General features: G+C 51.6%; 1 protein-coding gene across 1 annotated transcript; it reads right to left on the reverse strand.

Annotated features, from left to right (window-relative positions):
* Nucleotides 1–39,108: 39,108 nt before the first annotated feature.
* AJAP1 (adherens junctions associated protein 1) lies at nt 39,109–95,706 on the reverse strand. Its single transcript, XM_073792608.1, has 5 exons — nt 95,678–95,706; nt 92,492–93,291; nt 43,442–43,529; nt 40,951–41,193; nt 39,109–39,181 (listed from the first exon to the last, which is right to left on the reverse strand). The coding sequence occupies exons 2-5, from the start codon at nt 93,285–93,287 to the stop codon at nt 39,109–39,111; spliced, it is 1,200 nt and encodes a 399-aa protein (XP_073648709.1). The 5' UTR covers nt 93,288–93,291; nt 95,678–95,706.
* Between the last annotated feature and the right edge of the window lie 48,473 nt (nt 95,707–144,179).

A 144,179-nucleotide genomic window follows, 5' to 3' on the forward strand; every position in this document is an offset into this window, starting at 1 on the left:
TAAAAATACAATGGACTATTACTCAGCCATTAAAAAAGAACAAAATAATGACATTCGCAGCAACATGGATGGTCTTAGAGATGATCATACTAAGTGAAGTAAGGCAGACAGAGAAAGACAGATATCATATATCACTTATATGTTGAATCTAAAACAATGATACAAATGAACTTATTTACAAAACAGAAATTGACTCACAGACATAGGAAAAAATACTTATGGTTACCAAAGGGGAAAGGGAGGGGGAGGGATTAATTAGGAGTTTAGGATTAAAATATACACACTACTATATATAAAATAGGTAACTAACAAGAACCTACTGTATAGCATAGGGAACTATACTCAATAACTTGTAATAACCTGTAATGGAAAAGAATCTAAAGAAGAATATATATATTATGTATGTAATGAATCACTTTGCTGTGCACCTGAAACTAACACAACATAGTAAATCCACTATATTTCACTAAAAATTAAAACACACACACAAATAAAAGGCAAAATTAAAGAAAAAACAAAACAAAACAAAAAATCAACTTCATTGAGGTGTAATTTACAAAAAACAAAAGCACCTGTTTTAAATGCAGACTTGGATGAGTTTTGACAAATATAAAGACATCCCTGAAAAAACACAGAACCATCCCTGAAAAAACACAGAATATCTCTGTTCTGCAAAAATTACCTTAACTTACCTTAAGTCACCTTGCAGTGACCCGCCCCGCCCCTGGCCCCTGGCCCCTGGCCCCAGGCAACCTCTGGCCTGCTCTGTGCCTATTCTGGAATTTCATCTTCGTGGAACCATATAGCAAGTGCATTTTATCACTTTTCCTCATGTTGCTCATTGGCTTTATTGTGTGTCCGTACTTGGACCCTGTGTGCTGCTGGACATATTCCTTTGTGTGGTTATACCACAGCCTCTACACCCAGTCATCTGCTGATGCTGGGTCTTCTCCAGGCTGGACTGTAATGATTAAAGCTGTTATGAATGTCTGTGATTAAGTCTCTGTGTGGACTCAGTTTCACTTCTATCTGATAGATATCCAGGAGTAAATTGCTCGATTTTATGGGAAGTATATTTTCACTTCCTAAGAAACTGTTCATCAAACTGCTTTCCAAAGTGCCCTGTGCACCCAGCAATGTCTGAGCACTTTCGTTCTTGCCACACTTGTATTTTCCCTTTCATTTTAGCCATTCCAAAGCTATTGACAAATTTAAATTTATATTTTCTGATGAGTAAGAATGCTGGGGGGCTTCCCTGGTGGTGCAGAAGTTGATAGTCCGCCTGCCAATGCAGGGGACACGGGTTCGTGCCCCGGTCCGGGAAGATCCCACGTGCCGTGGAGCGGCTGGGCCCGTGGGCCATGGCCGCTGAGCCTGTGCGTCTGGAGCCTGTGAGGCCCGCGTACCGCAAAAAAAAAAAAAAAATAGAATGCTGGGAGCCTTTTCATTATGCTTGTTGGCCACACCTTTACCTTCTTTTTCAAAAATTTTTAAAATTTATTTTAATTAAAAAAAATTTTAGTCTCTACCTTCTTTTATGAAGTGTCTGTTGAAGTATTTTATCCATTTCTTAAACCAATTTGTCTTCTTTTATTGGGTTCTTTACATGTTCTGGATACAAGTTCATTATCAGGAATATGTTTTGTAGATATTTTTTTGCCAGTCTGTGACTTAACTTCATTTTCTTAACGGTGGTGTTTTTTTTCTTTTCTTTGAAAAGCAGAAGTTTTCCATGCTAAATGAAGTCCTATTTATAATCTTTTTTCCTTTTCCTTTCTCAGTCCTATGAAATCTGTGCTTACCTCAAGATCATGAAGATTTCTCCTATATTTTATTTCAAAAGTTTATACTTTTAGCTTTTACCTTTAAGTCTGTGGTCCATTTCAAGTTAATTTTTGAGTATGATGTGAAATAAGAATCAATGCTAATTTTTTTTTTTTTTTTGCATAGCGGTACTCAGCACCATTTTTGAAAAGACTATGATTTCCTCATTAAGTTACCTTGTAACTTTTTTGCTAGTTATTTGAGCATATAAATATGACCCTATCTCTTGAATCTCTATTAGGTTCCATTGACTTCTATGTCTATCTCTATGGCTGTCACACAGTCTTAGTTACGGGGGTTTTATGGTAAGGACTGAAATCAAGATATGGCAAGTCTCCCACTTTGCTGCTGGTTTTGGATCCATGTTTGTGTCGACACCAAATTCATATGGAACTCTGACCCCCAGTGCAAGGATGGCATTTGGAGGTGTGGTCTCTGGGAGGTGACTGGGTTTAGATGAGGCTGTGAGGGTGGGTCCCCCAGGACAGTTGGGGTTAGAGCCCTTCTCCTGAGAGCTTGCTTTCTCCCTCTCTCTCTCCTCCCCTCTTTCACCACATGGTCTTGGATCTCCCAGCCCCGGGAACTGTGAAAAGTATATTTCTGTTGTTTAAGCCACCCAGTTTATGGCATTTTTGTTATAGCAGCCCCAAAGGACTAAGTCCCTTCTTTGTTTCAAAATCATTTTGCCTGTTCTAGGTCTTTTTGCATTTCCAGATAAAGTTCAGAATCAGTTTGTCAAAAAAAACAAAAACTCTGCTTGGATTTTGATTGGAATTATATCAAATCTATGTGTGAATTTGGGAAGAATTAACATCTTAATGTAAAGTTTTTAGTCTTTGAATAAGATGTTCCTCTTCAATTATGTAGCTCTTTAGTCTCTTTCAGTAAAGTTATAGTTTTTCAGTGTACAGTTTTTGTATGTATACACATATATATATATATATTCCCACATATTTACATATTTTATATAGTATATAGTTAGATGTATATAACTATATTGACTACACATAGATCCTCAAATATTTCGCTTTTTCGATGCTATTATAAGTGACACTATTTCTAAGTTTCATTTTCCATTTGTTTGTTGCTATTACAGAAGTGAAATTGATTTTTGTATATTGACTTTTCAGATAACTTGCTAGATTTAGTTACTTGTTCTGGTAACGTTTTTGGAGATTCCTTAGGATTTTTCTACACACATGATCTTATCATCTGCAAATAAAGACAATTTTATTGCTTCCTGTCCAATTTGTATGCATTTTATTTCTTTTCCTTCTGTTGTTTTACTGTCTATGAGCTCCCCTAAAACAATGAATAGAAATAGTGAGACTAGACATTCTTGCCACGTTCCTGTAAGTGTTCAGGCTTTCACCATTGTGTGCTTTTGTTTTGTTTTCTTATAGATTGTTTTGTTTTGTTTCATTTTTTGATGTCTTTTATCATCTGAGGATGTTTCCTTCTATTTCTACTTTGCTAAGAGTTTTTAACATTATGGGCCTTGAAAATTGTCAAATGCTTTTTCATAATCTATTCAAATCACCATATTTTCCCCATTTTTTCTGTTAATGTAATGGAATAGCTAATTGATTTTTTGAATAGTGAAGTTACTTCATATTCTGGCGATAAGCACTAGTTGGTGTTATTCTTTTATGTATATCTGAATTTGATTTAGTAAAATTGTATTTGGAATTTTTGCATCTAATTTAATAAGGGATATTCATCTGTAGATTTTTGTTGTTGTTCTGTCTTTCATTCTCAAATCATAAATGAGCTGGGAAGTATTTATTGCTTTACTCTCTGAAGGAGGTTATGTAGGACAAGTATTTCCTCAGGACTGTGTTATTATTCACCAGTATGAAGCCATATGGATCAGTTTTCATTGTGGAATGTCTTTAGATGTGAATTCCATTGCTTTAATACATATACAGCTATCCAAACTTTCTTATTCTTGTATCAGTTTTAGTAACTTGTATCTTTTAAGGAATGTGTGCATTTATCTGAATTGTTGAACTTATTCTCATAAAGTTGTTTCCAATATTTCCCTTTCATTGTCTGGGGGGGATCTATATCACACTTTCATTTTGATATGTTGTCTTATCTGATTTTGATTTGCCTCTTTTTTAGTAGACTAGCTGGTGTTTATGATTTTTATGGCTATTTCAAAGAACCAGTTTTTTATTTAATTAATTCCTTCTCTTGATGATATTTTATTTCATTGATTTCCACTCTTGCCTTTAGTATTTCCTTAGTTTTACTTACTTTTTTTAAAATTTGCTTTTTTCTTTCTAGATTCTTAAAGTGGGAAAACTAAATCACTGATCTGGATCTTACTTTATTGAACTTTATTCTTTTCTCATACAAGCATTCAAAATTATAAATTTCTCTCTAAGCACTATTTTAACTATATCACACAAAGTTTCATTTGTTGTGTTTTCATTATCATTCAGTTCCAAATATTTTCTAATTTCCTTTGTGATTTCTTCCTTGTTTTCATTATGTTCAGCTTAAAATACTTTCTGATGTCTCTTGCAACTTTTGTTGTTTTTAAAGAAGAGTGTTTAATTTCTAAAGGTTTGGATATAATCCAGATACCTTTTTGGTTCTTTCATTTCTAATAAAATGTTATTATGATCAGACACATGCTGTATATGACTTTAATATTTTAAATTTATTAAAACTTGTTTTATGGCCCAGCATATGGCTTAAATTAGTGAAGGTTACACATGCACTTGAAAAGAAAATGTATTCTTCTGTTGATTGGAATAACTTTCTATAAATGCCAAGTAGGTCAAAGTGATTGATAGTGTTGTTCAAGTCTTCTGTAGTGCCCTGATTTTCAATCTAGTTTTCCTATCAGTAGCAAAAAAGGACTATTGAAACTATAATCATGAATATGTCTGTCTTCTTTCAGTTCTGTAAGCTTTTGCTTAGCATGTTTTGAAGTTGTTATTTGTTGTGTACATAGAATTGTTATGTCTTCTGGATGAATAGAAGAAGTATGAAGTATTCTTTTTGTCCCTGGTAATATTTCTTGTCCTAAATCGACTGTGTCAGAAATTAATGTAGCCATCTGACCTTTCTTATGATTATTTTTAGCATGGTATATCCCTCCCCCCATTTATTCTTTTACTTTTAACCTATCAGTTACTTGTTTTTATCAGTGTCTTTTTTTTTTTTTTTTTTTTTTTTGTGGTACACGGACCTCTCACTGTTGTGGTCTCTCCCGTTGTGGAGCACAGGCTCCGGACGTGCAGACTCAGCGGCCATGGCTCACGGGCCCAGCCGCTCCGCGGCATGTGGGATCTTCCCGGACCGGGGCACGAACCCGTGTCCCCTGCATTGGCAGGCGGACTCTCAACCACTGCACCACCAGGGAAGCCCTATCAGCGTCTTTATAGTGTGTTTCTTGTAGACAGTACATACATGGTTTCTTTTGTTTTGTTTTTTTTAATCAGTGATGTGCTGAAGCATGTTCATACTGGCTCATAAGAGCTGACTGTTAACTTTACAGGAATTTTGCAAGCTGGTGGATGTCATGTTGCAGCTTGAACTTGACCATAGTGGTAGTATTTGCACCACATAAATCAGGAACTGATACAAATTAGGGCTTGTATTCCTGCAGGGAGCTGGTGGTTGAGCATTTACCAGCAGCCCACTGATTTTGCTTTTTTCCAGTCTGATGTTATCTTCCCTTAATTTAAATACTTTGACTATTTACATGTATTGTAATTATCAACACAATTATGTCCAAGACTCTCATCTTTCTATTTTTGTCATATTCTCTCTGCTCTCCTTTCCTCTCTTTTCCTGCCTTACTTAGACTATCTTTTAGTATTTCATTGTATCTCCATCCCAGGTTATACCTTTTTTGTTTTAATTTTTTGTGGTTTCTATAGGGATCATCATACACATTTTAACTGATGACCATCTAACTTCTTTTTTTTAATGGTTTTAATTGCTTTTTCTTAAAATAAATTTATTTACTTATTTTTATATTTGGCTGTATTGGGTCTTCATTGCTGCACATGTGCTTTCTCTAGTTGTGGTAAGTAGGTGCTACTCCTTGTTATGGAGCATGGGCTCAAGGCATGCAGGCTTCAGTAGCTGTGGCACGTGGGCTCAGTAGTTGTAGCTCATGGGCTCTAGAGTACAGGCTCAGTAGTTGTGGGGCATAGACTTAGTTGCTCCATGGCATGTGGGATCTTCCCGGACCAGAGCTTGAACCTGTGTCCCCTGCATTGGCAGGCGGATTCTTAACCATTGTGCTACCAGGAAAGTCCCAATGGCTATCTAACTTCAACTAAGTTTATGCCTTTTCATGTCTAGTATAGCCACTTTTCAATAATAAAAAATTATTTCTCCTTCTCACCCTTTGGGTTAATATTGTCAGATATTTTACTCCATTAAACTCCACAGAACACTATAATTTCTTGCTTTAAACAGTAATTTATCTTTTAAAAGTCAAGATGAAAAGGGCCTATTTTAAATTAGCCCACATATTTACCATCATTGGTGTTCTTCTTTGCTTTGGGTAGATCTGAGTTTCCTTTGATACCATTTTCTTTCAGTTTGAACAGCTTGAACATTTCTTAGTACAAGTCTGCTGGCCACAGATTCCCTCAGCTTTTGTTGTCTTTAAAAGTCTTTATTTCCCCTTTTAAAGATGTCTTTTCACTGTCTTCTATATTTCATTGTTTTGATGAAACATGTAAGATAAGTCTTATCTTTGTTCTGCTGTATGGAAGGTGTGTTTTCTTATGCTGAATATTCTTAAGATTTTCTCTATCACTAGTTTTCAAGAATTGGGTAATAATGTGGCTTTTTGTTTTTGTTTTTGCTTTTGTATTGTTTTGTTTTCCTCTTAGAGTCTGTGAGGCTTCTTGGATCTGTGAGCTATAGTTCTATCAAATTGAAGAAATTTCAGCCATTATTACTTCAAATATTTTTTGACCCCATTTCATCCTCTCCTTCTAGGACTCCAAATACACATATGTTACACTGCTTGATTTTGTCCTTCATCACTAAAGCTTTGTTTATTTATTTTTTCAGTCTGTTTTCTTTCTATGTTTCAATTGAATAATTTCTACTTCTATATTTCAATTTCACTGATTCTTTCTTCTTAAGCATTTAATCTATAGTTAAACTATTCCAGGGAAGTTTTCATTTCAGATAATTTATTTTTCAATTTAAGATCCAGGGAAGTTTTCATTTCAGATAATTTATTTTTCAATTTAAGATGCTTTTTAATATTTTTTTTCTCATTATTTTGGTATCTCCCATTAAGCCCTTAAGCCTAGTTATGATTACTGTTTTAAGAACTTTGAATGTTAATGCCACCACCTCTGATTTCTGGTTCTGTTTCTATTAAATAAGTTTTCTCCTTGTAATTGGTCACTTAGTCTACTTTTTCATGTCTAGTAATTTTTATTTGATGCTAGACATTTTGAATATTACAATATCCAGTGCCTGTGTTCAGTTATCCTTTAGAATACTGTGAATTTTCCAGTTTCAAGGCATGCCAATTTTTCCTCGAGGATCTTTTAAATCCACTCCCTTCTCTCTATTTCTACTACAACATAACTGGGACTGGTCTTCATCAACTAAATAATACCTTTCTAAATGACAGACTGTGGGAGAAGGCTGAGTGATGGTACATATATCAGAAGAACAAGAATACCTCTCAATGATCAACAGGGCTCTTCAATTACAAACTGTCTACTCCATACCCTGTGCCCTGGGCACCTAAAGAGCTTTATTACTCCCCTTCACCATGCTCTCTCTCATCTCTGAATCTTCCCATACACTATTCCCTTTCTTTGGCCCACTCTTCCTTTCCACATCTTACCTCTAACCATACTTTCCCTCCAAATTTCTACTCATTCTTCAGTTCTAAAAAATATTCCTTCTTTCAAAAAAGTTTCCTTCCCTACTTTTCCACAGATGAGCTTTGGTGGCCTGGGTTTCTTTCCCAATAGAGCATCTCTCCTATTACATGGTTTTGTAACTGTCTGTATCCTCCACTAGATTCTAGGATGAGGCTCATGAACCCCATGTATTCATGAGCTGCTATAATCACTATCATCAATGTTTAGCACAGGACCTGGCACTTGTGGGATGCTCAATAACTATTGGTTGCATAAGTGAATGTATAGATGAAGAAATAAGGGTTATGTTTACATTGAATGCTCTTGGCCCCATTAATGGAAATAACAGAATCAGAAACTTATAGGAAGTCAGAGTTAGAAAAATCCTGAAGGAACTTAGTCTAATTTTCCATTTGGTGCAGCCATCCCCTTGCCTCTCCCTAGTAAATGGTCAGCTAGGCTGTGTTGAACCCATTCAATAATGGGAACTTACTCTTTGTCATGGCAGCCTGTTCCATTTCTGAACCATTTTCCTGTTAGAAATCACACAGAATCTTCTGCATAACTTCCATCCATTGGCCTCTCTCCTCCCTCAGAATCTGTGTAGACAAGTGTCCTACATTCTAGTGATAGCTGTTAAGTATCCAAAGACTTTCTGCAGCTCCCAAGTCTTCTTGATAATGAAAACAATTACCGCTATATCAGCTGATATTTATCAGGTATTTACCTGCTCATTTGAATTTGAAAACAATCCCCGAGATAGTTCATATTATCAGTACCACTTTAGAGATGAGGAAACAGACACTCACAGGTAGATCACACAGAGAGAGATGCAGGAGTCCCAGATGTTTGAGTCTCCTCAGCTCAGGATCTAGACTCATGAGCATTGGAGCCTTCAGAGGGTTCCAGCTCCAACTACCATCTGACTGCAAGCAGGTGAGAGACCTGGAGGGAGAACTGCCCAGCTAGAGCCCAGTCCACGCTCAGCAGAGTCAGAGATAAAAAATAGAATGATGATATTTGTTTTTAGCCACTAACTTTGGGCTGGCTTGTTATACAGCAATAGACCACCAGATCACTGACCTCATCTCTTGCTGGCCAGAGTCAGGGAAGACTCTGTATGCTCAGTAGATGTCACCTGTTGCTCTACCATGGCCTCCAGTGCATCTATTAGAGTGATGGGCACTGTACCTCAGACCCAATGTGGTAGGATTACAGGGCAGGGGTGGACTAAACCCAAGTCAGGGCAGGTGTTACAAGAGAGGAGCTGGAAACAAGAGTGTTCTGGAGGAGGAGGAATTAGAGTTGAGCTGTGCTTGGAGAGTTTGAATTATTTTTCCTGGGAGAAGAACGATCTAGGCTGAGCAAACAACTTAACGCATGGACCCCAAAGAATAAGTCATACTAGGGGAAACAATGCTTTGTTCCCTGGGGTTGAAGCATAGGACAAATGGCGAGGGGACCAAAAAGACTGGGAACACGAGGAGGAGCCCATCCAATGTGATGTCTTTTGAGGGACAAAAGCAGCTTCCTATTGGCAGCATATATCCAGGCTTTGGGCACACCTTCATTTCATTCTCCTGTGGTTTATCTCACCCAAGTGTCAGAAACAAGAGGAATGGCCCTACCACTTTTTCTCGAGAATGCACAAGGGCTTTATGAGATGCTAACAGAAGGACTGCAGCAGTAAAGGATAAAGCCCTGTTTTGGCCATTGTCCCATCATATTTCCAGAAGTTGACGTTATAAGGTCTTCCTTGGGCAGACGCTCCTTCCGTGCTCAGCCCAACATCCCAGACTGTAGGCGGGGTGCCATGGGGTGCACGCCTGTGCTTCTGGAACACAGCAGGAAAGAGTAAAGCAGGGGAAGGCTGTCTCTCCCGGGTGCCCAGCAAAGGCCCCTGAGTGTCCAGCGGTTTGATTTGCATGTTTTCTGTGATGTTTGATCTTCTTACACCCATCGCTGGCCAGAGCCTAGAACTTAATGAAAGGAGAAAAAAGAAATCCCTTTTTGGTGGTGGGTTTCACCTTGGTCAGCCCTCAAAAGGGGCACAGATGACAGTCAATACCTGTAACTCACTGGCCTAACCACAAATAAAGTTGGGCCAGAAAACCTGGGTGCAGCTGAGAAGTGATAACCCACCATCAAGGGAAGGTAAAACATACCCTTAAGAGAATTAGGGGGGCTTCCCTGGTGGCGCAGTTGTTGAGGGTCCGCCTGCCGATGCAGGGGACACAGGTTCGTGCCCCGGTCCGGGAAGATCCCACATGCTGCGGTGCGGCTGGGCCTGTGAGCCATGGCCGCTGATCCTGAGTGTCCGGAGCCCGTGCTCCGCAATGGGAGAGGCCACAACAGTGAGAGGCCCGCATACCGCAAAAAAAAAAAAAAAAAAAAAGAGAATTAGGCTTTGTCTTCCATTGAATAAAATAAACCTTCCCTTGGGTATCAATTTCTAAAGGTCTCCTTTTTCCTAGGCAAAAAGTGAATTCAAGGGCATCCATCCCCTGAGTGAGCAGATAAAATGAAAACCCAAGCCTTCCCTAGGACTATCACAAACACAGACAGCAAATGAGTTTGGGAGCTCTGTGAAGGCATTTGGGCCAACAGAGATTCTGTGCAGAAAGTATCTGAGGTCTGATTTGTGATGGGTGGTGAGAAGAGGTGAGAGGGTGGGCAGACCGACAAGAAGGTGATGCAAATGGATGGTTGAAAGGGCAGCAAGGCTTGACCAGAACAACATGGGAAAGATAGCGAGGGGAGGGTCTGATCCATTACTGCGGAAGCAGGAAGAGCTATGGGGAGAACCGGCTTTCCTACTGATGGGGACTTGATTTCTGGGTGGCCCCCTTGCCTTCCTCAGCACTAGGCACCCCCACACTCTGCTCAGGTCCCAGTCCCCCTTTGACAGAACACACCCCAAGTCCTTCTTCACTCATTGACAAGTGCCTCTCCTTCCACCCACCCTCCAGGTATCACAGTGGGCAATGGGTTAGACATGGGGCCATGGGGGAGAGCCTGGGAGAATGGTGTCCTCTGGTCCTGGCTGGGATCCTGGTGTCTGCTTTCTCCCAGACTACAGCATAAACCAGCCACCCCCGCCCACCCCACCACCTTTGAGACTTGTGCCTGGAGCAGCCTTGTGTGTGGCCATATTCCAGCATGGACATCTGGCTTCCTGGCCCCAGATGGTCATGGAGATGACTCTGTGCTCTGTCCCTCCCACCTGCAGATCCTCCCTCCGGGCCGTGGGTCAGCCTCGGTGGCCTTGTCCCCTGGCTGACTGCTGTCATGTCTCCTCTCCAACCACTGGCTCTGGTCCCATTTCCCTCCAACCCACTGTCCGTGCCCTTTTATCTCAAACTCTGCTCCATTCACATCAGGCCTCTGCTCAAAAGCTCCAGTGGCTCCTCAACACCTGAGAAAGTGAACCTGCTCCAGCGGGGTACGTCTGCTTCACCTGGGACACTTTCAAAACCAGACCCATTTCGTCTGATTGTGAGTCTCTTGTCCAGCACTGAGATGGTCTGCGTGGGATGTGTCCAGCACTGAGATGGTCTAGAGTGGGACCAGACTGGGAAGGATGCAGTCTGGCTTGGGCTGGTCTCTCTCATATTTCCCAGGCTGTATACACCCCCACACTGACCTTGCGAGACAAGTCCTATTGCCTGTTGATGTTCAGAGGAAAAGTGCCAGGTGTGACACTTCTTGCCCCACCAAGACCCATGGGTGTCTCTGCTCCACACACCCTGCAGCCTGCCTTGAACTGGCTGTTAGTTGGGCAGAACTCCATGTTGCCTCCTGCCCTCTCTCCCAGCCCACCTCCTTCCATGCCTGTTTCCTGTGTCATTGATTCCAGAATGAGATGTTCATTTGCTCTTTGAAAATAACATTCAGAACATTTGAACAAACCCCTTCGGCTCAGATGAACCACAGGAGACAGAATGCGAGCTCAGAGCTGTATTTCATTTACAGGAGCCCCACTTTCCCAGAAAGCACCCAGGGCTTCCCAATTGAAATACAGCTTCCTCCCTAATTTCTTTCCACAAGTCCCCTGCCCACTGCCAGCTTGATTTAAGCATTAATTCCGTCCCAAAGTGAGCAGCATCTGTCAATCGTTCTCATTATTTTTCTGCATAATGTTATCATATATAAGGACTTGGCTGAGGGATGCTCATAGCCCAACCATTACTCACCACAGCACAAGGTCTAGAAGCCCAGCCAGAGTATGTGCTACAGAGTCAGGTGTCTGCTGCATTCTTGGAGTGATGGTGGTGTGATTTCTTCTCTCCCAGGGAGAACAAAACTCAACCAGATGCCCATGATAATGCTTCCTTATTATTATTTTTTCTCCACGACCCAAAGCAATCTAGTATAATGGAGAGGGGTCCCTTGCTGTTGTGGGGAGGATGTGAAGTAACTCAGTTCACAGACTGAACAATATCAATGCACGACTTCAACAGCATAAATGTGAAGTGTTCTCAAAACGCTTGGGTACTCTCCTGACTCAGCTACTTTCAGTGATGACAGCCCCAGGAAGCCTGCTGGTATTAATAAGACACACTGGAGGTGATTTGAGGTCCTAGGAAGGTCTAGCCTATGTCTATAGCTCAGTTAGTGTCATTATCCAAAAAAAAAAAAAAGTGCAATACCTTGTAGTTTTCCAGTTCTAGTTTGTGTAGAATGTTCTCAGCCACTGCACTCTGGGTGATTATCTCTAAAACTACCAGCAGTATGTCTACACACTGCTTCTTCTCAAGATGTGTTATCAAGACAAAGAGAACAAGTGAACTGACCCAGCATCTTAAGCACCAAGGAGAGCTCCGGGGACCTTCTGGGCCGGGGTTTGAGTGGAGCGTCAAGCACCAGCCTAGGACAACTGCAGACCTGCCCTGCACCTCAGCATCTCCTGAACCTTCTCACCTCTGCTTCCTGCTTTGCCATCTTTGACCGCAAGCCTGGAAAATCACAACCTCGAAGGCAAGAGATTTTGCTGCCTCATTTCTGCCAAGTTCAAAGTTGAATATTTAGGGAATGCAGAGAGAGCTGTGGAGAAGAGAGAACATAAAGTGCTGGGTGCAGACAGATCAGAGGGGAGAGGGGTCCTTTCCAATTCAGGTACTCACATGCCAAAGGTGAGTTCAGGGAGAGATGAAAGGAAGAGCCCACTGGATCACGAGGCAAAGTCGTCCAAAGCTTCTCTTGCCAGGAACGGCGGCTCCCTTCCCCTCACCAATGCAGCAGACATTTACGGGGACACTACAGATGCTGTAGGGTGAACCCTCCATCAGGAGGTGTGGGGCTTCCGGGAAGACGTGAACCAGAAATAAGGAATCACAGATGCAAAAGAAGGAAAAAAGAGGCAACTCTCTGTCTTTGCAACTGCCCTCTGTGCAGGGGGTTATGTATTTAGAATTCCCCTTTTTTCTATGTTTTATTACCACATGTAATCCTGACAGCTGCTTCACCTTTATCTGGCAACCCGAAACCAAAGCAAAACACTATTCTGGGGACAGTCACTTTAAAACGAAGTCACTTCTTTCAAAGGCCACCTGGGCTTCCAGATAGAAAACCAGCTGCCTCAGAATTAAAAGTTGATGCCCCCACCAGACTTCTGTCACCAACCCCCCCCAGATTATATGGGGGGAGGGGAAACCTGAAACTTCCTTCTGGATTTACCCCTCCCAGCCTCCAGCTCCTCACTTTTTTTAGGGGCAGATACAGGACAGGGAAAAATGGGGCTGGACTCAATCCTAGTGACCACACCTCACTCTGGTCTCCCAGTGCTCTGGGCTGAATTCTGTCTCCCAAGTTCACACACGATGAAGTCCTAACTAACCTCCAGGATGCCAGGATGATACCTTATTTAGAAATAGGATCACCTAAGCTATGATAAGTTAAAATGAGGTCATCCTGGAGCAGGGTGAGGCCCTAATCCAATAGGACTGGTACCTTATAAAATGGGGAAATTTGGACACAAAATCACACACAAAGAGATGCCATGTGAGGACTGGAGTGATGTTTCCACAAGCCAAGGAACAACCAGAAGCCAGGACAGAGACCTGGAATGTCCTTCTCCAGAGCTTTCTGAAGGAGCATGGCCCTGACAACCCCTTGATTTTAGACTTTCAGCCTCCAGAATGCTGAGACAATAAATTTCTTTTGTTCCAGGCCACTCAGTTTGTGTTACTTTGTTCCAGCAGGCAATAACCCAGGTTAAAAAGTAAAAGCCAAGAGAGATTGGTTCAAGATGGCAGAGTAGAAGGACGTGCTCCCACTCCCTCTTGCAAGAGCACCAGAATCACAATTAACTGCTGAACAATCAACAAAAGGAAGACACTGGAACTCACCAAAGAAGATACCCCACATCCAAAGACAAAGGAGAAGCCACAATGAGATGGTAGGAGGGGTGCAATCACAATAAAATCAAATCCCATAACGGCTGGGTGGGTGACTCACAAACTGGAGAACACTTATACCACAGAAGTCTACCCACTGGAGTGAAGGGTCTGAGTCCCACATCAGGCTTCCCAACCTGGGGGTCTGGCAATGGGAGGAGGAATTACTAGAGAATCAGACTTTGAAGGCTAGAGGGATTTGATTGCAGGAATTTGACAGGACTAGGGGAAACAGACTCTCCAATTTTGGAGGACACACATGAAGTAGTATGCACATTGGTACCCAAGGGAAGAAGTGACCACATAGGAGACTGAACCAGACCTACCTGCTAGTGTTGGAGGGTCTCCTGCAGAGGCGGGGGTGGTTGTGTCTCACCATGAGGACAAGGACACTGGCAGCAGAAGTTCTAGGAAGTAGTCCTTGTTGTGAGCCCTCCCAGAGTCCACCACTAAACCCAACAAAGAGACAAGATAGGCTCCAGTATTGGGTCGCCTCAGGCCAAACAACCAACAGGGAGGGAACACAGCCCCACCCATCAGCACACAAGCAGATTAAAGTTTTACTGAGCTCTGCCCACCACAGCAACAGTCAGCTCTACCCACCACCAGTCCCTCCCATCAGGAAACTTGCACAAGCCTCTTAGATAGGCTCATCCACCAGAGGGCAGACAGTAGAAGCAAGAAGAACTACAATCCTGCAGCCTGTGGAACAAAAACCACTTTCACAGAAAGGTAGACAAGATGAAAGACAGAGAGATATGTACCAGATGAAGGAACAAGATAAAAACCCAGAAAAAACACTAAGTGAAATACGGGTAGGCAAACTTCTAGAAAAAGAATTCAGAATAATGATAGTGAAGATGATCCAGGACCTCGGAAAAAGAATACAGGCAAAAATTGAGAAGATGCAAGAAATGTTTAACAAAGATTTAGAAGAATTAAAGAACAAGCAAACAGAGATGAACAATACAATAACTGAAATGAAAAATACACTGGAAGGAATCAATAGGAGAATAACTGAGGCAGAAGAATAGATAAGTGACCTGGAAGACAGAATGGTGGAATTCACTGCCACAGAACAGAATAAAGAAACAAGAATGAAAAGAAATGGAAACAGCCTAAGAGAAAACTGGGCCAACATTAAACGCAACAACATTCGCATTATAGGGGTCCCAGAAGAAGAGAGAAAGAAAGGACCCGAGAAAATATTTGAAGAGATTATAGTCAAAAACTTCCCTAACATGGGAAAGAAAATAGCCACCCAAGTCCAGGAAGCACAGAGAGTCTCACACAGGATAAACCCAAGGGGAAACAAGCCAAGACACATAGTAATCAAATAAACAAAAATTAAAGAGAAAGAAAAATTATTGAAAGCAACAAGGAAAAACGAAAAATAAAATACAAGGGAACTCCCATAAAGTTAACAGCTGATTTCTCAACAGAAACTCTACAAGCCAGAAGAGAGTAGCATGATATATTTAAAGTGATGAAAGGGAAGAAACTACAACCAAGATTACTCTACCTGGCAAGGATCTCCTTCAGATTTGATTGAGAAATCAAAAGCTTTACAGACAAGTAAAAGCTAAGAGAATTCAGCACCACCAAACCAGCTTTAAAACAAATGCTAAAGGAACTTCTCTAAGTGAAAAACACAAGAGAAGAAAAAGACCTACAAAAACAAACCCAAAACAATGAAGAAAATGGTAATAGGAGCATACATATCGATAATTACCTTAAATATGAATGGATTAAATGCTCCAAACAAAAGACACAGGCTCACTGAATGGATACAAAAGCAAGACCTATATATATGCTGTCTACAAGAGACCCATTTCAGACCTAGGGACACATACAGACTGAAAGAGAGGGGATGAAAAAATATATCCCGTGCAAATGGAAATCAAAGAAAGCTGGAGTAGCAATACTCATATCAGATAAAATAGACTTTAAAATAAAGAATGTTACAAGAGACAAGGAACGATACTACATAATGATCAAGGGATCAATCCAAGAAGATATAACAATTATAAATAAATATGTACCCAACATAGGAGCACCTCAATACATAAGGCAACTGCTAACAGCTATAAAAAAGGAAATCAACAGTAACGCAATAACGATGGGGGACTTTAACGCCTCACTTACACCAATGGACAGATCATCCAAACAGAAAATTAATAAGGAAACACAAGCTTTAAATAACACAATAGACCAGATAGATTTAATTGTTATTTATATTATAGTCCATCACAAAACAGCAGATTAGACTTTGTTCCCAAGTGCACACAGAACATTCTCCAGGATAGATCAAATCTTGGGTCACAAATCAAGCCTCAGTAAATTTAAGAAGATTGAAATCATATCAAGCAATTTTTCTGACAATAATGCTATGAGATTAGAAATCAATTATAGGGAAAAAAATGTAAAAAACACAAACACATGGAGGCTAAACAATACGTTACTAAATAACGAAGAGATCACTCAAGAAATCAAAGAGGAAATCAAAAAATACCGAGAGACAAATGACAATGAAAACACGATGATCCAAAACCCATGGGATGCAGCAAAAGCAGTTCTAAGAGGGAAGTTTATAGCAATACCTCAAGAAATAAGAAAAATCTCAAATAAACAATCTAAGGTTACACCTAAAGGAACTAGAGAAAGAACAAACAAAACCCAAAATTAGCAGAAGGAAGGAAATCATAAAGATCAGAGCAGAAATAAATGAAATAGAAACAAGGAAAACAACAGCAAAGATCAATAAAACTAAAAGCTGGTTCTTTGAGAAGATAAAGATAATTGATAAACCTTTAGCCAGACTCATCAAGAAAAAGAGGGAGAGGACTCAAATCAATAAAATTAGAAATGAAAAAGTAGAAGTTACAACAGACACCACAGAATTGCAAAGCACCCTAAGAGACTACTACAGGCAACTCTATGCCAATAAAATGGACAACCTGGAAGAAATGGACAAATTCTTAGAAAGGTATAACCTTCCAAGACTGAACCAGGAAGAAATAGAAAATATGAACAGACCAGTCACAAGTAATGAAATTGAAACTGTGATTAAAAATCTTCCAACACACAAAAGTCCACGACCAGATGGCTTCACAGGTGAATTCTATCAAACATTTAGAGAAGTGCTAACACCCATCCTTCTCAACTCTTCCAAAAAATTTCAGAGGAAGGAACACTCCCAAACTCATTCTATGAGGTCACCATCACCCTGATACCCAAACCAGACAAAGATAGATACCAGAAAAAAAGAAAATTACAGACCAATATCACTGATGATGTAGATGCAGAAATCCTCAACAAAATACTAGCAAACAGAATCCAACAACACATTAAAAGGATCATACACCATGATCAAGTGGGATTTATCCCAGGGATGCAAGGATTCTTCAATATACGTAAATCAATTAATGTGATACATCGCATTAGCAAATTGAAGAATGAAAACCATATGATCATCTCAATAGATGCAGCAAAAGCTTTTGACAAAATTCAACACCCATTTATGATAAAAACTCTCCAGAAAGTGGGGGCAGAGGGAACTTACCTCAACATAATAAGGGCCATATATGACAACCCCACAGCAAACATCATTCTTAATGGTGAAAAACTGAAAACATTTCCTCTAAGATCAGGAACAAGACAAGGATGTCCAATCCCACCACTGTTATTCAACATAGTTTTGGAAGGCCTAGTCATGGCAATAAGAGAAGAAAAAGAAATAAAAGTAATACAAATTGGAAAAGAAGAGGTAAAACTCACACTGTTTGCAGATTACATGGTGTTATACCTAGAGAATCCTAAAGATGCTACCAGAAAACTACTAGTGCTAATCAGTGAATTTGGTAAAGTAGCAGGATACAAAATTAATGCACAGAAATCTCTTTCATTCCTATACACTAATGATGAAAAGTCTGAAAGAGAAATTAAGGAAACACTCCCATTTACAATTGCAACAAAAAGAATAAAGTACCTAGGAATAAACCTTCCTAGGGAGACAAAAGACTGGTATGCAGAAAACTGTAAGACACTGATGAAAGAAATTAAAGACGATACAAGCAGATGGAGAGATATACCATGTTCTTGGATTGGAAGAATCAATATTGTGAAAATAACTATACTACCAAAGCAATGTACAGATTCAATGCAATCCCTATAAAATTATCAATGGCATTTTTTACAGAACTAGAACAAAAAATCTTAAAATTTGTATGGAGACACAAAAGACCCTGAATAATTAAAGCAGCCTTAAGGGAAAAAATCGGAGCTGGAGGAATCATACTCCCTGAATTCAGACTATACTACAAAGCCACAGTAATCAAGACAATATGGTATTGGCACAAAAACAGAAATAGAGATCAATGGAACAGGATAGAAAGCCCAGAGATAAACCCATGCACCTATGGTCAACTAATCTATGACAGAGGAGGCAAGGATATACAATGGAGAAAAGACAGTCTATTCAATAAGTGGTGCTGGGAAAACTGGACAGCTACATGTAAAAGAATGAAATTAGAACACTACCTAACACCATACACAAAAATAAACTCAAAATGGATTAGAGACCTAAATGTAAGACTGGACACTATAAAACTCTAAGAGGAAAACCTAGGAAGAACACTCTTTGACATAAATCACAGCAAGATATCTTTTGATCCACCTCCTAGAGTAAAGGAAATAAAAAACAAAAATAAAGAAATGGGACCTGATGAATCTTAAAACCTTTTGCAAAGCAAAGGAAACTACAAAGTAGATGAAAAGACAACTCTCAGAATGGGAGAAAATATTTGCAAATGAATCAATGGAGAAAGGATTAATCTCCAAAATATATAAACAGCTCATTCAGCTGCATATTAAAAAAAAAACAAACAACCCAGTACAAAAATGGGCAGAAGACCTAAATAGACATTTCTCCAAAGAAGACATACAGATGGCCAAGAAGCACATGAAAATCTGCTCAACATCACTAATTATTAGAGAAATGCAAATCAAAACTACAATGAGGTATCCCCTCACACCAGTTAGAATGAGCATCATCAGAAAATCTACCAACAACAAATGCTGGAGAGGGTGTGGAGAAAAGGGAACCCTCTTGCACTTGGTAAATTGATACAGCCACTATGGAGAACAGTATTGAGGTTCCTTAAAAAACTAAAAATAGAATTACCATATGACCCAGCAATCCCACTACTGGGCATACATCCAGAGAAAACCATAATTCAAAAAGACACATGCACCCTAATGTTCATTGCAGCACTATTTACAATAGCCAGGTCATGGAAGCAACCTAAATGCCCATCGACAGAGGAATGGATAAAGAAGATGTGGTACATATATACAATGGAATATTACTCAGCCATAAAAAGGAATGAAATTGGGTCATTTGTAGAGACGTGGATGAATTTAGAGACTGTCATACAGAGTGAAGTATGTCAGAAAGAGAAAAACAAATATCATATATTAACACATATATGTGGCATGTAGAAAAATGGTACAGTTGAACCAGTTTGCAGGGCAGAAATTGAGACACAGATGTGCAGAACAAATGTATGGACACCAAGGGGGGAAAGCGGCGGGTGGTGGTGGTGGTGTCATGAATTGGGAAATTGGGATTGACATATATACACTAATATGTATAAAATGGATAAAGAATAAGAACCTGTTGTATAAAAAAATAAAATAAATAAAATTTAAAAATTAAAAAAAAAAAAGAAAGAAAGAAAGCAAATGCCGAAAAAGAAAAAAAAAAACGGGGAAAGGGGAGCCTGCACTTTGCTGCCTGGGGTGCCGCCGGTGATGCAACCATTGTCTCCTGACAGAGCTGGTGTTTTAAGGAAGACTGTACGGTCAGTCATGGAAGCCAACCAGTGGCAGACCAGATGTGTTGGAGAAGCAACACCCAGTCTACTAAAAGTTACCCTCTGCAGAAAGAAGGTCAACTTTAACTCCCCTAAAGCAGGGTTTCTCCATGTCGGCATTGTTAACATTTGGGTTGGATCATTCTTTGCCATCCTGTACCTGACAAAGGTGTGGCAGCATCTCTGGCCTCCACATGCCAGATGCCAGTAGCACCTCTTCCCTAATTGTGACAACCAGCAATGTCTCCAGGCAGCATCCCTGTAGACCAGGAGACTTGGAGGATCTAGAATCCTGTGGTCTTTTTCAGCCTGGGTGGTTCGTTGAGTTGCTTTTGTGGTGGACAAGTGTTCATCTTTGCTGAATTGACTTCCTCTTGAGGGAAGTGATGTGGGCCCTTAGTTCCCCGTAAACATCTTTCCCTGCCCTCCCTACAGTTAGTGGTGACGGTTGCTGAAGAAACCTTGTGTCACAGGCCATGTCCCTCCGATACTCCGAGAGGGGGAAACATCTCCAGCCTCCCTCCAGCACCAAGAGGTTTCTGCTGGGCTTACACATTTGGACACCCATCATGGTCAGCTCTGCCAAATGTATTCAGCTATACTGAGACCCCATATTTATGTCCTTGGCTTCAGTTCAAAGGCAAGGGCTATACACACTAGCAAATGGACTCTAAAATCCCAATTTCCCTCTCTCACTGGTGAGAAAATTGAATTTATTTTGATGGCATCCAGGCTGTTGATTTGTTTATATCAGTTAAATGACCAAAGTGGTATTGTTTTTTCTGCTTGTTAAAGACAGTTATGTATCCCATTCATCAATGTGTCTCAGGGCATCAAGCCCCTCACAGACTGAGAAGAGGGTCTCCCTGGGGAGTCCTTGGTCACCACAGCCATCTGCAGGCTCACAGCCTCAGAAGCCCACGGAGGCTCCCAGGGTGAGAGAGGAGCAAAGGCAAAGGCACCGCTCCGAGAGGAGACGGAGTGGAAGCGCATCTGTCCCCGCTGTGCTGGATAAGGCAACACGTAAATCACCTGTGGGTCCTGCAGTGGGCACAGGGTGTGGGCGGGGGAGGGGTGCCACCTACACTCCAGAGCTAATTAGGGGGGAAGGATGCTCATTCGAACTTGAAAGGAATCCTCTACCCCCTGCTTCCAATCGTTGGCACATCTGCATCCTTGAATGTGTTTTCCTTCTCAGAAAAGATGGCCGAGGCCTCATTTCGCCAACTCTGCAGACCTTCAGCTGGGGTCCTGAGGTGCAGGTCAGCTCTTTTGTGTTGCCTAATCCCTGGGACCCCAGCTCCCTGCCCCCTTCTCTCCTGTCTTCCTGAGGCTGGATGTTGGCCTTGGCAATGGATGTACCTAAAGAGGGGCCAGGAAACTTAGCAGCTGGTGAACTGTGCTGCAGAGATGTTTCTGGAGGTCTGTGAGGCCATGGCTGGAGGTGGGCAGATGGGGTGAGGTACTGGGTTCAGCTCGGCCCCACCCCCTGGGCTAGGGGTCCTGCACAAGCCAGGTGAGCTCCTGGTATCTTGGGACAGCTGATGGTGTATAGGACTTTGGCAGTGTGTTCAAGGGATCCCCAGCACTGAGACCACAGCAGGTGTGTGGACAGGCGCTGTCCGAAGAGGAACGCTCTGGGCTGATAGTGTGATTTCCTGAAAAAAGAAGACGGCCTTAATTAAGGTCCCTGCTTTCTCAGACTCAACCAGAGAGCCTGCAGCCCTGGGAGCAGGGAAACCTCTGCCGCTGAGGCAAGGGCATCCTCTTTTAATCCTCATCAGTGGAGCAAGGCTCATGCCCACCACCAGAGCAGAGTGCAGCCTGCATCCCCTGAAGGTGAGGACAGGCTTTTCAACCTGGGCGCTGTGGACATCTGGGTCTGACTGTTGCTTTGGGGGCCATCCAGTGTGTTGTAAGATGCTTAGCAACATCCTAGCTTCTACCCACCAGAGTCCAGGAGCAACCCCTCTGCAGCGTGACACCAAAAATGTCTCCAGACATTGCCAGATGTTCCCTGGGCGGGTAAGACTGCCCCGATGAAGAACTGCTGGGCTGGTGGCAGGGTCCGTACTCACACATCATGAGCCTGATCTGAGCCCGTCTTCTGTCTCTGTAAACTACGCGTGCTCTGTGTGTCCCCTGGCTCAAGGATGGGCGCCCTTCCTTGGCACAGATAGGCACAAATATAAGTTTTGTGCCTCTTTTCCTCTCGGGGGCAGTTTCCTCTGCAGGAAATCTCTGCAGATGTGAGCTGGACTCAGACCATCCACAAAAGCTCAATGGGGAACCCCCAGCCTGCTTTTGGGGGTAATTGTGGTCTCGGGTACAGTGCTGTGGGACTGTCCCCGTTGGCACAGACTCGGCTACAAGCAGCCCAGGACCCACACCCGGAGACCCGGAAACGTTTTCTTTGTGGTTGAACTGGGAAAGAATTGGTTTGGAAATAATGAATATACAGGGAGGAAATCTTAGAATATGTGAACCATGACATAGACATGAATACCCATATTCTTAGAGTAAGTTTCATATAATACTGTTAAAAAATAAATCAATAGACAAATAGCATTTAGGAAAAGTCGTTTTGAGGTCACGGCCTGAACTAATGGTGATTCTTTTGTCTCTTTTTTTTCATATTATGTTTTTTTTTTTTAATAGCAACATCAGAGTACTAAATATACAAAGCAAAGTTGATATAGGTGCTGCATTGACAATATTTTCCAAATTACATAGTCTTGAAATACAGAAACAACTTAAAAAAATCTGGAATAAAAGTTCACCTGTATGGAAGTCACACCCAGCCCCCCAACCCCCACCCCAATATATCATGTAATTTCTGTTTATTAACATAATTATGAGATGCATTTAAAGAAAAACACAACAATAAACTACAATAATTTGTTTCAGGAAGATGATATATAAATATGTCTATAAGGACAGCTGAGGCATAGATATATATGTATAACACTTAGAGAGAGAGGCTTCTGTTTTTCTGTGGAAAAATAACAAGTGATCCATGTAAAAGTATAAATAAACAGTAAACAGTTTATTGTATCAGAAAATAATTTAGGAAAATCAAAATAAACCCAGTGTTTCTATACATGAGTGGGAGGAGGGGAGGAAAATAAAGTTCTAAAACATTCAACTTAACAGCTGTGAAAATGAGCCAGGGTGGCCATCACCATTGACCTTCTTGTCCTGTGGTTCAGGTTCATGGTTTGTGAGTTTCCTAGTTCCACGGGTGAGCTGGGGAAGAAGAGGGAGAAATGGGTCCATGTTTAAATGTATGTACTTAGACCTGGTGAATTCAAGTGTGGGTCAACTACACGAGGGGTATCGCGAAGAACATGGAGCCTTCTGGTTCTCAGGTCTTTGACCCTCAGATAGATGCCCCATGTGAAGAATCCAGCCAAGAGTTTGGATGTTTCTCTGAGTATTGTGTGTATACCCCCCAAACACCCAGATGTGCCCAGGGATCCATGCTTGACGATGGATGTGAAAACAAAACATCCAAATGGTTGACTGCATTTTCCACTTAGTCATAGAGGCATTCTCATGATCAGCAAAGACTTGAGTCCATGACAAGTTAAACCGGCAAAGATGTGCTCAAATGCGAATTGGACTAACTTTTTAAAAAACGTACATTGGAGCCAGCTAGGTCAACCGTGCTTACCATGGACAGATCTCTGCGACTTGCTGTCTCTCGCTCAGCCCTTCATGAACAGGTTCCACTGAATTAGACAGTAACTGAAGGGCTTCCGATGTTTCCCTTCTGTTTGGTTATTGATATTTTCTAAATGTTTTCAGTAAACATTTATTCCTTTTGAAAAAAATATAAAAGACTTTGGAAAGATAAGCAATGTGCAGTCTCACATTTCCTCCAATGTCCAGTTTAATGCGTTCTGGGTCTAAGTCATGTTCAAGGGTTTAACTCATGTTCAACAGTGCATGTGTAGAGAGACAGAACATCAGTTAATCTCTTGTCGATCCATGTATCAATCACGAGTTAAGTAAACTTAACAAAGTCATTCAAGGTCAGGTGAGGCTTGGCTGTTGTTCTGTTTTCCTTTAAATAATTTTAGCTAAAGGTTAAGTGTGTTCTGGGCTCCATCGCCCACCATCTTTTTTCTCCAAGGGAGGCAAGAGGAAGAAAGGATTACAATGGGTTTGCCCAAAAAAAGCAGAAAAAAAAAAAAAAACCCACAACACTCTCTAGTTTTTAAGAAACCAATTATCCAGAACCCCAAACTGATTACAATATTTTCCCGAAATCTCAACGTTTCATTCCCAAACTTTGCAAGTTCCCACATCTCCTCTCCCCACTACTGGAGAACATCTCAGGGAGCAGCAAATGCCAAGGACAGTGCTCATCTTCCCACCAAGCAGAACACGTATGCATCTCTGAAACCTTTGCTGAACCCCAAGTCATTCCATGTCATCTTGTGCTGGGAATTCATCAAAGGATCAAATTTATGGTCAGTCGACTGAGAACCGATTTCGTTCAAGTCCTTTCACCCTTCTGGCTTCAGAGGAAGCAACCCAAATACACATGAAAAGCAAAAGGACAAAAGTAATGAAACAAAATGTGTTTTCTGTAGGACATGACAGTTCAACTCAAGGCGTGTGTGGCCACAGGTGGGCTCTGTAAAGCCTGCTGACTTTTCAAAACCAACCACCCATCCCTGTCTTTAAGGCCCTTGACTGGCAGTTGTGCTTGTATGTGGAAATGGCACAATACTTAACAGTGCCTTAGAAATCTCTCCTTTCCAGAACTTTCATGTCAGTTCATGTCTACTTGCTGTAAGTTCATCATGAAAACAATACTCACGTTGCCTTGTAGACCTTAAGCTGTAGGCAGTCACAACAACACTGGATGTTAGAAATCCATAAGCCTAAGGGAGAGATAATACAGAGTGGAGTCCAGCCTAAAATAGCCTTTGGAGGCAGAGGGAGAGAGTTCTTTCTGGTGGTAGCCGCTGCCACACGAAACCTTGTCAAGAACAACGCTATTGGTTCACTGCTCTACTGCTATGTGGATTCCAGCAACCTAAAACTTCAGAAAAACCCCTCTCTCCTACTCCAATTAATCCCCCAAAGGCTGGAAATTGGGTTTGGGGTGTCACAACGGCTTTGAAAGTGTCCCTTTTGGCTTGGGACAATGGTGGTCGTTCTTGTAGTTTCCTGCGTGGTGACTTGAAACAATTGTATCGGGGGTCCTCGGAGTGTTCCCCATCCCAGACTTTTAGTGGCAACAAGTCTTCGTGGTACATGATGATGCCCAAAACTAGAACTTAAGATTCATTTCTCCCATGAAAAAAGTTCTCCCCACTTCTCTGGAAGCAATAACTTGCCACAGTCAGTAAGACTGGCGTGAACTGCCAGTTCACCAATCCCAAAGCTACAAACATCAACACTGAAGAATCTACTGCAGAATTTCAAAAGTCCGACAGAATCCCACCAGTGTGGACAGTCCACATACGAATGAAGCTTCTGGGGAGTTATTTGGTGTTGCAAATATTTGGGTGTTGATAAGAATCCAGGTCTCCAGGGGATTTTATTTTTAAGACAGAGACCACCTAGGAAAAAATAATTAACTTTATGAAGAAGGGTTTCCTACAATCTGACCTTCTCTGCGTCCATTCCATGACTCAGCAGATATTTTACTTTGAGATTCAAGATAGGAGCAAGAGTTAACTCAGCCCCAGGGGATGTCTTAGCAACCCTCTCGGCTTATTCTATTAACCCATTCAATTTATGCGCTCCATGGTACATGTGTGTTCTGATTCCTACCTACATGGAAGAGATAACAGGGCCACTGTTACAGGTTCACTGACCCTTCCCCCACTACTCACTAGCTATTTACACTCCCCCCACCCTAAGTGCTTATAAAGCTTTGTGTCCCTGATGGCAGGGCTGGCCCAGTTTATACCCACCTCTTAAGCTGAGGCTGTTCCATATAAGACTTAGATTTATGGATTCATTCAAAACTACCCTCTTGATTCTACGCCCAGTAACTCTTGGAGCATTTAACAGGGAAACCATCAAGTGGGAAACGCAATGGGGCTCCTGGAAGGATTGATGTTAGCATTCCAGCTCCAACACAGACACATATTATAACCCAGATGACCATTCTCTTCAGTTGCCTTTACAGTTGGGTGTGGGCCATGCGTTTACAAGTGTGAAGTGTGGACTTGTCGCTGTCGTGGTGTCTGGGAATGCATGGAGAGAAGGCCCTCGCCCCCAACCCCGCTCTGTCCATGTACTACTGCCTTCAAGAGCCCACACAAGCATCTCACCTGCCTTCTCCTTGCCCTTTCATATTCTTGGCCCCGTTGTGTGCACAGCTTTCTCATCAATGCAGACTAGCTGTTGAACCTACTCAACTACAGTGAAGCAGAGTGGAAGCGGGTACGTGTGAGCCCACCCCCTACCCTGCGAGGCTGGCTGCTCTGGTGGGGCTGCTCCCCTGACAAAGTGCAAATGTTACAGCTGCCCCTTTGGCATAAAGAGAGACTGGACCATAGTTAAATTTCTTACTTGCATGCTCACATGATGACCGATTTGAACTCTGGAGTTTAGCTATAGTAGGCTTGCTGGCTGGTATCTTTCTAGAATCATTTGTGGTCCAAAGAAGCTCAATCTTTCTGTTTGTTTAGTGGGTGGGGTGATCTAAAAATATTGCTTCTCTCCCTACACCTCTGTTTAGCCCACTCTTTACATTCAAATGCAAACTCGAAACCCAGAAATGCAAAACTGCCCAACCATGCCTTACAGTTTTTGGAATGAAGGGCTGGAAGCATATTTCAAAATGGCAATCAATCATTTAAGACCTGGATGGAAGCCCCAGTAATAACGCTGAGTGTAACTAACACAGAGATCTTGGCTCAGAGTAGGCGAAAAAGCACAAGTTGGGAAGAATAATCAAAGATTCTCAGATGGTGAGAGTTTGGCTCATTTATGTAGGCTGTGCTATTTACATTGGAAAACAAACAAACTATCAAAAAACAGTACGGCATAGGAAATTGACAAACTGCACCGAAGTAACCACTCCAAAATTACATGAATCATAGCGTGTTTTGGAATAAAAGCAGATGTTGTTTAAGAAGTATGTTACTGAATATGTTCTGTATTGAGGTTGAACTTTGGAAAAGGCAGCTGCCTTCTCTAATGAGGAGGGGTGGCTCTCCCTGGGGCCCCTGGTGTCCAGTGCGCCTCCTCTTTGTCCTTGAATTCCTTTGTCCTCCTTGAGAGCTGGTTGACCTAATGGTGACTTGACAACCTAGGGATGGGGAGGGGACCTGGGAGAGAGGGGGACAGCCATCCAGGAGGAGACCCAGTTCACCACCTGGGTGACATACCTCATCCTGGTCCCATCTCTCTGTTTCCCCTGCCATGTCACTCCTTGCTAGAATGACTGAGGGGTGGAAGAGCTTGTCATGGCTAGGACATCTTATTCCTTGGCACTGCATTTTTATCCAGGAAATAAGAGTAAGGCGTTCTTGCTCCCTCAATCTCAGACCGACCTTCAGGAAGCAAGTGATGATTTCCCAGTTGGAAATGATGGCCAGATGAAGAAACCCAGACAACTCCCATTTCTCTTTCTTTCTTTCCTATCATTCTGCTCTGCTGCCTTCCTATCACTCATCGTTCTATTGAAATTATTGTTTGCTCTGTGTCAATTGTCTTCCTCTATCTGGCACAGAAAGTAAAACCCATAGGGGCAGGACCATGTCCATCTTGCTCCTCACTGATCACCAACATGGCAGAAGATCAACAAGTCTTTGTTGAATAAGCAGATGGATGGATTTTCAGCTAATTGCAGGAGCCACAAAGATATGTTTCTCTCCTAAGTGCATATAGGAGTAGTGCCTTCTTAAAGAACCCCCATGCTGCAGCAAGAATGACAGCTGAATCTCAACAGGACTCAGTATCTTTTCCCATCCTAACTTGTGCAATAGCTCCTTGGAAGAGCCAGGGAAAGAGAGCCCAGTGGAATGTCGAGACTCACTTAGGCTGAGATCTCCCTGATGAAAGAGTGTCAAAACGTAGACAAAGAAAAAGTGTGTACGCATGCCGTTTTGAAATGAAAGGTATGAGAAGATCCAGCCTGACCATAAAAGAGCTGCTGGTCCCAGCCCTGAACCTCAGCCCTGGTTCCTCTTATTATCTTCCAAGATAAGCATCTTGAGCTACTGATCATGCTGAACCATCTGGGAGAAGAAGCGAAAGAGATGGAAGATCTCTATGGGCAATAGAGTCAAATAGAGACCACACAGGGCAAAAGGGTCTATTTTCTATTGTGTCCATTTCATGAGCTAACACATGGGAGTGGACATCCACACACAGAATTCCTGAAGACCAAAACCTGTAAGGAAAGTTCTGATTGATGTTGAAATGTGGCCGAGAAAGAGTAACAAACTTGTCCGAAGTAAGAATGTTTGAAGAGGGCAAGGTCCCTGCAGTAATTACTGAATTCCTGGTGGTCAAATTCAGAGAGGTGGCGGGATCTGCTGATGAGTGTAGGCTTCTAAGTTTAAAATGTTCCGTGGAGGACCGAGATGAATGTCTGGGAGTTGAAAGCAACCCAAGAAGTCCACCCGCACTCAGGACTGGGAAGGACTGGAAACACTGCAGAGAAAACATGGCTTCCTAAGTGGCCTCTCCTTTGACACTGCTGGACTCTGAGTCTGGTAGGAAAAGGTCAGGAGGCTTTCCTGATCTTGCCTGGAGCATCTTCCCCATGGCACTCAGAACTTGTAAATGAAAGGAATTACACTCGTTATTTCAACCAGATAAAAATGGCGTCAAGTACACACAGAAGTGATTAAGCCTAGAGATAGACTTGACCACACAGCAGAGAGTTCCTGAAAGCCAAGTCCTGTTGTTTTAAAAGTTTTAAGAGTCGATAGGTAGGTAAGGGACAGAGGTGATGTGCTGCCCAGGGGCTGATGATTGTGGGGTTTCAGACTCCCAGAGGGGATAAGATGGAGATGGACACGTCTTTGGGGACCTCACCAAACAATATGGTGAGTACCTTCCTTTGAATACCTTTCTTGAAGAAGAAAAAAAACAAAAGCTAAAGCAAATGTAAGAACTGGGGCCCTGGGGCCTAAGAAGTTACAGCTCTGAGGTTGATCACAGAGGGATTGCTGATGGATTCTGAAATCCAAGGAGCCTAGAAGAGGGAACACTGACTGACCCAGGACAACACCCCAGGGCTGAGGAAGGGTGGCCGGGTCAAACTCCTCAGACACAGATACATGCAATGCTTGGACACGTGTACACGGGGCCTGATTCAGGGAAAATACCACATTGTATTGTTTCATAGACTTGACTGTGGGTGGAGCTGAGTTTTGTAAGCCTGCTCACTTTCATTTGTTATCTCTTTGTATAGAGATCATGTTTCCAGGTAACCATTAAAAAAATAAAATAAAACATCTCTACACACACTTCCTCAATTATCATGAAATGGTAGCTTTCCCCAAAGTGGATTTGTCTTGACAGATGTTAGACTTCCCGGTGGGGAACTGCAAGTGTGGCTTGTCTGGTGGCCGTATGTGTGTCCCCCAGCCCTGCCCTGGGCGCGAGCCAAGGGGCGTGTGTGTGTGTGTGTGTGTGTGTGTGTGTGTGTGTGTGTGTGTGTGTTGGGGGCGGGAGGGGGTCGTTATTCTCAGGTTCCTTGCAAAGCTCGGTACCACCTGGTGCTCAGGCATCCTGAGGGCAGCCTGAGGTCCGGGGAAAGGGCCGAGCTGCAGTCAGAGGCGACGCAGTAGTCGCTGAGCTGCATCCCTGCAGGAATCCCAGGATCTGCTGTCAGTGGTAGAACAGGCCCCTCAGCCACCACCTTCGTCTCAGAGCATCTGACACAGAGCAGCAGGTCCCTCGGCCCTGAAGGATGCTGACAGCCCTCAGCTGGTGCTCACACCACGCTGTGCTCACCTGAGTCAGGAAGGCCCCAGAGCCGCCCTCCAGTGGGAGAGTGACCCGAGGATAATGATGTGTGAGCTGGATGCCGGGTAGAGAGTGGAGCGCAGGCCGTGCAGTGAGTCTAGAGCCTGGAGGCGATGGATGTCAGGGATGGATGTTTGCTGCGTCCTGTTCAAGCTTTGCGGGGAGATGGGAAGTGACAAAACAAAAACCAAAAATCCTACTTTTGGAGCAGTTATCACCAATACCAATCTTAATGGGTGTGACAAAAATGAGGTTTTCCCTCCACTGGCATCATTTCACTCTCCCATATTTCAAAAGGTACCAAAGCCAACTTTTCAAGCACATTTCAAGGTGTTGCAGAGGGAGCCTGGTGGAAGAATCGGGTCACCGGCCTGACCAATAAGTGGGAGGGCGGTGGGGGGAGTTAGTTCCCTGCCTGCCAACCTGGTCTGTGGCATTGCAAGCCCTACTGCTGAAATCACTCATAGGAGACAGGCCATGTGCACCGAATCTGGGGTCCCCAGAAGGAGGACACGCCCTCTGTCTAACTGGGAAGCATGAAGCCCAGATAGACACCCCCATCCCTTACAGCGCCCCCCACTAACCACACGATGGGGCATCAGGGCGCCTTTGTAAGGTGAGGGCTGGCAGGGAGTATTTTCAGTGAAGTGTGTGGTTGGGATCCTCTGTAAGGAGACTCCTGTCTGGGCCCCTATTTCCACTGGGAGGCTCCACAGTAGAATTCTTGATGGTAGAGCACACAGGTTGACCAAGGGAGCCGACAAGAGACAGCATCTTTGCCACCATCTGCACCAAAATTTAAAGTCACTCGTGGGCTCAAGAAAGAGCAGGCAGCCTCTGAGTGCCAACATGTGGGAAAGAAATGCAGAGTACACTGACCCTCCTTGCCAAACGAACGGGGAGCTCACATATTTCTGAGTTCTGCTCTGACATATGCACACACATTACAAGGATCTATTCCTTTAATTTTTGCAACTGGAAAATTTCTTTAATTCGGTCTATGCCTGTATCACACAAAGATGGCCAAGATCCACCAGCCCCCCCAATCTGACACTCAGGCCCATCTGTAGGTGGCTGGCCACACACGTGTGCACGTGGCTATTAGGGAGCTTCTTCAAACAAGTCAATGAAAAAAGATCGCATTTATGCGTATATAGATTCCGTACATGTATGGATGTATACAAAACCATGGCATTCTGCGTTCTGGCCCAAGATAAGAAATCACACATCGCGCCACTCACCAAACGCCTAGCAGACGCAGGACCTGCCATTCAAGGGCCAGTTGGCGTGCACAAGGCCACCTGGCACGGATGGCAGTGGGACACCAGGTCACCAGGAAGAAGACGCTCGCTCGCGGAACTGCATTTCCGATATATGCATATATATGTGCGTACGTGTGTGTGTATGCACATGTATGCCTGTGTGTGTTTGCGAAGTAGAAAACACCAGTTCGTTCTGTTCATACTAAGCATGTTAAAGAAATCAGATTTTGTGACCGAGAACACATTTTTTCTTTAAAAAGGAACATTGAAGGTCTTCAAAAATTGCTACAGTACAAAAAAGGGGTGTGTGTGTGTGTGTGTGTGTGTGTGTGTGTGTGTGTGTCTTTATATATTTATATATGTACATTAACCAGAAAGAGCAGCTCTGTCGGAAGAGATGCCCGCTCCTGTTTTCTGTAAGATTTCTCCTCGCGGTTTGCTTGGCGTCGGCTTTGTCACCAAGTCTCTCGGGTCAGTACATGGCACATAATGGTATTATTGGCACAGGTTCAAAATCGCAGTACAAATCCCAGCTTCCGGTGTGTCCTCCTGCCCTTTCTCTGTCTCCAGCTCTTTCTCTTGGACCATCTTCTTTCTGTTCCCCAAAGAAGCTCTCGGAGAAGGCAGTTCCCCATAGGCGTCGGCATTTTTATAAAAATATATTTGGCCTATAGTGTCCTGCTCTGTGAGTTCCCCACCGGCAAACAGAAGTGGTAGGTGTGGGGACACTCCCCTTAGATAGTTTAGTTTTAGGTTTTGTGTTTTTTTGTAATTTGTAATTTTTTTTTTTTTTTTTTTACAGGTTCACCAACGGAATCCTGCATGGAAAGAAAACAAGGAGAGATTAAATGGCAGCGAGCTGAGGGCAGGAGGTGTCTACGCAACTCCTCTGAGCCTCGGTCACCGAGACCCAGGTGCACAGCTCCCTGGCTAATGACACTCAAGTGTCCTGGGGATGCCAAGGCTGTCTCACTGGACCTGGTCACCAGGGGCTGGTACGCATGCTAGGAATCCCGGGGGGAACCTTGTGTTAACTACGGTAACTGATGGAGTGGTCCTCCTGCCTACGTGGGAGGGGGTCTGGGCTTCACAAGAGGGTGCCAGGCCCACCCCCAGCATTAACTTACAAGGGGTGCGGCACCCCAGGCCTGCAGGTGACTGAATGCATCCAGCATCCTGCTCGCTCCCTTTCAGCTCCCACCACCACAGGCAGAGGGACCGCCAGCTCCACAGAGGGGCTATGGGAAGCAATGGAGCCCATTTCAATCCACTGCTCAGCTGGACGCTCGCTGAGGCTGGGACTCAGGAGAGGCTAATGGATTGCGTCAGAAAAACCACCTCCCGGATCTCCCCAAGAGGTGATCCTGCTGGAGACAGAAAGAACGTGAACCACCATGCTTGCAGGCCAGGTCAGAGGGCTGCAAAGAAGCCAGTGGCTCTTGCCCAGCCTGGGGTGCCACCTCGGAAAATGGGGACGCCAGAGTCATCCTACCTCAGTGACAGACCCCGAAGTCAGCATCCCCCAGGGACTCAGAGAACTACAGCCATCCCAGGCACGGCCAGGTGAGTCGGGACGCCCCACGGCTCGGGCCGGAGGGGCTTTGGCTCAAAGCTGCAGCTCCATTATGAGGATGGGGCCACGCCTCTCTCTGCTGTCACTCAGAGCCCTCACCTGCACCCACACTGCAGGAAACGCGGGCCCTCAAATGGTATAAAGAAGAAGGTCATGGCACCCTTCTTGGAAAGAGACTAGGGGGTAGGGTTCTTTCTCCTGAATCAAATAAGCCCCCTGGGTGATCCTCGACAGGACAGAGGGCTGAAGGGCATCCAGGTGGGGGGACACACCTGCAGCCCGCAGGAGAGCATCTGGTCAGCACTGACTCCGTCATCTTCTCCAAGGGCATTGGCATGCCAAAGTCTATTCCACGTGGGGAGGGGGTGGCAGTGCCCATTCCCTCTCCAGGACCCCTCCCAGTCTGGACGAGGAAGGCAGGGCCCCTGCTCATCACCTTGCCTTGCCTTTTACCTCTAAATGACACCTGTTTGGGCAACTCCAGGAGGCCAACATGGGGCATCTACTCATCTCCTGTGGGATGGCCTGCCCTGCTGTGAGCAGGGGTGTCATCGCGTGTGATGAAACGGACATCCCGTCAGATGTGTGCTGGACCAGTCTCGGCAGCATTATTCCAGCTGTGCCCTGGCCCCTCCCGCCCCCTCCGCTTTCTAGGATTTGGGGGTGGTAGGTGGTTAAAACAGAGAGGAATGTCCCTCTTGTATGTCTGTTTTCTAATCTTTTTTTTTTGCGGTACGCGGGCCTTCCACTGCTGTGGCCTCTCCCGTTGCGGAGCACAGGCTCCGGACGCGCAGGCTCAGCGGCCATGGCTCACGGGCCCAGCCGCTCTGCGGCACGTGGGATCTTCCCGGACCGGGCACGAATCCGTGTCCCCTGCATCGGCAGGCGGACTCTCAACCACTGCGCCACCAGGGAAGCCCCTTTCTAATCTTTTGAAAGTTAAAAAAATGTGGAGACAAATCCTATGTGATACCCCCTTATATGTGGTCCCTAGAGTCGTCATGGAGATGAAGAGTGGAATGCTGGGTGTTAGAGGCTGGAGGAGTTAGTGTTTAAGGGAGACAGAAAATCAGTTTGGGAAAATGAAGAGTTCTGGAGATGGACGGCGGTGACGGCTGTGCAAAGCAATGGTGAATGTACTTAATGCCAGAGAATTGTCCTGTTAAAAACAGTTAAAATGATCAATTTTATGTTCCGTATATTTTACTACAATTCTAAAATTTTTAAAAATACATTGAAAAAATATGGGGACACCAAAAGCTGGGCCTAGTGACCATTTGCCCAGTCCTGGGACAGTCTCCGGCTTGAGCTGCTGCCCGCTGTCCCAGCAGCAGGATGACCACCGCGCCCCTCTCCACCCTCAGGCGGGTCCAGGGTGGGGCTGTGAGCCACAGGGCCTCCTTCCCTAAGAAGGAAGGTTTCCTTGAGAACTGTAGCCTGGGGCTGCTCTCCTGTCCTTTCTTGTGACCTTAACCAGACAGATCAAGGGAGGTGCCGCTTCTGCTCCTTCCCTGGGGCTAGTGTCTCCTAGGGGTTTTTCCAAACAGATAGTATCTGCCACTTAAAAGTCTCCAGTGCTTCTACAGTGTCTCCTCAGATTCTTCAGGACGAGGTCCCGCCCCCTCTCCCCCCATCCCTCCCTCTCCCTCTCCCTCTCCCCCTTCCAGGTGGCACCCTGGCCTCAAATCGCACATCTCCTACCTGAAGTCCCCCAAGTTTCTGCTGACGGTCACCTCCCTGGGGAGGCCTTTGCGGATACCCTCTCCTTTCCTAAACATGTTCTCTGTTTCATTTCTGTTAGAGCATCGGTTCTACGGCTCCTCAGGCACAGGACGACCTGCACTGGTTTGTATCTGAGCATGTATATGTCACATATCACCCAAGTGTCACAGGGTGCCTGCCAGGTCCACCTAGGTTTGCCCAGGTGCCAGCTTGGAGCCTGGCCTGGGGAGAAAAATCAACACTGGCTGAAACTCAGAGAAGAGGCACCTCTGTGAAAGGAGCTTTGTCCTTATACCCTTATCTGCCTGGAATGACCTTCACATGTTGCCTGTCTGGGAGGATGGATGGAGGGGCTCCTGGGCCACCTGGGGGCCTAAGCCTCTTCCAAACCTTCCAGCATCTGCTTCTATCTGGCATCTCAGGATGAAAAAAAAGGAAAGAGAGAGAGAGAGAGAGGGAGCGATGGGTCCAACTCTGCGCCTTGAGTTGCCATTGGAACAGCAGTGCTGGCTTCCTGCAGAGGTGACTGTCCCCTGCAAGAAGAAGGAGGGGTCTGAGGCTACCTGGCCATCTTCCAGGCCTGCCCTACATTCCAGCTGAAACCGGGCTGCTACTCAGCTCCTGGAGGAGGGCTCGGGTTTTTCTGCTCCAAAGGCTCAGAGCAAGAGCCTCTCAGCCTGGCAATAACCCTGGAAGGGGCGGGAGGGGGAGGTGCGTCCTGCTTGGAGAAGGGCACCGGCGAGGTTGTGTACCCGGCGAGGGTGTGCATGCAAGACTCTGGGCCAGAAAGCAAAGCTGTGGCTGCCGAGAGATCTGAGCGATCGGATCCGGGATGAATTCTGACTTGGGAGAAACCAGTGCCCTCTGCTGCCCAGAAGGGGATGCTCGGCTCCTGGGCACCCCTGGGCTGCGAACCACACAGGGGGTCCTGGGCTTAAAGATCAGCATCAGCTTTTGCAGAACAAAGAGAGCAGGCAGAAGGCAGCAAGGCCTCCTGGAGCGTGCTGCCTCTAGTTAGTTTCTCCACTTCCCGAAAAAAGCTCCTTCCCCACCGGTTTCCTTGGTGCTGGTTCTCAGCTTGGGGAGAGGATGGCTTCCAGGAGGGTCCGGATGTTGCTTTGAAGAAAATGTTCCTCTGATTTACAGAAGCTGGATATTCTGTTAATGTATTTTTTAGAACACAGTGGGAAGGCTCAGGTGAGTTTCTTGTTTTTTTTTTTTTATTAGTTATATCTTTGGCGTGTTTTTGAAAATAATAATAACACATGATTTATTTCTCACTTGCTTCAGATGCAAGAGCTTTTATGACTTGTCAGGCTGGCTTCGGAATGAAGTGGCCTTGGCAGACGGAAAGATCTGAACACTGATGAGGTTTCCTGAAGTTTACTCGCTACGTGAAAAATGACAGGAAATTAGCCCAAGAGCCAATGAAAGGTGTGTGTCCAAGGTCCCTTTCCTCGGAGCAGGAAAGGCCACCTCATTTTGTCTTGTCCAGAGCGTTCAATCAGGCTTCACCACGGAGGGGGTTTGAAGCAAGGGTTTGCCGGAATCTCTCGTAGAGGTTGAATCTAGGCAAACAGGCTTAACTTCTGCCTAGGCTGGGTCACCCGTGTGCACAAGCCCCAGCACTGGGCGGGGCTCAGGTCCCAGCTGTACGTGTGGGTTAGCGTGCACACGCAAGACGGTGCGGCAACAAACTGCTGTAGCATCATTAAAAATGCATTTGGACAGGCTTAACAGTTATGCAAGAGATAAATATCTCCGCTGGCTCTTAAACCTTAATTGAATGTTTTAGTATTAATTGCTATTTATTTAAGGGACAATAAGAACCCCAGTAAATCTGAACCGTCTTCCTGGCTCTTCACCACTCCATCTTCATGTCCAGGCACTAATTGTAAGCATCAGGGATACTTTGAATCCAAATGCTTTCCTCCCAGTGAGTGATAAACAGTCCGTCCGAGACACAGCGAAGGGATGTGGAAGCATTTATCAAGGACTAACAAGGCTGCTCACGGGGTCTTCCTGGTCCGTGTCTGCGGGAGGAGATGGCTGGAGGCAGCCGTTGCCCCGAGTCTGCAGGCACGGTGTCTGAGCGTGGCCAAGCTCCCAGTAAGTCCCGTCGCCTCTTCTCACCTCCCCAAACTGCCCACCTGAGATCCACGTGAGTGGGTTGAACTCTTCCAACACAGAGGTGCCCCCTCCTGTAGATGGGGGTGGTCCTGAAATAGCTCCTCGGGCGGAGCTGGGAAGTGGGGTCCAGACACCTTCTGGAGAACATGGTCCCCAGGGCCAGCTAGGGTGGCACGTGGGGAGAGCCTACCCCACTCCTTCTGTGCCCCATGCTGCTGGAGACAGAAACAGGCTAATGGGACAGGAAGGTCTTCTGGAGCAAAGACGTGAAGAAAAGCACTTTTCCCCCCAGTTTGATTTTCTTTTAAAGCCAGGGAGGTGGCTCCAATATTCCGATGTGAATGAGGAGGTCCTCGGCCCAGGCGTTTGGAGGCTCGGGGGCTGGCCTCCCACCTGCAATGTCCCTGCCCCGCAGAGTCAGGCTGAGTGTCCCCAGCAGGGATGCCAAGGCAGCTGGAAAGCCCACCCTCATCTCCCACAACCCAAGCCTCTTCCCACTTGGGGTCGGGCCGGGGACAGAATGGGGCAGAGGCGTCCACGGGGGATGGCAGTCAAGGCTCTCTGACCGGTGGTCGGAGCATGGCCCCGGAGCCAGGTGACCTGGGGTCACGTGGCCCTACCACTGACAACCTGACTGCCCTCAGGCAAGTCACCTCCCCTCGCCGGGCCTCAGTTTCCTCTGTAAGATGCACTGCTGAGAAGACCGAATGAGTCTCTAGACATCAAGAGTGCTCCAGTGAGCTGCCATGTGAATGTCCCATTAGGGAACTGTCCCCACCCCGCCCCAGGTTGGTGCTACCTGGAGTGGAAGGCATGTCCACCTCCAGGGCCGCAGGCCTGCAGCTCTTGGAGGAAGAGAGCAGAGGTCTTTGATGCGCACGGCTGGCATCTCCCAGGTCAATGCCTTATGCGTTTATGCATTTTTGAAATCCCTACAGAGATGCTGGTGCCCACCTGGCCGCCCTGCAGAGGCCTCATCAGGCAGGCAGGAACTCCGCAGCTAACGGGCAGGCTCCCCATCGCTGGCCTGGTCAGAACTCCAAAGGGAGCTCACCCGTGGCCTTAATGAGGAATCATATCCAGGCAAAGTCACACATTTCTGGTGGATGAGCCATGCCCAGGGCATCTGGCCCTTGAATGCTGGGGACAGACCTCCTCTCACCTGCCTCACCTGCACATCTCAGCAAAGGCCTTTGGGTGGGGAGGGTCACTTTCCCTTTTAATCTCATCATATTCCTTCATCCACCAGCTGAACACTGAGCTAAGTGGATCATTTTGGCTTTGGGACAGGAAGTGAGGGCGGCAGATTTGATTTGGAGCAAAGATGCAATTCACTAGGGCTGGGATTAGGAACTGATTGATTCACACCTGCTTCTCGAAGCAGCTGGGCCCCCCGGACCCCAGCTAAGTGTTGCAAGCAGAGGCCTCTGAGGGTCCCATGTGCACCCCAAGAAGACACCACCCTCGCCCCAGGCCCTCCCTGACTCTGACAATGGCATTTTCCGCTCAGTCCCCGTATCAGAGGATGAGCAAAAGTAAGGAAAAAAAAATTTTTAAATATCAATAAGCCTAGAAATTGGGTTCCCTACTCCTGGCAGGGATCTGACGTCACACTTAGAAGGAATATCTGGGGGGAAAAAGATGCTCTCTGTGGATAAGCAGATGTCATCCTTTGAAAAACCTATAACATCAGAAGAGAAAACGATAAAAAACCAAAAACCCTGGTTGCCTCTATTGACTGTGCATCCAGAATGTGCAGTCACGGGGTGAGATGCTCTTCCCCCCAGCAGCGCGCGTGTTTGGGAGGTTCGGCACAGAAGAAAGCAATTTAACGTGAGCATCAAAGTCAATATCATTGAAAGCAAACCAAATGTTCCTATCCAGCAGAGCGTGGAAAACTCATCCTGTTTTGGTACCTGTCCCTGGCTTCAAATTAGTAGATGTCTCAACTCTTCACTTTCTTTCTTTACCATTGTCTTTCTTATCTCTTATACTTATATTTCAAAATTGTATTTTAATTCCACTCTGTGTTCTCCCACCTCTCCCCGCCATGTAAAGATGTGATGGAGGCGTGACGTCTGCCCACTTGCCTGGGGCCCTGAGCTCTTCTCATTGCGGGAAATGAGAGGTATACTTGTAGCTCGTTTCCAGAACTGGTGTTCCCTGCCCTACAGGCCATCCTAGGGGGTGGAACGGCACTGACGGAAACGGGCAGGGTGCCAAGCAGGGGGTTCCTGAGTCTGTTACTCCCTTCCACCAGGACGTGGGGCATTTCTAACGAGTGCAGCAGAGAGACCACAATCCCAACCCTCTGGTTTGCATCCAGAACGGTGATGCCCTTGGAATTTCACCTGCCATGTCCAGAAGGGCTCCCAGCTATCCCAGAGGCGAGACGGGGGTGGGAAAGGGGAGGTCAAGGGAAAACCAATCAAGGTCCAATAAAAGAGGTACGTACCATAAAACAGACACATGGCGTCTGCCCTGCCCCCAGGAGGTAAAAAAGCCTTCGGCCAGTCAGCAGGAGATTTCAAACCATTTCTCAGACACAAAGGCCACAGGAATAAGATGCCGATCAGAAGAAGAGGGTCTGCAGTAAGCAGAAAAACGGGCTCACCAGGGCTGGTACATAACACCCGACAACCAGGCCGGCTCAGACCTGTGGCAGAAAACTGGCTTCTCGAGTCGAAAAGAATCCCAGGAAGGTGATGCTCGGCCTGGACCCACTGGCCTCCCCTCCCCATGCTGCCCAGGGCTCCCTTCTACCCTGGAAGGCCTCGGAGGACACGCAGCCTGAGGGATCCACACATGGGAGGAATCTGGTGCTGAGACCCACGGTGGTACCATCTCCAGATTTCAGTGTTTGATTTCCAGGACAAGGCAAAGCTCAGGGTCTCTGCCTCTGAGGGCAGAGATTCTACCCACTTTACTGCACATTCTAGAGAGGGCAGGGCCTGATGACTAAAACGCGCACCCCCCCTGCCACCAGGTGTTTCATCCCCTTTGAGACCGAGCTACCATTTCCCAAGGCCAGTGAGACCCAACAGAGCATCGCCTTCAGCCCCAGGGCAAGAACCTGTTCCATCCAGCGCTTCCACACCAGCCAGCTATGCCCACCCTGCACGTGGACAGGGCTCTCCTACGACATAGGGGCAGAGAGAGACACAGCGAAACACCAAGACCCATCCACTCCCTTCCCCCTCTTCCCCCAAAGCCTGAAGCACTGGTTGGCCGGGATTTACATCCAGACAGGCGCACACGCATTCAGTGAAATGGTTTGAAAATCCTTTTGCCAACTCTTTGTGAACTCGTCCTTCTGGAAGGCTGGAGTGCAACCCACGAGCTCCCCAAATGCTGTCGAGTAAAAGCAAAGTCATTTAGAAGGATGGTCCTGAGGTTTCTGCTCTCTGAGGTTTCTCCACCCTCCTCCTCTGGGGAGGGAGCATCTCAGATAGACCATACGGCAGAGTCTGGTGTGGAGACACAAGGAGAGGAGAAGCAGAAGGTGTTTAAGGAACACCCACTCGCTCTCCAGGACAGGACAAAGTGACATTAACTACGGGCACAACAGCTGAAGGTCCCCCCGAGTCTCCTCGACCTGGGTTCCGGGAGAAGCCCCGTAGGGCACCTTGGGCAGTGTCCCCAGCCGCCACTCCCGCCACTGACTGTGGGCCCCTCAAGCCGGCCTGGTGTCCTGCTCATTTCTTCCTAAGATCTCTAAGTTATCGGAGAATTCTTTTTTCTTTTAATTTACAAAATGATTCATGAGTGTGTGCTCCCTTTAAAAAAAAAAATAGCTATTGATGTTTTAATCTAATTCCGGATAAACCTTCAGAAGCTGACTCAAGGGTTTCTTAAATATTCCCAGGGATGGTTTTAGAGGCATGTCTTCTTTGAGGGATTACATATGATTCATAAAAAGGAGTGTTTAATAACCGGGAGTCTGGTTGGTATTTGATATCTTTGCGAGATTTGCTGCTGACATTTTAGCGATGGGGGTGCAGAGATATTGACCGGGGAGGGGACCGACCGTGATTTGTTGACATTTGGGAGGCTTGGGACTGCGAGGCTGGCTTGGAGTCTGCACCATAACGCCCGCTCAGCCTCCGCCATGCGGGATCCAGGGCCGGGTAAGACAAGTCCGTCCACCAAGCGCAGGGGTCTGGAAGTGAACCCGGCGGCTGGGTGTCTTGGCACCGTTTTACGTCTACTGTGCCCCTCTGGTCTCATCTCAGCAAACTTAGCTGCCTGCGTTTGCTTGGACCATCACAAAGAGATGGGAAGGCCACCTGACACATAAACAGCCCCTGCATCCCCAGGAGGGGACAGCGGCCGGGTCTGGCCCAAGCCTGTGCTTACCGGTTCCCGTTAAACGTGGATTTGTACTCCCCGGCTGGGTGCAGCGTCTCGTCGGTGTACACGGGCACAGACGCCCGGACACACTCGTGTGAACACTGGAGGGTTTCGTTATAGGCCGTGAAGATGTCCAGGCTGCTGGGCACCCGGGCGGTCGTGAAGTCCGTCAGGTTCTGGCAGCTCTCCTCCTGATGGTTTGCCTTCCGCTGGTGGCTGTTCCTGCGAGGGTTCCCGCTCTGGGCGCAGCTGGAGGAGAGAGGAGTCAGGGTGGGGGTGGGGGGATGGGCAGACGCCGAGACCCACAAACACCTCCGGCGCTTACACTTGGAACCTTTATCTCCAGGCATGAATTATACATCATTTAATATTAAACGGTAATTCCTGGCCTCTTCAGAAAGATCAACCACAATCAAGCGATCAGCTCTTTTTTCAAAAAATAAAAATAAAATAAAATTTGAGTTTTAAATGCGGCCATTATTGCTGGGAGGATTAGAAGGTAAGGGGTTGACCTGTGTTATCGGAGAGCGGAGGCCTGGTTTGGCCAAAGAATGTCAGCTTGGGCAGAGGCGCTGACTCAGTTTCCCCAGGAACACCTGGATGGGATGGAAACTGTGATGGGTGCCCATGGGGAAAGCCATGTGCACGGGTCGGGGTGGCCATCGTTCATTTGGAATGGACCATGCAATTATCTTTGGGGAGAGTTAAAACTGGGGAACCCTTATCCTCAGCCCCTCCTCTGCCCAGGCTCACAAGTCGGAAATGAAACTGGACCATCGGGACCGATGGAGAGAACTGTGCTTTGTGCCCCGGGAAGTACCCACCTTAATTCCCTGTTCTTCTGGACCACAGAGGCTTCCAGACGCTGTGTAGACCAGACACGGGGGTCCCACCCTTGTTGGCCAAGGGATTTGATGGAGAAGGTACGCAGGGACCCCTCCCGACCCCCGGAGGGGCAAGTTCACAAGGATGGAAGGAAGCGCTATCCCCACAGAGGAGGGAAGAGAGGAGGAGACGGGGGGCGCCTCATCAGGACACCAGTTCTCCTCCTTTCCCCCCCTTCACGCTCAGAGCCTGTGCGAAGCGAGGGGGCTCTGCAAGGGGCGGGAGTGTGAGCCCGTCTCCCCATACATTGTGTTAACTTCCTGCCTTGTCTTCCCAATGAGAGGAATCCTGATTGCTGGTGGGGAAGATCCACCCATAAATGGAGGTAAGAAGATGGATGTGAAAGCCAGGGGACACCCCCAAGGTCATGGAACCACTCATCCACCGCCCTGAGCTGTCCTTCCCAAAGGACTCTTTGAGGGTTTGCTGTAAACCCAAAAGTGTGGGCAAACCAAGAGGAAGCTTGCCTGCCTATTACAAAGTCACGAAGTCCGAGGACTCCTCTGGGGGAGGGGCTTTCCCTCACCAAGATGGCCAGCGGGACTGGACCCGCTAAACATCCCTGTGGTCCAGGGCTCCGGAGCCCCTTCTCTGGACAGCCAGCCTTGCCCAAGATGCCCTGTTGGGAGCTCACAGTTATCCTTGTCATCTGCCCCAGAAAATGCCCCGGGTCCTGGGACTGCCGGCCATTAGGAGCGTCAAGGCCTCGCTGGTCTGTTCTGGGTGATGCCACTCCCCTCCCCACCCTCTCTAATCCTGGAGACTGGCTTTCTCTTGCATTTCCATGCATTTCTGTTACCTGGAGGCTGCAGGTAACAGAAGGATGGGAGGGCAGCTCCCTCCCATCAGCCTGTCTGACTTCCTACCACTGGTCAGCAGGGGGTGATTTGGGCGTATGACTCTACAAGGGCCGTTCAGCTTTGATGTTAACAGGAGCCTCGTTTGCTGGAGGAGTGACTGCAGGCAGACAGGGGCCTGGGAGGCATGCGAGCAGCAGGGTTAGCCAGAAGCTCCCTGATTTTCCCAGGGGTGTAGCAGGTGTGTACACCCAGCCAAGGCCAACCTCAAAGTAGGCCAATTTCCAGGAGGAAATAGGCAAAGACAGGCCGCCTGGAGCAAAGCAGTAACCTAGTTCAGCAGACACAGAACGGCTGTGAGAAGAAGGCAGGAGAAAGAGACCAGGACAGCCCAGGACAAGGAGGGGCAGGCAGGGACCCCACCCAGGCTGCTGGTGGGAAATAAGGATAAACTGCGCTGGGAAGGTGACATTCAAAGGTGCACTGGGATCCAAGGGATGGGCTTTGGGAACAGGACACCTGCTGCCTGAGGAACTAAGTCAAGGAGGCCGGGCTCGTGTCCTGCTGCAGAGAAAGCCACCAGAAGGGCAGTGTCAGGGAGCGACACCCTCACCAGCCAGCCAAGCTGCCCGGGGCAAAGGTGAGCGGGTTTAGCAGATCAGGAGCTGCATGCTGTTCTCCATCCCAAACAGAGAAACAATTCCCTGGGCTGTGAACCGAGATCGCGTTTGAAAAGTAAGGACTTTTCTGTGCGTGCTTCCCCGGGGACCCCTACTGATCCCCGTTTCCAGGCCAGAAGGGCCGAGGATCCTTACCAGTTTTTTAAGACAAGAGTTGTAATCAGAGCAGCTATGACCATGATGAGGGAGACGGTGATGGTGATGATCTGATGGACCGCCAAACCTGGAAACAGAGAAAGGGGGAGGGGGGCAATGAAACCAGGGGCATGAGATGAAGGGGCCCAGGAAGCGGGGTGTGGCGACCTGTCCCATCAACCCGGCTCTGAATCCCGGGTCCCATCTTGTGCACACACCGTGGCAGGGGGCCCACGTTGACAGGGCCTGCCACATGCTGTGGGTACCGGGGCTGCTCTCACCTGGAGCCCAGGAAGGGAAGCCCCAGCCTGGCCTCTCTCAGTCCCTGAGCTATGACCCGGCCCCTGGGCAGCTGTGTCCTTTCTTGCACCTGCCGAGCCCTTCACCTGGCACAGGTAAGCACTGTCACCCCTCCTTTCTCTCCTCCCAACCTGGGTAAGTTCTGCTCCTCAAGTCTGGGCACCAGGGCAGCTGGCCTGCAAGTGGGAGCAGGGTTTGGCCAGACCCAGGAGGAGCCAGGATGGCCCAGGATTTACTGGGAAGGTGGGGAAGAGAGACATGTATGTTGATACCCTTATAGACTCAGGCACTTGGATCGCTGGGGAGCATCTTCCCCTTTCTAGAACACTTTCCAAGAAGTTCACTGCCAGATGAGCTTCCAGGGAATAAAAGATCCAGGCCCAGCCGCAGATGCTTCCCGAAGTCCCAGAAGAGGATCTGCAGTCTGGCCTCGCGGCTCCGTCTCCACTTGTGTGTGTATATACGTGGTGGGGGGAGGGGACAGGGGAAATGGCAGGACAGGGACAGCAGGACTGGCCACTCCAGAAGCAGCCAGAGCCCTGACTGAGAGCTGTCTGCAAACCCCACACGAGGACCAGGATGGTAGAGGACAGGAATTCTCTCCTCTGCCCCCCTCCTCCTGTATCATCTTTCATCAACCACAGATGCAGAGGGAGAGAGAAAAGACAGGCCGATAACACCTCTGGTCCCCTCCCTGGCTAGTTTCCTGACAATTCATCTGTTACATCCTTTCTGGGACGTGGACACTAGGGTTGAATCTGCTGGTCAGTGAGGGACACTTGAAAGGTCCAGGGCTCTGGCCCCACCCTCCTCCCGTCAGCAAGAACCATGCCTGAGGGCTGGGGGCCAAAGGCTGTGAGGGGCTCAGCAGAGACCCCTGCAAGTGGCAGCACCCTGCCCCCTGGGAGTGCTGACTCCCCATGTTCCTTCACCTCCGCCATTTGAGCGTCTATCTCTCTCCACTCCAGACATCCATGTGCAGAGAACTACCCATCACACTTGAGAACCCGGCGTGTCCTGGGGTGAGAACACCACGTGTGCATGGTCCAGTGTGGAGGGTTTCAGAGTGTAAGATTCTTCTGGCGGCCTCTCAAGGACACAGTCTCACAAACAGGTGTTACCTCTCTACCGAATATGATCCTCATGGGGGGAGTTGTTAATAAATGATTCAAAGTTGGCATGACCAGAAAACAAGCTTTCTCTTCCTGGCGGCCTCTCTTCCAGGCTATTTCTGTTTGTCCCAAGGAATTCCCTTCCTGAGTCCGCAGGATAGGCACCACTTGGAAAACGAGAAAAATCCATGAATGCCATGGGCCTCCCTTCATTCATTCTTTTATGCATTGATTCAAGAATAATTTACTGAGCACCTATTGCATGCCAGTCAGTGACAGTTTTGACTAACTCAGCCATGGTGTCCACCCTCAGGAACAGATTCTCCGGTGCACATTTTTTTAAGTGGCAATGTTCACTGTTGGTTCTGGCCAATGGCTTCCCATGCACCTGTGCCCAATATGTGGCATGTACTATAAATTTCTGAGCCGGCTTGCCTTCCCTCTAGGACTGCCAAATCAGCTTGCCAGTGGGGCTGAAAGCTAGTTATGCCAATAGGGACCACCCTCAATCTCACCATGAAGTGCCCAGCTGCCTCAGTAATCTCTATGTATTCACCAGCTTTCCTGAGACCCAACTCAGACTTTGTTGGCAGAGGGAGGTTGAAATGGATGTCCAGTTTAACAGACAACCAGGAAAGATGCCTGCTCGGTCTTCCCTCACCCTCCATCTACACAATCCTTCTGGTCCAGTCAAGAGATGGCCATGCTGTCATGAAGAGTATGTGCTCCTCCTGTGTCTGTGCTTCCTGTGATGAGAAGGAGGCTGATGATGGTGATGGTGATGGTGATTATGATGGTAGTGATGTTGATGATGCTGGTGATGATTATTATGATGATAATGAAAGTGGTGATGATGATAATGGTGATGGTGCTGTTGCTGATGGTGATAGTGATGATGGAGTTGGTGATAGTGGTGATGTTGAGAAAGTGGTGATGATGGTGATGATGGTGGTGGTGATGATGATGGTGATGATGGTTGATGGTGGTGATGATGGTGATGATGATGGTGGTGATGATGGTTGATGGTGGTGATGGTGATGATGATGGTGGTGATGATGCTTGATGGTGGTGATGATGGTGATGATGATGGTGGTGATGATGGTGATGATGGTGGTGGTGATGATGCTTGATGGTGGTGACGATGATGATGATGATGGCAATGACAATTCTGATAGTGATTCTAATGATGAAAGTGGTGATGATGTTGCTGCTGCTGATGGTGATGATGATAATGGTGATGGTGCTGTTGCTGATGGTGATAGTGATGATGGAAATGGTGATGGTGATGATGGTGGTAGTGATGATGGTGGTGATACTGATGGTGATAATGAAGGTGATCGTGATCGTATTGATGTTGGTAGTGATGACGGTGATCACAAGTATGCTCAACAAGTATTAGCAATTGTCAGGTGTGTGTTATCCCATTTATTCCTGGCAACAACCCTCAGAGGCAGATACAATCATCATAAATTATGGAAGTGAAAATCATCTGGGCAAGCTTGTGTAAATTCCTTGGGTCATATAGAATGCGCTGGTCCCAAAGCCCACACTAAGAGCAGTAGTATTGTATGATTTTGAGCTCAGACTTTGTTCATCTCAGTTTGGGCTTTGATCTGGGGTCCTTGCATCTTCCAAGAGAGAGGCTGGCACCTCTACCCTCTATATTCTTGAGGAGAATAATCTTCTAAATTATGGAGGCTGGTGCTTGAGCCTAACCACCCCTTCCACGGATCGATCTCTTAAGGAGTGCTCCAGGCTCATTCCAAAAGCCTCTCAGCCATCTTGGCAGGTCACACCCCCAAACTCCATGGCAAGAACTAAACCATTGTTTCTTGGGCTAAACATGCCATCTTCTAGGTCGGAACAATCAACATCTATGGAGTGTAAACAAGCACACTGAATGGGAATGAGCCGACAGGAGTAGTAGGGATTTGTCCAAATTCAGGCCAAGCCCAACTAGAGGCACTGAGAGTTCCCTTGGAAGAGCAGGGCACTCTGTGGTCCATGCTCTAATGTCTACAGGGCCAGAGAAGGCCCCAGGCCATCACCGGATTTTTGACCTCACATCATGTTACCCAGGGAATTCTTCTGTTGAGTATTTGCAGTGACCAAAGTCCTTGGAAGGGAAGTGTTCCATGAACAGCTGTATCTTAGATGTTTAATTCTCTCCCACTCCCTCTGTCGGTGAGGATGGGAAAGCATTGATTCTCTCCTTCTGGTGGATGAAAGAAACTGAGGCCCAGAGGGGAAGACAGTTGGCTCAAGGGACCCCCTCACTGACGACTGCAAGAATAGAAGACCAGCCCTTTGCCTGAGGTTCTCATGAATCTTTGAGGCCCTTAAGAAAGAGCCAAATCTTCACCATCTTTATATCCACTCCTACATGCCCGCCTCACCACACACATAATGCCTGACACAGTACCTTACAAGAGTAGCTGTGTGGCATATTATTAAATTGATACCTGAAAAGTAGAGAATAAAAAACTAGGGGAGCAGGGAGAAAGGTAATGACGTAATTCCAATATCTGCCTTGTTCTGGAGGTCCTCCTCCTGCCTTCTGTGTGAAATTTCTCCATAGGACTTGCCAAGTTAAAATTTGGAAAAAAATGATATGTAGGTTAATAACCAGCTAGGATCATCTGGGCAGAAATACAAGAATAATATAACAGCTATGCTCTCTAGAAAGACTTCTCTACGCCTGTCTTCACACCCATGATCAATTTAATCCACTGCCTATCCTGCAGAGCCAGGACACAAGGCAATTCTCTACACTGGAGTTCCAGGGAAAAATCAAACATCGAACTCCAGACGAACAAATCTGTAACCACATTCTTGGTAACAAAACTGGTTAGAGGCAAACTCCTTACTGCTCCTCACGTACTTTTCTTGCAAAGCAAACAAACAGCCTTGTGCTTCCACTCCTGGCCCATGTGTTTTGATGGGTCACTGGGCCCCAGACATAAGGAATCGATGGCTACAAGAAGACCCCACAGACCCCACAGTCATGATGGCTGAACAAGGACCGGGTCTTCATGTGGTAAGAACGATATTTGTAGGAAGCAGATTGGAAGATGGAAACCCCGTAAGGATGCCTCATCCTTTTCCTCTCTTTGGGAGGTCACTCCTAAGAAGATAATAGAACCACTCATGAGAAGTTGGGTAGTGTGTCAAGCATCTGTCCTATCCTTCAGGCCTCCCCAAATGCCAGAAGTTGTTTCCCCATCTTTGTAAGTCCCTTAAGTTTGTGTGGATCCTGGGTAGGCAAACCTTGACATGAAGCGCCAGATAGTAAATATTTTAGGCTTTGCGGGTAGTATGGTTTCTGTTGCAACTTCTCAACCCTGTGTAAGAGAAGCCGTGGGTCATAGGCACACCAATAAGCACAGCTGTGTGCCAATAACACTTTATTCACAAAAACAAACAATGGCCAGATTTGGCTCACGGGCTATAGTTTGCAGACCCTGATTTAGGTGAATAGCTGAAGGTGGTGTGGCTGATCAACTGAATAGAAGGATAGAATCTATTTTGAACGGTTGGCTGAAGTCGGGACTCCAACTCCCAACTTTTGGTTCTGTAGAACCTTCCTGCTCTACAATCAAAGGTCTACAGTCTTCTGAGACCTTCACTGGCCACTGTCAAGGTAATTTCAAAGACAGCCAAGCCTCTGTCTTATCAAGTGGGTCCATAACAACCCGCAGTGGGCAGTTTCGCCCTACTGGGTATGTCCATGTGAAGTCAGCTTGAGAATAGATCACTGTGTGTGATACTCAATAACCGGATTCTTGATTTTTTGGAGAGTGAAGATCAGTGAGAATCTTACCAATTGAGCCCCTCCAACGGCCCTCAGAAATAATTCCGTTATGTGTCTATCTCAATTTTTCCATTAGGGTTGAAAAGAAACCTCATTGTGTAAAACACAGTAAGGACCTACCGTAGAGCACAGGGAACTTCTACTCTGTACTCTGTAATGACCTATATGGGAAAAGAATCTAAAAAAGAGTGGATATACATATGTGTATAACTGACTCACTTTGCTGTACAGCAGAAACTAACACAACATTGTAAATTAACTATGCTCCAATAAAAATTAATTTAAAAAAATGTTCAGATCATAGAATTCTTGCATTGAGAGAGACCTTACCCCACTCTCTCAACAGTCACACCTTCAACACTCACACCAGTTGTTCCCTCTGGTCAGGTCTTTGGTGCTCATTAAATAACGCAGACAGGAACATCTGTGCCATAAACTTTACTGATCCTGGGCAAGGCCATCCTCAAATAGCCTCTGTGCCAGCTGTTGGGTGGGCTGTGATTGGGTTGACAAGGTGGTTGCTTTAAGGGAACCTGCACTCTAGACCCCTAAGAAAGGGGAAAAAGCAACCCACTTTCTCCTCTCCACCTTCCAAGGTCAATATTGAATTAATCTTCAAACTCTTTGCCATTCAGACATGGTTCCAGAGCACAGAGCAAGCTGTGTGGGGAGTCTTGCTTCCCTGTCCTGACAGGTGTGATTGTTCCTGCTAATTCAGGGGTTCTTTCTGCTCCTGGTAATTGCCACTGTATACTAATGTGCTAGGAATCAGCTGCCATGCAGATAATGAAAAATTATTCCCAGAATAATGGATGACGACAGATGGATTACCAAGCGCTGCATCAATCAATAGGGCTTTTATGGTTATATTTGTGGTGGTTTGTAATAAGATCAGGCCCTGAAGATTGATGGGGAAATTGGTAATCCATCTCTGGTCTGGATGAATTTCTTACTAAATGGAGCCGAATTAACTGTCCATGTGAGGAACCAACCACTGCAGGACCTTCCCTCTAGTCCTGGAGGGGTGGCGTGGGCTCATCTGGTGGTAGGTACCCTTGGATGGAGGGAGGAACAAGAGCCTGGAATTGAGGCAAAGAGATGGCATTTCTGGGTTTATAGTGGCTCATGTACAAAGCAGGGCTCTTGTGCGCCTGCATTATGGAAACAAAGACCCATTGACAAATGCATCCAAGAATGTCTGTCTCCAGGGGTTGGACAGGTGACAGTGATGACAGTGACAGGTGACAGCAATGCCAATTCCACTGCAAAGAGACCATTCCTTTTCCACAAACACTGCAAAATGTTGACTGCACAGGACGTCTTTGACAAATGGTCTCTGGGAACATGGTGAAGCTCTCAGCATCCATGGCGGGACAGGCGAGAGGCCGGCCCCATTTTCTTGAGGAAGAGGCACCCCAAGGATGAGGGGCTCTTTCTGAGGCAGTCGGCCACCTGGGGGGTGGGGGGCAGGCTGTGGAGGGAAAATGTACCTTCTAAAACTGGGGCGTTCACAGAAATACAAGGACACCTGCTTGGTGGCGGGGTCACGAAGACACCATTTTCTGAGTGACCCTGAAGAGCCTTCCATGGGGTGAGTGATGGACATGCTTGAAGCCAAGACTCTGCTGAGATGATGTGTCGACCCATTGGAAGTCCCTCCAGCCTAGGTCAGGACGTCAGTGGAGAGAACACAGGCTCACCCAGGAAACAGCTGTGCTGACACCTCAAGGAATCACCCCATAAGGACCTCAGAGCCAGGCTGCCACCACGGTCCTCAGCCAGAGATGTCTGAACATGTCAGAAGGCACAGGGGAAGGGGGTGGTCCCACTGGCATCTAGTGGGTAGAGATCAAAGATGCCGGCAGACATCCTACAACGCACAGGATGGCCCCATAAGAAAGAAAGATCTGGACCCAAACATCAAAGGTGCTGAGGCTGTCTGCTAACAGGAGAAACGCGTGAACAACAAGAAATGGGTGTCCACTCCTCAAACCCACGTCACACCATCTGAACTGACTTCCCCGGACACCATCATTGAGGTAGCATGAGGTTGGTGGGTCAGACACATCCGGAGATGACACCCTCTGTGGCTGTGACGTGAGAAATATGGTCCTTTCCCTGTTATGACCCCTCTTCTCCCTCCAGCCCCATCCTCACTAATAGCAGGGATGGGGCTAAGGGCAGGGGTGCAGGACTGACTCATGGGCCACCGAGCCAATCCATGCAGTGAAGTGACTCTTGTTGGCAGTGATGCCACCCGTGGTTCTCAGTGAATCAGTTCACATGTAGCTCAGCACCACCGCATGAAGTGGGCACAAAAATGCTCCCCGTTTCCACAGGGAGGTTGCACAGTGCAGCCTGGGAGGTCTCCAAGGCCACTCTCAGGTTCCATAATTCCCTAGAAGGACCCACAGCATTGAACAAAGCTGTTATACTCCAGGTACGGTTTATTACAGTTAAAGGCTACAGATTAAAGTCAGCAACGGGAAGAGTCCAGGAGAGACCAGGAGCTTCCAGTCATCCTGCCAGTGGAGGCGTGGACAGCACTGATTCCTCCCAGTGACCATGGTGACAACATGCATGGGGGATGGCTGGCCAGTGAAGATCCCCTGAGCCTGGCTGTCCAGATTCTTGGTTGGTGCTTGGTCACGTCCACATGGCTGACTTCCCACATGTGGCTGGCCTTGGTTTCCAGCCCGTCCAGAGGTCAGCCGACACAGTAGCCCAAGGCCCCCACCGTAAATCCCCTTATTAGCATAGACTGTGTGCCCTGTCCAAGGTCCCAGGTAAACAAAGACCCTCTTATCAGGCAGGACATTCCGAGGGTTGAGAGGTGACCTCCCAGGAGGGGGGGTCAAGAAATTTCCTTTGAGGGCTTCCCTGGTGGTGGTGGTTAAGAATCTGCCTGCTAATGCAGGGGACGTGGGTTCGAGCCCTGCTCTGGGAAGATCCCACATACCGTGGAGCAACTAAGCCCGTGCGCCACAACTACTGAGCCTGCGCTCTAGAGCCCACGAGCCGCAACTACTGAGCCCACGTGCTGCATCTACTGAAGCCTATGTGCTCTAGAGCCTGTGCTTGGCAACAAGAGAAGCCACCGCAAGGAGAAGCCTGCGCACCGCAACGAAGAGCAGCCTCCCCCCACCGCCGCAAATAGAGAAAGCCTGCGTGCAGCAATGAAGACCCAACACAGCCAAAACTAATAAATTAAAATAAATAAATTAAAAAAAAAGAAATTTCCTTTGAGCAAGCTTAACCCTTTATGCACACACAGCCAAGACTCAGCAAACATGGGACTCGAACCCAAGCAGGCTTTCTTCGGGCCTGTGCTTTAGCTGCTCCCCTGAATAGCCCACTGGAGCACCGCTGTCCTTTCTCTGCATGCATTGGCCAATGGCCGTGGAACCATGGTCCTGGGATGATGACGTGCACTCTGCTGTCTGCAGCCTCCAAAAGGGACTTGATGTCGGATAACGTCTCCTGACATTAGCCTCAACTAACGCTGTCCCATCCCTGGGTTGGCCACATCTGGGGGCAAGTTCCTCAGTTGAGAACTTCCTTTGCTTTTGGAGACTTTGAACTTTAGAACCCAGTGCTGCAGATGAGGAGACGGAGGGAGACTGAGGCCTAACACGGTCACACGGCAGCCAGATCTAGACCCCAGCGGATGCATCCAGCTACCTTCACTCTTCTCAGCACCGTCTCCTCAGCCAAATCCCAGCTCTGTCCCTCCTCAACCCGAAGGTCAAGCTCTGCCCATTCAGACCTGGGATCTTAGGGAGGGTGGGGTGCGGGGCACAGAGAGCTTGGGAAACCCCCCTCATAGGCATCAGGGTTTGCTCCACGTTATGGGGCTGAACTGTGTCCCCCCACTCCAAATGCAGATGTTGAAGCCCTGATCCCCACTGCCCTAGAACATGACCTTGTTTGGAAACAGGGTCGTTGTAGCTGTAATTCGTTAAGATGCGGTCATGCTGGAGGAGGGTGGCCCCTAATCCAGTATGACTGGAGTCCTTGTCAACAGGGGAAATTTGGACACAGACACACACAGGGAGGAGACCGGAGTGATGCTGCCACAAGCCAGGAGAGAGCCCAGGACGGATGCTTCCCCAGCTCCTTCAGAGGGAGCACGGCCCTGCCAACACTGGCCTCAACTTCCGGCCTCCAGAACAGGGAGAGGATAAACTCTGCTGTTTAAACACCCCCAGGCTGTGAGACAGTATCATGGGGGCCCCAGGAAGCTACTACACCTTCTGAGTCTTGTGACACTCAGGCACACCAGGGGGTCACTTAGGGTCGGGAGGCCCAGAGCCTCCCCTGCATTTGTAAAATCTCGATCCCCTCACAGCTGACTCCAGAGCCACAGTCTCCTTTTCTTTCTTTTGCCTCCCTCACCCTACACCCTTCAGCCAGTCCCCCGACTGGGCCATCACACGGGGAGGTGGCCGTGCACTCAGAGGCACGGTCTTAACCGCACACGTCACCAGTCTCAAGACAGCCGACACTGGGACACGTGATTTGGTCTCTCTGTAGTGGATTGAACAGTGTCCCCCCAGAATCCACGTCCGCCCAGAACCTCAGAATAAAACCTTATTTGGAAATCGGGTCTTTACAGATTTAATGAATTACTTAAGGATCTGGAGATGATGTTATCCTAGATCCAGGGCGGGCCCTCAAAGCAATGCCTGGTTATCCCTTATAAGGCATACAGGAGAAGAGGACACAGAGAGAACAGGGAAGAAATCCACGTGAAGATGGAAGCAGAGGCCAGAGGGATGCGGCCATAAGCCGAGGGACTGCAGGCACCTAGAGCTGGAGCAACAAGGAGGATCCTCCCTGGATCCTCTGGAGGGAGCGCAGCCCTGAAGACACCTTGCCATTGGCTCCTGGGCTCCAGACCTTTGAGAACACATTTGTATAACTTTATACCCCCAGCCTGTGCCCCAGGACACGGACACACTCGCTTTGCCTCAGTTTCCTCATCTGCAAAAAGAGCCCAGGGAAGGTTTATTCGGGGGATACAGGCAGTCATTAACTGCTCTCTCCTTAAGGGCAGGCATCCTCCTTGTGCAACTGTGAGGCTGGTCCTGGACAGCCCTGCTTCTTCTCTCCCCTATGGCAACAAATTCCCTCTGGAGATGGTGTTAAATGCAGATCCTGACTCAGCCGGCCTCCCACCCAAGGGGCTGAGATCCTGCATCTCACCTGCTCCTGGGGCCGCTGATGCCACATTCAGCGTAGCAAGGCCTTGGAGCAGAGGTCAGAAAACTGGGCCACGTCCCGCCCACTGACTGACATTGTAAATAAAGTTTTATTGGCACAAGGCCACGTCCATTCATTTACATGTTGTCTAAGGCTGCCTTTGTGCTACAAAGGCAGAGTTGAGTGGTGTGACCCAAAAGCCTAAAATATTTTCTGTGTAGCCCCTTATGGGAAAGTTTGGGACCCCTGCCCTAGGGGACAGCACCAGAGTGCATGTGGCGTGACTGGAGGGGTGGGTGGGCAGCTAGAGAGAGTGAGGGGTGACTTCTGTTATCCTGCCCACCCTTTTCTCATGTGCCTCTCCTACTGCATGACCACGTGGGTCAGAGGGCAGAGCCATAGGGTCGCACCTTTCAGCAAGTGGCAAAGGCTCGGGAGGGTTTCTGAACTGGATTTAATGGCTATGCACGTGGGTCACCCATGGAAGCCAGGCCCCATCCATCTGGCTGCTCGGTTGGTCTCCGATTCAGTGGGCAGCAGCAACCAGGATGCTGAAGGGGGCCCAAGAAATGGGTCCCCAGCCTGGGGCCCTGGCCACCCCGGACATGGGGGTCAGATCTGCTCATTAACGGCAGGCAGCATTGTTTCCGGCAAAAAGGCCAGTCCCCGAGGGAAATGCAAACCACGCAGATGGGATGGAGTCCTGAACTTCCAGGCAGTGTGCACATCGGGGCGTCTTAAGTGTGTCACCGTCCCCACCTCTCCCGTGTTGTTTGCTGATCCCCCCCAGAACGTGGAGGCTCATATAGGTACACACGTGCACACGCACACAGGGCCTGTACACTCACACGCGTGCGCATACCCGCGCGCGCACACACACGCTGAATTCATTGCTCCTCCCATTGAAGAACAGAAGCAGCTGATACTCAGCTTTGAGCTCAGTAGCCAAAATGGAAATGACCCATTTCCTTCACAGAACTCCCAACAGCATTTGAATATTTCAACAAAGGATGGCAGGCTGGGGAGGGGCGACTTGCGGGGAGCAGCCAGTGGTATTGCCTGATGCTAAGGAGAGGTGGCGCGGTGGGGCGGGGGGCAGGGGGCAGTGGAGGGACACACACGGTGCCCCACCAGCCAGCGCTTCCGAGAGCACAGGACCTTCTGCTGTCAGAGCGGCATGGTCCTGGGCCCCCGGCAGCTGGAGCTCTGGGTCCCACGTGTCAGCTGCAAAGTCTGTGACTAGATTACTCGCCATCAGAACCAGCACCCACCATCAGGACGGAGTCTATATTTAGCCCATAGAACGGTGAATGGCTCAAACCTCTAGGCAAAGAGTGAGGTCTGCCCACCTACCCCCCAGAGCCACCCTCACGATGCCACCTGCACCTTCCCATTTTGCAGGCCTGCGCTGCCAGGGCTCCAGACCAGGAGGTGGCGCACAGAAGGTGTGTGGAGGATAGTGGCACACATCCTGGTGATCGTGACCTCGGAGTCTGGGCAGAGGCTCAGGCTGCCTTCCTGCTACAGGAGAGGGCTGGGCCTGCCGGCTCAGAGCGTGGCCCAGAACAGACTCCCTACAAACGTGCCCCAAATAAACAGGAGGACCAGCGCTGCATCCGTACCAGAAAGCCCCAGGGCGCCGGGAAAGGTGGGAGGGATAAATTAGGAGTTTGGGATTAACATACACACACTACTATACATAAAAGAGATAACCAACAAGGACCTACTGTAGAGCACAGGGAACTCTACTCAATATTTTGTAATAACCTATAAGGGAAAAGAATCTGAAAAAGATTCTATATATATATATATATATATATATATATATATATATATACACACTTTGCTGTACACCTGAAACTAACACAACACTGTAAATCAACTATACTTCAATAAATAAATAAATAAATAAATAAAAGCCCCAGGATGTTCAGAGATACCACAGCCTGGTTCCCACTCACCGTCCAGTCCCAGAGGCTTTAGTTCCACTAATCTTTTTATTTAAGGCTCTCTTTTAGAACACATTCCCTGTGCCCCAGACATCTCTCCAAATCAGACAGATGGGGGCCCAGACTGTGGGGTATTTACCTCCCTGTGGTGTGTGACCTTGTCCCCTCTCTATTTTCAGTGATGTTTCAGCGTGTTGACCATGGCCCAGGACACACATGCCTGTCTGATGGCTCCATCCGAGAGGAGCAGACCTAAGCGTGGTTCCGCAGTCAACAGGCAGATACCAGGCGAAGGACAGAGTGAGTGATTCTCGGATGCCGGCTGAGTACTGGAGGGGGATTCAGCAATCTCAGACAGAAGACCCCTCGCAGGTCGGTGTGTCACAGGTAAGGACAATCATGGGACAGCGACAGGTGTAATAATGAACTCCACCACGTTTGGACCTGGCTGGACTTGCATTCCGACCTCAGCTCTGGAGCTTCGAGCTTCCTACCTTTGGAATTGCTCTGAAGGTTGCGGATGACCCACTAGCCTGGTGCCCCCTGCAGTGCAGGTGCCGCCGCTGCTCCTGGCCCAGGGTCTTGGGTACAGGAAAGAGCGTGTCTGGGTGGGGCTTGGCTCTGAGAACATGATTTCAGATGGAAGCTGCCTGCTGATTCCTGCATCCTCCAGGGTCACTCATGAGAACGCCTTCTGTGCTCAGGCCGTCAGGGGCTGGGGGAACGCTGTCATCAAGCAGTGGCACGTGATGTGCCCTTTGATGAGCGAGGCGGGATTGGGCCACGACTCTGTGCTTTGCCTGCAGGACCTCAGACGGCCACCCATCATTTCCCTGGTCCCACGCAGGCCCTGAACGTCCCCCAATGAGACAGGATTGAAGGGTGACACCTCATCTGCAGACGGTCCCTGCTAGATAGGGAAGTGACACATGTACATTCAGGGGCTCTTTATTGAGGACCTACTGTGTGCAGGCACTGGGCTAGACACTAAGCTGCAGCTGGGGACAAAAGCAGGTGTGTCCCCACCCTGTGCACACTGCGGTCAGAGACCGAGGGGGCAGGTGCCACCCAACACGCTCAGAAATAACTGTGCATTGCTCTGTGACAAAGGATCCAATGACAAGAGGTACCGTGAGGGCCTATTATGAGCCAATCCAGGAAGGCACAGAAAGGGTCCCCAAGAGACTGAGACCCTCAGACTAGTCCCCTGGCTGTGATGTCACCATGGTGGCCCCAAGTGTTCCTCCCTCCCTCCATCTTTGTCACTTGGAGTGCTCCTGTCACCCCCAGCCCCTGATATGGTGACCTGCCCCAGCTCTCACCTCTGGGCTGGGCCAGTGATGCAGCAGAGGCTGGACATGGGTTTATGTGCAAGGCTGGACATGGGTTTATTTATTTTTTTTGCGGTACACGGGCCTCTCACTGTTATGGCCTCTCCCGTTGCGGAGCACAGGCTCCGGACGCGCAGGCTCAGCAGCCATGGCTCACGGGCCCAGCCGCTCCGCAGCATGTGGGATCCTCCTGGAGCGGGGCACGAACCCATGTCCCCTGCATCGGCAGGCAGACTCTCAGCCACTGCGCCACCAGGGAAGCCCTGGACATGGGTTTATGTGCGAGGCTGGCTCCTTTGCATGTTGTTGTTGCCATGGGAATATGCCCAGGACACCACTGGGGGATGGGGCACAGGTGGAGCAGAGCTGACAGCCTCAATCCTGGGATGGAAGCCAGCCCAGATCAGCAGACAGAGCAACCCCAGCCATGTGCACGAACCCCAGGAATTTCCTGGTATGGTTGCATTCCCTGAGGTTTGGTGCTGTTTGTTATGTGGCATCGCTAGAGCCATGGCTAACTGATACACTAGGTGAAGAGGGAAGGGGATGGTTCTTCCTGGGAAAGAGGAGGAACTGCATGGGTGAAGGTCAGAGTGGGACTTCCTGGGAGGCCTTGTGGCAGGAGTGATGCGGGGGATTACAGCTCCCTGAGGGGTGTGGCTGTTTCCAGTCCAGAGCTCAGAGAACCAGTCATCTGAGATGCGGCATCTAATGCTCGCAGACTTATTCACTGTGGTCACGTCCCCGACAACTACTTATACATGAGCCTCAGGCTCTCCCTTCATGAACGCCAGGCTCTGACACACAGGATGAAGGGTGAGGACCTGGGAGGATTGGTTTGATTTGCTTGGTAGAGAGAAGGGTGAGGGAGGGGGCCGTGGGCTTCCTTAAGGCAGCCCACCTGAAGGGACCACCCTGCCTCCCCAAAGGCTCTTCTCCGGGTTCAAAAACAATAAGAATTCTGTGCGTGCAGCTTAGGCCCCTCCTAGAGATCTGTGATGCACAGGTTCGAGCATCCTCCGTAAAAGAAGCCGATTTCAGAAAGCTGGTTTAACCCAGCCTTCCCCAGATGCTGAGGAAACTAAGTACCCGTGGAGCTGCACAGAACGTGGGCACAGGAGAGGAGCACGCACCCCGTCGTGTGGTTCTGCTGCTTCTACAAATCCCGCTCACTTGCTGCTGCACCCTCGGCTGTCAACAAACGTTTGCGGACGGAGACAAGGAACTCAATGTGGGAATCGCTGATCCAGGGGGGACGATCTTTGTTGCCTAATCTTGGCTGGGACAAGCTTCTGCTTTGGAGATTAAAAAGCCAGAGAAGAGCTGTCCGGGGTTCCTGTCCACGACAAACCCGCCCAGAGCATCTGGAGCACAGGGTCCCAGGCTCCGAGCCAGGCAGCCGTACATCAGCCCTGGCTGAGCTGCTTTCGGCTTGCTTCTCCTGGTTTGGGGCCCTGCCTTGGCCACTGCTCTGTTTCTACACTGAGAGTCATCTCATTGATGTAGGGAACAAAACCCCATCTGTGACAGCCTTTCTGCGAGTTCTAAGCCAAACTTTCAGGGTTAGACTGAGCCTGAGGGGCAGGGTGGGAAGGTCTGGCCCAGTCTCCATGGAGCACTGTGCTAAGTTTGCAAACAGAGCCCAGCCCGGAGGCCCAGTTGGCTGTCAGGTCTACCTTCAAAGTCCACTGACAGTGTCATCGGAGCCAGCAGGAGAGAGATGGTTATCCCCAGGTTCCATTAAAACCTCTTTGTAGCCAGAAAGTTTGGGGAAATTCCAATGCAATTTTGATGGGGGCGGTGGGGGGTATTAGAGAACAGGGGAAAGGCATGCACTCCCAGCACCAGCTGCCCACTTTTGAAAGGCTTCTCAGTGGGGAATATCCTTAAATCCAAATAGCTGCTGCTGCAGTCTTTACGCTGCTAACTACCATTCTGTTAAAACAATAAACAAAGAGCCACATTTAAAGGCCCCCATACCACCATCTCCACCCAACAGCCCCGCCTGGCCCTCCCGCTGACCTCAGGCGGTGGTCTGATGCCCCTCGTCCCACCAGGATGGGAGCAGTCCATGCCTGTAGTATACTGCAGGGAGGGGCACTAGGAGAGAACCACACCCACCCAAGGCAGGGCCACCTGCCAGTCCTGCTGGGAAGCACCTGGCCCAGGTCGGGCTAGGCCTCCCTCTGCATCTTGCCTCTCTGAGGTTGCTGCAAGGTCAGGACATAAAAGGTCCAGGCAGTGATGGCTTTGGGACCAGTCCCCGTGATGCCAGGGGAGCAGGGAGGAAGGCCTGATGGTGGGAGGCCCAGGAGAGGGGAGGAAGAAGGAAACCGATGGGAAAACAGCGGTTCTTTGCTTTGCTCTGGGGTCCCTGCAACATTCCAACTCATGTTCTCAAGACAGGCTTTCAAAGCACAAGCCTGAGACCCCATCAGAGAGAACAAGCAGAAACAGAAAAATGTTCAAGTTCAGTCTGTGAAGTCAGAAGCCAGGAATTTCCTGAGAGTTCAGAGAACAGAAAAGGCATTATCCTCCCACCCCCCCAGATGACAGCTGTTTGGAGTCAAGGAGGCATCTGTGGGCTACAGACATAACAGAGGCTGAAACCTTCCAAGGAGGATGGCCTTCCAGAAAGATGGTAACCCGGCTTCCAGTCTCATAATTGCAACCTTGCCGCCTGAGGAACAGCCTCTAAGCAGGGGTCTGCAGACTCTTCCTGCAAAGGGCCAGACGTTAAAGTTTAGGCTTCGTGGCCCATATAGTCCGCACTGCAACCATTCACCTCTGCCACTGCAGCTCAGAAGCTGCCACAGACCAACGCCAGCAAACAGGTGGGGCTGAGTCCAACGAAAAAGTGGACACTGACATTCACATTTCAGATAATATCCACATAGTATGAAATAATATCTTTTTGATTTTTTCCCAACCATTCAAATGTGTTTTAAAAAAATATTCTTAGCTCCTGTAACGTACAAAAGCAGAAAACAGGTAGGGTTTGGTCCACAGGCTGTAGTTTGGCAACCTCTAGTCTAAAGTTTCAGATGATCTCTATAGCTTTTCGGATACAATGTCCAGCATCTAACACAAGATTACCAGACACAGTAGGGGATAGGACCCAATGCACAAAAATCAAGAGAGAAAAACAAAATAACAGACAGAAAAAGTAGCCTCCTAGAATACCCAGGTTTTGTAGTTATTAGACACCATTTCAAATAACAGTGACTAATCTCTTATTAAAGAAAACAGATTACAAGACGGAGCATTTCAAGAGAGAACTGGGTAAATACTAATATCTTCTATATAAAGAATGCATATGAATAATTTATATATTTATGTACAAATAATACGTATGAATTTTTTGGAAGAAAACAGAATATACTCCTGCTAATTCCTATGTGATTGACCTTGGGCAGTTCTTGCTTCCTTTTGGGGTCCTAGTTTCCCCATCTGTGTAGCGGGGAACTAGGCCTACATTGTGGTCCCTATCCAAATGTTCTTCTGAGCCTTGACATTGTACCTTCTAGGGGGTCGAGAAGGACGAATAAGGAGGCTTTGGGGTCCCCACTTCTGTCCACACTGTACTGCTCCCTTTCAACCTGTTCTCCACACTGGAGATAGTAGATTTCACCAAAAAGCACTTTGAAAATTTTGGGTTGATTAGTGCACAAGGGCCTTTGCAGAAGCAAAGAAGTAAGATTCTGTGAAAGGAGGAGATGCATGATCTTCAAAGGCAGGGATGGGATGATCAGAAAAGGCCATGGAAAAGGACCTGTTGGGTGGTCAGAACGAAGGCCATTGGCTAAGGAGCCCCCAGGTCATTGTTGGCAGGAAGTCTGTGCAAAGGGCATGAGGAGTCCTGGGCAGAACAGAACCCACTGGCACCCCTGCATCAGGATGTGCCGTCCCCAGCTTTGCAAGGTCTCCCTCTACCCTGAGGACCTAGCCTTTGTCTCATGCCTTGAATTCCACCCTTTAGCTCCTGGTCTTTGACAGGCAAACCCTCCTTGGAAGACTGAACCATTCAGGTGACTGTGATTGGGTGGGGCATGGGGAGTGTGGGAGGTCAAGGTCTTTTCTTAGCAACACAAGGGATTCAGAGGAGCAAGAAAGTCCCGGGTCCTGATGAACCTGGTGATGTCGAGAAGCTGAGGAAGGATAGGGGCCGACCCTCATGGAGAGCTCCACGCCAGGAATTGCACCAGGCTCCTTCCTACTTAGCCAGTGTAGACTCTACCACATGACAGTCAGTCCTCCTTGTTTAGCACCTGCTATGTGCCAGGTAGACCGCTTGGTCCTCCCTGCTCTGCAGGATGGCGAATACAGGGCACACAGAGATTGCATGGGAGCCCTCCCTGGCCAACCCTGGCAGGTCTCAGCACTCTGATTGCCGTCTCTACACTGACTGTGCTGTGGCATCCTCTCTTACCAAGACCCCTCACCTTCTACATGCTTGCCTCTGCTGGGATCTCCCTGGGGAGGTTCTGAGCCCCTCATGCACAAACCAAACCTGTCCCTTCCTTGCCCATCCATCTCGGTGGACGATCTCAGTGTCTTCTGTCCCTCTCCCTCCTGCCTGCCCCTCCTTTGGTCACTGACACACTGTGGCTTTACCTCTCGTGTATCTGATGGAGTCTCCTCCGCCCACTGAGCCCTGCACTTTGCCCGGTGGCTTCCCTGGCTAACTTGCCCTTTCTCCCTGCGGGCACTGATCACCATCCAGCAGGACAGCAGCAAGTGGGGGCGGGAGTAGGTCTGTTCGCATTAGGGGCCAGCGGGCGGCCGAGTCCAGAAACTAGGGCCCCCGTCCAGCCCCACAGCCACTGTGTCCAGAGTCGCCCATGCACTCAGCCTCTGCCCAGGCCAGGCTGGCGTGTCAGGGCCCAGGGACCGGCCCTTACCACACAGGAAGTGGGAACACATTTTTTAGAGAGCAGGGATGCTTTTCCCTTGGGTTTTGTTTCAACTGCCTTCCATCCTCCTGGGTGAAATACCGTCCTCTGGGCTGCCCATGAGCCTGCTCTGCTTTTCAGAGGAAAAGGCCAAGTCCAGTATAAAGCTGGGGTACAGACACCCCAGACAGACGGGCGCAGCCGTGAGTGTGAGCCGTGTCCAGACTGGCACACCCTGGCGGTGAGCTGGTCCCCGCCCCCCTGGCTCCTGCCCACACCCCCTGGAGAGAGTGCTGCATCCCAGGCTCGTCACGTGACCTGATTTCTGGAACTGAATGGAATCAGAACACTCGTTCATGGCTGCCCTACGTACTGCGCTGGACAAAGGTGGCAAAGTCCTTCTCTCTCTCTCTATCTCTGTGTCTCTCAGAAGGTCAGACCCCTCCCTCACTTCCTTCTGGTCCAATCAGACTTGATAGCAGGGGTCCTCTCACAGTGACGGAGGACGAGGCTTTTCACAGGAGGTTTGAGGCTCCCTGCGTCCCCTCACCCTTCACCATGGCACGTGCCCCACTTCAGCCACCCCCAGGGACCCGCTACAAAGGATGGGGCAGATGCCTCCGCCCATCAACACGACAGCTGCCACGTGCGCCGTCCACTCCAGGTTTACTGGAAAACCACTTCAGAAGTTACAAGGATGATGAGGTCAGCTGTCGGGTCCCTTTGGTCACCTCCCATCTCCATCTTTAGCACAAAAGCCTGGAGGGCAGTGAGGCCACCGGGCAGCCCTGCCCTGATGGCTTGACGTGCGTCCACGCCTCCAGTGTGTCCCCCTGGTGCACGCGGGTACACGCACGGGCAGACAGGTGCACACATGCACAACACGCATGAATCAAAGTTAACAGGATTGAAACAACAGAGCCCTTTGGGCTGCACTGTGTGTGGTGGTGGGTGCCTGGAATGTGACACAGGTTGAGAAACGGTGCTACAGGCGGAATGGTGCCCCCCTTAAAAGATAGGGTGAGGTCTGAGCCCCCAGGGCCTTGGAATGAGACCTTATTCGGAAACAGAGTCGTGACAGATGTAATCAGCTACGAGGACACGCTGGAGCAGAGTGGCCTCTGATCCAATGTGACGGGTGCCCTTACGACAACAGGCGAGGACGCACAAAGACACACGGAGAGAAAACGGCCACGTGACCACAGAGGCAGCGATCAGAGCATTTCGGCTCTGAGCCGAGAGTCACCTGGGAGTGCAAGAGCCAGGATCCTCCCTTAGGGCGCTCGTAGAGAGCACGGCCCTGCCATCACCTCGATCCTGATCTCGGCCTCGGGGCTCTGAGAGTCCGTCTCTGTCGTTTGAAGCCTCCCTCGCCCCAGCCCGGTCTGTGGTGCTTTGTCACGGCAGTCAGAAGACACTAACACAAACAGTGAAGGCTGGATTCTGGGCTCAGGCAGCCACGTGTCCACGGAAGGGGCTTCTGGAAAGAGGCCCGGGATGGACCTGATACAGACATGCTCATCTGCTGGCAGCACGGAGCAAGCCCCTGCTACCCTTGGCCTCATATGCAGACCCTCCGTCCCAGCAGCACAGTGACCACAGGGACACAGCCCCTCCCGACATGGCACGGGGTGACCCAAGGCCACCAGCTACCTCATCAACCGAACTCCCAATATGGGGAGGCAATTTCTCGAGCTGGGGAGCACTTCTGGAAGCCAAGCTGTGACCAACCAAACGAACAGGCAAAGCAAATTCTGGGGTTCATTCCGTTCAACCACTACCACCCAAGCCGGGTGCCCTCTGAGCTGCAAAAGAAGGGAATTCAGTGGAAATAGTTAATACCAAATGTGCCGATTTCCATCCGAAGCCACAAAGCCTATTTTCAGTCGCGGTGTGAAATCAGCTTGCTGGCAGGCTTGGAGCGGTCAGTGTAGGACAGTTTGGGTCCTTCCGCAGGGGACGGTGATGAGCTACCATTTGTGGGGTCACGGCTGCATGCCAGGAGCTGGGAGGCCATAACACACAGTAGTGCTTCTTCTTACAACAAAGTACTCTTACAGAGCAGGTGTAGTGGGTCGAACAGTGCCACCCAAAGGTATATCTAATTCCTAAATACCTCTGAATGTGACCTTATTTGGAAATAGTCTTTGCGGTTGTAATTGGTTAAGGATCTCTATCATCCTGGACATAGGGTGGGCCCTAATCCAATGACAGGCATCCTTAGTAAAGAAAGGAGAGGGAGATTTGGGACAACAGAGGCACAAGGAAGAAGCCATGTGAAGACAGACGCAGAGATTGGAAAGATGTAGCCACAAGCCCAGGACAGCCTGGAACCCCCAGCAACTGGAGGAGGCAGGAAGGCTCCTCCTCTGGAGGCTCCGGAGGGAGCCCAGCCCTGCCCACACCTTGACCTTGGACTTCTGGCCTCCAGAGCTGTGGAATGGTACTTTTCTGTTTATTTTAAGGCCTCGGTTTGTGGTGACCTGTCACAGCAGGCTCTGCTGTCCTCGCTCTGTGAGGAGGGAAGGGAGCTGGTCCCAGTTGCCAGTTGCCTGGTCCATGAGAGAGCCCGTGTTCAGACTCAGCTCAGCATGATTTCAAAATCCATACTCTCTCCACAGGTCCTCAAGTCCCAGCCGAACACTGAGCGGGCCATTCGCCCAGCAGCAGAGGGGCATGGGGCAAGGATTTTATCTAAGAGAATGAATTTCCCAGGACCCGGAGGCCTCTGCTGCTGGACTCCCCCTAAGATGCATGGATGACCCGCCTACTCTGGACTCGGAACCAAAAGGAAAAGGGAGGGAGGCTCACACTTTTCAGAGGCAGCGTTTCATCCCCCATCCTCGGCGCTCCACCCAGGCGCTCTGGGAGCTCCAAGACATGCATAATTCATTCCCGGGCATAAATCAATCCCGAGACACACAGCTCACTGGCAGTGGGAGGGTCCCGGCAGAAGGAGGAGGGGCCCCCAGTGGGGACCCCCTCACACCCCTTTCTCAGGGTTGCACTTTATTATTTCCTAATCAAAACACCAGACCTGTACCTGATGTCAAAGATGCAAGGCAGGGGCTGCAATGCCACAAAAGGCGTGGAGAGAAGCCTAAGTTTCAAAATAGGAGAGAAAACAAAGAAGCCAGAACACCTGCTCCCAGCTCGGAAGGAGGCCGAATCGTCCCTGAGCTGTTTCCGTACACGTGAGCTAAGCAGAGGCCCCGGAACAATTAATTTAGGAAATTGTCATCCTAGACTCCGACCAACTCCAGACCTTGAAGGGTCTCTGACGACCGTTTGTTATCATTACACATTGTTATTGAGCCTGATTGCCTGTGATTATTCTGATTATTTCAATTCCAGCAGCAGAGGGGAAAGGCAGCTGCAGGTTCCACTGGGATTGCCTCCTTTTTTCCTTCCAAGGAGACGCTGAAGTGTTCTTTCCCTGATGTGGTGGCAGCAGCTCAAGGTGGGGAGACGGGGTCTGGATCCCCAGGCTCCACCCAGGTCCACCTCCCCTGAAGTCCCCGTGACCCACGTGTCCTCTCTGCTTTCCCACCACGTCACGGTGGCACCTCCACCCTCGGGCAAACCACTGCGCTTGGCCTGAGGCTGCGATCTGTCTTTGTGTGTGCACGCGTGTGTGTGCACGCATGTGTGTGCCGGTGCACGCGTGCCTGTGTGCACTGCAGGCCTCTGGCTGGGCACACCAGCATGCACGACGCGTGTGCACACACGTGCCTGTATTTGCATTCAGATCCGCACTCCCCTCTCTGCGCAGCTGGGGCAGGCCTGCGGCCATCTCCAAGGGCCCTCAGCGCCACGCTCTCTGATAGAGTTCAATAATCGCTCTGCTGATTGATTCATTGACCTTGGACAAACCACTTAAATTAGCCTACTCATCCGCCAGAGGAGAAAATGTGTGAGAGTCCTTTAAAAAGCCTTATATAGATATAAGGATTATACTGGGGGCTGGGAATGGGAAGAATGGCTACAGCCAGCAACTGGGAGCCAAGGCTCCTTCTGGGTCTAAACCCACATGCACGTAACTGGCCTGGACAAAGTGACCGAGGTCCTCAAAGAGCCCATTTGGTCCACACGCTCTGCTGTTCCTCGAGGACACAGTGGCGTTGACTGGAAGCCGTGTGTCTCTGCACTGTCCTCTCCCCCGCTCTCCCCAGCCTGTCCAGACAGATCCCATATAAGACAGTCAATCGCTTCACCTCCCAGCCCGAGCCGCTTCCAGCCTCCAGAGCGCTCGGGGGACCGTCCAGCACGCTGCAGCCCCGCCTTCTCCTGTAATTATACCATCAAGACTGAATCAGCACACGAGCATTACTGAAATCAGGAGGCCAATTATTCCCAAATCAATTTTGAGTAGGTAAGTCAGGAATTGGTCTTGGCGAGACCTTCTATAGATGGGGTTGAGCCAACCTGACCTTCCCTATGCAAATCTGCCCCAGCTGCCCAGAGCACTTAAAGGGTCAGGTCAACACCTAAAAGACAAACTCACTGGGGAGGAGTGGGTGGAGGAAGAGTTAGAGGGAACCATTCGGGCCCACCTATCCTGAGCTCCCTTCAAGGCCTCAGCATTTGCCCGATGGCCTGCTGCTAACGAATGAATGAGCGAATACATAGACACATGGGAGGATGGGTACGTGGGGAGAGCAGGCACAGATACCTGCGGTTTCCATAACGCTTGTTTTCCCTGTTTTTCCGCCCTTGCTGAGCCCTCTTCCCCTTATTCCCTACAGCCTCAGACACCATCTCACGGCCCCATCACGGTCCTCCTCCCCCAGCCCTGCCTCCGCCCCACCACACACAAGTTCCTGGCGAAGCAGTGCTGGGTTTCCGACCTTTTCTTGCACCACCTCTGTTCTATGCCCTGCTGCCCCAGGGACTCTGATGACGTTCTGATAACCCAATAGTAAGAAGCCCAAATGACCCCATGGGTCCCGCAGCAGAGAACACATTTCTTCTTTAACAACAGCCTCTCATACCTGGCCTGGGGCAGATGTCACTGAGGACAGGGACCACACGGCAACTGCCGTGGAGCCACATTTCAGGACCCCCGAGTCACATTCTGGAGGCAACTATGGAACTAGTGTGGGGTCTCCGGGCACATGGGACCTGAGGGGCATCTCCCAGAACAGGCCAGCACACCGATCTACCCTTTCAGGTAACTGGAAACTAGAATATGGCCCAGAGGGACAGTCGTCTTTCCCATCACTGCCTCTCACCTTTTGTTTGTTTTTTCCTACAAGGATGCAGTTACCAAAGGAAACAACTCAGGTGGGAATGGCCTCTGAAGTCCAGGGCTTTTAGAAAAGAGTAAAAGTATTGTCCCTGGCTGTGCTTTGACTGGGGATGGGTCACAGTGTGCCCCGTTACGCCTTATGTTGATTCCAATGGCAGGAACTTTTTTTCTTGTCTGCTTCTGTGTGAACATATGCAGGGAGAGGCTTGGGGAGGAACTGCAAAAGGTGATAGGCTTTTAGATTGAGTTATTTATTTCACTTTGCATTTTGAAACAATTTCAAACTTAGAGGAAAGGCTGCGAGGACAGGACAGATACCTATGTGCCTTGTGCCCAGAGGCCCCAGCCAGCTTTGCTGATGGTCCCGGCACGATCCGGTCCTGGACCACACACCCCGTTTGGTTTTGGCTTGCATCTCGTCTCCTTCAGTTGGGAACAATTTCTCAGTCTTTCCTAGACTTTTGCGACCTTGGCATTTTGGAAGCTAACAGAAAGATCAGGCATTTTGTAGCATGTGATTTTGATTCGCCCGACGTCTCCTCCTGAGTGGCAGATCTGGCGGGGGGGTGGGTCAGGGGGAATCACAAAGTGAGGCTGTGTGCTCCGTGACTCCTACATGCCAGAGCAGAAGTTGCACGTGTCCCCTCCCTGGTGGGGCAACTAGGACCACTGGGCCTAGACGGTGTCCGCCAAGCATCTTCATTTCAAAGTTACGTCTCCCACTTTGTGAAAATAAGCATTTTCTGGGAGACAATTTGAGATGGAAAGTCCCATTGTTCTCCCAACTTCTACCCACCCTTTTTATGGTCCGTCGATGTTTCTTGCCTGTATTAATTATTACTGTGAAGGTGACAATTGTTTAATTCTGTCATTCCTTCTGCCTTTATTAGGTGGCATCCTACCGTCAAGAAGAGGGGTCTCCTCTCTTAATTTCTTTATCCACTCAGTCACCCCTACTTTATTCAACTGGTTATGCCATCATTTCTTATTTTGTACCCAACATTGTTGCAGATTCGGTCAGTGGAAGCCCCTTCAAGCTGGCTTCTCCATCTTTCAGACACATCCCTGTAGCTCTCTGGGCACTTCCTTACTCTCTGGCACAAGGTGTTCCAGGCCTGACTTGTCCCTTCCCTGCCCCAGCCCTGGAATCAGCCATCTCTTCCAGGAGCCCTTGCCCTTCAGTAGAGAATTCAGGCCAGGGTCTTGCTGCTCCTGGGGCCCCTTAGCTGGGGAGTCAAGAAACATCTTCATGATCACGGGGGAAACCATGAGTTTGCACCAACCCCTCCACAGTGGGTTGAATAGCGCCCCCCATTCCTATCTACCCAGAACCTCAGAATGCGACCTTATTTGGAATAGTGTCTTTGAAGATGTGATTAAGTTAAGATGAGGTCATACTGGGAAGGGGTGGGGGCCCTACATTCAGTGACTGGTGTCCTTATAAGAAGGGGACATACAGACACACATGAGGAGATAACGCCAAGGGAAGACAGGGGCAGAGATTGGAGGGATGTGGCCACAAGCCAAGGAACAGCGGGAGCCCCCAGAGCCTGGACAAAGCCAAGAAAGATCATCCCCCAGAACCTCTGGGGGAGCTCAGCCCTGCTGACACCTTGATCGCAGACTTCTGGCCTCCAGAACTGGGAGAGAATGAACGTCCCCTGTTTTACGCCCCTGTCCCAGTCTGTGGCACTTTGTTGCAGAATCCCCAGAAAACCAACACACCCTCCAAATGCAACCCACACCTTCAGATCATCCTCACTTTCCCCCTTTCCTTATCTGTGCCTCCTCTTCCCCGGGAGAAACTGGGCTCCCAGCACATGCTTGCCTGTCTACTTAGCTCCATCCCGTGCAGGAGGCCATCTCTCAACCCCTCCAGTCACTGCCCTGCTCTGACATCCCCTTGAGTGGCCTCAGCCACGTGCATTGGCAGAAGGACTTCCCTTTATTTGTGGTTGTAGAGTCTGACGGCAACTCTGCGGTTAGAACCTCCAGAAAGCCCTTCTGTTTCCCATGCTTCCGACGAAGGTCGGGGCCAGAAGCAGGACACCCTTGTCCTCACCCTGTATGAAGGCGTCAGGTTTTGTTTTTTTTTTAATTTTTAAAAAGTTGTGATAAAAATACACATAACAACATTTATCTTCACCCTCTTTAGGCGCACAGCTCCGTGGCATTAAGCACATTCGTGCTGTTGTGCAACCGTCCATCACCAGAATTTTCTTATCTCCTCAAACTAAAACTCTGTCGCCATTAAACACTGACTCCCCACCTCTCTCCCCCAGCCCCCGGCCCCCACCCTTCTATTCTCTGTCTCTATGAGTTTCATGACTCTAGGGAAGCCACGTAAGTGGACTCGCACACGATTCGTCTTCTTGGGACTGGCTTATTTCACTGAGTGTAGTGTCCGCGGGGTTCATCCGTACTGTAGCAGGCGTCCTTCCTTTTATACGGCTGAATAATATTCCACTGCACAGAGGGACCACTCTGTTTATCTGGTCATCCATCCATGGCCCCTTGAGTTGCTTTTACTTTTCGACTGCTGTGAATCATACTGTTGTGGACATGGGTGGACAAATAGGTCTTTGAGTCGCTGCTTTCAATCCTTTGGGGTCTCTGCCCCATCAGATCCTGTTCACCTTCCAAGCTGAAGGGATCTGTGCTCTGCATGGGGACGCCCACGCTGGCGGAGGGTCTGCATGAGGGGATCCCTACCCCCCAGTAGATATCCAGGTGCCAAGGACGCAGGAAGAGATGCTGGACTCTGGTGGGGAGGCAGAAGGAAATGTACCTTTGACCAAATACACAACTCAGAGTCAGAGATGAGCGCCGCCGTGAGTCTTCGTGCTGTGAGGAGCAGAAGTCACGTGTACAGAAGAGGCTGCTGCCTCCCTCCCCATCCTTAGATGGCTTTCTTCTTTTAAAAATATGCTCTGAGGGTCATTTCTGTGCAGTGAGAGAACACGGAAAATACCAACAACTCGTGTGAAATACCAGCCAAGATGACTCAGTAAGAAAAAATAAAATGCAAATTGATCTCTGCCTCTTGGGAACTGATTTAAGAATCTGCTCAAAATCAAATTAACTTTTTGACTTATTTCCCCAGAAAGCTCAGGAGGCAGCAATGAGACCTCAGGTGAACACCCACCCGGGAAACACAGGGGTGTCGGGTGATGGAGTCACCTGCTCTCCAGGGCCTGTCACCTGGCTGTCGTGTGTACGGAGGGGAGGGGCTGTGCCGGGATGGACCGGTTCCCCAAAGCTGGCAGGACCCAAGCCCGTGGCCAAGCAAGATCCATTTGCTTGACGGGCACCTCGGCTGGTCCCCTGTGTCATTCAGCTCCCGGTGTGTACCAGCAGTCTCAGGCTGGTGATGATGGAGAATCTGTCCAGCCACAGGGTTTTCGTGCAGGTCCTGCCCATCTTCGCATCCCCTGCATCCCTGCACCGGCACCCCGACCTGGCCTCCTGATCCGGCGTCTCTCCTGAACACAGCAGCCAGAGTAAACCATGAGAACAGAGGTTGGATCTTGTCGCTCTAACCCTCCAGGGCTCCTCCTGGTCTCCGGATCCCGGGGAAGTGCTGCCTGTGGTCTGAACGTCCTGCTCTTCCCCTCCGTCCTGCACACTCTGCCCCCCTCCCCACGCACTGGCTCTTCCACCTCTCCGAGGACCCCGTGCTGGTCCCATGCAGCCCCCAGGGCTCGCCCCTTCCACTTCTGCCTGGCGACCCCTAACCACTGCACCCCTCCCCAGCCACACTGACGCCCCATCGGAAGGACATTCTTCTTCTGTAAACCTAGCCTCGGTGTCCGGTGTCCTGCATGCTCACCGTGGTTTGCAATCATGCATTTGGGTGAATTCCTGTATAATCCCCCTTCCCGCCTAAGGAGAGCAGGGCCCCACCTCTCCAGGGCCCGCCACCAGGCTTGTGCATAGTAGGTCCACAAGATCTGATTCTTGGTGAATAAAGTCTGTGCTCCCTGTTGGCTTTGACCTTCTTCTACTCCGGGGCAGATGTCCTGGCTCCAGGCCATCCTAAGTATGACGCTGCAGTGATTCTAGGACCCTGGTGTTGGGTCTAACTGCACCTCTGATAGACGACAAGGAGAGAAACACCACTTTTAGGGGGAAGGAGTAAAATCTGTCCTCAGTACTGGGTGAAACCAGGGCTAGGAGCTCTTGTGTCCTCAGGCGGGCTCCCTGCACATAGCAGGGGTCTAACCAGCTCTTGGGACGCAGGTTCTGGGTTACCCCCAAACACACACGGCATCCCCGACCTCGAGTTCACGGCTTCCTCTTTTGGCCTCTGGGGAGAATTATATTGAGGTGGCTGGCATTTCTTTCCTTCTTCCCAAGCCCAGGAAAATGGGCTTCGGAGGGCCGGGACCCAGCAGCCTGGACCTGACTCCATGCGACGAGCTGACAGCCACGTTGGCAACAGTGTAAAGAGAGAACAAAGCGCCCGCCCCTGCCAGGTCCAGGTCATCATCAATACTTGCAATTTATGGGCTTGGCCAGGGCGCTGGGCAGAGGCCAGGAGCAGGCAGGCCTCCCGCCTTACCCCAACCTGTGGCTCTGCCTTCCAGCCCCTCCCCGCCGGTGCCTGGGCTCCAACCAGAGACCCGGGGGCCCACGTGCTCCATCCACTTCCCGGCGGTAACTACAGGCTGCTAAGGGACAGGCGCCTCTCAAGAAGCAGCTCAGACCATCCCCACTTTGCAACGATGCAAAAACGGGTAATAACCCCATTTTCCCAACACCTGCACCACTTGGGCCTACCTGGCCTATCCCTTCCTTCCCAGGATGCTGGATCAAGCGAGGCTCCCGCCCGACAAGGGCCTGCAAACGAGCCCTCACAGGACAAACCACCCAGGCCTTGTTCCACACCCAGGACCTCTGGGACACCTGTGTCCCCGCAGAGACCTAGGCGGATCCCACCTGAGCTCTGCACCCCAAATTCAGAGGGGCTCCCCCGCCTGCACCCCCAGTGCACACGGCTAGGGGGCAGAGGGCTGAGCGACAGGGGCACGCTCTTCATTAAAAAAATCCTCTAGGAGATCGATTTTTAAAAAATTGACTGGAGGAGGGAAGAATAAATTCGGAGTTTGGGATTGACATGTACACACTACTGTATATATAATAGATAACCAGCGAGGACCTACTGTATAGCACAGGGACGTCTACTCAATATTTTGCAATAACCCATAAGGAAAAAGAATACATATATATGTATTTGCTATACACTTGAAACTAACACGAGATTGTAAATCAACTATTCTTCAATAAAAAATATTTTAAAACAGGGCAAAAAAATCCTCTGTTCGTTTACTTATTTGATAGATACTGTGGAGCTCGGTGGGTGCAATTACTCTCGATATGTTATATAGGGTGAAAAAAGAAAGCGCTTATCAGGGCTCTGCTCGGAAGGGGCTGGGGGCTCACTGGGGAGGGAGGGCCTCGTTCCAGTCTTCTTTTGCAGTAATTTCTGCAGCACAACAGGGAAGGCGACCTGAGCACAGAGGGAAGGAAGAGATTACTTCTGGCCACACGGGATTAGAGAGAGATTTGTGGGAGGGGAGTGTTTGGGGCCAGTGGCTCTGGAACAGGGCAAGTACCGGAAGCAGAGGTAAGGCCCTGGGAAGGAGAAGGGTCCCTAGAGGCCATGTGCGGAGGTGACCACAGCCTTGAGCCCGGTTAGGGAGCATGGACTTTTCTCGTATACGGTGAGGAGCCATTGATGACTCCTGAGCAGGGGAGTGGCAACGTCAGATCTGGCCGCTGCGTGCAGACTGTGAAATGTACGGAATAAACCCCCTTATAGTTCCTCCCGTGTGCCAGGCGTGTTCTGAGCACTTTCCAAGTATTAACTCCTGTCGTCCTCACACCACCACGAAGCGGGCATTTTTTGTATCCCAGTTTCACAGGTGAGAAAGGTGAGGCACAGAGCAGTCAGGCATTAGAACAAGGACGCAGCAGAGCTGGTTTTCAGACTTGAGGAGGCTTGGCCCTCTTCTCCTAAGTTCTGGTTCCCTAGATTGGCTGGGGGTGGCCAGGGCAGAAGACAGAGAATCAGGGCCTTTAGGAAACAGATCAGGCAGAGCCAGCCACTGACCCAGAGGCACTGGGCGGCCGGCCCCCCAGCACTACACGCCTGCCTTGGAGCACCTCCCGGGCCGTCTGCAGGCAGGGTGTGTGGCGGGTGACAGACTCCTCTAAGGCAGAGCCCCAACCCTGGGTCCCCAGCCAGGACCCTGCGTGCCTTACCCCATCCCTTCTGGGAATCGCCCATCCCCCTCTCCCAGAAGTGACAGTCAGGACGGGAGACAGGCTGTCATCTAGTCTGAAGTGATTTGAGCCCAGACTGCTCCTCTTGGCTTCTCCATCTAGCAGTAAGGACCCCTGGGTCCCGCCGGAGGCCTGGGGGGGAGCCCCACATCCACTGGCCAGCTGAGCTCCCTTCACCCGCCCAGTGAAGACAGGCAGCAGCTCAGACAGCACACGTGGACAAGCCGACTTGTGACGGGGACACGGAGGGAGGTGGGGAGGTGCGCTTGAGGGCCCTGGGGACAGAGGACGCCCCTGGACCTTGGAACCTGCGCAGAAGGAGGTGAGAAAGTTGACCCCTTCCCCACCCCACCCCCACCTCTGGCTCCTCCTCAGGGCTGCCTCCTTCCTTCCTCCCAAGAACGCCCACCGAGAGCTCATGCACTGTATGGGGCGTCACCCCTGTGGGTCCCTCTGTCCAGTGGGACGTGAACTGAGATCACATGACAGCAGGGCTGTCGTTCGTTCATTGCCCAAGGACGTCGGGCTGGGTCCCCAGGCAGCTGGGGAAAGGGATGGTGTTTCCCAAAGCTGATGCAGGGGTGTTGCTATGTCGGGGTGCGGGGGCTTTCCTGCCCCTCTCATGCACCTTTAGACCCTTCCCTCCCTTTCCTCAGATGCTCTAACTGCCTTTGCTGGGACCTCCCAGGGCCTGCACCTCCTGGGGAAGCAGCAGAAGCTGCATTTGGGCTGCAGAGTGGGCAGCTGAGAAGGGGCTGCCCAAGAACGTCGGAATAGGTCAGGAGGAGGGGAAAGGCCAGGGCCCCACGAGGGGGGATGGCGGGGAGGAAGGCTTAGCCAGGCTTGGCCAAGGGATGGCTGACTCCATACGTGTGCGTTCTCACAGGCCCAGGGTGCTGGGAACAGCAGGCCTTTGGGGCCAAGCAGTCTGCGACTGTCACAGACTCCTTGATCTCTTTTAGTCTCTATTTCCTAATCTGTGCGATAGACTCCAAAGAGTTGTTGAGAAGATTGAAGGAGATAAAGCCCGGGGTAGTGCAGTGCATTACAATAACATCCCTAAAGCCTAGAATCCCGACTCCATCCCTTATAGGCTGTGTGACCTTGGGCAAGTCACTTAACCTCTCTGTGCTTCTGTTTTGCCACTGCTGAATAAGGAGCAGAGGAGTGTCTGTCTCCCAGAACTGCTGTGCCTCTTACAAGATTGAATTCAAGCCAAGCACTTAGAACCTGGCTCTTGGTGGGTATGAGATACATCCAGTTATTAAGAGTGAAGGCAGGAGTTGCAAATTGACTCCCTTCCTTCATTTCCTGGGGCTCAACTCATGTGTTGCTTTCTTCTAAGGAGGTGCAGCATCCCAGCTGGCACCTTTCTTCCTCCCCCCCAGAACAAGTGCCTGGGGTTCAGGAGGTGCGGGTCTGTACATGGATTTTCATGGTCATGGTTGAAAGGGCCTTTTGCAAATTGCTCCCGTTTTTCCCTGGGCTGAGCCCAGTCGACACTTGGACCTGATGGGTTATAAATGCAGCTAACTGGAGCACTGGCAAGGCCTGGCTCGTGCGGCCCAGCCCTCGCGTGAACAGCTCCGTTCGGCTCTCCCCCCGTCTCCTTTGATCCACACTTTGTAAGGGCATCTTGCCCTAGAATTATGAGCACAGAAATCAGAGCAAGAATCTTCCGCCTTCTATTTCTGGCTCTGACACAGACGATGGCGTGTGGGCAGATCACAACACCAGAATCTTCTCTGGCATCTGGGAAATAGCACAAGTCACAGTGGCCTTGTCCGGCCCTTGCCCTGCCACCAATGGGGGCTGGGGGAGGCTCATCCCGGACCCCTCTGGGGCAGCTCAGGACGCCCTGGAACTTCCCCACAGGTCATGCCCAGTGGATTTCCTGTGCTTGGGAACAGGATTAGCTCTCCTTGCTCCGTTCTTCCGGAACAATGCGAACAGGCTTCTCGGAACAGGGAAGGCAGCTGCTCAGTTGTACTTGGTCCCCACTGGACTAGTCACGTGCTTCACGAGGACGGGGGCAGAGACTATTCCGACGACTATAAAGGGCCCATAGCACAGAGCCAGGCACTCGATACATTCTGGTTGGTTGAATGAATGATGTATTGAATGAAAGAACGAGCAAATGGGATTCGCCTGGGCATTTTCTCCCTACCGGATGACCCGCTTCTACACCCAAGATCTGGAGACGGCGGTTCTCAGGGCAGCTGGGACCTTGGGCAAGTGCAGACCCACATCTCCCCAGTGGAGGCAGTCCGAAGGGCGCATTTCATGTCCGTAAAAAAATAAATCAAGTGAAAACCCTGAGTCAAGCCCCGTGGGGCCCTGCTGCCTCCCAAGGGCCTTCTGAGAACGCAGGGGAGATGATGACGGCACACTGTAACTCACCCAGAGTTCCAGCATCCGTTACCCACGTGCCGGGGGAGGCCTGGCACAGAGGTCACCCCATTTTACAGATGTGCACACAGAGGCCCAGGGCCCCAGGTCCACCCCAGGTCCTGCAGGGGGCCAGGGAGCTATCTCCGTCCTGGGCTGCTTCTACGAAGCTGCTCTATACCTGCTGGCATCGGGCACCGTGGGGCACCCGGGGTGGGGGTGATGCTCTTGTTTATAGAAAGTTCTAGCATCGATGAGGCTGTCTGTAATTCGCTGAGGCAGAGCGTAATTCGGAGTGGCCTCCTCGAGGACCTCCAGCCATGCATGGCACAATGTCCTGGGCTCCAGGACTCAGGTGACAGCCGGTGGACCAGAGCACCGGCGGAAGCAGAACTGCCAGGCGGGGAAGCTGCCCTCCAGCATCTGTGTGCTACTCCTCCCCGCCACCTCCTCCTGGGAGGCTGGGCCTTGCCCAGATCAGCCAGGTGACGCCCTAGCAGGGTCCTAAGCTGAGATGGCATAGGGTCCCCTGGACCTGCACAGCCTCTTCGGTACACTCTGACCCCAAGGGTCCTACATCACCATGCAGCCCCCTTCCTCAGCCTCTCTGGGGAAGACGGGGACACAGCTGTCCCCAAACCTGTGTGTTAAGGGCCCTCTGAGCAGAGGTTCTGGCTGAAGGGCTTGTCCTTGTACCCTGGGAGGCTGTGGAAATGCACCCTGGGAGGCTGTGGAAATGCACCTCATTGGCCCCGAGAGGGAAGGCAAGCTCCCATCGCTCCCTCCCAGTGGGGCCTTTCTCCCTAGAGGGCACGTCCCACGGCCATCCCAAGGCTCTGGGGGCTCCCTCTCTGTTACTTTCACAGCTGAGATTAGGAGGGGATGCCTTCGCCTCCAGGGAGGGGTCTTGGAGGATGGGCAGCGTGGAGGGGATGCTGCTGGCGATGGACATCCCAGACCCCTTTCATGGTGAATGCAGAGAACCCTGGCCCCCTAGCATGGATCGGACCCGAGAAAAAGTGGGGAGCAGGGCACCATCCCAGAGCCTGGCTTCGGCTTCTCTCTAGAAGCTGCCAGCCTAAGATGCTACCGTGTGAGCACCTCTGCCTTTGTCCCAGGGCGGCCGGAAGCCTGTGGAAGCTGGTCCTTCTGGAAATCCATGCAAACAGCACCCGTGCCAGAGTGAGCTTGCCCCGTGGGCCTCCATATGCCACCAGCCAAGCTTTGGGGTCACAGTCCCTTAAACCACCTGCTTCTTCCTCCTTCTCAAGCTGACCTGACAAGATGACTGGCTGACCAGGCCCACGGCCCCTCGGTCTGCCTGCCCTGCCCTGTACTTTTCTTTTCCTTTCCTTCAGCTTTACTGAGGTATCATTGACAAATTTAAATATATTTAAAGTGTACAACAAGATGCTTCGATATCCTGTACTTTTCTTAGCTCTCGGAGGGCACTTAAAATGCCAAGATGAGGCTGCAGCTCTTCCCTGGAGATGACATCTTGAAAGACTCTGAGCAAATGTCAGCTCTTCCAGTTACTTCAAAACACAACAATAAAATGTTCTCATGGTAAAAGCATCTGCAATCTCCTTTAAATTTCGGAAGCTGAATCTATGAGTGAGACTAAGAAGAGATACCCAAGGGAGAAGGACATACTTTCTCCTTGGAGGAAAAGGAGGGGTGCAGGCAAAGTTTGATCCAGCCAGGGAGGGGACGAGACCTGCTCAGGGACCAAGCGTCAGAGGGGGGCTGGAGTGTCTGTTCTTCTCTGTGCAACTTTGGATGCCCAGCTCCACCCCGCCCCTGACAGGTGCTCCAGAAATCCTTGTTGCTTCAGGAGGATGGGGCTGCCTCCATCTGGCAGGTGTGGGCTCAGCACCGCAGGACAGAAAGGGCTGGTGATTTCCTCCTGCGGAGACGCGTCCTCCCCTCTGGCTCTGGCCTGAAAGGCGGGCCTCAGGCTCTGTGGTACCACCTGCAGCTGCAGAATGGGGAGGCCCCGCATCATTTCTGCTGTCTGGACCAGCGGGAAACACGCACACCTTCCGGGAACTGACATATCCAGCAGGGGAAACAGCGGCTGGTGTTTTTGCTTGTCTTTAAAAATGTGTAAGAATGAGACGAGATCAAGAGGAAGTAAAGCGTTTTCCCATCATCCCGCTTCTTCTCTAGGTGAGCTGCAGATTAATCCCAGCTTCTGGAACAGCTGTGCCAAGCTCACTGCCTAGAATTCTCTTTCAGTGTCTTCTAGGGCTGTTTTTCCCCCAAAGCCAAAGTCAACAACAAAAGCAACCTCTACAAGAACCTCTGCCCTAAACACGCTGCAGACATGTCTCTCTTCCTCCCTGTTCCTCCTCTGATAGGACGCTAAATAATCCACGTGTGGTCGAGGAAAACTTCCAGAAACTTCTGTTCTCAGGGATGAAGAGCCCCTTCCCTCCACAGCCATCTTACCAAACACTCCCTCCTCAAGGATTTGCTCTCATAGGGCTACACAGACAGGAGAGAGGAGCTGCATTCGGTTGACAATGGGGGGCAGAAAGCAGGGGGTACTTTTATGGGTTGAACTTTGTGGCCCCACAAAAGATGCTGAAGGTCTAACCCTGAGTACCTGGAATGTGACCTTATTTGGAAAAAGGGTCTTTGCAGATGTAATCAAATGAAAGATCTCAAGATGAGATCATCCTGGATTATCTGGGTGGGCCCTAAACCCAATGACAAGCATTTTGAGTGGACTTGTGTCCCTCACAAAATCTATGTTGGAGTCCTAACCCGCAGGACCTCAGAATGTTCCCTTATTTGGAAACAGGACTTTTCAGGGGTGATTAAGTTAAAGTAATGCCCAGCCCTCATGCTCCAGCTGGACCACCCAAGTGCCCCGGTGAGCGTAGTGACACCCATGGGGACACAGACCCTGTCGAGGGTTCCTCCCGCTCTGACTGGCTCCCCTGACACAAGAAAATGGAGATCTCGTCAGTGTTGAGGTCAGGAGCCAAGCCATTTACTCATTCACTGGAGGTGCTGTTTACACGTGGGAGGCCGAGATGGCTGAGTGTATTAATTAAGGATCCGTCTCTAGGCGTTGATGCATAATTCATTTCAATGATTTTCTTCCCCAGGACACAAGAGAACAACAGGCTCCGAGCTGGCCAGGTCAAGAGGGGCCGGAGACTGGGGGCAGCACCCTTGGGTTCCGCAGGCCCCGTGACCATCAGGGGCTGACGGGGAGATTGACGGGGGTCCTCGGGACAGAGGCGACAGGCCCAGCGAGGCTGGTTCTGATGACAGAGAGACCACAGGACAGGGGGCTGGGGGAGGAGAGGGTCCCGGGCCCAAGGTGGAGAGGAAAACTCCATGAGGAGATATGGCACGAGATGGACGTTTCCAGGAAAGTTGCTTCTGTAGCAGAGCTGGTGCTAAAATCCGTGCTTCAGGGGAGTTGAGTGAGTTCACTGGAATGGGGGACTCAGTCTCACGGCCACGAGGAAGTGACGCCTGGAATGAGCTGCATGTGGGCCCTCCCCTAGTCGCGCCTCCAGAGGAGCACCTGGCCCGGGTGTAGGAGGTAACCAGGAGCCTCAGAGCAGTTAGACCTCTGCTCCCAGCTTGACACCTCTGGAGCCCAGAGCCCATGAGACCCCAAGCAGAGGACCCAGTGAAGGACCCACAGAAACTGACAAGTAGGTGGTGTTAAGCCCCTGAACTTGCAGACTTTGTTACACAGCACAGCTGACTCTTACAGCCTGGAAACTGGGATGCCTGTAAGTGGGTTTGTACGAGTGAGTGCATAAACAAATGACCATCAGGGGGATGGGTCCAGGTGGGCCGTCAGACATGAGGCCCATCCTTCCATGGCCAGTGGTGCCCTTGCCTTAGCCCATTCAGAGAGAAACATCAAGCCCCTGGAAACTTCCATCTTGGGCCACATCTCCTCATGGAGATTTCCTCTCCACCTTGTGCCCCGGACCCACTCCTCCCCCAGGAAACTCCTGAGGGACCGGACCCCAGGAGGCCTCCTCTCCCCCCACCACCCTCCCAGCTGCCAGGTTCTTAACTCAGGAGCAGAGAGGTGCCTGTCCACCTCGGGGGGATGGACAGGGATTTTAAGTGTCTCGATGGTGATCAAGACTCCAAGGATAAACTGCAGATGGGAAGAACTGATATCTGGGGATCTGGCCAGAAGGACGGTGGGCACGAGACTTCAGGGTATCCCAGGAATGTAAAGCCTCCCTGCCCGCCTCCACCTGCTCCAGGCGCCCACCCCATGGAAGCTCAAGGCAGTGGCAGAGGGTAGACCAGAGCGTGTTCATTGCCTGGATGCTTCGGTTTTCCTAATAATGGACTGGAGGCACCAGCCCGTCCTCAGCTGCCTGCCAAGAAGCCAGAGGAGCTGAGATGTTGCTGGCCTTGCATCTGGCCGCCCTCGACGGCTCACTGGCTCCTGAGCCTCTGGAAACAGTGCCCAGTCTGATATCCATGGATGTGTCAGCCGTCCACTGGCCAGAAGTGCACCCCAGGCTTGCCAAGCAGGCAGCTGACCACTGACCACTGTTTTGAATGCAGCCCCAGCCCTGGGCCTGGGGTCCACACACCCTGAATGTCCACCCAAGTACGGGGACAGAATGTGATTTCCCATAAAGCCTGGGCCTCAGAGGGAAGAGTGAGGGACTCGTTTCTGAGTCTGGGTCTGAGTCTCAGCCAGGAGCAGGGCCAGTCCTGGTGTGGATTAGAGAAGACTGCTAAAAGGTACACTCCAGATGGCCATTCTGGGGCTGGCAGGGCCTCCAGCCTCGGGCAAGACTCTCACGGAGGAGAAACTGACCCTTACGCCTGGAAGGGGCTGACGTTTTCATGGGCTTCGAGGTGGAAGGCAGCAGAAAAAGCCCGGGATGTTCTGTGAACTTGGTGATGTTTTCCCAAGAACCGGTTTGACTGGGCAGGTGGAGGCTGCAAGGCCCTGGTAGAGGGGATGCAGGAGTTGGTACGGGGTGGCAGCTGGGATGTACTCTTCCACGTCTGCTGACCCGCAACCTAACCGGGTGAGGACACCGAGGTTACCTCACCAGGTGAGGGGCCACAGGTGGGGTCCGGGTCATGCCAATGTCAGTGTGGACAGAAGCTGGCTTGCACATGTGAGGGTAGTTCTCCCGTGGCTGCTGTTGGAACTTAGAGAAACCTGCTCCAAACCTGCTCTTGACCAGGACTCCCACATCCTCCCCACCTCCCTGCACGGGCTCCAGCCCTCTGCCCCGCTTCTGCTCTTCCCACACTCAGCCTCACTCCTGCCACGCGGCCTCCGCACTTGCCCCTGGAAGGGTGGGGCCCACATCTCCTACCCTCCACACACCTCCTTCCCACCAGCTCACGTGTCCCACCTCCATCCGGGCTGATCTCTGTGTGCACCTGCCCACCGTCTGTCCACGCCTGAGGGGGCAGAGCCTCCTCTTCACGCCCCTCAGGGCCACTTCCCACTCGCGCTGGCGCAGGTTCTCAAGTTAAAAGGGGGGGTGTCCATCACTGGGGAAAGCAGGGCTTCCTAGACCTGCCTTCCCCTCATCACCTCCGCTCTCTCTACCGAAGTCCAACTCATCCGCCCTCTCCACTGAGCACAGACGTTGGCCTCCAGCCACCAAGGCCAGCCCCTCGTCCTTTAAGGACTTTGCCTCCACAGTATCTCTGTTCTCTCCCCACCGTGAGTTTTCATTCTCTGCCGGACCATTCGCGCGGGCAGGCAGTCTGCCCGAACGCTCCCTCATCACAAACAGCAAAACAAGACAGCAAAGGCCTGTGTCACCTCCGTGGTCCTCTCCCCTCCGCTCTCCCCCTTCCCTCGCAGCCCGGACTGCGCAAAGTCTCCAGCTCCACCTTCCGCCTCTGCTTGTTCACCGCCCGCCCCCATCCGCTCCACCGGGGCATCTTCTCACCAAGCCTCCAGCAGTCCACCCCTGACACAGGACAAGGGTGACGCTCCCTTGGTTCTCACCTCCCTGGCCTCCCAGGAGCTCTGACACTGGACCACATTCTCCTCTCCCTCTCTCTCCTTCTCTCCCTCCTCCCTCCCCCCTCCCCCTTCCTCCTCCCTCCCCCCTCCCCCTTCCTCCTCCCTCCCCCCTCCCCCTTTCTCCTCCCTCCCCTTCCCCCTCCCTCTCCCCCTCCCCCTTCCTCCTCCCTCCCCTCCCCCTTCCTCCTCCCTCTCCCCGCCTCCAGGCTTCCACTTACCACCATCCTGCCCCCCTCCCCCCCACCTCCTCCTCTTCCTCACACTTCCTGGACTCCCCAGGGCCCTGTGTCCATCCCCGTCTCACGCGATCCACACTCCCTCCAGGTGATCCCGACCCCCCACACCCGGACATCAGAGGGCTTTGAGTCTCCGCCCCAGGCCAGACCTTCCCCAGCTGCAAACTCACAAGCCCAGAAATCCGCAGACGTCCCCACCCGGACAGCACACACGGCAGATTGACCTCGACACGGCTAAAGCGGCCGACATTCTCTTCCAATCTGTGCCCGCCCACGCTGCCCCGTCTCAGTCACAGGCACCACTTTCAGTTGAAGACACGAGTTGATCAGACCCAACACTTGGAGGCCTTCCAGGTTGTTCTCTCTCTTCACTTCCCCGTCCGATTCTTCAGTAAGTCCACCCACCGCCAGCCTCCCCTCTCCACTGGGCTGCCTCCATCACCCGCACTCCTGTCCTTCCCCTACGGTTGCCCTCCAGGAGCTTCTGAGGGACTACGGCACTCTGTTCACCCCACTACACTCAGGATAAAACCCAGAGCCCTTACGGTCGCCCCCAAGCACCTCGCAACCTTGCCCCAGCCACCACTCTGACCTCCCCGACTCCAATTCGTATGACCCGCCCACCAGAGCCCTTCTGTCACTCATCACATCACACGGTTTCCTTTGCCTACACCTTCCATTTCCCCGCCATTCCCTCCTTCTCATCATTCGGGTCCTTGGGTGGGGAGGCCTGCCTCCCCGGCCACACTCACCCACCCACCTCATGTGCATCCTCCTCGCACACGTTCGTACATGGGGTTTCCTTATTTGTGTTTTTACATGTGTCTGTCTGCTGCCCCTGGAGGGGACAAAGACCGTGTGTGTGCTGTCTTCTGATGTCACTGCAGAGCCTGGAACATAGTAGGTGCTCAGTAAACACTTGAACTGAATGAACAAGTGAGTGAATGATGATCTACAGGGATGAGGCCACTGGGACCTCAAGCATTTTGATCTCTGACTTGTCTGTGAAGCTCAGATTATACAAAAGGAAACTTGCTCCAAGCCCCAGTGGCTCCCAGGGCCTCTGGGCAGCTCTGGCCTCGTGGGGGAGGGTCAGTGAGGGTTGGGCTAATGCTCTCCCCCTGCAGGCCTGCCTACCTCTCCAGCAATGCCAGGACTGGAGGCAGATGAAAAAATCTGCAATTTTCCCTGCCTCTGCAGGAGAAAATCCCCAGGCACAGCCAACTCCAGCCAGAGCTAATGAAAGCTCCTCCCATTGTAGTGGTTCAATGGCAGACCCCCCCCCCCCCCCCCCCCCCCGCCAAAGATAGCCATGTCCTAATCCCTGGCACCTGTCAATATGACCTTATTTAGAAAAAGGACCTTTGCAGATGTAATTACATTAAGGGTCTCAATAGGAGACTATCCTGGATTATCAGGGTGGACCCTAAATACAATGACGGGTGTCCTTATAAGGAGAGACACAGACACAGAAGGAATAAGCCATCTGAGGACAAGGCCGAGATTAGAGGGATGCGGCAACAAGCCAAGGACACGAGAGTGCCCAGCAGCTGGAAGAGGCAGGAAGGATGCTCTCCTAGAGCCTGTGGAGGGAGCCCAGCCCCGCCCACACCTTCATTTTGGTCCTCTGGCCTCTGGAACTGGGAGAGAATGACCTTCTGTGGTTTTAAGCCCCCCAGTTTGGGGTGCTTTGTTGCTGTAGCCCCAGGACACTCACACACAGAAGAAGGCTTCTGTGTGCGGCACGCAGGTGAGGGCGAGGCCCAGGGAGGCCTAGGACTGCAGCCGGGATTCTCGGGGGGCAGGGGCATCTTGGAATGTGGGGACACATTTGGTTGTCACGATGACTGGCATCAGCTGAGTAAGGCTGTGATGTCACCCGCCCCGCAGTGCGGGGGACAGACGTGCTCCCCCAGAGACGGCCCTCTGTCCTGTGTGACTGCGAACGTCCTGCCACACATTCAGGCACGTTCTGAATGCTCTGAGCCCGGAGACCCTCCTTCGCCTCCACGTACAGACCCAGAGTATTCTTTACATGATTTTAAGGAGCACCGAAGTTTCCCAGAATGCAACCACCACACACATCAAAAGGAAGCTGTATTATTTTTGTCCCCAAGGTTGCAGAGAGCTGCTCACCATTTCAGAAAGTCACGTGCCCTCAAGGCCCAGAAGACACCTGTCTCAGCTCATGTTGGCATCATGTTCCTGGTGATGCCCCAGGGCGGGGGAGGAGGGTGCCTTTGACCACCTCCTTACGCTTCCCAGTGAAGATGTGCACAGACCAGCCTTTATCATAAGTAACCTTCCTCTGTGGTGCCTCTAAATCACACGCAGGGCACCACTCGAGTGTTTAGAACCCCTGCTTTCGGCGGCTGTATTTTCCATGAAAAGGTAGGCGCGTTGGAAGTGAGTTAAGGGAGCATTTGCAGATGTGTATTCGGAACTCGGGCCGCGCGTCTGGATGGTCGGGGGGCCTGCCCTAGAGCCCCGCCATTCTCCTGCTCTCTGGCACCCCCCTCCCAGCCCAGCTTTCTCCAGCTGCCTCTGTCCTCCGGGGGGCCCCTCCCGCCCCGTCCCCACAGAGGATGCCGGTGCCCTCCTTCATGCTGATGGGGGATAGAGGAGAAGACCCAGGTGTGCGTCTCTCAGGGGCTCTGCCCTCGGCCCAAGGACACACCCGTGGAGTCCTGGCCAGGGCCCTAGCTGCTGGCCTTTCTGGGCAGCGTGTGAAAGCACACCGTGTTTTCACATCTGACCCTTCCACGCCCCCGGCCTAGGCTTTGCTGGTGGAGACCCCCCCGCTCCGGGAGCTTCCGGAAGGTTCCTTCATCACTGGACCTCACACATGGCCCAGACAGTGCAAGCAAATAAGACAATCGGCTTCCTCTCGGACTTAGGACCCCTGTCCCCACCTCACTCAGGATGTCCTGAAGCTTCAGGCAACAGGGGTGTGTGGTGGGGAGGGTCCCCCCGGAGTCATGGAAAGGGCCCTGGCCTGGGGATGAGGAGAGCTGGGTGGGGGTCCACCTGCCCCCCGACTCCCGATGGCTGAGCCTCCCTCAGCATCAGCACCACCCCCTGCCCCCCAGGCCAGTTTTGAGAACGTGGAGAGTGAAGCTGAGCTGGGAGCATGGCAAGTCCTTCCTGGGCTACTTATTGGGGGAGGGTTGTGTTCCAGGAGGGTCTGGAGAGAAGCAGGCTGTCCTCGTGCAAAGGATGCTCCAGCTCATGACCTCCCCTTGGTGTGACGCCCCCCAAAACACACACGGGGCTGCCGATGTGGCTCCTTAGGGGGTTCTGCTGGGTCTCCGGGGTAGGTCTGATTGCTGAAATCCTTCCAGGGCAGAGAAGGGTCACAGAAGAGCTAGAACAATTCTGGCTGGGTGCCCGCACATCCTCATCCTAATACCTTCGGGGAGCATTTGAAGGACACAAAAGAAGTAGCACGTTCCCAGCGCTGGCGCCATTCCGACCCCCAAGGTAGCCACAAGAGGAGGTGGACTCCATCATCAGCTCTGCCCCGGCACTGCCGCAAGCTCCGCGCTCCACCGGGGTCGACACGGTCAAGTCTCAGGACGGCCTCGCGAGGTGGAAAGCATTTCCCAGTTGTGCAGGCGGGGAAGCCGGGACTCCCCGAGGCCACGTGCATAGTCGAGGACATGCCACTGGCCCGCAGGTGGGCCTCCAGGGCCTGGGGCAGGTCCCGTCAAGGCAGGGGCTCTCCCCACCAGCCCCAGCTTTGTCCCCCACACAGCTCCCCAGACAGACTCGGCATCCCTGCTGCCAAAGGAAACTTCTGGAAAGGGAAGCCGCATCCTCTATTATCACTGATCCTCACCTCCTAACCACAGACTTCAGGGCAGAGAGTCGCTGAGCCCCATCGAAAGCAAAGACCAGAGGTCTGGTCTTTCTTCCCATCTGACCGTGTGGCACGTCCATCACCCGGCAGGCGGGGCTGAGTCTCCGGAACTGGGCAGGGAGCTCTGGGGAGCCCTGACCTTCACTGGGAACCTACCTGCTGCAGAGGTGACGGCACTGTTTCTTCCTCAGGTATAATCACTTGGGCCCTTTCACGTTAGTCACTGTAACCCAGGACCACTCCTGGGCAGGGGCGGGGGACAGAACGGGTGACGTCTCACCCCAAACAGAGGCTCTGAAACCCCATTGCCAGCAACCACCCTGATGACCCCAGAGCCTGCCTGCGCCCGGGAACTGCTGGGCCCACTGCCTGGCCCCCCGGCTGGCAGGCAGGCTGTTGACGCTGTAAGCAGGGAATGCCAAAGCTCTCCAGGGCTCTCCTTTCACTGATGACAAAACAGGAGGGAAACAGCACCAAGGCCGTTCTTCTGGTGCTCGGCAGAAGGACACGTGCCTCTCACGTTGCTGTATCAGTTCAGAGCTGGACCAGGGACCCCAAGGGTTTTCTCTTCCAGATCCTGTTCTAGAGGTGAGAACACAGTCCCGGGGTCACCCCCCCGGGCTCCCTCTACCAGGCAGGCCTCTGGGCTTCCAGCAGCGCTGGCCTCCCTGGCCTCTGCCCCTGTTCACCCTCCCCGTCCATCAGGACTCTCCTCGTTTGCCCCTCCTCCCCCATCTGTGTTTCCAGAATAACACCTGAGCTATTATGGCCTACGTGGTGTTTGTGACACTTCCTCTCACGCCCTTAACTGTCATCTGTCTATTGTGCCCTTCCCTGTCTGGCTTTCCCAAAGAGATTTTTAAGCTCCTTGTAAAGAGGGCACAGGGATGGGTTTTCCATCCCCTGGCCCCTCCCCGCCCCAAGGTGCAGCATTTAATGTCAACTAAGGAGTGGATGGTTTGCTGTGCCATCGATCAGAAGCCAGAAACTCTGAGACCAGTTCCCTTAACAGAGTCAAATAAAAATTCTAAAAATGATGTTCTGTCTAATATTTAATTTCAACACTTAAAATCATTCCCTGTGAGTGGATGAAACCATATACCACCGTATATCAAAAGCATCTGTGAATGCGGTTCCCGTGGAGGGGAGAGGCATCCTGCAGGGGTGTGTCTCCTGCAGCCTCCCAGGCCCTGGATCACCGGCAGCCCCACCGGCACCCTTAGAGGACACTGGTTTCCAGACTGAGGAGGCATCAATTCAGGTCTCTTCCGGCATCTTCCAAGGGCCTGGGGAGGACAACAGCCCAGGGTGGGTGGAGGGTCACCGCTCACAGGTAGAAAGCACAGGAGGACGGCCACCATGGTTTGGGATAAGAATTAAAGAAACTTCCCGATCCCGAAGTGCTCTTAGAAGGGGAATGAGGCCCGGAGGGAAACAAAGAGCTTAAGAAGCACTAAATGCAGTAAGTTGGAGCAGGAAGCATGTGAAGGGAATAAAAGGAAGCCGGTGATGGAGTCGTCTCCAGGAGAACCCGAGGCCGGCTTTAATGAGTCAGCCCATTTATCCACTTGGTGTGAACACAGCTTTGCTCAGCAAAGGCAGGGGAGCGCTCAGGGAGGCTGGACAGGTCCCGGCGCCATCAGCGGACACACACGATCCCGCCTGTGGCCAGCACGGGTCACCCTCCAGAACCAGAGCTGGCACAAGCCACACCGCACCCATACGGGAAGTCCCGGTGAAGACCCCGAAGACCAGCCTCGCCGTCTGCGAGTTTAGGATGTTGAGGAAAAGCTCCACAAGCCCCCTTGTTCGTTGATGCTCTTGTCCCAGTTAAGCCACTCGAAATTGTGAAGTTCGTGAGTCATTGCTTCAAATATCTTTAAATTAAGGACGGATTCATTTCCCTGGCAGCAAACACCCAGCAAGTTAATTAAAAGGGGCTCAGCATTTAAACCGCCACCGCAGCTTTAAACAGAAGGGGAGGAACGTGTCTCTCTCCCTTACGTCTGCTTCTCTCTCCCTTCCCCTCCGATCCCGGCATTTAGAAACTACTCCGTCACCATGGGACTTGATCCCAAGGTCTCCCCGCTTCCAGTTCAGGTCATCTGACCAGCAGGGTGAGAGAAGACGACACCAGCCCGTCCCACCAAGAGGACACTGAAGGCCCCCTGGTGACAAGGACAAAGGAACCTGGAAATCATCCTTGGAAATGCGTGAGTGGATTCCAGTGTAAAAATTACCAGACAGAACTGGGAGGACATCTGAGCCATCGCATCCTTGAGCTGCTGGGTGTCACAGATCTGTGACTGATCCAGATGGGGACACATCTCGAATGACAATGGGGACCTGGGCCCTCCTGGGCAGTGCACCTTCCCGGAGTTGTGAACACAGGCAGGTGGGGAAAGCGTCAGATGTGTCTGTGCAGGCAGGAGCCGGGGGCCAGCAGACAGGGTGGAGGAACGTCAGGTCTGGAAAATCTTTACTGAGCGCTAACTGCAGGTCAAATGCCCAGGAGATCCCGCAGGGGGCAAACGCGGGGACTGAAACCGGCTGGCTTAAACTGCCCACAGCTCCCTTGACGAGGTTTAAGATTAAAGCCCAGGAAATGACTTTCCGTTTTTTCCGTTTTTCTCCTGGGAGACACTGTAATTCCAGACTCAGAATATGACCAGCAAGAGAGCTGTCACTGGAGAGCAGCGCTCCACTGTGGTGAGCCCTCTTTTCCGGACCTCAGGTGAAGTGCTGACCGTCTGACGCCCTGCCTCTGCCAGCACCGTGTGAGGCTGCAGCTCAGTGCCTTGGTGAACCTGAGCCGGGTGACTTTCCACCCCAAGCAGTTCCTGGCTAAGCGTCAACTACACCTCCGCTCGGAGCACCAAGGCCAGGGGTGAGAGTGTGGGACCTCATCAAATGACGTCACCACGGAGCAGTAAGCCCGTGACAGCAAATCATCACAAGGACAATAATCATCATTGTCATCACCATCACCAGTACCACCAGCAGCATCATCTCCATCATCATAATTACCACCGTCTACACCATCTCCATCAAAACCGTCATCATCACCATCACCAGCATCATCACCATCACCAGCATCATCACCATCACCAGCATCATCATCACCATCACCAGCATCATCAACATCATCACCACTTTCATCATCACCACCAGCACCATCATCTCCAACATCACCACCATCACCATCACCACCATTATTTCCATCATCATCATCATCATCTCTATCATCATCACCACCACCATCATCATTATCGTATCAGCAGCAGCAAACATGTCCTGGGGAACTATGATGTGCCAGGCACTGAGCACCTGGTATGTACTATCTCACTGAATCTTTACAACATTATGAGATTTTTAATTCTGTAATTCCCACTGAGGCACAGAGATAAGAAGGAAGCTGCCCCAGTTCACGCAGCTAATACAAATGAAGTTAGGAATTGGCAGGCAGGCTGTGGCACTCTCAACTACCACACTAAAACTAGGAGAGATTTCCCAACCGCTGTACGTGGAGCGTGACTCCTGCTCCACGTCAAGTGGGCCCTTAGGCAATTCCAGCAGCTTTTCCATATAATGTTAGCTCCTGACAGATTTCAGAGTGCCCCAAATCACCAGCCACCTGCCCTTTCTACACCCACCAATGCCTGTGCTATGGACAGACAGGAATGTTTAGACATTCCCCTTCTAAACGTTTCTCTACAGAAGCAAAAATAAAACAACTTCCCAAACCTGATTCCAAAGACACTTCTTTTGACCACAGAATTGACTTATCAAATTCTTCATATCACTTCCTAAAGCCTTCATTCCAGACTTTGGGGCACCCCCCAGCTGTGAGTGGGCAAATCTGGGCCTGTTTGTCCTTGACGCCTGTAACCCTCTCCTCAGAGTCACTCTTGCTGGGTATAAAAACATCTGGCGCGGACAGAGGATTCTTAGTTGCCAGACACCGTGTTTTGTACTTGGGGTTGATTTACTGAGACTTCACAGCAACCATTTAGGAGAGATATTTCTAAACTTTCATAAATGAAGAAAATGTAGCCAACAGAGAAGAGAACTTTCCCAGGGTCAGCCAGCTACATGCAGCAGAGCCCAGATTCACATGCAGATCTGCAGCCTGGAAGCACGTACCGCTCACCGTGGTGCGCAAGGCCCCCCAGACCACAGCTCTGGGATCCCCAAGACCACCCTTGCTGCCTTAACCTGTCGGAGAAGGGTGAGTAGTAGTCATACTCCGAGTTGGGGGGCCTAGGTCTACATCTGCTAACTAGGGGGATCTGCAGGACCCCGGCCTGGGCTCTCAATGCCCTGGGGCTTGGATCACTTATGTAGGACCAGCTGAGCTTTGATGAGCCCGGTTAGGGGAATCAGCATTTCCTCTCTTTCCCTGCCTTGAACTCGAAGCTGAGGACCACTGGCTGCCCCTACTCAGCATCCAGCATCACTTCCCAGAATGAACATTTCTCTGCATTAGAAACAAACACACATACCTTCCCCCTTTTAAATTTGTTGTGCTAAACAAATTAATCTAGCAGCAGATTATATCATGAAGAACCATAAATCTTTTCCAAGATAAGCATCTGTCAAGCTGGATTAGCAATATCCAATGTACTATGAATTAATTTGCTAAGCCTTCTAATGCTATCCCGGGCATTTAACGTTAGTAATGACAAATGTAATTTGGAAGAAATGGGAACTCGTTTTCTCATCCATGTCTATATAGTAAGTGACGTAGGCAGAGGAGATGACAATAAATGAACGCACCACTAGATTCTATTATGATGATGGCTTGCGAGTTTATCGAGGTAAAAACGAATGCTTTGTAAGCTGCTCTTGGGCGCCTGGCATGGAGAAGATGAATGGCAGGGTCTGTGTGTCTCTAGACCCCAGAAGGGGGCTATGTGGAAGACAGCTGAGGCACAGCCCCGCAGACTCTCTCCCGTGACACCCCCGAGCTCACAGCCTCCGTCCCTCCAGCCCGGCCCCCGGCCCCTGGCATTGAGGTGGAGCTTGGCTTTGCTTCCACAGATATGTTGCTCTCAAGGGAAGAATCACGCAGAATAAAAAACCGCAGTTCTCTTATCCAGGTGAAGGAAGGAAGTAGGTCATGGAACAAAGGCCACCCACTCCCTGGAAACCTGTCCAACTACTGACCATACCCTGCCTGTCGGCCGGGATACAGAATGTGGTGCGCACACGGAGTGCAAGGGACAGCATGGCAACCTGGCTGCGGAGGGACCCTGATGAGCAGTTCTCTCTGTCCTCCGGGTTCTGTAGAGGATCCGTGTCAGGTCCAAACCCTGAGGAAGTGGAGAAGCAAGCCGGGGGTGGAGGAGGCTGCATGGTGCCCCCACCCCTTTGGGCTCATGTCCTGGAACTTGCATCCTGTTTTGCAAGTCAGCAGATGCTGCTGCTAGTCTGGGATGTGCAGGCACGGACACAATCTGTAAACCTGGGAGTCATGGCGGGGCATGGGGCTATGGCTCGTTCACAGAAGCCAAGGATGCTGGCAGTGGGTGGGAACATGGGGGTCCAGGATTCTGGCTGTCCCCTAGCCGGCCTGAAGCTGGGTACATGCAGGGGGCCTACCAGCGAAGGGACAAGCTTTGGCCTGGGAGATTTTCAAGGGCTACTCCTTTCGAAGCAATTGGAGGAGCTACAGGAGGAGAAGGAACAACAAAACGACGTTGCAGCAAGATATTCCAAAGCCAAGAAATGCTAGTTGTCTACACACACCTAGAATAACACGGGCAGGAGAACCAAAGCCATCTGTCAGATCTCCATCCTCCAAACACCTCCTAACCCATCTTCAGGGACAAGACACCCCCCACCTGAGTCAGTGCGCAAAGCCTCAGCTAACACCACAGGAGGCTCCTCCTGCTACACGGTCTCCGGCTCTCCTGCTGTTTAAGGTAATTGCTAATTCTAGGCCAGTCTGACAGCTGCCCCTCCTTAGGGCCATACCCTTGAGGGTTTTTGAAGACACCACATACCCTGTCTCTACCAGCAGATGTGCCCACGCCTAACTCCCAGGCTGGCCCAGGAGCTGAAGTTCGGCCATTCAGGAAGATGTTTCCCTGTGTCCGGTGGGGCTCAGACACCCCTACACGGGCAGGGTGGGTACAGTGCCCACTTCAGGGCCACCTCTAGGGAGAGACCCTCTCCCTGCTCCCTTCCAGCAGCTAGAAGAGCCTGGCCCTTCCTTGCAGAGCACAGCCCAGATTTGTCAGGACATATACACGTGCAAGTTCACAGATACACAGCGCCCCATCTTCCCGTGAGGGGCTATGGCTTTAGGTTCCCTGCTGGGAAATGAAGAGTCTCACAAAACGGCATCACCCAGGCACAGCTCAGCATCCCTCCTAAGCCACACCCCCCCCAAAATATCCCCCCGACCCAGCACCAACCAGAAAAGAGGTGGGCGTACCTGAGGTCTCCCCCAGAACCCGCGGGGGCTTGCTGACTTTGCCACTGTCTCTGCTGGGGCTGGTGGAAGGCTCCGTTGTGCTTACCCCAACCGGTTTCCCACTCCTGGGGTCCAGGGGCTCCGTGAGCCCCTGAGTCTGCAGTGTCACGGAGGTGGCCGTGGTGGCGGTGGCGGTGGCAGTGGCCACAGCTGTCTTCCGTGTTTGGAAGATGGAGACCGTGGTGGGGCCATAAACGCCTGGAAATGTATTGGATTCCGGGGCCTCCTCCTCCCCCGTGGGCCCCCAGGCAATGAACTCCGTCTCCGTGGTGGGCCTGCTGCCTTGGAAGTCAAAGCTGTTGAAGGCGGGCCCCTGCAGGTGCCTCTTCCCCCGCCGCAGGAGGGCCTGCTGGTCCGTGGGAGCTCCACTGCCCCCCGCAGAGGAGGAGGGGCCCAGGGAAGGGCTGGATTTGGCAGCAGCTGGGGGCTTGGCCAGCCCCCCTTTGGGCCCCAGAGCGGCCACCTGGTCCCTGGGTCTGTGCGCCCGTCGGGCCCGGGGACTCAGCATCTGCCCGTGACTGTGACCACGCTCCAAGCGGGGCGGCCGGGGGCTCCACACGGGCGCTGGGACCCGGGCGGGCTGTCCGCTCTTAAAACTCCACAAGCGGGGCGGCCGGTGGGGCAGCCGGGGCAGCAGCCGGAACTCGGGGCCCGGGCCCAGGGACTCACACGCGGGCAGATCCAGGGCGAGCTGAAACATGGCTATAAGGATCCAAGCATGGCTTCCTAGAGAGCAGCCGGGCCAGCGGATGAACATGGAACTGCGTGGGAGAGAGAGAAAAGCATCAGTGGGGGGGCCTCTGCCTGGGGGGCGCTCTCCACCCCCCACCAGGACGAGGAAATGCTCTTCTTGTAATGAGCGCTAATCCCAGCTTCCAAAGGGGAATGAAACCCTTCGTTAGTTCACTTCAAAGGCCGACTCGAGCGCGGTCTGTTAGCATCTTAGCAGCACAGGCCGAACCACAAGCGCTCAGGACCCGGCTTCACCTCCAAGGAGCTTGCCTGCACGTGGCCGGCTGAGGACAAAGCGTCCGCTTACAGGAGGGAAACCGAGTCTCCAAAGCCCACGTCTGTCAGCTGAAGAGATGACCTCACGGGCCTTCCATCCCCGCTTTGCTCTGACCCTTAATAAAACAGAGGCGCCAAGAGGGGAGGGAACGGCAGGGCTGGGATGTGGTCCACACCCGGGGTCCAAGGCCCGGGCAGGCTGGAACGTGGTCCACACCCTGGGTCCAAGGCCCGGGCACTTCCCTCCAGGTCACAGACGTTCGCGGTCCGAGGTGGGTGATGCCTAGCCTGCAGCCTGCAGTCCTGAGGTCTGGAGGGACAGGGGTTTCAGCCTGTGGGGCTTCATGTGGAGCAGGGTCCCAGCATCTACTGCTCCGGGCCAGGTCCCGCGCTCTGCCAGCCCCACCCTCTGCCGCCTCGTATCTCAGTTGAATGTGCCGATTTGAAAGCAGGCTCGTGGCCTCAGATGCCGTTACACATACACGGGGAAAGCTGCTGGTCTGTGCCCTCCTCTGGATCTCGCTCAGGAAAAGACATGCTGCGGGGAAGCTGAGAGTCCATCAGGGCGCCCACTCTGCCCAAGTGCTCGTTCTGCCGATACTTTTCTCCCATGCAGGTGCCCTTGGGAACCCTGTCCTCTACCTCCTCAGCACAGGGAGGCTGGGGAGGGCACACCCGCACGGCCTGGCGAGGGCAGCGAGGCTGAGCACGCCCCGGGCCTGGCAAGGATAGAGCCAGGGGAGGATGCAGTGCACGTGGAGGGTGGGGGGGGACCCGGGCCCCGCGCCCTGCCACCGGCTTAGGTAACTGAGGACCTGGGACAGGCGCCCTTCAAAGCCAGAGCTCGTCAGCAAGGCCACGTCTAGAAATTGACACGAAGCCAGAGCTCAGGGATGGTCGCGGGTGGGGGTGGGAGAGCATGTGTGTTGCACTGAGTCGTCAGCCCAGAAACACTGTAGAACCAGGCCTGGGGAAGCGGAGTTTGGCAGGTTTTCTTCCAAGGGTGTCACGTGACTTTAAAAGGGACTGAATCAGTCCGTGTCTGTGTGAGTGTGTCCACGTGCCTGGGGCTGACTTTTCCCTCACTGACACTTAGGAACGTGCTGTCCCCCCAGCATGTTGAAAGGAAGAAACTTGTATTAATGAGCGCTAATTGCCGAAAAGGACACATCCTCAAATAATAAGGCCCCAGTTTTTCAATCAGAACGCAAGTGCTTGGCTGCAGAAATTAGGAACTGCTCATTATGCTAATGCGTCCGTGCCAAGAGGCTGCCGGCGTGCGGTCTCTGCACGGCCAGCCCTGCGTGCTGCAGGGTCCGGGCCAGCCTCGCTGCACACGGAGATTCAGGTCAGCGCGAGGTGCCCCCAGGTGCACACCAAGGGCGGCTCCTCTGTGGCCACAGGTGGCCCAGGGAGGGGGATGCTTTAGAAGCTCAAGTTCTCCCACCTCTCTATGCATTTGCACGCGAGTCCAGCCCTCAGGGAAATGAGATGCTGCTTCCAACAGGTGTGGTGCCTCGGCCTGGAGGGCACCACTGGTCACCAGCAGGTACCACAAGGCACTGCTGAGCACCCCCACGCCTCACCAGGTTTCACCATGCCCCCCTAGGCACCCCCATGCCTCACCGTGTCCTCCTAGGCTTCACCAGTTCCCACCAGGTCCCACCACCTCACCAGGCCTAACCAGATCCCACCAGACCCCACCAGTTACTGCCAGGAATCCCCAGACCTCACCAGGTATTATCAGGTTTCACCAGGTAGGAACAGGTCCCACTAGGCACCCCCATGCCTCACCGTGTCCTCCCAGGCTTCACCAGGTCCCACCACCTCACCAGGCCTAACCAGCTCCCACCAGACCCCACCAGGTACTACCAGGAACCCCCAGACCTCACCAGGTATTATCAGGTTTCACCAGGTAGGAACAGGTCCCACTAGGCACCACCAGACCTCACCAGGCCCCCCCGCCCGGTACCACTAGGCCTCAACAGGCACCCCCAGGCCTCACCATGTACCCCCAGACTTCACAGGGCACCACAGGTCTCCCTATACCCCACCACCTCACCAGGTCCCCCCATATCCCACCAGTCACCACTAGGCTCCACCAGGTACTACCAGGAACCCTCAGGCCTCCCCAGGTACCTGCAGACTTCACCAGGCCTCACCAGGCACTCCCAGGTACCACAGTCACATCAGGCCTCACCAGGCCCCAGCAGGCATTACTGGACTCCACCAGGTAGTACGAGGCTCTGCCAGGCAGGCTGAGTGAACGGTAGTCACACACACACCTGCCTGCCGCCGCCGCCACCACCTGGAGCGGCATCGCCCCAGGAAATTACAACAGGGCCTGTGCCTGCCCGCCCCGCACAACTTCACAGGCAGGGTATTTCTGCCATTTTCCACCAATCGTGAGCTGTAATTGGTTACCATGGAAACCCTTCTCTTTCCACGCCCCCCAGCTGTTATGCAGAGAAGCCAACCCGTGGCAACAGTGGGGAGAGCTAGATTTGTTTTTCCTCTTCAAGTCCATTTTCTTTCCTTTTGAACGGGTAGATTTGTTCACAGAGGGAAATACAGAGGCAGGTGAACAGGTCAGGACACAGGCTCCACCCACACCCAGGAGCCAGGAAATGCGGGGCCTGGGCGGGGGAGCAGAGAGAGACCCTCCCATAGGGAGGTCAGGGACCGATTCCAGGGCCTGCAGGGGACCCATCATTGGTCTCTCTACAGGGGCCAAAGGCCCCAAACCTTCTGCTCTGTCACCAGGCCTGCTGCCTCTGTGCGCAATCTGGACCTTCCTGGACTCCTGTGTGGGACCCCCTGGGGTGAAGACGCATCTTGGTGTGAGAGGATTCAGACACATCTGCGAGGACCGTGCGAGGGGCAGCCAGTGACCTCTGTCCTCATCCCTCCAGCTAGTCCTGAAACCAGGCAGGACCCCAGGAACACTCTGCAGTGTCCCTCTGACACTGCTAAGCACAGGGCTGGGAAGCCCCCAACTCCACACTCATTTCACGGTTAAGAGGTTCTTGGAGGACCACTCACAGATCCTCTCACCCAGGGAGGCATCCACAGTGCCATCAGCCATTTTTCAAGATGGCAGAGGACCCCACACATCTGCAGGGGAGGCCCTCAGAGCCACTAACCATCAGAGCCAGCGGGTAACACGCCAAGGGGGCCAGGCCATGGCGCAGGCCGAGTGCGGCCGGCTTCCCCAAAACCCTGGGGCATCCACAGACGCCTTACGAACGTGCCACCGCTTCAGCCCCACGAGGATGGCTACAAGCAAACAGAGGGACAATTCCGAGTGCTGGCGAGGATGTGGGAAGACTGCAAGTCTCGGGCGTCGTTGGTGGGAATGTGAAACGGTGCAGCCATCAAACAGTTTGGAAGTTCCTCAACGTGGACCCAGAAATTCCACTCTCGGGTGCAGAAACGCATACACGAATGTTCACAGAAGCATTATTCCTAACAGAGGAAACTGGAAACAATCTCCGTGTCCATCAGCTGATGAGTGGGTAAAGAAGGGTGGTCCAGCCCTACAGTGGAACGTTATTTGGAAAGAAGTGCTGATATGCGTTACCACGTGGATGGACCCTGAAAACGTCACGAAGAAGCCAGTCACAAAAGGCTACAGGCTGTACGATTCCGTTTACAAAAAATGCCCAGAAGCAGTCGATCCACCGGGATAGAAAGTAGATTGGTGGCTGCCGGGGCTGGGGGCGGGGGGTAGGGAGTGACTGCTAATGGTCACAGGGTTTCCTTTAGGGGTGATAAGAGTGTTCCGGAATTAACGGTGGGGACAGTGGCACAACCTTGTGAATACATTAAAAACACTGACCTCTACACTTCAAAGACGTGGATTTTAGGGTATGTAGTTTAGATCTGAAGAAGTGGATGTGTGCCGGGGTAGTGGGTAGACAGACTTGGGGCACATTGCATCGCGTCCTAATTCCGTTCCCTGTCCCTGGCAGGTGGGAGGAAAGAAAGGATGCTGGGGCCACAGCCGGCCTCGGCAATGGACATGCGGTGGAGACTTTAGACTCGTCCACACGATCCTTGCTGGAGGGCCCGGCTGCCGCGTCTACACCCTGTGACAGACGGGCCCCGGAAGGCTCGCCCTCGGCAGCGTCCCAGCCTAGACTTCCAAATGAAGAACAAAGGCTCCCAGCCACCCCCCACCCCACCTGATTGCTCCCAAATTGGGAACTACTGCTCCATCCCACTTTATTTTCTAGTTGGCAGGCTTTTTGCTTCTCTCCCTTTTAAACTTTTATTGAAATCCTTTTTCCCCAAGAACAGCTTAATAAGATTCAGCAAATTGAGATTCAATTTGATACCTTCTGTATATTTTCTTCACTGAAGAAAATCACTGTCAATTAAGGGAGACAAAGACATCCCTTCCACTTAAGGGTGCGCTTTTCTCCGAGCAAGGAGTTTGCAGGGCTGCCTTCTGCAAGCAGCTGGCATCCGCTTGCCAGAGCACTGGGGCTGGGCCAGAAGTTTATGCAGGAGTCTGCACGGCCCAGAGGCCATCCCGGAATCTCCAGGACGGGGCAGAACCTGAGCGGTATCCGACAGGTGGCCAGCCTGTCCCAGCCCTGCCACTAGCAGTGACAAGCACCCCATGTACAACCCCAGCACTGGATGACTGAGGAAGACCCTCACCCGTGATGTCTCTCTGGGGCTTGCCATCAGCTTGTTCGGGGGACAAGCCACAGTGGGAACAATTCTGTTTGACGTTGGCCTGAGCGTGGGCTTGTTGCTTCCACTCCGCAAGCCCCAGGTTCCCAGCCTCATACGAGGTGGTTGGAGCAGGTGGCACTGAGGTCTCCTCATCTTCTAAGAAGAACCGTGCATCTATGATCAATAACGGATAGGGTACAGCCTGAAATGACTCCGAGGACGCAGGTGGGACGACACAGATGTGCTTCCTCCAGCACAGAGCTGGCTCTGGGGGAGTCCGTGTTCCTAGGTGGACATCATCAACCCCTACAGACATGGGCATCCCTTCACCTGGGGCCCCTGCTGAGTCTACCTGCCCCTCCTCAGCATGATCCTGTGTCCAGAAGCCTCTTGATCCCGCCCCACTTCTGTTGGTTTGTTTGTTTAAATAAGCTTTTCTTTTTAGAGCAGTTTCAGATTCATAGAAAAATTGCACAAGGGCACCGAGAGGTCCTGTGTACTCTTCTCCCAGATGCCTCGATGTGAACATCCCACATCACCATGCTGAGTTTGTCAAAACTTAGGGAAAGCACGGGTCCGTGATCATGAACCAGATTCCATACTGCATTAGGGTTTCACCAGTTCTCTCTTCCAGCATCCCACGTAACATTAGTCATCACGTCTCCTCGGGATCCTCCGGGCTGTGACGGATGCTCGGACTTGCCTTCTTTCGATGACCTTGTCAGTTTTCAGGAGGACAGATCAGGCAGTTTGTAGGCTGTCTCTCTACTGGGATTTGTCTGGTGTTTTTCTCATGGTTAGACTGGGGGGATGGGTTCTTGGGAGGAACTTCAGAAGTACAGCCCTCCTGTCACATGGTATTGGGGTGCCTGATGTCAACACGACCCACCTCTGCTGATGACCTCAGCCACCTGTGGTGTCCTGTCTGCCAGCCGTCTCGACTGAAAAGTGATGACCCTCCCCTTTCTGCACACTCATCTTAGGAAGCAGGACCCCAAGCACAGCACACTCTGGGGGGAAAACCCACTTTGTATTTAACTCCTCAAACCTCACCAGTTTTGCAGTCAAGCCATGGAATGGGACAAATCTAAGGAAGCCACTGTCCCAAGCGAAGAATATGGTGGGTGACCCGCAGGACTTCCCCTTCCTTTCAGACCTACATTCCAAGCGCACTCGGGCTGTGGGCTGGCAGCGAGAAGCTGGGGTGCTCCAGCCGTGGGATCTGCACTCAGGGAGCTGGAGGGAAGAGTCATGACATTTGCTCTCAGGATGTTCAGAGGTGCCCCGTCTCCTAGAGCCTGACAGGGTGACGCTGCTCTTCGTGAAGCCCAGAGACCACGGGGCGGCAGGCTTGGGGTCCGGGATGGATGGAGGAGGCAGCAAGCCTTCTGAGAACAAATCCTGGACCCCCAACGCTGCAAGTAAGGGGAGATGGCGGCCACACTCAACTCTGACCTTTGGGCAAAGTGAAACTCCCAGTAGGTGAGCCTTTGTTTCACCACCACATCTTCTCCTGACAGAAGGCACATCCCACCAGGAAGAGACATTCGGTTCTACGTGAGAAGGGAGAGCTTGGTGCCCGGTGGGGGAAAGGTCCTGGTATCCCTGATTCCGTGTTGCCCCAAGGTCTCTGCCCTGGAGAGAGCGGGACGCGGCTTTCCAACACCATGAGATATTCATCTCCCCCCACCCTCCGTACAGGACCCTCTGGTGCCCAGGAGCACTTGGGGGGCCTCCTTCCAACCCGTGTCCCCCAGCCCCCCATCACCAACAGGACAGTGCAGCAGGGGCTCTGGCTACATCTCAGGAGCAGAGACCCGCCCTCCCCTCTCACGGACACGGGTGGCTCAGCCTCTATCCCCCAGCACCAGCTCAGGAAGGGAGCAGAGCACGCGCTCTCTTCTGGAAAGCAGTAACTGGTTCAATTTTCCTAGTGAAACAAACGCAGCTGTGAGTCACTCGAACGGTGCTCCCAGCCCGATGTCACCGTGATGTCCTGTAGAAGCGGCTCCACACTTGGCCCCGGGACTCGCGGGGATGAAAGCATCGCTCCCTTTCAGGAGAGGCGGTCTGGGCGCCTAGGTTTTGGTCACCCGCGGCCCCAGTGGATGTCGGGCGCACACGTGGTTTCTGACACAGAGAAGGAGCGGTTCAGGAAAGAAACCTCCAACGTGACCAGATGTCTCTGGCTACCCTCCTTCCCGGAACGTGGGGTCAGCCCCGGGGGCGGGGGTCCTCTTGACACCCTCTTACTCCTGGGTGCAGTGGGTGAAGCACAGGCACACCGGTCTCCTGACGGACCCCTTTGTCCTGGAGCATCTGTGGGTGGGTGTCTTCATTCCAAACCCTCATGGCCCAGGTGTGGACAACAAGAGATCCACAAATGAAGGGGGCCTGGCTGGGGTCACCACGAGTCCAGGACTCAGGGACTTAAGATCTCTGTGCTCAGAAACTAGGTCCCAACACCCCTAGACCTGTGGGGACAGGGACACGCTAGAAAAAGCAGAGCAAGGACAGACCCTCTATAACCTGTAACCACGGTGACTCCACTCCCTGGACAGTCTGCACAGAGGCTCCGCCCACGGGGAGGCAGCTGGGTGGGCGCTGGACCTGAGCAGGTGGGGTCCACGCCCCTCCCAACCTCATCCAGCCGCCAGGGCCCTGCAGGTCCTGGGGAATTACTTCATAAGCTCTTGCAGAAGACAAGAGGCCCTGGCATGTCAGTGACGCTGTACAGTCCACACAGGGCGTTCACACCATCGATGCTCGCACAGGGGGCATCGTGCCCCCACGGGACGTTCGGCAAGGTCTGGAGACGTTCCTGGTTGTCAGCAGCTGGGGATGGAGGCACTGCTGCTGGCATCTCGTGGGCAAAGCCAGGGAAGCTGCAAAACATCCACGTGCACAGGACAGGCCTCCACAGGCTTATCCAGCCCCGAAGGTCCACAGGGCGGAAGCCGAGAAACACGCCTGCACGCGGATGGTCTGCTCCTCCAGGGGCCTGCTGAGGTGGGAACGACCATCTCTATCCCCAGGAGGAGAGAGGCTTGGAGATGACTCATCCACACAGCCTCCAGAAGCGGCCTTGTGTGGTGCTGACCTCAGGGGCTCAGGGCTGGCTACTTGACTTCCAACCTGCTAGCCGCGTGAGCTTGGGCAGTCAGTGGAACCTATCTGAGCCTCAGTTTCCCCACCTGTAAAATGGGCTGAACGTGGGTACCCACACCACAGTGTGTCACGGGGACTCCATGGCGAGTGCTTTAGGCTCGGCTCCCAGCCGTGGTCCCCCCACTCCCCCCGTGGCTGTGGACAGCACCCAGGGGCCCATCTTCCCTCCCCAGGGGCTCCAGAGTGGAGCGTCTGCAGAACTCGGAGCACGGGGGCTGGTGCTCACAGGCTTCACAGGTGCTTGGAGGAGACTGAAGGATAGCAACGTGCTGGCATTCTGGTTGCCTGGGCAACGCGCCCGCGAGCATTCCGGAGGAGTGAAGTGGTGACAAGCGGTGGGTGGGTAGCCTTGTGGGTGGCAACGCTCTCTCCCCGGGAGTGGGGAGCAGGGCTTCTGCGTGTCTGATGCTACAGCCCCTGCCGACGTGGCCAGGTCCCCACTGCCCTCTTGCAGCCCTGCTGCTGCGGGACAGCAGACAGGCCATCCAGGAACGGCAGCCCCCAGCCACCAAAGTGCCCCCAGCCCAGCTGGTCCTCTGAGAGGCTCAGCTACTGACCCTCCAACGTGGTGTCTGTTCCCTCTCTGGGCAGCACCCAGGATGTGACCAGCAGCTGCCCCAGCGGCTGAGCAGACTCCTTGGGTCTGCCAGCCCGCCTTGCCAGGTACCCTGGGCCATCCTTCCCATGCTTCCTCTGCAGGTGGGGGCAAAGGTCTGAGACAGACCCCCAGCATGAGCTGGTCCATCCCAGGGTCAAGCCTGTCTTCTGCATGTCTCTCTGGGCAAAGGCAAACAGACATGAGCTGGGCGAGAAACCATCCCCGCCAGCAAAGCCAACTCAGAACAAAGTCTAGAAGACCCTGGAAAGGCAAAGTCAATTCTGCAAATTCCAGCCAGTGGTTCTCAGCCCAGACCTCCCATGAGAACCACCTGGTTGGGGGAAAGGATGGTTACAAAACTCTGAGCCTCAGCTCCACCGCAGCAGGCCCACTAATCAGCATCTTTAGGGAGGAGGCCCAGCATCAGTAACGTTTTAGGAAGCTCCCCAGGGGCGTCCAGGGTTGAGAGCTGAGGAACGTCTCCTGTCCCTCACTGGGACCCAGTTTAATCCTATTTTATGTCCATTTTTAACAAGAGATATAGGATGGGTTCGGTGGGGCAGAAGGGATGCTATAGACCAGTGACCCTTCAGCACACAGGTCCCGGGTACCACGTGCCAGGGCTGTCAGGCCGGGAAGATGCTCACGGGAAAGTTCTTACACAATCACGTGAAGAGATAAGGGCCACGGCACAAATGCATATTTATGGAAACAGAGCTGATCATGGACAGAAAGGGCTGAACAGAGCTGATCATGGACAGAAAGGGCTGAACAGAGCTGATCATGGACAGAAAGGGCTGAACAGAGCTGATCATGGACAGAAAGGGCTGAACAGAGCTGATCATGGACAGAAAGGGCAGAGCGGGTGCCAGAACCATCACCCACATGGACTAAACGCCAGCTCTGCGTGGGGCTCTGGGCTTAGCGCTCGACACGAATTGTCCCATGCTGCTCGCACGGTAACCCTCTGAGAAGAACGGCTGTTACTCTCATCTTGCAGAAGAAAAAAAAGAACAAAAATAGTAGCTGTGTTTTTCTCTGGAAAGAAGTCTCTTAAAAATACAACTGAAAGCAGCTGATGCTGAAGGAGATAAATATTCAGCCCCGGAGGGAAGCTGGTTCTGGGAAGGATGTGTTCCTCCAAGGTTTCAGGTTTTGAGAACTGTCCCATTGCCTCTCTGGCACTGGGAAACATGCATCCCCCGTAGAGAACATTCCGTGTAATCTCAGACACCGCTCCTGCTGAGAGATGGCTCGCTACGGATAGCCTTGTCCCTAAAAAGTGGACTCGAGAAGAAATGACGCAGCTTCCAAAGCACCCAGTGAAGTTCCTCCTTCTCACGGGAAATGTCTATTTCAGTTTGCGTTGCTCTTGTTACATCGTATTTACGAAGCTTGTTACATGTGCCCGGCACTTTGTGAGCCAACCAAGAAGGGTGGAGAACAGTGGAGGCATCGCTGCTTCTCAGCGTCTCAGAAGCAGGGCTGTCGTGGGATCTGCAGGGATAACGAAAGGATGCCCTGATGGAGGTGGGGAGGGCGGGGTGTAGGGAAGGAAGAGCGAGATGGCTGAGGGAGAGTTCTGGGGTCAGGCGGATTGGGGCCGAAAGCCCAGCTCTCCATCACCCGCTCACCCAGCGTACGGGCTCCTCTGGACACTGTCTCCTGAGGTGCTCATGTGCTCATCTTGTGCGAGCGGGAGGGGCGGGGGGGGGATGACACTGACAAGATGCTGGCAGAGCTCTCGGCAAAGCGCCCGGCTACGTGGCTTAGGAGTCAAGAGGAGGCTGGACTCAGGCCACAGGAGGCAAAGGCAGAGGAGCTGTGTGTCCAGGGAGAAAGAGTGGTGGACCTCCAGAGGAGCCCCAGGGACCAGCTCAGGCTGTGACCCCCGAGTTCTCTCCAGTGGTCTCCAGGCCAAGCCTGCCCATCTCTGACCTCCAGAACCCCCGGGACCGTCCCTTAGGGAAAGCTGGGACCACTGCTCAGAAGGGCTCAGTGTGGCTGAAGCATGGTGGGTCCCTGAATATCAGAAGATGAGCGATGAGGAAGACAAAATCGATAGTTTAAGAGTTTGGAGCGGGCGTTATGAAGGAGGTGCAATTACAGAAGAACCTGGAGAGGTCCGGAACCTCGCAGGAGGCTCCGGTGTTGGACCAGGCACATCACACAGAGGAAGGATGACGACTGGCCCCTGCAGCTGATGGGGGCGGGGGGAGGGCAGATGACCTTGAAGGTCCTCCGAGTCTAGTCTGTGAAGGGCAGACTGCAGGGAGGAGGGAGAAGGAGGGTCCTCCTCACACAGTCAAAAGCAGACCCAGCCCACTTGAGGGGACCCAGGGAGCCCAGTCCTCAGGTCTCCACGCCTGGCTGCAACCACGTTACTATCCTCAGTCTTTTGTACCTGAGTGTAAATGAGGCTGAGATGAAACGGGGCCTTTGCAGGGGATGGAGGGACCCATACGGTGGCCTGCACGGGGTACAGGGTCCTGAGAGGGGGCCTGGGGGGCAGGGGATGGTTGCGTCTGTGGATAGGGGAGAAAGAAAATGGTAACTTGGAAACGAGCCGGCACTGCCAGAAGTCCATGAAGTCATCTGTGCAAACCCTACAATGTAGGTCATGGTTCTGTCTCCACTACAGCAAGTTCCTGTGTCCCCATCAGGAGGGGACTTGCCAAGAACAGAGGCTCTGCTGCCGATACCCCACCCTTGCCCAACCCCACCGAGAGGGGGAGCGCCTAGACCCAAGTCCCACTGGGCTGCGGGCGAGGCCATGGGAAGCGCCAGGCGTAATGCTGGACAGCCAGGAGCCGAGCCCCAACCACACCCCCCGAGAGAGGCAACCCCACTCCGCCACGTTACCCGCGAGGGGAGGTACGTTTCAGAGGTATCGGCGCACCTGCCCCAGGTAACCAGCCAGTGGGCGGTGCCTCGGGGACCTGGCCCACCCTGCGGCCACCTGGCCTCACCTCCCCCAGGGCCTGGGTGCAGAGCGAGGAGGCCAGGCTCCAGCCAACCGCGCGGGAAGACAGAGCCGGGGGACATCCTGCCTGACGGACACCTCTGCTCTAACCACCGCCATCCACAGCTTCCCAGCTTCAGATTGAACACAGACGGTGACGGGGAACTCACTACCTCCACAGAGCACTGAGCGGGTGTAGGGCGGGGGCTTGGGTAGAGAGCCTCCCCGGGTCATTTCCACCTCCCACCCCAGCTGTCCTGCTGGGAATCAGGACTCATCCAACCCCCGAGAGGCACTCCACATGCAGGCCACACAAGCCTGGACCACACGCGCGTGCACGCACATGGACACACACAGACACACACGGACACACAGGTGAACATGCGTCCCCAGCCATCCCTTTTCCAGTTCACCCAATGTCCCCTCGTGTGGCCCAGCTGTGAGACCCGCCATCCCAGGTTTCTCGCCTGAATCTCCAAGTCGAGGGTCCAGAGCTCGGCTGCAAACACAACGTGGCATAAGGCTGATGGGGCAGCCACCACCGGCAAGGGGACGTTTGGGGAAGTTCTTCCCAGAAGAACCCAGCAGAGCTGAGTGTCAAGCTTGGCGGACGGGCTCTGCCATCACCAGCTGCCTACCGCCGCCCCGCAAGCAATGTCTCCCCTTGGGGTCAACCTCCCCCCTCCCCGAGGCCCTGTTATAGGCCGAACTGTGTCCCCCCCCAAACTCATACATTGAAGTCCTGACCCCAGTATCTCAGAATGTGACTGTATTTGGAGATGTGATCTTTAAAGAGGTAATTAAGGTAAAATGAAGTTACAGGTGTGTGATCTTTAACTTTTTTTTTTTTTTTTTGGCGGTACGCGGGCCTCTCACTGCTGTGGCCTCTCCCGTTGCGGAGCACAGGCTCTGGAAGCGCAGGCTCGGCGGCCATGGCTCACGGGCCCGGCCGCTCCGCGGCACGTGGGATCTTCCCGGACCGGGGCACGAACCCGTGTCCCTGCATCGGCAGGCAGACTCTCAACAACTGCGCCACCAGGGAAGCCCTAGGTGTGTGATCTTAATTCTACATGACTCCTGTCCTCAGAAGAAGAGATCAGGACACAGACACACACAGAGGGACAACCATATAAAGACATGGGGAGATGACAGCCATCTACACGCCAAGGAGAGAGGCTTCAGGAGAACCAGCCCCGCCCAAACCTCCAGGACTGGGAGAGGACAAAGGTCTGCGGTGGCTGCTGGGGCGACCTGAGCTGACCAGGACAGGGACCTCTCTCTCTTGCTGCTCCCGCCCGGAGGGCTCAGAGCTCAGTGCCTGCGGCGGGTCCTCATTGTCACTCTCTCCTGAGGATCCAGCACCATGGTTCCAGATACTGTGCCCGCAGGGGTCACTCACAAGCACAGCCCCACCTCACAGATCTGGACTCAGCACAGCGCCTGCTAAGCCCCTGCCCACCTCAAAACGGCACACCCATCAGCGCAGCCAGGGGCCGCTGCCGTTTACCAGGTAGCACAGCCAGAACTCTGCCCTCAGAGCCCGCCGCCCCTCCCCCCAACCAAACATGTGCTCAGCGGGTCCTGCCCATCCCTCCCTCCCACGCAGGGGTTCTCAGCTTCCGCACATGGACATCTGGGCTGGACCACTGTTTGTGGGAGGAGCTGTCCCGGGCACTGCTGTCCTCCATCCAGAAGATGAAAAGGGCACCCCAAAGCTGTGACAAGCATTCTTGACGTGGTCACATGTGCCCTGGGGTCGCAGGTGCCTAACACAGGTAGGCAACTCCCTCTCTCGGTTCCCCGGCGCCCAGTGCATAGGTGGTCAGCCTCATCTGGAGAAAGAAGGGCCCCTCTGCAGCTGGGGGGAGTGGGGGCTCTGGCGCTCCTGAGGGTGTCCTCCGGGCCATCGCCTCCCACCACCTCGAGGAAGCCATCCACGACTACCTCCCACCTTCCTCTCTCCCGAGCTTCCTCTGAAGCTCAGAGTCCATCTCCCCCAGTGCCTGCCCACGGCAACCGGTGACCACTGCCTGCCCCCCAGCCCCAGCCCCGTTAAGTGGGTCTCTGCATCCCGGCAGCATCACAGAGCCTTCTTGGGTTTCTTCAGACACTTTCTCCCCACGAAATGGGAGAGGAACATGACCCCACCGACCTCCAAGAGTCGTGATGAGGGAGGAAAACTGCAGCCTGAGGTGGACGCTTATTGAATTTGATTCTTCTTTAATATTAGTTATGCTTTAATACTAATGTTAACTGGGCTTGTTAGTTTTTGTTTTCATCCAATGATTGCACAACCCTTGATTACACAGCTACAGTGATGGGCGCTGGGGATCTGGAAACAAAGAGACAGTGTCCCACCCTCTCTGATCAGTGCACACCTTAGGGCCTGGCTCACAAATGCACGTTCATTCATTCACTCATTGAGGGAGCAAACAAATAAATGAATGGATGAATGAATCAGGAGCTTGCAGTCCACTTGGAAAAACAAGGGTTTTACCTGACAGATAACCCAGGGGCAAGGCAGTCAACCTGTTGGGGCAGATTCAGCTCTGTCTGGATGAACCTGGAGGGCTGCTCAGAGGAGGTGGCAGGTCTCTAATGCCGTTCAACGTTTACCAGGGAGGGGAGATGAGGAGAACAGAAGGAATGCCATGGCTTGACCTCTGGGGTCCACTCGGGAAGGCCCAACAGCAGTCAGGAGGGCTGCCAAGGAAAGTGCCGGGGGTTGGCGGCCTCCTAGGACCCGTGTCCTTTCAGGGTGTAGAAAACCCCTCTCAACGGTCACCGAGCGCTTCGCCTGGGGCAGGGATGAGGCTGGACTCTTACACTCACGAGCTCAGTCAGTCCCCACGATGACCTGATGATGGAGGGACAGCCGGCCTCCCCAGCCTCAGTTTCCTCATCTGCACATCGGGGGGAGGTGACCTTCCGGGTGCACACGGTTCAGACCCTAGTGGCCCTGGGGCACCACGGCTCTGCTATCTGCCTCATGCGTGTGGAGGGTGAAGAGATGCACTTGGCGAGTGATTCCTGGAGGAGGATTTGGGGAGCCACGTTGAAGCCCTGCGATCCCGCTGAACTCGTGTGGTGGCGGCTCCCAGCCCTGGGGTCCCCGGGGTCGGGCTGCTTTTCTGTTGACCAGGAAACTCCCCTGCTCCCTCGGTTTGTTTTATTCCCAGGCAGCCCTTTCTTGGGACCTGCCCACCAATGCACTGAAAAGTCACCCTGACCGTGAATCACACGGACGCACTTCCCTCCGGCGGCCCATGCCCATCGCCTCCCAGGTGTGGGTCTGGGGTCAGCAGGAGGGAAGGTGATGAGCGAGGACGCGGGGGAGGGAAGAGGGCAGCAACCCGGGCACAGGACAGATGACCCAAGTGCCTGGCAGCCCTCTTCTCAGGAGGGACAAGCGCCAGACATCTCTGGGGTTCACAGTCCAGATGAATGAGGAGACCCGGCACCCCGCCTTCCTCCCTGGATCTCCCTTGGCTGGCCCAAAACTGCTGTCCAGCAACTCCCCAGAGCCCTGCTGTGTGCCCCACCCTCTCAGGGCACGTGGGCAGCCGAGGACCGAGGGGGCAGAGGAATCTGTCCACCCGCAGCACCAACCCCTGCTGACCGGCCCGCACCGTCCACAGACCCCGGGGGATGAACCCTGCTGCCCAGAGGGGGACCAAGGGAGGTGGCCAGTGGGCCCTGCCCAGCTCCGGCCTGAGAAGGATGGGGGAGGGAGGCATGGATGCTGAGAGCGGCTGGACACTCCCAGCCCTGGGCATGCCCCCTGAGGAGGAACAGAGTTACACAGCCTGGGGACTCTCCCTTTCCACCAGAAATGGTTCAAGGACCTCGAGCGTCCAGAGAACTTGCAAAGTCCCATTTCTCCTTGTGGACTGTGCAGCCTTGGGCAACGGTTTAAGCCCTCAGCATCCCCACCTGTAAAATGGACAGAATGCCTTCGGTGAGGAGTAAATGAAACAAGGTCAATCTGGGACCTGGTCTGGGCACATGCTCCGTAAATGGGGAGGAGCCTGCCTCTCTCAACCAGGACTGTGTCCAGCTCCCGCCAGGCCTGGCGGTGCAAATGCAAAGAAACAGTGCCATCCTGCACCCGAGGGCCTCCTTGGGGTGCCCGGGGCAGCTCCAGGTTGCAGATCCCTGAGGAGGAGAGGATACATCTATGAGGGCAGCCGATGGCTGCTCGCTGGGCCCCCATCCTTAAGACAAGAGGTCATACCCGTCATAAAGGGTCGGAAAGCTCTGGACATCTTTGCAGAGACAGCTCAGCACCCTGGACCCCGGAGGTGAGGGCAGGGTCGTGGCCAGCCCTGCCCAGGGAACAATGACAGGGGCCGGAGCCTGGAAAACCGCCTGTGGGGTCTTGTCGGGTACAGTCCCTCCTCGGGCTTCCCGGAGGAATTTGGGCACACTTCTGTCCCTGGGCAGTGGGGAGGCACCCCTTTGACTCTATGCTCCTCCAGGGAAGGGCCAGGTCCTGTTTGTCTCTGTCAGGCAGCAGGAAATACATCCATGAGTCCACAGGGGTGCACTGGGTGCCACCAGTGCCCAGAGCTGGGGAGGTTCTGTGTTACAACCTGGGGCAGCGGTGGAAGCCGGATGCTGCCCTCGGGCCAGGCAGCCGCCCTGAGAGAGGCACCCCTCTTCTCATTTGAAGGAAAGGAAGAACAAAGCTCTTCTCTGACTTGCCTCTGCCGGGGGCTCCCATCCCCTCACAAGGATGCTGCCGGCCAGCCCCGTTTCTCCGTCCCTCCTCCACCTTTCAGAGCTGCCCTTCACCGAAGCCCAGCGCTTTGCTGCGTGGAGAGCACATGGTCCTTCACGCTGACGCTGGGCACTCACAGCCCGATCAGGTCTCAAGGCTGAGGACGCTGAAGCTTGAAATCCAGACTCATCCAGGTGCAGCCCCCCCAAAGGAGCAAATCCAAACCCCAGGTCCTGGGGGCTCTGTCCTCATCCTGCATCCTGGTGGCTTCCCGCCGCCACCCCTTTCACAGGGAATCTGCCGGAGGGTCTGGTGATGGAGGGTCGGTGATGGAGGGTCTGGTCCTAGCCTGCCGTATGCGCAGAATCTGCCGGGAACGCCCTCTACCTTCTGCAAGGAAGGTGGGCTGGGTCTCTGGTCCAGCCCCCACCCGCTCGTGGGGGCTCCGCCAGGCGCCACTCACTCTGCCATCAGCTCGGAAAGCAGGTATTTCAGGTGTAACAAATTGCTTGTTTGGCTGCTAATCGGGCCACCCTTTGGCAAGGGCACACAACTTAACCGCCTCAATCGGTTGAATTCATACTGGGAGCGCTGTTCTGATTTATCGGTAACTGTGTCTGAAACCTCTCTGGGGCAGAAGGATGTCGGTGTGTTTCTCTCTCTCTTTACCCTGCCAGGAGCTGTTCCGGACACCCCGTTCCCTCTACGTGGTCTCGGGAACACCCATGGAGAACAGGGAGTGTCCTAGACCAGGGCCACTGTGCCAGGTCAGCCAGGAGCCCTAGTCGCCCCCAGACAGACGGGGTGACAAAGGATGGGGACCTCGTCTCCCACCCCACTTGCCAGGGAGCCTCAGACGCCCGTGGGCCTGAGCCCCGACGAGTCGCTCCTCCTCCGACGGGTGTGTGCTACCTGCGTGCCCGCTCTGAGCGGGGGTCCTCGGAGCCTGCAGTGCCTCTGTGCCTCGGTCTCCCCATCTGTGGAGGGGAGCGATGCTCTCAGGGACGTCCCTGCACCTTGTGAGTTGATATGATCCCAGTACGCAGGTCATCTCCGTAGCGAGGAAAACCACCAGAGAAAACATAGAATCGGGGCTCTTTTCCCCCAGAATTCTGTTCTCAAGTTAATCACTTTGTTTTTAAGTGAGAAGCTATACCTTGAGTGTTTTCACTAAATAAGTCTATGTTTGAATGTATTTTTAAATTTCTCACATGTTGCATTTCGCCTAAGGACATCTCTCTCTCTCCCTGTTTCTCTCTCTGCCTCTTCCTCTCTGTCTCTCTTTGTCTCCCTCCTTCCCTCCCACCCTCCTCTCCCTTTTGGACCCACAGTCCGCCGACGAGCTAACAGACATCAGCCAGACCAGCTCCCCGTTGGACCCTCCCGGGCCTCGGCCAGCACGTGCCTCCGAGACCCGGGCACGCTGAGCTGGCCCAAGGCCTGACCAGACCGTGGAGGGACCACCTCCTCAGAGCCTGAGAGGGATAGGGGTTAGGCAGCCACGCCGCCGCTCAGACCATGCATACGTGGTCACTCTGAGAGCACGCTGACGCTCCCACGGCTCGGCCAACACCCGGGCCACACGCCATCGACCCCCAACCAGTCTCCGCATGTCCCACATCCGACCCTACGGGTCTCGCGAGGCCGCTCTCGGGACGCCTCTCCAGCCTTGTCCAGCAGAGCCCAGCCCCACCGCCCTCGTCCCGTTCTCACCACCGCTCCTGCATCCTCTGGCCTAGGCGTGAACGCCTCTTCCTCTGAACACCCTCCTGCATCCCCGGGAAAGGCCGGGTCCAGAGAAACCTTCTGAAGGCACAGCCCTCTTCAGTACCCACTTAGAGTGCACCCCTTTTCTTGGCGGGGGGCCCCTGAGGCTCTGAGGTTTGTCCTGGTCTGTACCCCAGCCCCCCTAATGCCCAGCACACAAGCATCAGGTGGGTGAATAGATGGATGGATGGATGGATGGACAGCACCCGTGTTGGTCCCTCTGTGGGATGCCTCCCTCCGTTTTCTGTCTGCACTGACCACCCCGGTCCTGGGGGTGAATGACAGCCCCCTTCTCTGAATGAGAGCCACATTCATCGCATAATTCAGTTCAGCATTTCACAGCTGTGGCCCAAGTGGTTATAACCCACACATGAACGTCCTCTTTTCTTAAAGAGGCCTTAGTTATGGGGGACAGAAACTCCCGCTATCATTCCTTCAAACTTTGTCTGCTCTCTGCCCCACCTGGTACCATTTAACCCTTGACCCCCACCGTCCGATGATAAACGCAGATAAGATGTTAGGCCCTTCATTTCCATTCAAAAAGGAAACCAAGACTCAGGTCCACCACATAGACCCCAGGGGTTCCGGCCCCCACCCAGAGGCTGCCCATCAGGCTGCCCCCACCCAGGGTGACCTCACACGGGGCGTGATGTGTTATGGCTCGACTGGTGCATTGAGGCTGACGGAAGGTGTGCTGGTGTTTCGATACTTTTCCACGTTGGGTTTAAGGGAAACCTATTTCTGAATTTCAGCTGAGACAACAGATAATTTTGGGAGAGACTGCAGAAACGATCCATGGCTTCCCTAATTTCCCCCAGGATTCTGCTGTGTGGTGAGTGAGTGCCCACACGGATGTCATGAGGTTTCTAAGCACTCCATCCTACATCCTCACTCTGATCGTGGCTCTAAAAGTCAAATATCTTTTCTATGTTTGTTGCGTGAATTCTACAGAGAGAGAGAAGAGAGACAGACAGACCTTCATCAGTCTTTCAGGAAAAAGATGCCAAGCTAAAGGTTCTGGAGGGAGGGACCAGGAATCCTTGGTCTTGTCACCATCCATGTTCTTGGTTCTGATACACCCTGGGTGGGGGCTTCCTAGCAGGGGATCCGGTTCACGGATGACAGGCAGCTGCCCTGATCAGCTCAGGGCAGGGCGTGGGCAGCAAGGATACCAGTCCAGCTTAGGGACACTATCTCTGTCTACCCTGATCCCGCTGCAGAAGCAGAGACTACCTTCTGCTTGAACACTGAAATCCTAAAAGCAGGGCTGATACAGCCAGTGAGTCACACTGAGGGACCACAGGGATTGGTGGATGCTGGAAGGCCAAGGGGACACACAGACCAAGGGGTTCACCTTGCCCAGAGCCAAAGGCTGTGGCCAGTGGTCCTGACTGCAGCTGGGAAGAGCAGATAAAACATTCCAGAAGGATGGTCTTTCCACGTTCGCATCTAAGTGAATCTCCTTTTTTATCTGCTGGCTTTGAGATGGGCAGAATAGCAGCGAGGGGATAAATTCCTACTGGTGCCTCCTGACCAGAAAGGCTCAGTGGGGACCTGGCCCAGCTTACCTGCTCCCTCAGCATCGGTGAGGGATCTAGGAGGATTGGGGTTTATCATTTCATTTACTTACTGAGGCCGATTAACTGTGTGTGGGGCACTCTTTTGGAAATGGGGTTATGCCGGGGGCACAAAGGAATTAAGGGTTCACAGTCTCAGGGAAGAAAGAAACCTTGACCCAGCCCTGCTCAAGGTTCCAGGTGCGGGGAGGGAGATGGTCATCAAGGTAGGAATCTGGTCTGTGAAGCCCAACAGTCCTGGGCTGAAGGCCAGCTCAGCTGCTCGCTTCCTGGGCCAACAACACAGCCTTCATGCAGCTCCCCTCCGTGAGCCTCAGTGTCATCATCTGTAAGTTGCAAAGGACAGAAGGTGCCTGGTAGGGTTTCCGAATGAACAGGGATGATGGATGCAATGTCTCCAGCACACGGCAGGAGCTCAGTGTGACAGGGCTGCTGCATAGGCTGAATGGTGCTCCCCCAAAAGACATGTCCGCCTCCCAGCACGCTGAATCTGAGCACGTGGCCGTATTTGGAAAAGGGGTCCTTGCAGATGTGATGTTAAAGACCTGGAGATGAGGTCACCCTGGACTAGCTGGGTGGACCCTAAATACAGTGACAAGTATCTTCGTAAAAGAAAGGCAGCGGGGGATTTGGGGTGAGGAGAAGGCCATGTGGAGACGGAGGGATATGACCACCAGCCCAGGAATGCACGGGACCACTAAGAGCTGGAAGGGGCAGGAAGGCTCTCCCTTAGAGCCTCGGGGGGTAGCACGGCCCTGTGCACACCTTGATTTCAGACCTCTGGCCTCTAGAACTGGGAAAGGATATATTTCTGTGGTTCTGAGCTCCCTAGTCTGTGGTTATAGCAGCCCCAGGACACTCACACAGGTGTGATCACTTGATAAGGGGGCACTGAATGGAGGAGACCCTCCCTACCAAGAGTTTTAAGGAGGAAGTAAACATGAGGCTAAATTGTTTCGTCGCTTCAGCAACTATCAACCGTCAGCTACCTGACACGTGCTTTTGGGGTAAAGACCCCAAAGGGGCAGAAAAGGTCCTGAGATCCAGGCTACAGTTTGGGTTTCCCTGGGAAAACAGGAGGCGATCCCTAAAGGGAGGGGTTCTATTAAATGTGGTGTGCGTTTCAATGGCTGCCTGGGTCCCTGTGTCTGTCCCCTGACCCTTCCTGCCATCTCCAGCCTGGCAAACAGACCTTCAGCCCTGTAGCCTCAGGTTGACCAGATGGCTGATGGCGGGCCACCCGCAGCACCTGCCCCTGCAGTGGGGGGAATGCTGGGGTTGGGGGGCAAGGGGAGGCCCCACAGTGCACGTTAAGAAGGCACCAGGGTGCGGTCTTCATCCCACCTGTCCGTCCCCTGCCTGGGGAGGGGGCTGCAGCCCCAGAGTTCCTGGTCTCGGGAAGGAGCGCCTGCCAGCAGCATCTTGAAGACGGAGATGCCGCGTCTGGTCTTGTCAGCATTATTGGTTAGGATTGTGGCTGCCACCAAGCTCCCACAAATCGTGACACACAAATTGTTAGCAGCTTGAAGACCGTGTGCACATAAACCCCGGCAGCGAGGCATTAAAAGATGCCCTAAATAAGCGTCTTCACGCAAGGCAGTGAGGTGGGAGCTCGTTTATACCCTTTTCTGCTCGACACTTGTTCCATCAAAGGAAGCCTCAAGCAGCCTGTGGAGGGGCTGTGCAGGCAGCACTCAGAATGCAGAGATCTGCTGATGTTTCCTACGGAATTAGACACATGGAACCACTCTTTCATTTTATGATTGAATTGGGTAATGTATTGATGGTACGGGAAGAATCAAGGTTATGTCCTTGTTTTTCATGATTTATGGGCTGCGAGCATTTCGCAGCTCCTTCTTCTGGACACAACCACGCTAACACGGGCCTTCGGAACCCAGGAAGATGGGCCGTCACACAGACATGGGACGGCGGTGGACAGGCTCTCGCTCACTATCACACCCTGCCGAGAAGGCCTGCTAAGAGGGGACACTCCGGCAGCAGGAGGCTGGCTTGGTCATTCTGCCTTTTCCCCCCTGCCATGATGACTTACAGTGACAGAATGTTGAAGACAATTGCCTGGGACCAGGTCTGAGTCCATCTCCAAGGCCACCGAGGAGCCCTGCTCTCCCCAGGAAGAACCTGGCTGGCCCTCCAGGGGCAGGTGAGCTCACGAGATTGTCTGATCCCACCTCTGTTCAATCGCTGTACCTGCTTTGCCTTTACTAGCTGCCCTTAGACAAGCTGACATCCCTGTGCCTCAGCCTTCCCATCTGTGAAATGGAGAGATGCCTGCCTATCTCCGATGGTTAGGACGCAGCTCTATTTGGAAGCAAGTGATGAGCCCCAGGTGCCTGCAGAACCTTCTGTCCCAGGATTCTACCCAGGAAAGGCAATGTGTCTGGAGTGTCTAAGAAGCAGGACGGAAAGAACTTCCTGAAATCAGGACATACGGGGCATTTGTTCACGTTGCTGCCTCCCCTCCCCTCCCCTCCCCTCCCCTCCCCTCCCCTCCCCTCCCCTCCCCTCCCCCCCTCCCCCTCCCCTCCCCTCCCCCTCCCCTCCCCTCCCCTCCCCTCCCCTCCCCTCCCTTCCCCTCCCCTCTCCTCCCCTCCCCTCCCTTCCCCTCCCCTCCCCTCCCTTCCCCTCCCCTCCCCTCCCTTCCCCTCCCCTCTCCTCCCCCTCCCCTCCCCCTCTCCTCCCCTCCCCTCCCCTCCCCTCCCTGCTGCTCCAGCCCCTCCAACCCCACCCTCTGCCTCCCACAGGCAGGCCCCTGAGCTACCTTGGGTCTTGCTCCCCTGAACTCTGCCTCCTGCCACTCATTAAGCTGATGGCTGGGAAAGCCGTGCTCACAGGGGTGGCGGGCAGCTCCCTCGCCCCAGGCGCAAGGCGGTCTCCTGGCCCACTCCTTCCCACCTGCCCTGTGAACTCTTAAACCTGCAAGAAATGCTGAGCCAGGAGCAAATAAACGGAGAACAGTTTCCACTGAGGACAATTACCAGCTCTTTAACAGCTGCCCCCGAATAGCCGGGATGCACTCCCCACCCTGCACACGCGAAAGGCAGCCCATTTTCTGAACCCTGGAGCTTTGCAGAGACAGGAAACTAAATCTGTCCACTGAGCCCGGCCAGCCCAGCCCTTGCACACCCAAGGGCCCCATCCTCCCTGGCGTTATGGGCTGCTCCCCTGGGCTCCCCGCCCACCCCGCATGCCCTCCTTGGGCCCCCAGCCCTGTGCATCGCGCTCTCCTGACCCTTCTCAGAGGCACCTGTCCAGGTCCCACCTGGGGCTTTCCCAGGCAGGGATGGCCTTTCCTGCCCCTGTGGCCCCATCTGTACCCACTCCAGAGCTGGCACAAGGCAGGGACCTCAAATGGCAGCGAAATGAATGAGACAAACGGTGAGTGACAACTTCATCTCGTCCTGGGTCTCATGGTGGTTTTGCAGCTCTGAGGCCGGAAGATGTGCAAAAGCTGCGGGCACCCAGTACAGGAAGCCCCGTCCCCCAAAATGCACCGAGAAGCCATTTCCCACATCTCTTTGCTCTCCTAAGTTCGTGGAGTCACTTTGCCTTCCGCACACACCAAGGTCACAGAAGATCCACTGAAACGGAACGGACAGGCTCCGAGGCTCTCAGACTGGGTCCCTAGCGAGTGGCACCAGCATCACCTGGGAACTGGTAAGAAATGCAAATTCTCAGGCCCCAGGCCAGACCCACGCAATCAGAGACCCTGGACCTAGGAATCTGTGTTTTCACAAGCCCTCCAGGGATGGGGGTTCCGAGCTCTGCGGCCGAGTGGGAATGCCAGCGGCCCTTCACGGAACAAGGGCTGCAGGCAGGCACTGTGCACGGCACTGTAAAGGCCTTAATTTAATCCTCTTGTGCCCCTGAAGGACAGATGCTGTTACTAACCTCCTTCTACAGATAATGGGAATGAGGCACAGAGAGGGTGATTAATGCACCTAAGGCCACACAGCAGGTAAGAGTCCAGATTTGAGCCCTCCGACTCTTAGAATTAATGCAGAACCGGGTCTCTGGCAGGCGGTGCAGGTGGAGCCCACACACCGCACACCGGGCTTCACAAGGCAGAGGGGACCTGGCTTGACAAGGGGAGCTTGACAACGATGCAACCTCACTCCTTACAAAACCATCATCATCATCACATCCCCGTCCAAAGCCCCGTGAAGGCTCAGCATGGCTCTGGGTGCTGTGCGGGTGGGGATACAGGAAATACACAAGGCACCTTGGGTTTGAAATCATACAAAACCAGGTAGATGCTCTGCAGGCGCCCAGGAGCCACCTGGGAGAGGAAGCTGGGAAGGGGCCTCTGACAGCCAGGGCTGGGGCGGTGAGGACAGGAGTTGGCCTCTGAGGGCTGGTGTGGCCTCAAGCCTGGAGACCAGAGGAAAGGTGGTCCAGGTGCAGGCGCAGGTGAGGGTGGATCTGGGCGGGGTCGAGGGAGGGAACTACACGGCGAAGGTGGAAGCAGGACAGGTGGCCAGGCTGGACCGGGGCACGGGCGGAGCATCCCCGAGCAGGGAGAGGCCACTGTAGCAACGACAACCTCAGTAGACAATGGGTCACCGTTCACAGAGACCCTCATCAACCAGCCTCACATCCCTGCAACACCAGCACCTCCACGACCACGATCGTAAGACAAAAGCTTCCTGCACGTTTAGCATCTCCGAATCCACGGCACCACAGCCCTGACGGGCCATGGTGTTACCCACGGACCCTCAGCCAGACTCCCTAGATCGATCCCAGCCCTGGCCCCTCCTGGCTGTGTGGCCTTAAGAATTTACCCTCTCTGTGCCTCAATGACGTAGGTCATCACAGGGGTGCTGAGGACTGACCAGCATGGTGTCCAGCACTCAGCAGGCTGAGAGATGCTGTCACCACGGCTACTGTCACCCTCATCATTTTGCAGGTGGGGAGATCTGGGCAGAGACCCTGACAGACTTGCCCGGAGCCACGAGCTGACAGTGTCCCCCCTCTGGTCTGTCAGATCCCAAGCACACGGCTTCCTGGCCGTGGCCTGCCTCTCCTCTGCAGGGGACACAGCCAGAGGTACCAATTCAGGATGTGGCATTTCTAGGGAGGCCTCTTCTCCACACCCATGCTGGGGCGCAGCGATTTCTCAGAATGAGGAGCTTCTGCCCCAGGATCGCCTCTGTGCAGCCACGTCCCCTCTGCCCCAGCTGACTTGTCTGGTGAGGAGTGAGCAGAAACGCCTGGAGCAGCCCCGCCTGGGGCCATCCCCAAAGGCCCTGGCGCCTCTTCCTGGAGGCCTGCCAGAGGGGCAGGCATGGCTGCATCCCACCCTGACTCTGGCAGGCGCTTGGCCTCCTCTCCTTGGCCTGTGGCTGGCAGACGGGGATGCCACCAGCGTGGCCCAGCGGACACCCCTCTCTGTTGCAGTCTGTGGCAATTTTGCACACTGTCCGCGGTGCTGAAAACACGAGCCTCCAAGGGGCTTTACCAAACAGTGCGGGCATTCAGCGGGCTGCCGGTTAACAGTGGGCATTTCATCAAAACGTCTGAAATAACACTTGACGTTTGTCCAGTCTAGACAAAGGGATTTTGTATGAGTTTGGCTGTTTAATCTAAAAACTGCACCTGTCTCTTTGATTTATTTAATTCTTCCCCTCAGGATTTTAAGCCAATAACGGGTGCTGGAAAACACTCCATTTCAAACAGAACTTGCTCAGAAGTTTATCTTCACAATGTTTCCAAATCCACCCGAATTCTAATGTCACAGACCTATTATTTAGCTCATATGCTGTATACGTTATGAGACACTAGACCATAATCCTGCAGAGAAAGGCTCCATTTCTACTCCCCTTCAGCCGAAAGTCCATACAAAAACACAGCTAGAAAGATGCTTGTGCTGGAACCCAAGCTCCTAAGCAGCAATGCTACAGTGACTTTGCATTCTTACTGGGGTAGAAACAACTTTTATTGGTCTAGGTATAAAAACTCCAGTGCACCTGAAAATACAGCTGGAATTCTCCATCCCCAGGTGGCCGTCTCTGCCTGGCATGTGTACCAGCCTTGAGGATGGCTTTGCAAGGGAGTGAAATGGACAGTGGGGCCTGGATGGTGGCCAGAACCAGGCCCAGCAGGGTGATGCCTCCATGCAGTCCCGTGATGGTCATTCACACACGAGCATCTACTGAGGAGAAGGCCGTGGGCCCAGCAGACCCACAACTGAACTCCTTCCTAGATTTTGCCTTCCAAGGGGGTACAGTGGGATAAACAGCACACCCCAAATTCATGTCCACCTGGAACCTCAGAATGTGACCTTATTTAGAAATATGGTCTTTGAAGATGTAATTAAGATGAGGTCATGCTGTATTATGTGGACCAGAATCCAATGACTGGTGTGATGTGTAACTTTATGTCAGCTTGTCTTGGCCAAGGGGTTTTGGCTAAATGTTATTCTGAGTGTGTCTCGGAGGGGGGGCGTGTTTCTGGGTGAGATTACTATTTGGATCAGTAGACTGAGTAAAGCAGATTGCCCTCCCAGCTGTGGGTGGGCCTCATCCAATCAGTTGAAGATCTGAATAAGACAAAAGGGCTGAGTAGGAAGGATCTCTTTCTACCTGACCTCTTTGGGCTGGGACGTCAGGCTTTTCCTGCCTTTGGACTTGAACTAAAACCTTAGTTCTTCTCTGGGTCTCAAGCCTGCTGGCTTTTGGACTGGAACTTCCACTATCGGCACTCCTGGGTCTCCAGCTGGCCGAATGCAGATCTTGGGATGTGTCAGGTTCCAGAGTCACGTAAGCCAAATCCTTATAATAAATCTCTTTTTAGGTGTGCGTATATATATGTATATTCTTTTTGTTCTGCTTCTCTGGAGAACACCAACACAACAGGTATCTTTATAAGAAGAAGGTGAAGGCACACAGAGACACAGACAAAATTAAGCCATGCTAAGACAAAGGCTGAGATTGGAGTGACGCAGCCACAAGCCAAGGAATGTTAAAGATGGTCAGAAACTGGAAGAGGCGAGGAAGGATCCTTCCCTAGGGCCTTCCGAGGGAGCGTGGCCCTGCCGACACCTTGGTCTTTGACCTCTGGCCTCCAGAACTTTGATATAATAAACTCCTGTTGTTTAAAACCCCCGCCTTTGGGGTCCTTTGTTATGGCAGCCCCCAAAAACGAATCAGCTGGTGTCACGTATGATCTGAGGTCCCTACCAAAGAGTCCAAGACATGAGGGTCTTTCATTCATTCATTCACTGACCCATCAAATATGTATTGAATGTCTGCTCTTTGAACGTCTCTGTTCTGGAGTCTGGGGACACAGGATACAACTCTCTGACCTCGTGGGGTTTACATTCTAGGGATAGGAGACAGGCAAAACACAAATCGAGTAAATGCTACGGTGGACCAGACAGTGAAGAGGGCTGCTGAGAAATGACTGCATCAGGAAGTGCAGTACAGAACACTCAGGGTGCTGTCCGAAGTCAGGTGGTGTACCTTTAAGACTGGGGGGAGCTGTGGATTCATGGCATAGAGCTGTCCCCCAGGGTCCTAGTCAGCAGCTTGTTCTTGGCCTTCAGGGGTGAAACAGGTATGGGTGTGCACACTTGACCTCAGATACCTGCTGTGTGTCTTTGGGCAAGTTACCGAACCTCTCTGAGAATTAGTTTTCTCAGCTGTAAAAAGGGGATGATGATAGGGTTGTTGTGAGTATGAGATGTTTCAAGGTAGGTACACCTTGCCCATGGTCCTATTATGTCCACAAATGTCAGCGATTATTTGGAACCCCCGGCAGAGCAATTTACCACCGTGGTGGACCATCCTCATGGTCTCTGCCTCCTGGTGTCCATGCCTTATATAATTCACTCCCACGAGTGTGGGTAGGACCTGGGACTCCCCTCTAACCAACAGAAAGCAGGAAAGGCAGAGATACCGCTTCCGGGATAGCATCACTTAAGATTCTAACATCCCTCTTGCTAAGGGACGCTCCCTCTCACTGGCTTTGAAGAAGCCAGCTGCCACGTTGCAGGCTACCACATGGAGAGGGCCACAGGGTGAAGGGTCGACAGCCAGCAAGAAATGGAGCCCTCGGTCAGGCACTCTTCAAGGAGCTGCAACAGCCAGGGGCTGGGCAGTGGGTCCTTCCCCAGCTGAGCCTCAGAAGAGACCACAGCCCCAGCCTACAGTTGACGACAGCCTTGCCCAGAGCCCAGCTAAGCCAGGCCAGGCTCCAGACCCACAGAAAGTGGGAAATCGTACCTATGAATAGTTTTAAGCCACTGGGTTTGTGGTGCTTTGTTATGCAGTCATGGATAACTAATACAAACACTGCTCCTCTTCAGAAACAGGCCGGGCCCTGCAGTGCACAAAGCTGGACCAGATTCGCTGATGTGAGTGACACACACACTTTCTGTTCCAGGCACCTGTCTATGTGATTCACAAATACACACTCTTCCTCAACTGAACCTGCAAAACTCCCATGAATTGGAGGTCACAGGGAAGATTCTTAAGGGAGAATTTGATGTGGCCCCTAGTGCTGGAGAAAGGGTCATCCCTGTACATGTTGCAGGAGGTGCTTCAGTCGTTCCACTGGGGGCTGCCGAAGCCACCGCTTACTGGTTCCCTGCACTGATCCACACTCACCAAGCCCCTACAGGAAGAAAACCCTCTATTCACGAGAACAACGGAAGTACCACACTCCACATTTATATCTTATATTTGGCCATGCAGCGTGGCTTGAGGGGTCTTAGTTCCCTGACCAGGGATCAAACCCAGGGCTCTGGCACTGGAAGCTTGGAGTCCTAACCACTAGACAGCCAGGGAATTCTCTAATATTTCTTCTTAAAATGAGTGAATTGGCATTCTGATTTGAACCAGTAGTTAGCTCCAAGGACCACCATGAACAGAGGAAAAAAAGTGGTTCATTTCATCATTTATGGGATGGATATATTCACTATTGGCTCTTAATGACCCGAACATGTACTCACACATGCATTTTTTTTTTCATGTCGTTTTCATTGGGAACATTAGCTGGTTCCTTCTCATGAGGCCAGTCTCTTCCACCCCATGTGAATCTCCGCCAACCGACTTGAAAAGAGTTTCTCCTGCAAACCACAGCTTCACGCCCACTGCAGGCCAGCTTTGGTTTCAGATGTTAGGTTTTAGGGCTTTTTTTTCCCTTTTTAATCCTTCTTTCCCTTCTTAATCCCCTCTCTGTCCTCCACTTGGCAAAGCAGAGTGGGTCAGGAGAGGGTGGGGTCCCCACCCCCTCTGGGACCCCACCCTCTCTTCCCATCCTCTTCCCATCCCCTCTGGGAATAGAAGAGAAAAGCCACTGACCATCTCCCGTGGAGACCCTCCTCTATTTGAACAGCTCACTTACTACAAATAAAAGCAATTAATCTCAGCAGCTGGCTCGACAGGGGCTGCACACCAGGCAGCCTCTCTGTTAGGGGAAGCAGGGGTGTGAGGTCAGAGTCCTCAGCCTTTGGGAGCCCAACAAGCTAGAACGCGCCTGAGATCACAGCCCACCCCGACTGTCTACTGGGGTCTCCCCTCTGCACCGTCCCTGCCACCTGCCACTCAGCCCGGGCTTACACGCCTCTTCTAGCGGGGAGCTCACTCTCTCCATGAGCGGGTGATTGCATCACTGGACACCTCCTGCAACGATGACGTCATTGTTTACCTTGAACTAATCTCAGCCACCCTGGGACTCCTGCCCACGTTTCCGTCCAGTCACAGGGTCCACACATGCTCCTAAACAGCCCTGCTGACTGGGAAGCTCAGCTCACGCAGCACAGGTCCCCTCCTGACTCTCCCAAGCCTTCCCTCCTCCTAGATGAACACACTGCTCCAACGTGCCCATGTGTTCCGTCCATCTATCACTCACCCGTCCACGACTGGGTCAGCCAACCCTGTGCAGATACCCGCCGAGTATGCGCCAGGCCTGTGCTGGGGGCTGGGACCCAGCAGGGGTGAGACTGACAGAGCTCTGCTCTCCTGGAGCATCTGTCCCAGTAGAAGGAACCAGAGGGTCAACGAGGCCACGTTAGCTGGTCCCCAATATCCTACAAACACGGAACTGTGGGATGGGGTCTTGCGGGGTGGGCTTGGACACGGACGGCCAGGGACATATGTCGGGACAGAGGTCTGGGGGCGAGAACAAACAAGCCAAAGCAAACGCTGGGTACTGGGACCCTCCAGATGGTCGCTTCTACTTCTGGAAAGTTCTCTCCGTGGTTTTGGGTGGGACAGGCTCAGCCTGGTCATCTCTGTGATGGAACAGGAAGGAGGGTGGTGGGCACGGGTCAGGGTCTCTGCAGTCACCTTCTGATCTGCCCCCCGAGTGTGGGCAAGACCACCAGCAGGGCTGCCTCTTTGCAGGTGGAGCCTGACACCGTCTTCTCCATGAAGGGCTGGGACACGTGGGCGGGGCTGGGAGGGCATGGCGGTCGGTCCCAAGAAGCCAGGATGAGTCAAGAAAACAGAAGTGAGCTGGTGCTTCTGCAGGTGGAGACTTTCACCACCTCCCTCCCTTCCCCACCAAAATCGAGCCCCAGCCCCCAGGGCTGGACAAAGGCCTGACCTCCTCCTCACACCCAACAGACAGCAGCCCACAGGGCAGTTTTGCCCACTGCTCTTTTTTTTTTTTTTTTAACCTCTGGAGGCAACACCACTGCATCTATATTACCCACTCTTAGCAAATTCAACAACGCAATACCCCCACTGGCATCTAGAGGCTAAAATCCTCACGTTGCCCTTTTTGTGGTGCCTGGCCCTTGGCGAGACACTGGAAGACAAGGCCTGTTTGAGGGCTGTGTCATCCCTGAAACCCGATGACAGACGCACAGGGGACCCAACGATCCCCGGTCTCCCTCCCTCGGCCCATCTGTCCCACCCCCAGATCAATGTCCAGGGAGTCTCTGGGCTGCAGTTCCCAAGAAACTGCCTTCCTTCTTCCTTCTGATGTGTGTGTTATTTGAAGGCGGACTTCACAGGGTCCCTTTACTGTCTCTGAGAAGGGCTGGTGCAGAAGCTGACCTCAGGGACCCCAGGAGGACAGAAGCGAGGGTCAGTCTCACCAGCCAGCTGGACCGGAAACTTCACATACGACGGTGACGCAACAAGACCCATCTCGGGAGCCAGTAGCCTCTTCTGGAATTCTTTGCCAAAGTTTGAATTTGTCGTAAATAAACTCAATTTTCACTCCCTTCACACAAATCATCTTTTTTTGGAACTGGTTTAAAAAAAAAAAAAGAAGAAAAAAAAAAAGAAAAACCACGAGCAAGTGCATAGGAGATGAGGGAATTGGAGGAGTGTGACTAATACACAGGCACCAAAATGAAACGAGGCAAACACACGGTGCCCACTGATCTCTGCAGCACGAGAACCAGGCGGCAAAGGGTCCTCTCCTGAAAGAGGCCGAGCGTCCTAAGGCCACAGAGGCGGAGGGGGAGCAGCGAGTGACCGACAGGGCTGCTGTCCCTGGGCAAGGACACAAGCTTCCTCTCCAGTGCAAGTGTCTGAGTCCCTGCAGGAAACGAGGCAGCTTTGATGCTGTTTCTTGCAGCAACTTCACTGGACACCCCAGGACGTCCTGCTGATTCAAGGAGAAACCACTCTCCATCTGTCATTCTGCCCAGAAGGCCTTCAGGGCAACATTTAACTGGCTTTGGCCACACCACTGTCCACAGTGGGATTATGTGGGACCCTCAGACCCCGGTGTAAGGCACGCTGTGTAGTAAAGGATTTAACCATGACCAAAGAGGTCTGCCCTTTGCCTACGGCCACTGGGAGGTGGGTGCAGGCCCTGGGAATGTCCTGCCTGATAAGAGTGTCTGTGTTTTCCTGGGGGCTTGGCCACCAAACAGTCTAACAGCCTGATTTGGGGGGTGGGGGGAGGTTGGGCCTCACAGTATCTGCTTGACCTCCCAGGGGACTGGAGACTGAGGTCAGCCACGTGGGCAGTCAACCAGGTGTACGTGACCGAGCCCCAGAGAAAACATGGGACACCAAGACTCAGGTGAGCTTCCCTGGGGGACAACACTCCACGTGCACCGTCACACACTGTCACCGGGAAAGCGAGACGTCCTGACTCACGGGGAAGGGACAGCTGGGAGCCTGTGTTTGGTTCCTTCCTGCACTCCACCCATGCATCTCTTCCCGGGGCTGATTTTAATCTGAATCCTTTCCCTGTAATAAACCTTAACTGTGAGTATAAGAGCTTTTCTGAGTTCTGGGACAGCCTCTAGCAAATTACTGAACCTGAGGGTGGTACTGAGGACCCCCAAATGCTTCAGTTGGTGTTGGAAGTGGGAGTGGTCCTGGGGCCCCCAAACACCAGACCCCATGTAGGAAGTGACAGTGATCCTGGGGATAGCTCCCTCTGACTCTGCATAAGCATGCTCCCATCACTGGCTCCTGAGGGGCTCAGGAGAGGGACGGGGGCTGGAGAGGAGGGCACGGCATGAGCTCTGGGTCCCGCCCCCTCCCTCCCGTCCTGACGCTCTGACATCTGGGCCTCAGGGGGAAGGGAGAGCGTTCTCCAGCCTGCAGGAGATGCTGGAGCCAGCACCCCAGACAACGTCTCCATGGCCACATGGCAACATGATTCACGCCCTGTGCAGAATCTGTGTTTGAAAACGCTGAATGTCAAGAAGGAAGAGCAGAAGCAGGCAACGAGACAGAAATAGGCACATGCAGATGAAAGGAGGCTTTTGTTTGCATGGAACTTTCTGCCAGAGACCCCGAAATATGGAGATGGGAGGCAGAGGAGGGTGTAGCCTGCTTACTCCACCCTGTCCCCTGTGCAGTCAGAACTGGGGCTCTGCAATCTTCTCCTCAAACCTGAGCTCCAGACCAGTGTCCAAGAGCTTCTGCCCACTGTGTGCAAAGCCCCGGCCAGCTGCCCTTCTGGTCAGAAAGTACGCCCTTGTGTCTGACTTCAGTCCTTCACTCCACTGCCAGCACCTCTGCTTTCCCTCTGACCTCTGACCTCACAGCAGGGATCAGCAAACTGTTTCTGGAAAAGCCCAGAGAGCAAGTGATTAAGGCTTGTGGGCTGGGTAGGGGTCTCTGGCACAAGCACTCAATCCTGTTCTTTGTAGCACAAAAGCAACCACAGACAATACACAGGTGAGTGGGTGTGGTCATGTGCCAATAAAGCTTTATTTATAAAATCAGGCAGCAGTGGGATACGGCCCTCAGACTGTAGTTTGCTGGCCCCTGACCTACATAATAGCTCCTAAAGCCCAAAGGTTCTCACTGAATCCTCTCTCCAGTGCGCTCTCCCTGCCCACTGTCCTGAGCTGCAACCCAAGCTCTCAGCCTGTTTGTAATCTCCAGGACTAGGGCGGCCAGATTTAGCAAATGAAAATACAGGATACCCAGCTGCATTTGCATTTCAGAAGATCAACAGCTCTTTCTCAGTATAAGGATATCTTGTGTAAAACTTGGGACATACTTATACCAAAAACGTGTTTGTTGTTTGTCTGAAACTCAAACATAACTAGGCATCCTGTATTTTATCTGGCTGCCCTATGTGGGGGCAATGCAGTTCAATGCAGTCCATGAAAGCCCCAAATTCTCTGCTCCTGACTCAGGAGTGGAGCCTCTCCTGAACCACTAATTCTGAGAAAGCCTTAGGAGAGGGAAGGAGAGAAAGGAAGAAAGAAGGGGATGGGGAGAAGACAGACAGGAGGAGTGGGGCAGGGGGGAGAAAACTGGACATCAAGGGCACCTCGTTACCTAAGTCATTTGTATAAGTCAGCTACACTGCGTAACAAACTGCACCTGTACTACAAACTTAGCAGCTTGAAACACCACAGAACCTCAGTTCTGTGGGTCTGAGTCCAGAGTGGCGTGGCTGGTCCCCTGCTCAGAGCTGCACAGCTCACATCAAGGCACTGACAAGCTGCGTCTCCTTCTGGAGACCCCGGGGAAGGGTCCTCTTCTGAGGTCACTCAGGCAGCCAGTAGAATCCAGTCCCCATGGTTACAGGACTGAGGTCCCCGTTTCCTTGATGGGTGGCCCTCTCCATATCCACACCACGTCACACCCTTCTACTGGTTCGAATCTCCCTGCTCCCCTGCTGCATCTCTCCATCTTTCTGTCTCAGTATCTAGGGGCATGTGTGGTCACACTGGAGCCACTTGGATAATCCAGGATAATCTCCCTATTTTAGGATCAACTGATTAGTGACCTTAATTACCTCTGCAAAGTCCCCTTTGTGTTCAGGTGGCATATTCAGGGCAAAGCATCGCATCATGGTCACAGACCAGGACCTGCTTGGGAGCCACAATTCTCTCCCATCGCCCACTGAGACATACACCACTGGGGATCCCGTAATGCACCAGACAGACATGGCCTCTTCCCTGGAAATGGTCTTGGAGAGAGCTGGCATCTGCAATGGAAGCACCCCTACCCTGGGTTCCGGTCCCCGGAAATGGCTGCTTTGGGGCTATCTGAGGAGTTTCTGCCAGACATTCTGCTCCCAGACTTTCAGGCTTACCATCTTCAGAAGCACAGTGCAGGGTCCCAAACAGAAACAGACTATATCCCAACACCATATGGGCAAAGCTCCTACAGAAACAGTCTTCCATCCCTGTAGAGCCCCCAAGATTGGAACATCTGACCGTGTGTGGCCCTGTGGCTCCTGGAGGTTCGGCTGTTTCATTTTTGTTCAATGTGTGTGTTCAATGTTCATGCTCCAGTGATTTGGGGTCCAGTAGCCTTGGTAACATTTGGAAGGTCCATCCATGGAAGGTCCGAGTGACCCCAACTGCCCCCACCACCCAGTACAGACATGGGCTCCACGACAACCCCCCATCATGGTCCACACCCGGGAGACAGCCAGTACTTAGCGTAAATTACACGTCCTAACAATTCCCAAGCAGCTCAGACAGCCTCAAGCCACAGAAACCAGGGATGGTGGCTGAGGGGTTCTGAAAGACTCCACCAAATGGGGAAGGACGGTGCTCTGGAGAGCTCACTTCCGAAAGCATCAACCTTGCTGCAGCACCTGCGTGCAAGTGGGAGGTCTGCACTGCAGGTCCCCACTTAGACCATCACAACGAAAGCAGGCTCTAACCAGCTTCCCTGTGAAACTCTGCGTTCCCATTAATTACATTTTCTGGTTACCCACGGATTCAATTTTGTTCTGTCTGCAGATCTACAAAAGCAGGAAAAATAATGGGCCAATACCTTTTAGATTTAGAAGCATGGCTAACAAGGTTTCCATGTCATCATGCCAACGTCCTTGGATGAACGGGGATATGACGTGAGCACAGACTCGGGAGGGCATTTGGAGAAGGATTGCAGGGCCTGGGAGAGGTCCTTCTCCTCCACCTCCTGGGCTGTGATGGGGAAAGGCGGGCCTGTCCTGAGCCCTCGGCCCCGCACCTGTTCGATGGGAAGACCCAGGTTCCGACGCTCCAACGGGCATGAGTGTTAAGAAAGACGGTGCGTTCATGCTACGTGATACATCGTGAGCTCCTGGTAACAGTCGCCTGCTATTGCTATTTTTTATGAAGGCTGTCATCCTCGTATCTATATCATCATCACCATTATGCTCTGGACCTCAGTTTCTTCCACTTTAAAATGAGCGAAAGCACCCAACTTTATTCATGACTGTGAACAAGTGAAATGATGCATGGGATGTGTGATGCAAACTCTAAAATACCAGCAAGTGTTACTATTACCATCACCTCCACTGAGGAGGAATGATGAATAAGGTTCAGGACATTTTCTCAAATGATCTCCATGCCAGGACATCCCTTAAAAGATGTTTTCCTAAAACTTAAATCCCCCTATTGACATGGTGGGCTGTGGTTTGCTTTTCCCCTTCCTCCAAAAGGGAGAGGACAAAAGAACATTCTGGTAAACCATGTTCCAGTTAATTTGGGATTGTTCCTGATTCACACTTTTTCTTCACACGTCGCCCAGCAGGTTCTTAGGACTGGAAACCACAGATGGATGAGGTCGGGTGGTGAAACCTTCACCGGGTCGCTTATCAGGGACCTGGGCACTGGACCAGAGGGGTGGCAGTGTCCCAGGAGCCAAGAGCAGAGTGGACATCGCACTTCTGTGCTAGCAAGAGGCAGCTCTCAAGGAAAGGCAACAGGCTCAAGAAGCAGGCTCATCACCGGGGAAACTCCAAGTTCATAGCCCACGGCTGGGTCACAGAGGTCCCACCTAACTGCGGGATCCAGGCTGGCATCTCACTAAAAGGATAAACGTCGGCTCAGGTGTTTTTCAATAGACCACATGGCTCAGCTCTGAGGTCCAGGAAGAGGGGAAGCAAAAGCCACCGAGAATAAGATTCATCCCAGGGGCAGCTGCTTTAATCCACTCCCCAAATGGCTCATAATCCCTCTTTGGTGTAGAGCTTATAAAAAGCACTGCTTCTCACCCGAGCCTCTGCCCTTAGGGATGTGTTAGGAGTAAAGATGAAACAGCTGCTCCGTGCCCAGGGCTCCAGCACTGGGACCACAGGCAAAGCGGAAACCTGGCTGCTCTGTGATGGGGTAGGGGTTGGGGTCGGCTCTGTCACTGGGCAGCCGGGCGCTGGGCTGTGTTTTTCACGCAGTGACCATTCTCCCAGCCCCATCCTTCACATGAGGAAACTTGGAGGGACCATGGGAACTGCCCAAGATCACACAAGCGGTGCAGCTATTTCCAACCCAGGCAGGTGTGGATGAAACTCATGTTTGGGAAGTGCTGACACGTAGGCACACACCTCAAAGAATCGAAAACAGGGTTTGAAACAGACACTTGTACGCTCACGTTCATCGCAGCACTAGTCACAATAGCCAAAGGTGAAACAACCCAAATCACCGCCAGTAAATGAATGGAAAACAAAACGTCCATCCACACAATGGAATATTATTCAGCCGTAAAAAGGAATGAAGCGCTGACTCAGGCTACATTTGGACGAGTGAGAGAAGCCGGACACCAAAGGGCACATACTGTACGATCTCATTTATATGAACTGTCCAGAACAGGCAATTCCACAGAGACCGAAAGCAGATGGGTCGTTGCCAGGGGATGAGGGAGGGGAAGTGGGGAGTGACAGCTAATGGTACCAAGTTTCCCTTTGGAAGATGAAAACAGTTTGGGACTAGCTAGTGGTGATGGTTGCACAATACTGTGTTTGTACTAAACGCCACCGAAATGTACATTTTAAGACAGTTAATTTTGGTATGTGAATTTCACCTCAATTTAAAAAAAAAAAAAAAAAGGCTGTTGGCTGAGTCTGGAACCCTCCTGGTGGCCGAGTCTGGGTCCCTCCTGTGAAATCCAAAGACTCACTGTGGCCACTGACATAAATTCTACCTGCTTGTGGCTCAGGAGGACTCGAATTCCTCCACAAGAGGGGGTGTTAGAATGATGGGAGGGGCCGAAGGAGATTATGGAGGGGGCTGGTTCGAAGTCCACCCTTCCCACCACCTCTAGGAGCTGCCATGGACATCAGCCCTGGAGGCACCCCGTCTCCCAGGTGGGGGCTCCCGGCTTCAGGACACGCACAACACGCAGAACAAGAGAAGGATGTGCTGTGCTCTCTCCGGTGTCCCCCTCCCAGGACTGGGGCTAGACAGCTGGCTGCCCGGGAGTCTGGTCAAGTTCCTTTGCTGACTTTGCAAGACCTTAGAAAAACGGCTTAACCTTGCTCTGCCTCAGTTTACCCATCTGTGAAATAAAGCTAATGATGTCTCCTGACCTTGGGGGGCTGTTGAGAGATTCTGTCAATTAAACTGTTTGAACTGCTTGGTAACTGATGGATGAAAAGGGCAAAGATTTGTTAATTGGGGATTTTCACGTCCGCTGATGCCTTACACCCACTCCCCTACACAACACACACGTACCACACACACCCCACAGACCCAGATACACAAACACACACAGTCCTCCACATAGACACCCCTACACAACACACACATACACACCACACAGACCCAGATACAAAAACACACACACACCTACATGTACACACTCCTACACACATAGAGACACACAAAGACACACAAAACCTAACATACACCCCACAATCATAGACACACACACACCCCCCACAACACACAGACCCCCGCACACGCCTATATACATACCCCCCACATACACACACCCCACACAGATACACACCTCCACCCACACACCTCCACACACACACACACACACACACACACACACACACCCCAGCTCTCTCCTTAAGCTACTTTAAGAAGAGGGCCTTCATCTTTACTGCTACACAGGTTTGGACCCACATGTGGGCAAAGGAAGCAGCGACCGCAATGACATTATTTGAGGAGGAACCAATCGCCCAGTCTTCCCTTTCCTACTGGAAATTTCCACCTTGACTCGGCACTGTTGGTTGGTCACCTGGCCCTGCCCACTCTCGGCACCTAGGGGTTGGGGGCCATCCTCATATAGTCACTGACCCTTAGGTGCCCCCCAGGCCCCTGGCTGTGAAGCACATGCACCACAAGTGCTCCCTGAGCAACAGCAGCCACCCTGCTCCCTCTGTCTGGACACACCCTCCTCCTCCTTCCAGATGGGGGCCAAGTGCCACCTCCTCCAGGAAGTCTTCCCAGGAGCTCCTGCTTCTTCCTCTCGGCTCTTGCAATTCCACCTGCACCTCTGCTCCCGCCCTGATGAAAAGTCCCTGCAGGGCCGGAGAGGGTCCCTTGTCTTCGTGGCCAGCACATCACGGCACCAGGGGCAGGCCGCCATGCCTGCTGAATGAAGGCTGCAGGAGAAACTCTTCCTCGGCCCCGTCAGGCCTGGAGCCAGCCTGAGCTGCAGTCCTGGGGCAGCACACCCTCGGGGCGCCACGTAGCGGCTGGGGCAACAAAAACACAGCCCTGATCTCCCCGATGACCCTGGGGACGAGAACCTGGAAACGGATGCCAGCTGCGTGAGCCTGAGCCTCAGGTTTTCTAGAGCATCAGGCTTCTGTGAAGAGACTCAAATTAGCCTGAAAATGCTAAGGGAAGGAGGAAGCTGGGGACAGGGTAGTAACGGGCAGTAAATTAGCCCAGGGCGGGGCTTTCATCAAGGGCGTGCCAGCACCCCCCGATACCCGCCCGGTGTGATACCGCAGCGCTAGGGGCCGGCGCCTAATGGGGCCATTCCACCAACATTTTCTGGGATTTTGAAATGTGGTGTCATAAAAATAAACATGCTTACTCTTGTCTTTGCATAATTGGCTCCCTAAAGAATCCTTGCATTCTGAAAGCCACCGTGTCCCTCGGCAGGAAGCACAGCTTTTTTCAGCATCTGGGTACGGTCCTGCATTCTCTCATTACAAAAAAGAGGGGGGTGGGAGGAGTGAGGGAAACAGACTCCTGGGTGGATCCTTCCCCCTCATCACAATGTGCTCCTTGCTAAGCAGGAGAACATGGTCTTCAGCTGGCCTGGAGGCTGAGGCTTTTGTCACAGTCTGGTCCCACGGTTTCTGGAGGTTCCTTGTAAGTATGCAAGATATAACCCTACGTAGTCACTGATTCTCACTTAGAAAAGTCAGTTTTGTAAACTAGTGGCTGCGCACCGATGAAGCCCATCGGCCATCCCCAGGTAATTCCTTGCCTAAGATGGCTTTTTGCGTCAGTTTGGGGGATTGGATCCACAGGAGAACATTTACTTTCGATCGTGGGTGCAGCCAGGCCAGGAGGACAGTGATGAGACTTGTCAAAGCAAGTTGTGTTATTCAGGTGCTCGAACGGGACCAAAAGGGAGCCCAGCAGAGCTTCACCCAAAAGGGTTCGTTTAAGGAAAGAGGATCAGGTGCGGACTCACCCTGCTCCATCTCCAAAATCACGGCTAACTCCCAGGACCATCCTTGACCTGTGTGAGGTGACGTTGGCAACCCACCCCCAGTAGGTGGGCGTGGTCCGGAGGTTCTGCAGCCAACACAGCAAGCCCAAAAGCTCTGGACCCGCACTGTCTCTTTCATCTGAAATGATAGCTGTTGTTGGAAGACAGTCCATGAGGGTGGATTTCCCTAAAATGGCATCACTGCCCCACCAGAAGAAAGCACAGGATCCCAGATAAGCACGGCTGCCCCCGTCAGGCTGCCTCAGCTCTGCCGGCTGAGTGCAGGAGGATGCTTTGCGGTGGGGAAGCTTTTTGCAGGACCACCTGCCAACCCCCGCCCCTCCACCCCCAGGCCACAGGCTGCCTCCGTCCAGCCATGGGAGCCACCCCCAGGCCAGCTAGGAGCCCTCGCTCTAATGAGTCAAGATGTTCCCCTTCACAGTAGCTTTGTACCAAGGCAGAATGGAAAACTTTGTCCTGGTCTTTATCTCGCCAAAATGCAGCACCTTGGGGAGACACAATCGACACTCGGTAAATGTGCATCATATGAAAAATGAACAAATAAACAATGGCTGATGTGTAGTCAGCTCTTCTCTTCAGAGCGAAGGGAAGGAGCAAATCCAAAGCCAGAGGTGGAATCCCGGATACCTGGCTTGTGCGTTTCCACTAAATGAATAACACGCCAAGGGCTTCTCTGACCCCCACCCCTGCCAAAGCATTTACACGGATGGCTACAAAGTACATGGGGTGGAGAAAGACATGGAAACAATGTTCACAGCCGTGTTATTTGTATCAGCCACAAAGTCGCAACAAGCCAAATGCCCATCAAGACATGAATGGATAAACGAAGTGAGGTATGTCCAAAAAATGGAATGCTACTCAGAAATAAAGAAGCCCACAACGCAGACAGACCTCAAGAACACTATGCTAAGTGAAGAAACCCAGACAAAAAAAGTCTGGTCTTGTTTAGAGGAAATGCTCAGAACAGGCCAATCTATAGAGCCAAAAGTCAGAGGAGGGGTTGCTTGAGGCTGGGGGTAGGAATGGGATTAACTGTGAAGAGTACAAGGGATCTTACGGGGGTGGGGATGGGCATGTTCTAAGATGACTACAATGATGGTTGCACACACAGTAAGTTTACTAGAAGTTGAATTGTATACTTAAAATGGGTGAATGTTATGATACGTAAATTATACCTCAATAAACGCACGCACGCATGCACGCGGTGGTGGGCAATCCTTTTTATCCAGACTTCTAAGTTACGTTAAACCCAGCTTTCTCAGTGTGGTCATTCATTAATTCCCAGTTTAATTTCACAAGAGCTTTCAAGAGAGGCTCCCTTGGATTTGGTGACATATTTGTTTTTAATTAGTAAATAGACTGAATAACTGTATCTGTGGCACAGGTATGTTTTCATCAATGACATTTTATGAATTCTTTGCTGCAAAATCATCTCTCACTTAGACTACAAAACTTTTACCTAAAATTGTGGGTGCCTGAAGGACTTGTGATGTCAGAGTCAGGGCTAGATCCACAAAGTGCTGACCTGACATCACAGCATCTGGGTCCTTCTCGGCTTTATGTTTGGTTTAGTTTAAATCTTATTTTGTTTCTCTCAGAAGGGCAGTGTGTGACTTAATCAGGGGAGTGAGAAGGAGATTTTATAGAAAATATGGGAGCCATAGGGGACAGTGGGAAGAGCATGCATGGACCCTGGAATCCATGAAACTTGGATTCAAATCTCAGCTCCCCCACTAGCCAGCTGTGTGACCTTGGGCAAATCACTTAACCTCTCTGAGCTTCAGTCTCCTCCTTTGTAAAATGAGAGCAGCAACACCTGCCTTGCAGAGTCGTCATGTGGATCCTGAGGACAGACTGAAGTGGTACAGATTGGCTGGGTCACTTAGTGCAAAGCCAGGTTACGGAAAGGTCTGGAACTACTGTGTTTCTGGAACTACTCCTAGCTGAACATAAAAGGACAGAAAAAGAGAAGTAACAGGTCTGGTTCATGGGATCTCAGAGGCTCACAGTCAAACCTGACATAGAGTTTCCCACTGCATTACCCAACTTCATTCCACAAGCATTAATAAAGCGCATATGTGTGTACACACACACACACACACACACTCCAGTTCTTTTATCATAAAGACCAAATGAAGTGAAAACAGCAAAGACACAAATGAACGCTATGCCTTCACGAACTTGAGGCCCTTGTCTTACTGATCTGTTCTTGTGTTTCCTTGGAGCACGGTCCTGATGCCACCCTATGTGCCAGGGCAGGAAAGTGGGGCTGTCCCCAAAAAGGCTGCACTACTTTCAGAGCTGACCTGATTTATGTAAGGATCTGGACAGCTCTTCTTATCCAATAATTATGCACCAGGTCATTCATTACTGTCACTGGTAAAGGATCTCATCACATTAGCAACACCGCACGTTCATACGCTGCCGCATTTTGCACGCGGAAAGGTGTGGCAGAATCAAAACAGCAAATTTGGTAATTTTTTTACCCCTTTCCCCATTTCCACATCACCTGTGACTGTCATTAAATCCAAATACATGGTGCCTAAAGAGGGAACGAACACACACACACACACACACACACACTCAGATGTTAACCTTTGACAGTGAGGTAGAGAATACTAGCTTAATAAAACTTTTTATTTTGAGTTAATTATAGGTTCATAAGTGCTACAAGACATAACACAGAGAAATCCTGGGCACCCTTACTCAGTTCCCCTAGTGGTAACGTCTTACAACACCACAGTACAATGTTATAAGCAAGATACTGACAGGGATGCAGTCAAGACAGAAAGCTTCCCATCACCACAAGGGTCCCTGAGGTTGCCCTGTTATAGCTATTCTCTTCCCTTCTATATCTCACTCTCTCTCTAACTCCTGACAGCTAGGACCGTGTTCTCCATTTCTATAATGTTGCCATTTCAAGAATGCTATGGAATCATCATATAGCATGTAATCCTTGAGGTTGGCTTTTTTTCACTCAGCGTAATTCTCTGGAGGTTCAATGCAAGGTGTTGCATGTACCAATAGTTTCCTCATTTTTATTGCTGAATACTATTCTGTGGTGTGAAGGTACCATGATGTGTTTAGCCACTGACCTCCCTTAAGGGCACCTGGGGTGTTTCCAATTTGAGACTTTATCTATAAAGAAAGCTGCTATAGGGGCTTCCCTGGCGGCGCAGTGGTTGAGAGTCCGCCTGCCGATGCAGGGGACACGGGTTCATGCCCCAGTCCGGGAAGATCCCACATGCCACGGAGCGGCTGGGCCCGTGAGCCATGGCCGCTGAGCCTGCGCATCTGGAGCCTGTGCTCCGCAACGGGAGAGGCCACAACAGTGAGAGGCCCATGTACCGCAAAAAAAAAAAAAAAAAGGAAAGCTGCTATAAACATTCACCTACAAGTTTTTGTGTGAACAGAATTCTTCATTTCTCTGGCATAAATGCCCCAAAGTGAAATGTTCAACTGTATGGCAGCTGCATGTTTAATAAGAAACTACCAAAGTGCTTTCTGGAGCGGCTGTAACATTTTACCTTCCCACCAGCAGTGTATGAGGGATCCGGTTTCTCCACATTCTCGCCAGGATTTGGTGTCAATATTTTTAATTTTAACCATTCTGGTAGATGAACAGTAATGTCTCGTTATGGTTTCAATTGCATTTGTCTAATGGCCGGTGATGTTGAACCTCTTTCCACATGCTTTTTTTTTACCGTCTAAATACCCTCTTTGGTGCAACACCCCATCATGGCTTTACTTGTTTCTAAATAGATTGTTCCATTTTTTTTACTGTGAGTTTTGAAAGGTCTTCATGTAGTTTGGATACTAGTTCTTTGACAAATATGTGGTTTGCAGATATTCTCTCCTCCTCCTTCCCTGAAGCTTGTCTTTTCATCCTCATAAAAGTCTTTCACAGAGAGCCGATTTTAAAATTTCGATGATGTTGAATTCATCACTTTTTCCTTTTATGGATTGTGCTTTTGGAGTCAAGTCTAAGAACTATTTGTGTAGCCCCGTATCCTTCAGGTTTTCTCTTTTTCTTCCCTTAAAGTTTTATAATCACATTTTACATTTAATTGTGTGACCCATTATGGGTTAATTTTGTATAAGGTGAGAATTTTTTTTTTTTTGGCTATGAATGTCTTTTTGTTCCAGTACCATTTGTTGAAAATGCTATCTTTCCTCCACTAAATTTGCACCTTTGTCAAAAATCAACTGTGCGTATCTGTGGGAGTCTATCACTGGATTCTCTGTCCTGCTTCATTTATCTGTATATCTACCCCTTCATTGATACTACACAGTCTCGATAATGGTAGCTGTATAATGTCTTACAATCAGATAGATGGACCCCTCTCATTTTATTATTCATTTTCAAAACTGTTTCAGTTATTCTACTTCCTTTATGTTTACATAAAATTTTTAGAATTATCTATATGTGCAAATATTTTGCTGGGATTCTGATAAGAATTGTGTTAAACCTCTATATCAATCTGAGAAGAAGTGACATTCATACCATGTTGAGTCTTCCCATCCATGAACATGGTATGTCTCTCCATTTACTTAGACTTTCTTTGATTTCTTCCATCAGCATTGTGTAGTTCTCAACATACAAGTTGTCAGCATAAGTTTCGTTAGATTTATACTGAGATATTTCATTTTTTGAGCAATTGTAAATGGTATTGCATTTTTTCATTTCAGTGTCCATGTGTTAACTACTAATAGAAATACAATCCATTTTTGTACATTTATCTTGTATCCTGCAACCCTGCTGAATTCACTTATTAATTTCACGAGGTTTGTTAACAGATCACGTGAGATGTTTATGTAGACAATGATATCCTCTGCAAATAGGAAAAGTTTCATTTCTGCCTTTCTGTATGTCTTTTATTTCCTTTTCTTCCTGTATCACACTGGCTAGAATTTCCAACATTATGTTGAATAATAGTGGTGAGAGTGGACATCCTTATCTTGTTCCTGGTCTCAGGAGAAAAGTGTCCAGTTTCTCAACATTAAGTGTGAAGTCAGTGGCAGCTTTTTATAGATGCTTTTTATCAAGTTGAGGAAGTGCTCCTCTATTGCTTTTTTCTAGGAGTTCTTATCATAGATAGGCATAGAATTTATCAAACACATATGATCATACGATTTTTCTTTTTTAGCCTTTTCTTATGATAGATTGCACTGATTGATTTCCAAATATTGAACCATCCTTGCATCCATGGAATGAACCCCACTTGGCCATGGTATACACTTCTTTTTATATATTGCTGAATTTGCATATCTGTTAATATTTTGTTAAGGATTTTCTTGGTCTATTTTCACAAACCATATTGGTCCATAGAATTGAGAATGTTAGTTTTTGGGTTTTTTTGTTTGTTTGTTCTTTAATAGCACTTTCCTGCTGCCAGAACTTCTCCACTGAGATCTTCCCTTCCTCCAACCTAAGCATTCTTTTTTAAGGACCAGGGATTCCATGAAATAGCATGAAAATTCCATGCAGGGCCCTGGTATACTGTGGCCCATCAATCACTACTGAACTCCTGAGATCCCACTCCTGGAGACACTGGTGATTAGTCCTTCTTCACCCTTCTTTTGCTAGAATCTTCGCAACAGCTGACAAAGCATTATGTCCATTTGAAGAAGCTGCACCGTTGGATTTGGTCAAAAGAAGGCATTTGATCTGTAATTCAGTTGCCCCAAAGTTCCCTAAGATTGAATTTAGGGATCTTACAATGAACCTGTGCCCTGCTTAACAACATCTGCGCATTCAAAAAGATTTAGATGAGATCAAAATGGGAGCTTTCTCAGAGCTCAAAGAGCTTACAATTTAATTCAGACAGAGCTCCCAAATTGTGGAATTGTCCCACAATACAAATTCTTTATTTGTATTGTGAAGAAAAGGATGAACACTCAGGGCACCTCAGCAAAGTACACTCTCTTCACAAATCATGCCCCACTGCCAGGAAGCCATGCCCAGTGCTGAGGCCTTGCACTTAGTAAGTGCCCCATCAGTGTTTTCTGAAGGCACAGGGTGGGCTGGTCAATGCAACGGTGCTCCCTCCAAATCCCTTCAAGAGCCCTGTCACATCCGTGCAGCACTGGTAGGCAGCCCACCAGCCCCGCTGGAATCAGCTTCCTCTCTGCACATTTGTCAGAAGCCAGGTCCTAATGTGGTGTGTTCCAGGCTTCCTCATCCAGACCCTCAGTCTGGTAAACATAGCAAGTTCCCTCCTACAGGAGTTTTGTTTAAAACCTGATCTCTTCACCTGGAGTTGGAGCTCCTGATAATAAGTGCTTTGATGCCCACTGGCCCCTAAACTCCCCAAAGACACACCCACTCCACCCACACCACACACATGCACACATACACACACACACCTACTTCTACAAAGTTCCTAAAGGTCTTGATTGAAACCAGGCCTTGGTGATTCACCATCTCTCCTCCTCCCATGGGCCCAAGGTGTCACGGACTCTCAGCATTGGTAACAGATGCTGGGAGGGGGCAGGAGAGAGGATGGAGGCCGCCCCCCTCAAGTCAGGTCCAGTGAATGTGCGCTGCTGGAGCTAGGAGGGGCCACCAAGATGTCTGTCACCTGAGGGTGTGTTCATTCCAGTTGCTGGCTCTGGGGCACATTTCGGAAACATCCCTCCAGGAGGTCAGCTCTCCTTTCTGACAGGTGACACGGCTTCTGAGTTCAGCAAGCCCTTTCACTGGTCTTTCCTCTCCATCAACGGACCCCGGCCTGTGACACCTGTTACAAGCGCCCTCTTCAGTTCTTCAAAAGCGTTTCATTACAGTATGGGACCCCGGCTGGTATGAAGGACCTGCTTGCACAGCCCAGCTCCCTCTCCAGACAGAGGGCCCCTGATGGCAGCAGCCACTGCCCTCCCCTCAGCTCACTGTTCTGCCTCTGGCCCTGGCACTGACCCGGCACAGAGCTGTCATCAGCAAACACCCACTGTTGAATCAGGAGGGCTGCTAGCCAGACTGGCCCTCCTCGGAGCTCTTCCTAATGGAGCAATGGTGCCAATCTCACACACTGGCTGGGGAGGTGGTGGTCTCTAAACATTTACTTTTCTCACTTCTGAATTTCCATAGGAAAACGTCCAATATGACAGCTTCTTACCCACGGGTCCACTGAGCCACTAGAAGTGACTAGTTCAGCAGGAGATGTGCTGTGAAAATAAACCACACTCCTGATTCCCAAGACTTAGAGCAGCGTAAGAACATAAAATGAATCCTCGTTAGTACAGGTTTAGATTGACCACACCTTGAAATGATATTTTGCATACACTGGAAAACTTAAATATGTCATTCAAGTTGATTTCACCTGTTTTTTTTTTTTCTTCTTCTTTTAATGTGGCTACTGGAAATTTTCAAAATACCAATGCGGCCCGTATAGTATTTCTACTGAACAGTGCTAATCTCTACTCCGATAAGAGTATTTTTACCCCTACGCTTATTTCCCCCTCCATTATTGGAGTGAGGGGTCTTTAGGGGCAGAATCCCACTCATTTCCTGGTCTGCACGGCATCTGCTCAGGGTCAGGCAGCCCTGGGTGCTCAGGAACTGACGAATAAACTAAATGAGTGACATGAGTGAACGCAGAGATCAGGGCATTTCTCTACGTTTCACAGACAGTTACAGCAGACGTGTTTTCTGGACTATAGTCATCATGCTGTACATGACATCCAGTACATGACATCCAGTAAATAAATCAGTCCTTCCCCGAACTGATTTATTTTATTACTGGAATTTGTACCTTTGACCCCTTCACCCATTTCACACACCCCCACCCCTACCCCTACGCCTGGCAACCACCAACCTGTCGCTGCATGGCATATTTGAAAGTTGTTGAGTAGAACTCAAAAGTTCTTTTTTGTTTGTTTTTTTTATTTTTTAATTTTTTTTTAATTGAAGTATAGTTGATTTACAATGTCTTGCTAGTTTCAGGTATACAGCCAAGTGATTCAGATATAGATATATAGATATAGATTTCATTCCTTTTCAGATCTTTTTCCCTTATAAGTTATTACAAAATGCTGAGTATACTTACTTCCCTGCGCTACATAGTAGGTCTTTGTTGATTATCTATTTTATATATAGTAGTGTGTATCTGTCAATCCCAAACTCCTAATTTATCCCTCCCTCCCCCCAAAAAGTTCTTAAGGAAAAAAATCTGTAACTATGTGTAGTGATGGATGTTAACTAGATTTACTGTGCTGCTCATTTCATATGTGTGCAAGTATGGAATCATTATGTTGTTCACCTGAAACTAATATAATGTTTATGAAAGTCATACCTCAAATTTTTTTAAAAAGCATGCGTATTTTATCCAAATACAGTGCAAATTCCATAGCTCACATTTAAGACAGGAGCAGACATGTCAAGGTGTGTATGTGTCACTAACTTTCCTCAACATACTCCACCTGCCCACCTGGACTCATACTGACCAGAACCTTCTCTTTCAGGTGAACTAGCCCTGCCCCTAGTTAGTCCCTAGTAGGTACGTAAACTGTCCCAGTTCCCCAAGAAAGCCGACGGGGAGTGGAGACCTCAGCCCACTCTAAGGACAATCAGTTTGCCTTTTGCCCCTGATCTGCACCCCCGTGTCTCCCGGTCCTCCCTTGGTGATACCTTAGTTCCTCCATCCCACTGCTGGACCTGTGCCACCTGCCTTCAAGTTCTCTTCCCTTCTACACCCACCTTTCCTCACAGAATGTTACAAAGTAGATGTGCTCACTCCTACTGAACTGGTAATAACTGAAAGCGCTCAGTGGGATAGTTTTTCGTGAACATGTCTACATTCCACTTGTGACTAAATCTCAAGCCAAATGAATGAACCTCTAATGGTGGAATCGTGAGCACCAGTAAGTGAGGTTAAAGAAGTTCTATATTTATTGGGGGCAGGACACAGTCTCAACCCAAGGCCAGCCCCGCTGGGCATGCCTTTCCTAAGTCTCAGTTTGTAGTCAGGGATGAGTAACCACAAGGGCAAGACTTGTAAAGCAAGGGCACTGTGCCAGGCAGCAAATTGACTCATTCACAGACAGCTCCTGAGCATCGACTAAGCAGCAGCACTCTTCTCAAGAGGTGATGAAGGATGAGACAGTCCCTGCCCTCACGAGCCCACAGTCCACAGGTCCTCCCTACTGCCAACGAGGGAGCCTGAGCACAGGTGCACCACTGCCAGCTGAAGACCCTGAGGTGAGACACAGGCCTAAACACCAACTCCTTGGGGAGGGCAGGCAGGGAGGGCTTACTGGCCACACGGTCCAGGTTGCTGTCCATTCAGGGCTGAAAACGGTGGGAGAGCAGATGCAGCGAGCTCTACATGCCAGCCCTCCTTGGCCGGCCACCCGAGAGAAAGTGCACTGAATGGCAGAAGCCCCAGTGAGTGGACAGAACCAGCACGTCAATGGTGGACTGGGAAGGCTGAAGCACAGATGGACCCCGCACGGCTGCCACCCACCTTTTCTTGGGTGGGAGGGGAGAAGGAAAGAAAGTGACAGCCTCTTGCAAAGTGCACGCATGGGATGGAAATGCAAATACACGCCCTAGCCCCTCCTCCCCCAGCCCCCTTGGTGCTGCAGCAGGACCCTATTCTTTGCCAATACACGACACCCTGGTGGTACCCAGGTCAGTGGGCTGGGGCCAACACGGCGGGATGGATGCCACCGTTCCCACCGCCCTCCACTCCGGCCTCTCGTTGGGTCACGTTGGAGATATTTGCCAACTATGAAGATCCCCACAGATGAATGGTGGGTTTCTGACCTCTCACCATCCACAGGGCCCTTTCCAAAGAGAGAAGCATCACTCACCACCTAGCCACTTGCACCTGCTGGGGCATCCAATTAACTCAGCTGCTCCAGAGGCTGCTGGGAGGCAATTCGGTGGCTAGCCCCTGCTCCCGCCTCTGCCCACCAGCAGCAGTAGGGGTGAGTCCTGCACGCTCTTCTGTAACCAGGACCCAAGGGCCCCCAGAGCTCGGACATGGGTGGACCTCAGCCTCTGACTTTCTATGAACTGAGAGTTAATCCAAGGTATGTAACCACCACTCCCCACTGGGCGGCCTTCTGACTCACTGGCTCCTTAGAATTCCAGGGGGTCTCGGAGAGAGAGAGTCGGGGGCAGCGGGGTCTGTCTACTCCAGCTGCAGCGAGCCCTCCTCCTGCCTTCCCCTCCTGTCTGACTGGCATCGGGCAGGAGGAACCCTCTCGAGCCAGACTTCAAACATGAAAATCTAGATCAAGGATATATTTGGCTTTCCAAGCTAATCTCTACATCAATTTGGTCTCTACTGAGTTGTAGCCCTTTGAAGAAAACTTGGCAACTACGTATGGAAAGCAGATGACTCTTACATAACCCCAGGCAGGAGCCCAGGGGCTCTGGGAGGCTCAGCGCTGGCCGGCCGGGTCAGGGTTTCGTGTTCACCCACTTCATCGTGACCCAGGGTGCAGCTCTGACCCACCGTGCTCTGGGCACCCTGTGGTTTTCCTACAAAACAGCCGGGGAAATGAAGGACTGAGGAAGCACCACCAGCCCACACCTGCCAAACACCTTGATGGTGCCTGGGTCAGTGGGCTGGAGACCATAAGGGCGGGATGGGATTCCACCGCTCCCGCTGCCATCTGAGGGACCCCATCTAGGAGGATGCAGGATGTGGTGGGGAAGCAAACTGCTCCGTCTCCAGGGACCAGGAGACAGGCATCTCAGGGAGCTGCAGAGCTGTCTCTGCTCGCAAGCTACCTTGCCCTGCTTCCCACTTCTGTGCCGTCTTTGATGCACAGAAGAAAAGGAAGCAGATGAGTAAAAGAAATCAACCGAAGGGACAGACCGGAAGGAGGCCACTGCCCCCTCCTCTGCTTGGACAGTGGATCCCCTGGGTGGGGGTGCGTGTGAGGGGAGGGGGCTGTACCCGCGTGGCAGGAAGGATGTGAGCTGCCTCCTAAAATGGTGATTTATTCCAGCAATACTGTCCCGGATGAGTATCACGGCCACTGACACTCAAGGGATTCCAGTGGCAATCAATTTGGTACCAGCAGCTGGAAGTGGGCACGAGTCAGGACTGACGAGGAGGGCAACGTCTGTGCACAGAGCCTCTGACTCCGTCCTCTAAAGCCTGGATGCACAGCCCCAGCTGCTGGAGGACTTTACAGGTGGGGATGGGGACAGCCAATCCACTGGGACTGTTCACCGAGGCCTGGGGAGCTGTGAAGTGCCCAGTGAAGGAAGAGAGTCACGTTATGTTGCTATAGACCCACCCCCCAGGCACACCCAGGGCCTTCAGAACAGAAGGGGCGACAGAACCTTAGGCTGGAAGAACAGGCAGAGGGACAGCAAGGGACACAGCCCGGGAGGAGCAC

Source organism: Tursiops truncatus, chromosome 1 (genome assembly GCF_011762595.2).
Source record: "Tursiops truncatus isolate mTurTru1 chromosome 1, mTurTru1.mat.Y, whole genome shotgun sequence".
In the NCBI taxonomy this organism is placed as follows: domain Eukaryota; kingdom Metazoa; phylum Chordata; class Mammalia; order Artiodactyla; family Delphinidae; genus Tursiops; species Tursiops truncatus.

What these genes read in the sequence shown, in the direction of transcription:
- AJAP1 (XM_073792608.1), bottom strand. Translation starts at nt 93,287, where the DNA reads ATGTTCATCCGCTGGCCCGGCTGCTCTCTAGGAAGCCATGCTTGGATC. An exon ending in GGTTCTGGGGGAGACCTCAG is followed by an intron (nt 43,530 to 92,491) that starts GTACGCCCACCT and finishes CTCTGTTTCCAG; the next exon opens with GTTTGGCGGTCCATCAGATC. An exon ending in ACTCTTGTCTTAAAAAACTG is followed by an intron (nt 41,194 to 43,441) that starts GTAAGGATCCTC and finishes TCTCTCCTCCAG; the next exon opens with CTGCGCCCAGAGCGGGAACC.